The following is a 144179-nucleotide window of genomic DNA, read 5'->3' as shown; positions in this document are numbered from 1 at the left end:
TGCTCTGTTGGCTTTGCAGGAAATACCTACACGCCTAAACAAACAATAATAGTAGGAGAGGTAAGAGCTCTCCTGCCCTGTCATTCCAACAAGATCACCTGATAATGCCCTTACGGGCAAACCAATCAGTCAAACAAATCATTAACTTGGAGTTTCAAGTACCATGGAAGAGACTTTCTGCTTTCAACACAGCTCTCTTTCCTGATCAGAGCAAAAGGCCTCTCTACACATATAGCAACCTTCACACAATAACATTACTGCCAACTGCAATGGCATAAGGCAGGTGGCTGTTCTAGTTATTGCTTTAGGCTGCTGATAACTCATTTCCCAGGGGAGGGACTGCACCTGCATGAATTCTCACAGACTACTAACACCTCCTCTCAAAGTCAGAAGCATTAGCATGGAAGTGAACATCAACAGAAGTGAAAAAAAATCTCCCATTTTCTTCCTGTACATCCTCTAGAACTGTCTTATCCACTCCAGTCTCTCCAACACAAAACCTGAGTAAAGATGCTTCAGCATGATTGTCTAATGCATTTTAATATTGTGGTGAAAAAAGCAACCCCAAAACCCCAATATAATATTCAAATCACTTCATTCCTATTAGAATAGGTCTCATTTAGATGTCAATGGTAGGAAAGCTCAGGGGGCAGAGTAGCCCCCACATTTTGTTACCAGTATGGTGTAGTTCCATCCCAGCTCTGGAGGACAGTTGATTTACATGAGTTCATATAGCACACTAGCATCTGCTCACTGCTCTCTTCTCCTCATTTTCCATATGCTGTATTCCTCTAATTCCTATTCATCTTAGTGAAATTACAAGGCTGAGTATTGACATTTTGGTCTGTGTTTTCATAGCCCTTTGCACAACAATGTGCAGGTCCGTAAGTAGGTCTCAAGTACAATGTTCATACAAATTAGACCAGTTACATCAACTAACTGGGAAAGCACTGGTCCTGTTACAAGTTCTAATATACTTGCTGTCTCAATTCTAAGAACAAAATCACCAGAGACAACATGAATTTCAATAAAATCATATTCCCACACTCTGCACCTGAACTTCTCTCTCAAAAAAAGGCAGTCTGGCTTCAAAAAGTGAAACCAAACACAGTCAGTATTGGCCAACCAAGGACAAGAGATTTCAAAAACCCTCCCAAGGAAAAACTAACCCTAGCCTTCATGAGCCTGAGAGTCCTATCTACATCAGTGACAGCCATGGTTGCTCATCAGTATTCCCAGCACTCAACAAGTTTGGTGAAGAGCCTAAAGCTCCATCTGTGATAGGCAGTATTTACTTAACAAGGAGATAGCCCACAGACTCCAGTGGATTCTTATTTCTGCTCATGCTATAGCAGGCCCACAGACTTAATAAAGATGGAAGGAAGGAGATAGGATGTGGTTTTCCTTAGCTTACATAAGAGAGTCATTCTGCTAAGAGGGCATAGAATAACAATTTGGGTCAACATCTGCTGAAATTGGTGGAAAGGCTCCGTCCTTTTCTGCCCACTGTTTTTCTCCTTGTCTCCATTTTTAATTCAAGACCTGATGCAAACATATGCAGGTAAGTAAAATACATATTTTTGGCCACTTACATTAAATCAGATACAGAAGTTCAGTTTTGGCTTCTTCTGTTCAGTTCAATCTGTTATATTGTTCTGGTTGGGAAAATCAGTTTAGTAGTTTTATTGCTTGCAGTATGCAGATATTTCAGGCATCTAGCTCATTTTTAAAAAGAAAATTTTTCAGACAACACCCCCTCTGCACACACAATTTGTTCATAATATATTTCTAAGTTTGTTGCAAGAAACCATCTTCCAGTGGAATAAATTTAAAATTTCACTTTGAAAGGATCTTAGCTAAATTGAGACTGTTCACAAAAAGATAAATATAGGTTTTAAGATGAACACATTCCTACTAGAACATTCAATCACAGTGTTACTGTGTTACTGTAGTAACAGTCATACATACTTGCACCTCCTTCTCCTTATGGAAAAATAAGAGGGATGACTGTCAGGCAAGTGCTGAAGCAAAGATCTCGGCTCACATCCAGAAAGTGGTCATATCAGCTGAGGTGGCATCAAGAAGTGTGACTGATATTTCAATAACTCACTTTGGTTTTCATTAAGCAAGGAATGCTGATTAACATAATTCAGCTTCCAGGTTTAGCCAGCTAAGCTATTCCAGAATCATTTCCTCAGCCTAGAGCTGTCCCTACACACAGTGCTGGACACCATTTGCATCAGACAGAGTAAGGAGGAGTCCAAGGCTCCTGCTACAAGGAGTCCAGCAGCTACTGCACTCTCAGATCAGAAAAAATTACAGATTTCCTCAGAATTCCATTTGATTTCAGCTGCAAAGACTATATATATACTATGTCTGTCTGAAGCAAACTATCCAGGATTAAGTACACAGAGGAAGAGTGCAAAGTCCACAATTTTCCTGAAAGTCCATCTTATTATTTAGTTTTGTTCAGGCTCCTTACAGGCCCATTTGCCTTCGAAACATGCAGTGCTTGGCTGTGCAGAGTAGACCTGGGCTGTTGTAGCTGCCTGACATCCTGTGATACTGAAGAAAGGACTTTGCCTCTGCTGTACCCTGACAAATGCCATAACGTGTACAGTATGGGGGCAATGGGGCAAAGTGGCCATCATTTCCTCCCAGGTGTGCCAGAGCCACCCCAAGCACATTTCAGATAACAGACTTGGTCAACAAATGAGTCTTGGAGACAAGACCCAACTCCACTCTACACAGCCAGGAAGGCATGTGGTAGTGTAGAGCAACAACATCAAGACAGTAACACATTGAAGGAGCAAGTCTTTGTAGTCACCATGGCAGATGACAGGCTAAGGATGTTGGAAGGAAAGAGAACATTTTAGGCTCTGGCAGAAACTTCATCATACATGCAAGTGGCTATAGCAGTGCTAACAAATGAACCAGCATTGGTCCCATATGCCTTCACAAGCCTTGGAAGGAAAGAGACTTCCAGATAAGCATCTTGTTTCAAGCAAAAGTGACAATCCTCCCTTTGAAATTAATAATTTCTAACTGATTATCCCCATCAGTTTATATGATCAGATTCAGATTATGTAGGATGAGAAAGACCCACTAAGATCACAGACATACCCAAGATAGACTAGTAAAACTGGAAGATCCTTCCTTATCTGCAACTTCATGTTATGAGTAAAGGTGATTTTTTTTTTTTGTGGTATAATGTTATAACTTCACTTACCTACCCAGCAAAATTATACCCAGCACAAGCATTTTTGTCTGTTGCGATCACACCTATGACACCAGTACACGTAAAAGCAATGCCAAAGTGTCATTCTGCATCAACGCTTTGCCAGCTGAAATTTCAAAGACGGAAGAACAAAGTCCAGAATGTAAAAGATATAACTACATTCTTGTTGGATCTTCATTTTAATACCCATTACACCCTATCAGAAAATGATTGCTGCAAAAAATATTACAAAAAGAACAGGTGTATGAAATCTAACAGTGCAACAATAAGACTAACAGCTGGGGACAGCAAGCAGGCAAGTCTCCCACGAGAAGGAGTGGGGGAGATATTCCCAAAGGCACTACTGATCCCGTACATTTGATCTTATCCCCCACATCACTATCTACGCATTGTTTCTTGGCAAGATGACAGGAGGATGGAGAACAATTTAACTTCTTTATCAGTGGGATGGTTTGGCATGGTACAAGAGGTACGTATCCTCACAACTACAAAGTTGGAGGGCTTAGTAGAACCACCCTGTTTGCTTAACAAAGTGACGTAAGCCACACAACCACGCAAGCACAGCCTTTGTTCTTTCCTCCAGCTATCCCTGTTTTACCTCAATGCCCTCCCACTAATTTCAAGTCTAGCCCAGTAGTCTGTAAACCTTAAAGCAAGTACTGCAAAAAGTCCAGATGTGTTCTGAGTAGGCACCAAGGGTAGCTAATCATAATAAATTTGAATTCAGTTGTTGACAACTAGAATGTCCCTAGAAACACCATGGACATATATGGTTTACCATCAATAAATTCTGCTTTAGGAGGTCGAGCGTATTAAAGAAATTATCATGCCTTACAAAGTATAGATGAGCATCTATTTACACCAAACAATTAACAGATGGTGTTATACTACCATAAACTCAATTTTTAATAGAGATGGTTTATAGATAAAAATGGTGAAGCCTCCTGTTGAAGTGCTTAAGACATGCTACTCGTGTAACAGGATTATGGTATCTATTAGTGAATCCCATTGAGGATAAACTCCTGATTTCTGAAGTGTGACAGAAAAAACAATTACCTCATACAAAACAGACTAAGCAGATCATAACAGATATTTACGCATACATCACAGGACTCACAATTAAGGTAAGGAGAATCATACCAGTCCTTTTTATTATTACTATATATCTCAGTAGGTTATTTTCAGAAATTTAAAGATCTTTTGTCATTCCACTACCCATATAGACACAGAAATCACAATGAAGTCAGCCAGATTTAAAGGCAAACCACATTCCTCAGCTAAGACTGTTGTCACTTCAGATAATACAGCAGAACATCACTATATTTTTTTTTTCTAAGTAAGTGTAGAAAAGGCAAGACTGAGTGAAAGTTTATGAGGGACCAAATATGAGTTTTGACTATAAAACAATGAATATATTACTATTTTCTTTTATTAGCCCAGGTGTCTAGTCTGATACAGGCAGGGCCACAGAAGGCAAGTGGGTGAGCCCTAAGCTGAGTGGGCAGGGGTTAGAGGGATGCTATGGGTGGCAGACAATTCCCTCAGCCAGCAGCACCGACAGGGAGGCTAAGGAACATGCAGCTTCCACTGGGGACAGCTCAAGCTCCTAGTGGTGTCACAACAAGTTGTTAATTTAGAAGAGAACGAAGAAGCTGAAACTTCCTTAAGTACACACCCACACATCTTTAAACCCTAATAAATCCACATACAGGAAGTGAGACGGTGGTTTACCAGCAGAGAGGGAGCTCCTCTACGTAAGTAAGTTCCAGTTTATGCAGTCACCAGAGATACAGAATCTTCAACAATGAGTCATCAGTTCCCATGGGTCAGATGTGACCAGCAAGACAGACAGATGCTGTCTACCAGAGCACCTCCTCATGCTGGACTGAGAGCACCCAAACCACTCAAACCAGCTGGAAGTGGCACCTCACAGGCAGCTTTTTGACCTGTCCAGAAGCTTAGATGCAGCAGACTCCTGGTACATGGCTCCCTTCCAGCCCCAGGAGCAGCCCCTGCTGCCTCTTGCGTCATGGACTGCCCCTCCAGTTGGGGAAGGAAGAAAATGGCAAAGCTTTGGTGCCAGGGAAGATTAATTGAACCCTCCTCTCCTGGATTACTAGGTAACCTAAATAATAATCAAAGAATTCGGTAGAGTAACAATAGCCAACATTGTCATTACTGCATCTTTTAAAGAGTTATTTATATCAATCTCAGAAGAAGCTACAGCTCACCTCCATCTGAAAGCAAAATAAACATCATCTGAGCCAAACAAAAAATGTCTCACTTTAAACATTCAATTCAAAAACTTAAGGAAATTGGAAGTAAAAATGACATTTTGTTTGTTATCACCACAAGCTTTCATACATGTCTAAAATTCTCCAGCCAAGATTCTACAAATATTAATTCAGAAACTGAATATGAAACTTGAAGAACAATAATTTCACATCAGAATTTAAGGTATAATGTTATTTAATACTGAAGTCAGGTGTTGTGTATGTTGAACAACCCCACATTAATTGAAGACAAAAAGCTTTAAGAGAAGGTACCTAGCAATGGGTTAATTCTAAGGTATCATTTTTTCCTAACAGAGTTGGTGGGAGAATAAGAAGAGGGAAAGGAACAAGCATAGGTACAATCAAGATCAAGGTCTGCCTTTCTTATGCACATCAAGAAACAGTCACTCAGGTACCACAGCATGATCCTGAGAACAGACAGTTCCCTGTCCTGAACCACCATGATGCCTCCAGGCTTTATTTGCCAGCCTTCAGAAAGGATCAGGTTCACAATCCTTCTGTCCTTGAAGGTTAGGAGAAAAAAAAAGAGAGTCCCCAAAACAACAAATCCAAACCCAAAACAAAATCGCACAACTAAACCTCCACACCAAAATCCAAAAAATTCCTTAAGTCACAATCACAAAAAATATTTTCCAATTCTTGGATGGGTCATCACATCTTGTAATTGACCTCACAAACTTCCTGATACCTCATACTTTAAAACGCAGTAAGAGTTTTCAGTCTCTGATTTTACCCATTTTTTCCCTTTCCTGACAGTAATTTAGAAGCTTAAAATTGGCTTATGACATATCAGCCTACAAAATTCCTCCTGTTTTGCAGAAACAAACTCATTCTGATCAGTTAATCAGAGAGCAAATCACCACAAATAAGTACAGCAATGTACATTTACAGTTTTCAGAAACTTAGACTCTCTGCCTTGAGACTGAAAAAAAAGTCACCAGTACACTGCACAGTGATAGAAGAAAGCATCAAAACGATATTAATAGGAAACTTTTTTAGATTATGGCAGACACTGTTAAGAACTAAGGTTCATCTCTTACTTCTGCTTGAAACAACTCCCTCATTACTTCCACAATGACAGTCAGTGAGACCAATGATACTCCTCTAAGAAGACTTATAAGTCAGTAACATTTTTTTAGCTTTTACAAAGTAGCATTTCATTGAAATATGTTTTGTGCACATTGTTGGTACTTTGCAAACATCAAGGCCCTGATTTCATGGTCCAGAATTCTTCAGCAGCAGTAGTTTAGGTACTCCCACCATTCAGCCCTATCTTCTCCAGTTGTGCTGGCATGGAGTCCAGCCAGCTGCAGTCTGAATTGATAAACTGGAAGATAACCCAGGAATTTCACTGAAGCCAGATCAGTTCACTGTGAGGGCCACAATACAGCTGCACAGGTAACTGTGCCAGCACAGCTACAGCATGCAAATCAACATTTTTATTGAATGCTTCATGCCAAAGAGCCAAAGAATCTAGTTGTTTACAGTTCTGAAAAACTTTGAAACTCTTCTGCCTCATCCTAGGCATATTCAAAACTTTGAGATTCCATTTGTGAAATAAAATAACATCTAGCCTTAATACTGAGCTTAAGAAATAAATATACATAATCCAAAACCAAATAAACTTCCCAAGTTACTTTTAAAGATCATTAAAACCATTGATAAGAAAATGTTGATACTGGAAATAACACTCTTAAAAGACAGCAAACTTCAGTTATGGGAAGGCCTTTGTCCAGACAACATTCCCTGGGAGAAGCAGCACTCCATTGGATTATATCCCTTTTGCTTTATCACAATGAAGATATTTGGAGACTGTTAATATTGAAAGCCACAGACACGTTTGTAAGAAGAGACTGAAGTAGCTTGCCTCAAAAATACCATGCACACATGACAAACCACAGAAATGGCACTGTGTTCTGTTGAAGCACTAGGAAAAGGAGTCAAGTACACCCTGCCCAGACCGGACCTCTCCACACGTCTTGGATCTCTGCAGGTGCCTTGGATAGGCAGTGAGCAAGAACAGATCCATCTCCCAGTGTCTTACCGAGAATGCAGAGCTGGCAGATAAGATCTGTAAATGTTTCAATCAGAAGGTGTAGTAGGACCCACTATTCAGGGCAGGGCTTAACTCTGCATTTCCAAAGGAAGTGCTTTGCTCCCCATTGATTATCAGAAGGGCAAAGGGGAGGAAGGGGGAAGGGAAGGGCGGCTTGCCTCTGCCAGATATCTCTATCTGAACAAGTGAGAACAATTTATTGTCATTCGCAAATATCCCCCACACAACAGAGCTAGACCTGCATGGACCTGGTCTCCAGCCCTGCCTACTGAAGAGCTGGGCAGAAGCATCACACCAGACACCTCACCCCAGTTGCTGTAGCACCTCGAACACCTCAGACTCCCGAGTCCACAGGCTGGGCTCTCCCACCCCTCCCTACACGTGGCTGTTCCACGGGAGCAGAGGACTTTGGACAACAGGGCAGTGACTGCACTCCAGGTACACACAGGACTGCCAGGAGACTGGGCAAAGGCAGCACAGCCAGGTGGTGCTGCTGCTACCTGGGATACAGCCTGGGAAAGGGCAGCACCTCCAGCCCCTCATCCAGAGGCAGGGACTTCCTGAGGGTCCCTACTCTCCCCATTTTCCCTGGAGGAAAGCATACATCCATTTGTAACCAAAGCATCACCAGCGAAAGAGTCACCAGCGAAAGCATTCAAAAGGGAATCATAAGGAATAGTCACTGCCTTTTTTTTTTTTTTCCCGTATTAACTTCAGCAAAAAAAACAGATCATTTCACCAATCCAGCACAAACTGAAAGAGATCAGCACAGTGCCTAAAAAAGTCATAATCAACCCCAATCACCAGCAGTGATGCCAGAGTGGCTCTAATCCCTTTCCCCAGGAGAGACTGCGAGCAGCACGGCACATTTTGGAGCGCACAGGTCACATGAAGTGTCTGGCTGGTCAGTCAGAGGGTAGCATTGCCCTGCAGGGCAGAGACACCCACACTGACAGTCTCTAGCTTTGGAGACCCTGACCAAAGAAGTGCAGCAAAAGGCTCTTTAAACACAGTAACAACAAATTAGTCCACTACAGTCCTCATGAAAGTTTTTCTTGAGACATCCTACCCTGCTTTTCCATTCCTTATGGAAGAATTGCAAGGTCACTGCAATATTCCCAGTGTTCTCTTCGAGCTTTAAAAGACAAGAAAGAGGGAGAAAATTCAGCAGTCTGCTTGGATATAGGATTATTTGATCTGCATCAGGATTTAAATCGAGCTTGTCACAGTACAGTACATGGATAGAAATGCATTAGAGTCCAACACCATCACTGCAGGGCACAGGAGTCTGAGAACATTAAGGGGGAATACAAAACTAGATCCTCACTCACAGGTGACCTGCTGCTGGCACTGAAAGAGCTTTTAATTGCTCAGAATACACTGTTTGAGTCCCACCACAGAGCTGGTAAGGCAGACTCACAGAGCTCAAGCCATGGTAGGGTTTGTTAAAAGGAGGGTTTCTGGCTGCCAGCAACAAGGTCTGGCTTTGCAACAAATAACCGAGCCCCATCAGCTCAGCATGCTGGAAAAAAGCAGCTCTCCTGCGCTTGCCACCGAGCTCAGCACCAGCCCTGTTCAGATTGCGTCCATGGAGCTTTACCGCTGAACCAAACGGCTAGATAGAAACAGTACAACTGTAGCTCACTTTGAGCATCCAACAAACAAACCCCTACAAAACGCAACCAACAACAACAAAAAAAAACCTCCAAAAATGCCCCAGCAAACCCCACCTCCTTTGACTCCACAAAATATTGCTATTACCAAACAAAACTTAGAGTCACTTGTTAGCTGAAGGGTTTTTGGGGATTTTTTTTAAATGTTCTTTTTTTTGGATTCAATTTCCTTCTTTTTTTGGGGGGGGGCGGGGAGGGGAAAGGATTGTTGTTGTTGTTTCATTTTAACAATAGCTCCCAAACAGTGTCACATCTTTTTGCAGACTTTATTTTTTTGAACTGGTGTAAGTCTTTGCTTCTACATCTCTACTCTTCATTTTGTAATAATTAAAATATGCTTGAAAAAAACCCAAAGCAATGGCCCAACACTCTCCTTATTAGAAATGAGATGAATGCTTGCTGGGTTCCAGTCCTAAGAACTGGAAAACTCCTAACCACTCTACTGAAAACACCCAAGTGCAACCCTGTCGGTCCTCTAGTCCTCTGCAGGAGTATAACCCCTGCACCACTCTCCTTTTCAGAACTGAAAGCTCTTTGAATGCCAGTGCAACCACTACTAGTGCTGAATTTGCCATGTTATGCATTATTAAGTCACTGCCCCAGGCCTGAGAAGTAATAGGCAAAGGCTTTCTAAGCACATCTGCAGTGGAAGAGAAAAGGCAGCTAACAGAACAATGCAGTTTTCCAGCAGGAGTCTCAGTCCCAGTTTCGATGTCTTCCCAGCCCAGTTTAATCCACACAATACACAGAGCGAACAGGATGTTTAGGGAAGCAGATAATATCTGCTTCGGAGACTATGTACAGTTATTTTCTCACTAGAGATAACTGATAGGGTGTCATAGCACCTGGTCTCACATCAGAGATAAGCCCCCAGGAGGTACACCCTCACTGTGCTTTCACATGATGATGGGATGATTTAGGGAATGCAGAAATCCCCATAAGCCTGCACAACGGCTTTCTTTTAAGAGCAAGCAATTACTTCAACTAAACAAAGTCTCACGCTCTCTCCAAGCCTACAGGAATACACAATATGCTCCGTTTAGTCATTTGCTAAAACCCAAAACTCATAACAGCATACCCTAAAATCTCTATTCCCAAGGTATGTTCCTCCCTCTACCCCAGCTTCCAGCATTTCAGCTGGGTTTCCTAAAGAAATGAGTTACATGCAATTCCAGAGTATTATCTGTAGTGTACCTTGAACCTTTTAGGCAACAAGAAGTTTGACCATTATGGATACTTTAGAAAACATTGAACTATCACAACTTTCACAACACAAGGATGAGGAAGTCCCTTTTTCATATCCCCTCTGAAGTCAGGAGTTTCTCATCAGAAAGGTTTTCAGTTACTCATACCTTATCAGACAGAAGGAAACCTGGAGCCATCACAGTAGGTTATAATGTCCTCTGCTTCTGTACTCACAGTCTCTCTGCTCAGGTCAGCCCTAAAGACCAGCTAGCAAACTTCCTTTCAGCAGCTCCCTCTTACCCTGTAACAATTTCAGGTTGATTGCCAGTGGCCTTTGTGTGGTAACACCGGAGGAATTGCAACTCCCAACACATGCAGAAGCAGGTGCAGATGCTGCTGGACTCAGTGTCAATGAGTAGGTGGGGATCTATTTGCATTTTAAAACAACCCCAAAAAACAACAACAACAAAAACCTAAACAAAAAAACTAAACAAAGTTTAATACTTAAAAGCTCTTCTAGATGATTTCCTAGACAACAGTTTTGTTGCACAATTATAAAGCTTATCTCCCACCCACCGAATTTGATGGAAAGTCTACCTTTGCATGCACAAGTAGCTTTACTGAAACACTGTAAGAGGAAGTAATTTGGTTTACAATTTCTCTAACAAGAATGTCTGGACTGTAAAATGTAGTCTTCATGGTAAATAAAACGTTTCACTGCACTTTGTAAAACAGATATTATTTGATATACTGGTCTTTGTATTTTCCTTCTACAAAGGGTGTTGCTATTGACCAACACCCAGAAGCACTGGGGTGGGTTTGCTAAGGCAAAGCACTGCATGAGGCTCTCAGTTGCCATAGATTGACACAGATTTCAAATGGCAGACACCTGCATTTTCCAGCAGAGGAGCTGGCACAGATTTGGGGCTATCATTTCAGATATAAATATAGACAGTTGGTGTAAAAGGCAGGTGTCTAGATTTGAGTTAATCAGTTTATGCCTTCTGTAGAGCAGAGAAAGAAACGAGCCACAGCACAGGGTGATTTATCTGACCTCCCTTAGGTAGCACTCCTGAACTAATATTAATCACACCCTAGAAAAACATGTTTCTTACCATGAATTGTGAAAAGACCTAGAGATGCCTCTATTGAAAAAAAAAAAAGCCTAATTTTTATACTTTTAATATTAAGTAAATTGAATCATGACTGCTGTGCCTGTGTTATACTAAAAACACACAGCATTTCTTCTCCAAGAATATTATAGATGTGGTAAGCTGCCCCTAGGTAAATAAGAGAAATAAATCAGGTTGAGTGGAAGAATACTCTAAACATGACCTTAAGTGCTTGAAGTGAACGAGGATTTTCCAACACAGAGTAGATAATTATGGCCATCCCACTGAAAGTGGGATTTGAACAGAAGGAGAAAAAAAAGAGTGATGGGTTTTATTTTTTTTCAACTCTAGAGGTTTTGCACCCTTAATAAAATTGTCTGGACAAAGAAAGACTGAAGAATATGTCTAGCCCTCTGAGTAGATCAGTGCTCCTTGGTGGAGAAGAATGCTTTGTGCAGGCATGTACGTGCAGATGAAATGAATGCGAAGGAAGAATAAAGTATTGCAGATTCAAACAGTTGGATTCTTTACCCCCTGTGCAGAGGCTTAAGTGAATCCATAAGGGAAAAGCTGGAAGTGATTTAGGTCAGACTAAAGCTATCATTAATACAGGATCTCTGTACTAGTTCTGCCTTTAAGAAAAAATATACATCTATGCAACAAGGTATTATACCCAGGCAAGATACACCTTTAGTAACCCTCAGAATAATTTCAAGGTTATCTAGAAGGGGTGAACAAACATCAAAAGATTCAATACATCTATTGAGACTAGAGCCTGCTCCAATTTTTTTTTAATGGTTTAGAAAACAGCCTGGAAATTTTACAAGCATGGGGGATTTTTTTACCTCAAGATGGAGAAAAAACTGCACTTTCAAGAAAATGGACTGTGTTAAGGAGAGGATTTTAAATTATTAATGAGAAAAACAAATGAAAAGCATGTTCATCTTTCTGTTCTCTGTTCATGTTCAGTTTTACAACTGTTACTGCACAGAAATAGCTCTACTGACAGTGACGAGAGAGTTTCACTCGCTGTGAGTGAGCTCTGCAAGTTTGTATGATGTGTGTAGGCCTGATTTGCAAATGCTAAATATTGCGACTGAAGAAAAAAATTTCAAAGGTTTCCATTTGGAGCTGCAAGTTCAAACCATTTCATTTCATAAACAAAACTAACTTTGAGATGGAAGAAGCGCAAAACACAAACTTATTCTTTGTTTATTTACATTCCCCTCTAATGTATTTTTTTTATTTAATGTGGTAAAATGAATACTCTGTGCCAAGTTTTAGACACATACGAAATTTCAAGGCTTATTATGTTATTAAGCTTCAGAAATATGGATTTATATTTATAAAAGAAGTGCTGACACAACCTGAACTCTGAGCAGTGGTAATGCTACCAGCAAGAGCACGGTTCCCATGCAATGTGAACAGCCCAGATTACCTTAGCCTAATAAAATGAAATATTTAAAACAGAGGAAATCATTTCAAAGAATCATATTTTTGCTGTCATGTTTGCAGTCACATTTGGGTTAAAAGATGGGAAAACGTTAATCTATTTATATATTCTCAAGTTACACCCACAAAACAGGATCCCAGAAAAATTCTCACAAACAGGGTTTGCAAGAACACAGAAGTGTGTGTAGGTAGATGTGGGTGCCTGGATGGATTATGTATGTAATCAACATGTAAAGCTGTGTGATACTGAAAATAATGAATTGTTGTGAAGGGGTAAGGGTGGAAAGTGCATTTTACATGGATTATCTGCCCTAGTTCCTGTTCTTATTTTTGGAAAGCAATCAGCTCTTCGTGAGAACTCAGCACCACGCTGAGCCACCCTGGGGCTTTTCATGGCCCAGCCCTTCACTTTGCATTATCATCTGTTAGCAGCCACATCCTGTGCAGACTGATTCATTACAGCCAAGAAAGGCTGCGAGAACAGGAGACCCTCTGAACCCTGAGGTCTGAAATCATACTTCTCTCAGTGCACTATATAAAATAGAGCTACTTTTTCAAAATAATTTCTACGCATTTTTGTAATTATACCAGATAAAAGTTTCTTTTAAGACAATATGTTATTTTAACTCAAGATCTTTGCAAATCACTTACTTGAAAACACTCATATGATGGATTTGGAAGACCATATGTTCATCCAATTCAATTTAGACCTAAAACGAAATAATTTTGACCACTTTTGCTTATTAGCTATGGTCAAACTCCAACAAAAATCAGGTAATCATAAACTCATACATTACAAATATTTATTCATTGATGTATATGAAGTATATTATTATTTTCAACTATGCTAATATTTTTGTTTTCTGTGAAGCTGAAGTGCATGCAGTCAGATAATACAGTATGTTGAACTTGTATTTTTAAACTCTAAAATGCATTACTTCTGAAATAGTATGATTTCCTGATGCATAACTATTGAACACAAGTATGTTGCAAGTCAATCGAAAAATCTGAATTAGTGTCACAGTTTATTATTTTCTATTTCACTGTATTTCTAAATATCCTAATATCTCACAGCATTTTAAAGCATGAAATTAACTGTAAGAGCAACTACAAGACTCTTGTTTTACACATAGATGAAGAAACTTCAGAGATAAAATGAACAACAAACAGTGGCTGGGGCTGTATGTACTAAACTTAAAATTCCAGTTTCCTGCATTAACTCTGGGACTTTAAATTACATTCTTCAATGTATTTGTTTTAAAGTTGCAATGCACACCTGAGTCATTGTACAGAACTATTTCTGTCTCCTCTCATGATTACAGCAATAGCAGGACATAAGCAAAGTCTCTATATAAGCCAGCTCTATGACAGAGTGGCAAAAACACAATTGCTGAACCATGTAGAAACACAGTTTGCTGGTACCAGTGCTACCATAGCAAAGAGTGAGGGATGTGTATTGATGTGGCAATAGGAGAGCTGTCAGAAAGCATCAGTGTGGGTGCAGTCCATGAATCCATTTGTCTCCAGCGTAACATGACCGATTACAGCTAAATTACAGTGACTTCAAATGTACAAGTCAATTTTCTAAACTAATTAAAATCAGGGAGCCTAGTACTTCTACTGATAGCAAAATTCAGCTCCTACACAAAATACAGCATAATCAAGAACAATGGGATATACATATCTGATTTAAATAAAAATTCATTGGCTGGAGTTCAAGGGAATCAGTGCTACTAATAATATATAGATTGCCATTTTACTGCATCCCTTATAACAGGAACCAAATAGGCATAAACTGTGTTTGCAGAGATATTGATACATTTCCCAAAGAATCAAGGTTCTATTAGAAACTAAATTAACCCACAGAAACACCTCAAGACAAGTGAAAACATACATCATAGATATATATTCAGAAATACTGTAGAGACTTTTCACCTATAGTCTGTAAATTGTTGAAGGCATCTTAGAAGTTGCATCATGCAACTGGTGTCAAGAGAACAACAGCCCATGCTTCAACAGCATAAAATAATTCTAAGACCAGTGTAGTTCAGCTGATGTTAGGAACAATAGGACATTTTTAGAAAATTTCTCTTTAAGGTCATCTTTATCCTGTTAAGCCTGCTTTACAAAAAGACTGGTTTTACCTAGTTAAGTCACTAAAACACAGGTAAACTCTTTCCTAATCCTCTCCATTCACAAACTCATCCTTTTGACACCCAATTTATTGATGTTCTAATATCACAATGACCTGTTAAAGCTTTCAAGGAAAATTACACCAAAACAGGAAAGGGATGAAAACATTATGCTCCAAAGGAAATCATCCTAAATTATCATCCATAAACTGGCAACAGAAGAGAAGAGGTTACAGGGTTGGTGGCATGTCTGGACTATGTGTAGTGTCTGAGATATCAAGCTTCACACCTTTACTTTGTCTGACCTAAATTCTACCATTCTGGTATTTTTAGAAAGAATCTTGAAATGCAGCAGCTTGTGAGCCAGCCAGGAGCCCTCAGCGCATTTAACAAAGCTCAACAGCCCTGCTAACTTTCTCTTTTGTCAATTGAGATTAATGCAGTGATTAGGTGACTTTCTTAAATGAGGCATTGTTTCATTTCAGCAATAGGAAAGCTACAGTGTATAAAATAATAAAGATTTTGAACCAATTAAGCAGTCTAAAATCGTATCTATTTCCCTAGGGCTCAATATGTCTTGAAACCCAACAGTTTCAAATCCTCTCTCCCTCCACACACCCCACAGCCAACAACTGCACTTGACCTTCTCCTTTCTAAATATTCTGTCATCTTTAGCTCTTAATTCTAGTGGAGCAGCTGTGTAAATATAGCTGGAACTAAGAAACCATAATCTTCAAAGCTCAGGGATTATTCTCTCTTACTTTCCTGAGCCGTTTGCAAGCAGGTATTTAGCCTGGAAGTACTGTCAAGCCTCCCTGCCTGCTTTTTAGCCTTAGATTTTGGGTTTGTCTTTGAATAAAATCAGTGTGTGACTACTCGGTCCCACGGTGAGCAGCAGGCAGCATCACCCACTCACCCGGAGGCCCTGGGCTCACTCCCAGCCAGCACCAATAGAACACGACACTGGCAGGGAGGAAACTTAAGTCCTTCATTTGCTGTCTGGGTCTTTTGTCAGCTAGATATACAAAACTGCATTTTTGCTTCTTTATATGTGGTTTAAGAAGACTGACTAATGCTTTAAAGAAGGGCAAGGTACCAGCTATGTATTGGCCCTTTTTTTGCTCTCAGACAGGCAGGATGGCTGTGGGAGCCCACATGACAGCCCCCAGCATCACCCTGCTGTGAAGCCAGCTGTGTATTTCCCTTCAGTTTATTCACACAGCTCTGCAGGCTCATACTGCTCCTAAAAATAATCACAGCCTGTAGAGCAGCATGAGGGGCAGGCCTTCACATACCTATGTCAGTCAGGATTAAAAAAAAAAAAGGCTTTCCTCAACCCTCAGACTAAACAAACAGCTCCCTACACATCCCTCCCAGCAGCAACAAGGCTTGTTTTGGCTTGGGGACACAATCTATCAGAGCATGCTGTAAACTGTGACCCTCTCAAAAGATGAGTCACCCACCAGTAAAGTGAAAACACTGATCCTAAAAGCACTGATTCATGCCTAGATTTCTGTCTCAGAAGTTAGGCAGTATTATGTACACACATTTGCCAGCGTTCATGCACTCCAATCTGACAGCTGACTCACGACTGCATGTTAGGACTAGTGCCCTATATATAGTGGATGCAAGTCGACTATGTTTTCCTCACTGCCTTACCAACTCCTTTGTAGCACAATTTGTAATATCTAAATGCTCCCTCCATGTCAAGAATGACACTCACCTCTCAACAAGTTTCAGCCAGACACTAATTAACACTCTGCTATTAGTAAACAAATGATCCAAGATACAGATAACATCCCCCCAAGAAGACAAAACTGCCTTCACTCAGACCTGTTGAGGTCAAGAAGGGCTTAGCTAGCCCCCACCTGTCTGCTTCCAACTCCTTGCTGGTCTGTGACCACAAAGTCCTGGGTAATGAACTACTGCAGGACCAGAGCACTGTGTCAAAGGCTACAGAAGCACCCAAGTCAGGCTGGGAAGCATGGGCTGGCTGTGGGTATTGCTTTCCACACAAAGGATCAATGTGTTCATTGAAACATGAAAATTTGAAGATAAAAATATTTCACTATTTTTTTTTCCAGGTATAAATGCACATTCAGTACAATGCAACTTAAAAGTGATGTGAGAACCTGAAGGAGCCTCATCATCCTGCAGTATTTTTCCTAGTTGAAACAGTCCAATGTAAACACACAGCTATGCAGCTAGAAAACAGACACCAGTTCCTGAAGGCTGGTTAACTGTGATTGCATGTGGATAAATAGCTGAGGCAATGCTATGCAAACTTTTGTAAGCTAAAACAAATGATAAAGTGACAAGGCCTTGTAGTTCAATAGCACCAATTCAGAAGCAATTCCATACCTCCTTAAAGAAGGAAGTTAAGATAGCCACCTAAAATCTTGAAGAACACAGCGTTCATATGTAGCCCTTTAGCAAAAAGTATTTCGATTTAAGATTTGTAACTCCAGCATTGTAACAAAATGATACCTGCTTATTCAGCTACTCTAAAGACTTTCTTACACATACCACTATTTAGGCTAGAACTGACAATTCATCATATGGAAAAAAGTGATCCACAGCAGGCAGGACTGTGCGCAGGAACTCAAACAGTTCAGATACTGAATGCTCTCCTGCAACCTTTGTTTTGTTCATAGTTGGAAGACTTTGTCATAGTAATACAAAACACAGTTTCAGAGCTACAGCTACATTTGTATACAGTACTCTCAAGAATCGTCACTGTAAAATCCAGCAAAACAGTTCTAATACAGATAAAGGCAGAGTTTGAATTTAAAACTCATTCCCTAGAGTCTTCTACTTCCAAGTCAGTATTAACACAGTAAGAACCATGACATTTTAGAAACAGTACTCTCCACCTTCTCTCACTTTTTCCTCCAGAGTGCTAGAGTATAGATCTGTCAAGTGCTTGTAATTAAAATCATTCACTGCTGTTTTAATGCATAGAAGAGTTTAGGGAGACTGCCACCAGATAAAACATTAGCATGTTTAATATGCAGAACAAAACACAGGTTGTTTTTTTTTTTCAAGCAGTATGCCTTTTCATCTACTCCCAATAGAAGCCTAATGAGTACTGAAAATGAAGCAATTAGTATTTGGTATCAGTTTGTTTACCAGGTACAAAGAGCCAGCCAGGCATCTCACCTTCCTTAGCCTAGGAGTATAGTGCATGCAATAGGCAGGAAAATATTAGCCAGATGATACCAGTTATACACCAAATTCATAGGACTCAGCATCACTAATATAGCTTTTTCCTCAGAACTAAGAGTAACCTATGTTTTGATGTGCCATCAGTTACATAAACAAAAACCAAAATATCAGGGTTTTTGAGAGCGAGGATTGAGTATTCTTGTTAAACATAGTCATTTTCATTTGCGGGCTAAACAAAGTTTTTGTCTGTGCATGGGTCCTGAAACTAATTAGAAGCTTACCATATGAACACATTCAACTCGTTGCTGTAACATCCCAGAAGAAAATTCACCCTAACTGCAGATGAATCCCTCAGAGAGCTTCAGATACACAAGGCTAAAGACACTAAATCAAGTACCACGTGAGGTGATTTATGCCCAACATTGCCTATTAATGTTGCACATAACACAAATAGGCTCAGCTATATACAAGATGTTTCAAATTACACAAGAGCTATCACTTTAGAGAAGAGTCATGGTAGCAGGTATTTTTTTCTGTGAATATAAAGATAAACCGTTGATCCAAATTTTTCAGTGGGACAACTCCAGTTTTCTAACACCGTGACATTTATAAGCCTCCACCATATTTTAAGACTTTTGTTATTAAACAGAAATACTGATTTGAGTAACAGCAGAACTATGTGCACAGAGGTTGATAAGAATGTACCACTGCAGCACAAGAAGTCAGACACCTTCTCTCTGCAGGCTTGTTTTCAATTGTTTATTGAGGTTTAAGAAGTCATCCACATTTCTATAAATATAGACATTACTTGAGTAAGTGACTTACAATGTCACCAGTGCAGGTACATATATAACCAACATACAAAAGCTCCACTGGAAGCTACTTCAGTTTATTCAAAAAGGACCAAGATGTCATTTAAAAAAACAAACAGCTGTCACTTTCAGTTATCGAAGACACTAAAGTGCATTTTTGGTTACCTCCTGGTCGAACAAGCTGCTGGTTAAAAAGTTTGATTTTTTTTTTTTTTAACATAGCTAAATTACATCGATTGACATTCAGGTTTGTAGCTGTCATCCTCCTGATACATGGCAGCAGGTAAGAAAAATGTGTTACTTTGCTGGTTGAGAGGAGGAAATTGACTTTGCTATTTTTACTTTCTTTTAAAATCTGGTATTTCCAACAAAAATTTAATGATAATCTAACATTCTGATGAATTTCTACAGCACCACTAAAGTTAGTCTTAAAATTCCAGGCTCTGCTTTAGCCCTTTAATTGCTAACCAAGTATCTAAAGAGTCACTTGAAGCTCTGTACCAGTAAGAAAAAACTACCCTCCCTTTTCTGTCAAGCACTATCCTGCCCCAGTTAACACTGTTTGCACACTCTGTAAACAAGAACAGCTTAAAGCATAATTAAAGCAGAACACAGGCCCATCTTGAAAATCTTCTTCCCCCTTTCCCTCCCACCCACCCCGCCCCTGGTAGTGTCTAATGTTTTGAGTGTATAAAGCATTATTACATTCCTAACCACAAAATACTGTAAGAGTCACAACAAAAAAAGCATAACGTTGAAAGTGACATAGCAATACCACTTTAATAAAATGGGTTATTTTGGGGAGATACAAGATGTGCTCTGCTAAATTTAACTCCAATCTTTACTTCATTATAAATATGTTATATTGCCAGGAAAGTCACCAATAGGGCAAAAAGAATGCTGCACTGGTTAGAACCACAGCAGCCATAGTTGTTCTTTATAGCTCCTTTACTACAATTCATTGACTTTTGATACTAGGAGGACGTAATACTCACCATTCAGAAATAAATTACTAATTTTGAGTAATAGTTTAAACCTGATTAGCACTATATAAGGATGAATGGCTACTTCTAAAAAATAAAAACCTTACATACCAAAAAACATGCTATATGTTGGGAAACCACTTTTTCATGCTCCATCGTGTTGTTTACAGTTTTTAATTGTCAAAGTCTTTCTTTTTACCAGTTGAAGAATCCACAGCACTTAAAATTTCAAGTGTTTGAACTGAACATGATTCAGTTTCAGAAAGTGTCAAATTAAAAAAAAACCTACACGTGTAGCCAAGCTTTCATAGAAATCCTCAAACAAGGTAAAAACCAGCCTCAACGAAATTATGGGTTACTAGCTTCATACATGTTTTTAAAGCTGTATAATGTTCACCTAAGCACTCCACTTACGAGCATCAGAAATTTAAAAACACAGAACACCTTCAACGCAAATTGCTTGCAGAGGGCACCCTCAACATATGAGTACAACACTAAGCAGAAAACCCTCGTTTTTATTTGGCTATTTCGACATCCATGTCACATATACCCACCCATCCATTTCCTGATAGCATTACATCATCTATTAGGGCTTCTGAAATAATACAGAGCCAAAAAACTCAGAAGAGACAAGTTAAAAAAAAAATAAATTCCCCAACTGCACAGCCTTCCTGCACACAGCAAGGTTGTGCAACTGATTGTTTAACGTAACTAAGCTTAACGGCATCCAAACAGGCAGGCCTGAGTTGGAAGCTGTCTCACGTCAAATTTTGACCATGTAACTAGTCTAAAATAGACAGGTCAAAAAGAACTCATCTCTTCTTTTTCTGCTGCCTCAACATTTTCCTTCGCTTAATTATCATATCATGTAGTTTCTCCAGTCCCTCTTTAAGTCCGTCTCCAATGATTGCACAGGTAGGCTGCAAATGCCACGGTGTTGAAGAACTCAGCTCACTCATTGCTAACATTTTCTCGATTTCAGAAAGGGACAGAGAGTTCCTCAGGTCCTGCTTGTTAGCAATGATAAGGACAGGCACTCCTTGATTCTCAGATATCCTAGTGATCTTATGAAGTTCTGTTTTGGCCTCCTCCATCCTCTCAACGTCGACGGAGTCCACCACAAACACGATGCCATCGGTGCACCTCGTGTACGACTTCCACAGCGGCCTCAGCTTCTCCTGGCCGCCCACATCCCAGAAGTGGAAAGTGACCGTCTTCGAGTTGCCCAGCGTCACTTTGATCTTCTCCGTATTAAATCCTTTAGTGGGGACAGTGTTGACGAACTCATTGAACTGCAGTCTGTAGAGCACCGTTGTCTTTCCAGCGCAGTCCAGCCCCAGGATGACGATGTGAAAGCTCTGGAAGGAAGGCAGGCTGGAGAGGATCGGCGTCTGGTCCGAGAGTCCATTCCCCATTGCCAGAAGGGAAGGTGACAGCAGGCTGCCACGAGCAGAGGCGGCTCCCGCGGCTGCGCTCGGATCCTGCCAACGACACAAGCGGCGTTACCGCCCGCTCCGCCGGCACCGGGGCTGCGCGGCCGCAACGCGCCGGCCACGGCGCCGCCGCCCCGACTGCGGGGGCGGCCGCGGGCAGCGCGACGCGGAACGCCACACGTCCCCCGCCCCGCCCGGCGGCTGCGGCCGCTCCCGGCACTGCGGCTCGCCCGGCACCTGCGCCCGCCGCCCCTCGCCGCGCCCCGAGCCTACCGCTGGTCCCTCAGCGCGGGGAGGCGCGCGCCGCCCGCGACCCCATGCCCACGCGCCGCCGCTGCTTCCGCTGCCGCTACTGCTCTCCCGGGGCCGCTGCCGCTCCCGCTACTGCTACTGCCGCTGCTGCTGCTGCCGCCGCTGCCTCTGCTCCCGCCGCCTCTGGCCGCACCACCGCCCGCACGACTCTGCTCTGCATCTGCTGGCGGGGCGCCTCCCAGCGCGCGCCTAGCCCCGCGCGCCCCTCCCCGCGCTCTCCCATTGGCCTGGCCGCGCGCGGGGGGCGGGGAGCGAGGCGCGCTCCGCCTCGCCCATTGGCTGGTGGTGCCGGCCACTCATGGAGAATCGGAGTCGTACCGTCCGCAGCCGACCGCTTCGGGCCGAGTGCGGCCGGGGCAAGGGCTGCTCCCCGCCCACGCCCTGCCTTGAACGGCCCCCGCTCCTCCTCCGCCCGCCGCGGGCCGCTCGGGGGAAGCCAGCGCCCCGCTCCTTCTCGGGAGAACTCGCGCTCATTGGGCGCGGGCGCTGTCACTCTAGCGCGCCCCCTGCCGGCCCCTGCGGCCCCGGGCGGAGCCGCCCCGCGCACCTGCGCCGCTCCGGGGGCGCGCGGCCCGGCCGGGGCGGGGCGGGAGCGGCGCCGTGCGCGCGCCCCCCTGCGCCGCTGAGGGCCGCGGGCGCGCTCTCGGCACGGGTGGTCGCGGAGGTGCTGCTTAAATCAAAGTGCCCCAGGCCCGGCTCTGTGCTCTCATCGTGTGTGTTGTATCCGCCTTTGATCTGTCCCCGCGAAACCGGAGGCACGAACCGGGAGGGGCCGGGAATAACGTAGTGGATGGCACCGTTCTGACGTTCAGGGCCGCACAGGGGTGGCAGCAGTGGTCGGGTCTGAGTGAGCACACGGTGGTACCTGGCTAGGTTGCAAGAAAGGTTTCCCACAGCACAGAGATATGTTAAGCAATCCTGCATTTCCATATCTGAGGCTGATTTGAGCAGGGCAGTGTTTCCCAGAACTATTTACAAGTGTCTGATAACACATTTGCTCCATTTCCTGTTTCCAGAGCATACAGGTGTTAGAGGAGGCCTGGAGGACTATTTGTCTCAGCCCTTCTTGCTGTCGTACCACGGTTGTGTTCCTTCCCACTGCTCTTTTCACTTCCCACCCCGCCACTGCAGTTTGCACAGCTGTGGCAATGCAGGTGGTTACTGCTGCCCTGCAGGATGTGCCCCGGATCAGTGCAAAAATCTTCAGCTATAGCCCTCATAATAAAAATTTAATAAATCAATCTTTATGATAAAAGCATATATTTAACTGTTAGCTAAAGCTATTGCACTACTGTAGTCTACCAGTCCAAGTGTATGTTTTTCTGTACTCAGTATCACAGTCGTAGAATTACAGAATGGTTTGGGCTGGAAGGGGCTTTAAAGATCATCTAGTTGCAACCCCAGTGCCATGGGCAGGGACACATTTCATTAGACCAGGTGGCTCAGAGCTCCATCCAACCTGGCCTTGAACACTTCCAGGGATGGGCATCCACAGCTTCTCTGGGCAACCACCCAAATCTTTGGCCAGCTGGGCTTTAGTGGCATTTTCAATATTAGTCTTGCCTCTTTGTCCAGAGGACTTTAAGATTTCTTGATGCGGCTGCTGGAAAGGGTTAATTTACAAGGATATTCAGACAACCATATATATTTTTTTTTCCTGTTGAAAGCATTGTGCTCTGTATTTTAAATCACAGAGAATTTTATGTAAAAGAGAAATAATTTAACAGTAAAGGGACATGTTATATAAAAAAAAAAAAAAAATCACCGTGTGCTGTAGGCAATTTCATGTATATAATTTCATGTATATTATTAAATTGTTAAGATACCCATTCTAGTCTTACTAAAAATAGCAAAATTCTAATTTGCTTACATCTGAGATTAATATTTCGCTGCTTTTATGTATGTTAGCTATTTACATCCTGATCTTGCAGCTGATTCTCTTTGGAGGAAGTGGCCTGTTGGTATAGGAAGGTGATTTTACATCTATGGAAAGGAGGGGTAAGTTAGTACCCCTAAGGCCAGCTGGTAAGGCTTCTGATTTGGCAGTATTTTACAGTACTTTTGCATAACACGAAGAACTGCACAGCATACATCTATGGTATGTAAAAGCAGAAGAAGCATCTATAGTGACAGGAAAAGTGGGCCTTAATTATATCATTGATGGTTTTCAGTAATTCAAAATGGGAGGAAACCAGCTAGAAATACCATGTTAAGGAATATTACTGCAGATAATAGATTTATTCATAAAGCTTGACAACCTGAAATAAATCAAATTGACCTTTATCTCCACCTACAAAATTAACTATCCCCTATTTTAATGGAAAAATAAGCCTATTAGATATTACAGTCTCCTAAACCTTCATGTGTGATTGTTACCAAGATCTGTTCAAACTTTACCACGGCTTCCTAATAATGCATTTTACAATTAATTCCATGAGAATGGCTATTGATCCATTCAATATCCTAGATCCTACCCTCATGGAAGGTATTTTGATTTTAAACATAAAATGCATAAGGCTTGTTTTTATCTCTTGTTCTGCTGAAAAGCAGTTAATGCATAATATTTTATTGAAAAGAGAGGGATAAAGAACTGATTTTTTTTCTAAGGTGTAGCATATCCAACACAGTAGGTGGAGAAGGAATCTCATAAATTATGCATTTCTGGGGAAAAATGTTTTATGACATCAGGGAGGCAATTTTAAGATTACACAGAAATTAACATCTTCAACAACGTGAGCATACCTGTATTTGTAAATATATACATGGAAATAATCCATGCTCTCCAGAAAATGCTTGGACACTCCCTACATTTAATTTATTACATTTACCTGTTGTAACTTGCTATGAAGTCAATTACGATCTCTCTGGGGCTGAGACTATTTTTCACTGTAAGTCTTCTTTGCACCTTGATCTTAATTAATGCCTGTAGGCACTTCTGCAAAATAGCTATTAAATAACAATCCAAGTGGATCAACTCCTCCCATACACTTCATGCTACTTTAGAAGTCAAACGTGCAGACTGGGCAGGTGTTATGGAGTAATGGTATCTAAATTAGGGGGAGTGTAGAAGAGTTGACACATTCAACCTCTGATAATTGAAGGTAAGGGTAAAGCAAGGCTTTGATTATTCTGTAGAAGTCTTGAATGAAGGAGGTGAACAGAAAGAAGTGTACTTTTCAAGTGTGTAGCTAAATGTGGGGAGTGGGCTGTTCTTAAGTGACTGCTGAAAATAACTGCAAGATACATGTAAGAGGAAACAATGGGGAAAGGCTCGAGCCATGTGCAGAATTTTTAATGTAAAATAAGGAGGTGCCTAATTTCTGTATGTGGGTAATTTCACATACTAATAACTTTTCTCATTTCCTATCTAATCTCTACAGATCTGAGTTCTTTCTGTCTCAGCATTCCTTAGCTCATGAAAACAACTGCAACTTCAGCTTCTCTGGGCAAAAATCTTCTCCCCTTTCCTGGATACCAGTTTACCAGTGGTTTACCAGTGTAAATAGTAATGTATTATTTTCTACATAGGTTTCTTACATATATGCTATAAATATTTCCCACACAGAAGAGGCAGGGCCTGGGAAAAATCATTGTGTTTCAAGAAAAAAAAGCAGTACCTGCATAACATGCACCTTCTTCACTATGGTAAAGTAGTTTGGGTTTTTAATTTTTTCTTCATTCTTTATTATTATTTTTCTTTTAATTCCTTAATGGCCCAGGGATAATTTTGGTTCAGGGCAGGTTTGAGAGGGCCAGGCTTTCAATGCTGCAATTATTAACTGCCTCTGAGAAACTTAGATAGTCCTTATTAGGGATATGGACCATGAAATTGGTTGAAGTGTTGCCAAGAAAGAATTGGCATATAGTGGAAAGATAAGATTCTTTTAAATTTTAATATTATTACCCAGCAGAGACTTAGGTTACGTTTTAATACGTATCACCTCCTTCACTGCTGGAGCTGTCTCACAGTGCCCAGATAACAAAAATGCAAAGGATCATCAAGCATCTACTTGCAAGGCTGCGTGTATTCTTCACAAGAAATCGTCTTTCATATGGAAATAGCAAGTCATGGAAATTAAATCTAGCAGTTCATGAGAGGTTCACTATAGCAGGACATTAAATCAGAACTTTTATTAGTGTTGGTCATTTTAAAGTTAAATTCCACTCAAGTAGGTATGGCTGTTGTTATACAACCACATCTAGTGATGCAGCAGATGAGAAATTCCTTCCACAGCAAAGAGTAGGCTTGAATTTCTATGGCCTGATAAGCACAATATTCCTTTTGTTTTCATTAAATATCATCATTCTGAAGAACAGGCTAATGGCATTTATTATCCAGTTCAATAGCTAATCACCTTAGAGTTATTTTTTAATAGCACCATGTGTTGTGTGTAGCAAATTTGATTAAAATCAAATGAACAATGAAACATTAGACAAATGATCTTGAGGCCATATACTGCAGATGCAGAGGGATATCGCCAGAACTACAGAACAGTAAAAAACAGAAGCAAATATGAGCAAATGCTGAAGGAGGGATAGGAAGGAACCAGCTGCATCACAGAGCTGAATTAGTTGTCAGACACAAAGGAATGAAGCCATAAGAAGAATGGAATTAATGGAAGGACTGTGCACTGCCAGCAACAAGTAGCTGGCCTATAGTGATGGGATCCCAACGCCCCATCTTCATGAGAGAGATGTGTTAGCAACCTCACAACACCAATTATTGCTGCTCCATGGGGAAATCGAGCAGATTTCTCAATGTGTATGAAAGAGAAAATTCAGTTGCATTTCAGTACAATGACATGGCAGACCTAGGCTGGGGTAATATGTATTCATGTTTGTGTAATAGCAATAATGTTTATTTTTGCAGTAACCAACTGTAGCTCAGTTGATCTCAGATTAGAGCTACAAAAGTACTACTTTGAATTGTTATATGGTTCTGAAAGTATTGTTTTGAGTTGTTACATGGTACATAAATATTACAGCAGTTTCACTATGAATTTGAGAACCCCCTTGAATGTCAGCAGTAAGAATGAAATAGCTGACAAATTGCAACATGTGAGGTTTTGCTGTTAAGACTATCTCTTAAACTGATGTACAAAATGGTTTGCAAAAAGAAGCCTTTCATCATCTTTGCTATGTCTGCTGAATTTTTTTATGATCACTTACATGCTGCATGAATTACTTTGCTTTGATTATTAAAAGTAGTTGGTGGTAGAAAATCTAATGTATTCCCTCACAATAAATAAGCTTAGAGCAGTAGGAGATGGAGTTGCTGTATTACAATTTAAGTTACCACTCTGATTAGACCAGTTAATTAAACTTACTGTCATTTCATACATATCTTCACATGACGTCTGCCATCTATGTTTTGCTACTTTCATTTTCATAAATAAACATTATGGCATGTAGCAGGCTAACAAACAAGCCTCTTCTTTGATACTGACAGTCAGACTTTGTTTCATCTTCAATTCTATTCAGGTGTGTTAGCTGAAAGCAAGCTGTACTAACTCATAAATGTTCTTAGTCAGACTGAGCAAGTGTTGGCTCAGGGTGACTGAAATTGTAACCTCTGCCTTCCAAGATCTGTGAATTTTGGTTGTTTCATCCTCTGATGGGATGGCTGTAATGGTGGTGACTCCATGTTTGTAGAATATGGGGAGTAGTCTGACCACTTTGTGTACATGGGGTTGTACGAGTAACACACCTTCTGTGATAGGGTGGGACAGCAGAAGGGCTGTCCTGAGCAGCATCTTTGTGTTAAGGACTTGTAGCACAAAACTCTCAGCTACAGAGTGTTCATTTAATAGCAGAGTGTAATCAATAAGGGTTTAGCATAGAGCCCCTCTTCATATGATATAAAGTTTATAGTCACAAAATCCAAATCCGGACATAGGACTTAGTATGGGGCAGTTTTAAAGAACAGAAAAAAGCTTTTTAATTTTTTTCTAGTTTCTACCCCTACTTCACTAAGAAGCTGGTGCTAAAAAACCCCAGCAAATGGGTTTATTTAATAAATGGACAAAATACCTCCTACTTTATTCCTTCATTACATGAGGTAAGGCTTCCCCACCATGAGCATTTCCAGTGTTCAATGTATGATACTACAAACAAGCAACCCTTGGCTTGCACATTTTCTTCAAAGGTTGTATACTGATCAAAGACTTACATTCACCTCAGCAACAGGTTCCCCACCTCCTACCCCAGGTTTGTGACAACACTTCTGCTTTTATAGGGTTTTTTCCCTCTGGAACTACTGACTTGAGTCATCACACTCTTTTGCTGAGAATGCAGTTATAATCAATGCTACTGTTTGAAAATCTTGCCAGTTAAGAGAATGGCTTCCTATATATATATATATATATATATATATATATATATATATATATATTTATTTTTTTTTTTTTACCCCGAGAAAGGCCATGGGTACTTTTGAGGTGATTTTTTTTGTTGTTGTTTTGTTTTTGTGGGTTTTTTTGTATACTAGAGTAATTCTTAACAATTAAAAATTTTCTCAAGCTGAGATTTCAGAATCAGCTGCCATCTTCTGACGTTGCTTCCTTTGAAAAGGGTTGCAAGCAGATGAAAAGTACTACAATTGCAAATATAAGAGCAGCATGTTTTATTTTGCCCCTGTATATATTGATTTAATATATGAAGGTATTTTCCCATCGTCAGAATAATAATGGAAACGTTGGTAGTATAACTACTGCCGTTTGAGATATTGCTAGCACAGAGTAACAATAAAGGAAAGAAAAAACTGCTATTAAATCTTTCTCTTTTCCAAAAAACGTTATAAATATTATATAACTATTTAACATCTATAAAGGTGCTGACATTTGCTGGAATTGTAGTAGATAAGAAAAAACAAACAAACCTTGGGCATCAGAACAAAGAAGGCTTTTCTTTGATAAATTTGTATCTCAGTTGATTTACTGTAATGGAAAAAAAAAAGTTCCAAGTTCTGACTGAAGTTTCTGACTAAGTGTTTATGGGATTAAATATTAATTTAAGCCAGTTATTTCCTAACAATTCATCTGCTTGCAACAGTTACTTATTTAAAAGCTATGCTTTGTTCTTCAGGTGCTGCATATATCCAAAAGGAAGTGCCAGGACAGGAGGAAGCACACAGCACTCAGTTCACTGAGTTGGCGTTAGCATATGGTTAATGAAATGCTTAAATGACAAATACAGTGTACTGAAACCTGCCATGAGAGTGTTTCAGACAGTCATAAAAGACAAAGCACTGAAGCCCCACTAATTTGCAGGGACTGGCCTGTTCCTGTGGCTGGCTGGAGCAGGGAGCCTGTGCCTGTGTGGTGTGCACAGCTGGCTCCTGGATGTGTTCCCACCATTTTGGCAACAGCTGAGAGGTAATGCCCATCCAATATACAAGGTTCACTGTGAGAACGAGCAGGCTGTTGATCTGGAATAACTCTGAGTAAATCAAGTTAAGTGCACACCTAGAAGAGGAAATTCAGTTGCTCATCTTTCCTAAAAAGGCACAGTAGCAATAGAAACAGATTTCACAGAGATTGCACTGTATGGAAATAAAATTTTATGGGAGATATGCCTAAGCTCCCAGGAGGGCTGTGAAAAATCTAAACTCTCTGCTTTAGTGTATAATTATGTAGGTAGCACAGTGATAATGTCACAGCTCCTTGAGCCTGGTGCTCAGAGGCAACAGCTAAGAGAAGTCCCCACTGAGACAATGAAATATACCACAAACAATTTGTTTGATGTTCTCCAACCACTGTTTGGTAATTTATCAGTGCTCCTAATAATAGGAGCTTGTGAGTGCTGCTTATAACTCTTGGTCTCATACAGAACAAATACTATGGAATATAACTACTTTCTGGCTTTCTGAAAGCATCTCTTTCTTAGATGAGTGAAAACAGAGACCTGCTGGCTCCCTAGATAGAGGGGAGGGGTTTATTTTTATTTTTTAAAGAAAGAAACAATTTATTATTAATTTTAGATAACTGAGCTCAAACATAGTTGTAATATCTTTAATGAGGTAATTAATAGATTGACGATGTTCCTGAAGAAAAACAACAAATACATGGTTTAACAGATAAATTAACTTGGTCTTTTTAAATCACAGAAAACTGATAAAGCCTCCTGAGCATCTGTGCAGTCCACTGGTCTCATTCTCTGCAGTGCTTGCTTTGCTTCTACCAGAAGTCTTTCCCAGGCACTTCATTTTAGCTCTATAGTTGTGAGGCATTTGTGAATTTTCAAAAACTGTGTGTCATTGGCTGGGTCTTTAACCAGTCTTTTTAGTCAACAGACATCTGAAGTGCACAGTGAAATACTTTATACAGCCCAGCAAAATAAAACATAAATTTTAATTTAATTTAAATTTATATAATTCAGAATTATATATGACCCAATTCTTTGCTTGCAAAGAAGGTCATAGTTCTGAGTGGAGTTGATTTGGAGACTTCCCTGGCACTAGGAGTTTTGAGCTACGACTTACCTGTGCTTGCCCCTATTCCAACAGAACAGCACTCCCAAGTGTAGTACATGCAAACCCTGATATAGCAGGTCCTACAGCTTTGCCAGCTGTGTAGCAGCTGCATCCAGTCCCAGTGCATGTTTGGATTTTGACCAATATATAAAATTTTGTTTTGAAGCAATAGGGTGTTAAAAATCAGCTTTCCAGGAGAAAATGGAAAGAGCAAATAGTCCTTTGCTTTGATTTCTGGTATGAAAAGTAAACTTCAGTCAGCAGAATATGAATGAGAGCTAAGCATTCTAGATTGGATTTTTCTCAGGCCCAAACAGAGTTGTTTGGCTGCCAGTGATAAGAACTACAGTTTCAGTGCCTCCACAGGAGCTCCTTCCCCCAGGGCCATGGACAGTTTCACCAGCTAGCCTGAACTGTGGCATGAGGATTTCAGTCTCTTCCATTGAAAAATGCTGGGCACCGTATACTTAAGTAGTGGATATTTGTTGCAGTTTCTAAAACTTAAGCCAAATTAAAGAAAAGGAAAAAAAAGATAATTATTCTTCTCAGTTACAATACTTAAGAGGTTCAATGTGAAATCTGAGCCTATTACAGTCTGCTGTAGTAAAAGGAAAGCCAACCCTTATTATAAGGTTGTATTTATGTATAATAAAACCCTCCCAGGTTTGTATTTATGATGAGATGAAAAAGGGAAGAAGAAACAAACCAAAGAGAGGATGATGAAAGGATGTTTCAGAGAAGACAAACACTGTGTGGGTGGGGAGGAGTAATTTCATCTCCTTGCTCAGCTGTAGTCCAGATTTTAAAAATCTTATCAGCTCACCATGTATTCTTTTTAAGTTAACAGTAAATCTCAAAATTACTTCAGTGAATGCAAGATTAGGCCTACTGCTTACTAAATGTTAAAAGCTAAGTCCCTTGAAAATTGATTTGAAAGCTAATCACAGGCGTGCTAGGCAGAAAGCTTTCTTTCACATCCTAGGTTTCAATTCTTGGAGGGAAACAACAGTAAACTCACTTTGAAGACCTTATAAAACCTGTCCCTGCAAAATTGTTTTTGATTTCCTCTTCCAGGGAATATGATTCAAACAAACCACATCATACATTCCAATCCCATAGTACTGAAAAAGAGAAGCCTTTCAGAGAATTCGGCACAGCTTCTACCACTACAATTGTAAACTCACATAAAACCCTGCAAAATTACTAATTTTTAAATGCATAATTTTTTAAGCCTTTTGTTGCCATCGCAGTATTTTATCAGAATATATGTTTCCCCTTCTCTGGCTCTCACGGCCACACCACACTTAGCAGGCTTTAAACAAAGTAAGGAATGCAAATAAACAAACCTGTGGAGGAACAGATTGTTTAGCTGAGATTTTAATTGTGTTACTGAACTCCTGTGAATGGAGCCAATACTGCAAGAGCCAGTAGTTGAAGTAAGGGTAAGCTCTGCAGTTTTCATCTTTCTGAAGGCCTTCCTCTTCACCTCTACCAGGACTGATCATAGAAGATTAAGAGTCCAGGCAGGACTCTAGGGAGCTTGAGCAGCAGTGGGATACTATGAACATAATCAATTTTTTTTCTAATTGAATTATTTTATTCAAGGCCTCGCCACTGCTGGAAAAGAAAAATCAAACAAATACTACCTCCTTATGTAAGGAAAAAATAAGCATGGACATACTGTAAACAGAAAGAATCTATTTAAGGAAGTCTTCATGCTTTGAAGATTTTGTATTTCAGATGATATACGATAAATATATGATACATTCAGCACATGAGTAGATGCAACCCCAAAATCAATCTTCAGAGGAAGCATGGGAAAGCTTTAGGGAGGACAAATGGTTATATTCCTTCCTCCTGGTTGACTGATAGAATGCCTCTGAAGCCATAGGTCATTCTGTGAAAGCCTGTTACTAAATCTGAGAGATTCTGCCTGCTGAGGGTCACTTAAAGAGCCCTGCCCTTCTGCTTAGGGACACTGATATCTGCAGTCTTTCATCACAGCACAACTGTAGATACAGGGATTTTTAAGTTAGCACCACTGCACTCCCTGCAAATCATTAATCTTTGAGTCTTTGCTGAGGATTGATTGAAGGCACAGCAGTCTGGCACATAAAGCACATATGTGTTTCTGTGTTTTTCAGACCTGTGATAAATCAGAGTTGAGATAAAGCGATAACCATTAGCAGTCACCACAGAGGCCCTAACTCCAAGCTTTCATTTGGCCAGAGTGATGAAATTGTGTGAAACAAATAGCAGTAGCCAGCAGACATTTGTTGAAGAATGGAGACAACATTTAAATGCAAAACCAAAGCTTCAAAACGAACAAGAAATTTGGTAATCTTCATCTCTTCATCTGTAGTCAGTGAGCACTTTTTGTTCTTATCAGTTCATACCCTTGACTCCTCATGCTCAGTCTCTGGACTGAAGCCATGTCAGTGGATGTCTGTTACCCAGTATAATTCAGTAATAATGAAAGAAAGATCCAATACATTATCAACAGTCACAGTCCTTAAGTCAACCACAAAACAACACTTGCCAGAAATAAAACTGTACTGCAGAGAGCTGTACAGCAGAGAGGCCTCATATCTTTAACAACAGATACCATCCCTTTCATAAGCAAATATTTTCATTCTCAAGTTGAAGAAGCACCTGAAAACTTTGCTTTCTTTATAAACACAGCAGAGCCTTATCTTCACTTCATGCTTATAATCCCCAGAGCAGTTGCTCCAAGTCTGGAGAGGAATTTTTATGGACCTGATGCAGATACACCCATAGTGTCAAGGCTGAATAGGCGAGGATGAGAGACCTATTTTAGCTTATACTCTGTGATAACATAAAAGCCTTACTCCTCAGTTGAGCAGGCCTCTGCCCTTCCTCTGCTGCCCTAATGCCATGGCTGATGGATCTGCACCCTTTCTTCAGCAGGTCTCTGAACAAGATGAGGCATCACACTCATCTCGTCTAATCCTGCTCTGAGCAAGTCTGTGCAGCCTGGCACCAATAACCCGGGCAGCTGTCTGGATTATGAGCAGTACCTACAAGATGACAGTGTTGAGAAATGACTTGACTAGGTCAAGCACTGTACAAACACATGGTAAGAGACAGAGCAGCTTAAATAAAGAGGGAAAGAATTGAGGAAATCCTCATTTAATAGGTAGAGAACAGGACTGAAATTCAGTGACTCACTTCACACAGACAACAGGAAATACAGGTACTAGAATCCCTGTTTGCTGCTTTGAATATCAGATGAATTTTCAATACCTTTCCTCACACAGTCTTAAAAAAAGATCACTTTAAACTTGGGGATTTCCCACATGGGATTATTTGAATGCTGAAATGCATCTGCAAATGCTAGGATGGGACAGTCTGGCAGCAGAAGGCTGCCTGGACCTATCTAAAAAGAAAGTAGGGGATTTTTAGAGTGGGCGTTACCTGTTCTTGCTGGTAGGACATTCACTGCCACTTCTTACCCAGTTCAGTAGGAGAGTAGCTGTTAGTGTTGGGAATTACAGCAATTTTTGATTAGAGATATCTGTAGCCCACTCAGCTGGTTAAATGGGGACTCTGATGTGCTGCAACGCCCACTACAGGAAACCTGTTACCTTTCTGAGACCCCTCTGTGAAAATCTACACCTCGAGGGAAATTTGTAATCTTCCAAACAGTGGTCTGGTGTAATCACAATTGCTTCTGTAGCTGCTTTTTCTGTAGCAAGGGCATCAGACAACACAAAACATGGCAAACTGTTGGGCAAATGATACTAAAACCACCTGATTGCATCCAGCCTTCATGTTCATATAAGCAAATGCTGGTAAATCACCCTAAGTCACCTCTGTGGTATCTGCTGAGCAGCAAAGAGCTGTGCTCTTCTAGCACCGGTCAAGAGGCTTTTTTAAAAATAATCAAATAATTGTTACTGCAAAAGCAAGCATGTGTCTCTGGGCCCTTCAGTGGGATACTGTTCAGATTGTTCCAGTCTCCTCTGCTTGCCTCCATGCAGCTAATTTTTGAGGCAATGATCTGCAGTCTAAAAATCAATGCTTTCACTTGATGCTTTCATTTCATGTACATGGAGGCCCAAATTCCACTGCTGACTGTTTAAATGTGGTGGTAAAATGTACAGTGATGTGGTTCTCAGTACACTCATAACAACCTTTTGAGAGAACACTCACAGGGTGGAAGGGTGGATGTGTTTAGGAAGAAACCTGATACAGACTGTTTCACATTCTGCTTGCTCCCCTGGAATAACTCTGTCTGCTATTATTTAAAAAAAAAAAAAATCTGCTTATGTATTCTGTTCTATAGAGGCAATTATCCCCGCCCCTGCAATGCAAATATGCTTTAATGTGAATAGGACAAGCGGAGGGAGAAGGGCCAAAATAATAATCCATTCATTTTATGCCATGGTGGGTCTTCCAGCTCCCATTGGTCAGCCCTTCTCCTCCTTGCACCTCAGAAGCTTTAATTGATGTGTATGTAGTATTTTCATTTTTAGCACAAGGTAACGGGCAATAGGCAGAGAAGGTCAAAGTAACTTTAGGCCTATCAAGAGAGGATGTAATTAGACATTAAGGACCTGTAGTAGATTAAAGATCTGATTGTGTTTTCAGAAGTCCCTTTGATTTTAGCATCCAAACTCCTAACCGTAAGAAGGGAAAAATGTACTATTTCTTTATCTAAAGACAAAATTATTGTTTGTAAAAAAGAAAATGCAAGGACTTGTAGAGCCAGCACATCAAAGCATTATCTAGCTCTGGCTTTATTAGATAATAATTTTTTGGCTTATATACTTGCATTTGGCTCAATTAAGCCATAAAGACAGAATTTTAGTGAGATGCTGCTGAAGCAGTTATACCCTAAAGCAATGTTTGAAGGTATTTTTCTGAAGCTTTCCTATAATGAAGTCAACTCTGAAGAAGAATTTCAGTCCACAGAAAAGAATAGCCTTGTTTGGGCCATTTTTTTCTTTATAATTCTTTTACATTCAGTAAAAATAAAAACTACAAGAAGATTACAAAGTTCATAACAATAAGTGTTCCTGTAGCCTGTAAAGATGTCTAAAGATGTCTGAGAACATCTCCTGCTACAGTCTAGTGAGCAAAACATTTTTGGTATGATTCCTCAGTTCTGTGAGAGTACCATAATCCTACTGTCTATCATCTCCCATCACCAGCATTTTTTTGCTGCAGTTGAAGCCTATGTGAGTCTGCATTGGCAAGAAATCAAACCATTCAATTGAATTTAGCTGCATTTAACATAATCATTTGCAGCAGATCTAATTCTATATAGTGCTATGTGCTATGGTCAAAATGGGTATTTAGAGCAGTGATTCCAGAAGATGACTTCTGTGCTGTGCATAATCTGTAGTTATACTTCTAAATACTACATAGAACTATGATGTCCCGTTAGTTCTAAGGATTCCTAACACCTTTCTGTTGCAATGAAATAAAGACGAAAATGATGCTGTGTTTACATCCAATAGAACATGAATGCTTTCTGTTTGGTAGTAGCATAATGAAACTCCTAAATCAGGATCTAATTTTGCCATTACAAGTAGAGTGAACATACTATTACTCTTTGATAATACTGCAAGACATAGCTTATTCCTGACTGAAGTTGATTGTACACAGATTTGCAATTTTTTTTTCTATTATGAAAACAAGGCAGATTTGATATGTGTATTCATAAAGTTACATGCTTAAATATTTTCTTGAAAACAGCTTAACCTTTGACATTTCCAAACACTCATAGTCCATCCTGTCTGTCCTCCCTCCTTCTCTTCTTCTTCTTCTTGAGAGAAAGAAATACATCTTTGTGTGTACTGCGCATATACGTATGAAAAATAAACTTCCTCACTGGCCAGTAAACCCAAGAACAATGTTGCTAGCAGCTGTTGTGCTTAAAGCCCAGTGGAGAACACTGTTCCCTTATGAGCTCTCAATGCTCTTCTCAACATCAGCAATCAACATGCCAGAACAATGTATTACAAACTCAAAAGCCCAGGCCAGGAGACCACAAAAGCTCCTCTGTCTTGTGTGAGGGAACTGAAAAGAGGCTTTCACAGAGCTGGAGAATATGCTGGCAGACTGTGCCAGTTCAGAGCCCTCAGTGTCCCGGAAGATGTTTATGTACAAGAAGGACAAATCTTGTCTAATCCTTGGCTCAGAAGCTACTATAACTGTTATTTTTTAAAAATGAGAAGAATCATATGTATGTGTTGAAGACGACCATCAGATAATTACACACTGCTCAGTGGCTGAGGCATTGAAAAGGTCTTTGTGCTCCTTCCAGCAGAAGGACATGTTATCTGCTCTCACAAATAAAAAGCAAGATGTATCCTTTAAAAACAAACATAAACCTATTTCCTCCTATTTTATAAAGTAGTTATTTCTGTACTCAATTATTTTTGCAAGCAAAAAGTTATAAATCCAGAGAGTTTGATTAATAACAAAGGTGTTTTTTCTTAAAGAGGAAAATAACCTAATAAGCACCCACTTCTTTGATCTTCACTTAGGTTTGTAACTGTCAAGTTGTTGAGAAGAGTTAAGCTTCCATTGGTTAAAATAGCACCAAAGTCAAAACAAGTAACTTCTCACTGCACTGTCCTTTTAAAAGGAAGGTACCTACTTAGGTTTTCAGGAAGTCTTGCTAGATGCCAGTGGAAGCACTGCCCTACAATATGTCAGAGAGAGGAAGATCAGCTTGGCATATAGAATACTGGTTTTTGTAACTTTATTTTAAATGAAATTACATTCACATACAGCCCAACTATATTAGCAGACATTTAAACAAATGTTTAAAGTTAATGCCTATAATTAATCTCTTAGCTTCACAATTCTTTTGTCATTGGTATTATAAGCTCAGACTAAATTCTTTCTTTTGCATTACCCTGATTTAAAATCCCAAGCATGTTAAAAAAATACAAAAATGTCTAAAATTTAACTTTCCAGCCCAACTTACAAGAATAATAAAACTGCTGAAATGCTGTCATTAAAAAGCCACATTGGTATGATTTACAGCTGTACAAATTGTTGTTTAAAACAAGCATTACTGGATAAGTGATCAAAGCAGTGCTAAAGATTTGAAAGAAGTTTTCCCACTGCTCTTAAGTAGATTTTTTCTGGCTAAGTTACAAATGAAAGCCACTTTGAAAACGTACTTTTAAATTCACCGGAATAAAAAAAAGCTCAATTAAGTGTGCCTGAGAGAAAGGAGAAGGCCATATTCTATCATGCACACTCACATTCCAAATTCCCAAAAACGATACCGAAACCAGGGGTTTCCTTGGTTTTGATGTGCATGATATTTGTCTAACACCTGCACAGAAAATTAGGAAGACATTCTGCACCTGACAAGGTGAACAGTCTGCATGCTGAAGAAGAAGTACATACTGCTGAGTAAGGCAACTGAGGTGAAATATGGCTTGAGAGCAACCCAGTTAAGGCAGAGTATGTGTTTTCGAAGCTGTTACTTTTGCTTCCACTTCAAGTGCACTACAATGTGTTTAAGAGCTTTAGTTAAAATGACCTGGTGGAGCTGGAGCTGGTTCAGAGACAAACATAATAGAATTCATCACAATACGCTAGACAGTCACTTAAAAAAACCTTTGTTGATTTCATATTCTGACAGTATTCTAAAGCTCCACATGTATACGTATTAACAGGGTAAACAAACATGTTAAGCATAGCTTTCTCCAAATATCCATTCATTATTTGCTCCCTGTGAGCCACAGCTCCCACTGAGGATCAGACATTATCTGAAATTTTCAATGAGTGTAGCAATACGTAGGCCTAGTAATTAAATCACATGCAGTACTTTCCTTGTAATGGATAGTTTTATTCCTCTGTCAGGCCAAATTCTGCACAGTTATATCTTGACCTTAATCTGAAAGAGTTTCTGTGGCATTAATTTGGATTTTTAAGTGAAGAGAGAATTTGGTCCATTTTAGCACATTAAATTAAACTGACCCACAGCTTCTCTTTGAAGAATCAGTAGATTAAAGAAAATTTATTTCTTTCTTTTAAGATTAAAAATTGGTAGCACTTTCTGTATTTACTACTAGAAAAGCCCCACTCACCCCATTTGGACAGTTTACAATTACCATTTTTCTTTTCCAGAGCTAAGAACTTCTAGGTTATTCACAGAACTACATTAAAGCTCGGGAAAGTGTAACAACAGATGCATCGTATTGTTGCATAAGCTTATGCTTAAAAATACTAGAAAGTAGCTGGGCTCTGATAATTCTTTGGCTTGAAGCTGGAGTCTCCTTGGAGAGATCAGTTCTTCCATTTGTTTGAGTCCCAAGCCAGGAACCAGCCAGTGAATGTGGGGGGTTCATACCCTTGCTTCACAATTACAATTGGGGTTCCCTTATCTCTGCCAGAAGGATCTGTTTCAATATAGCGTTTGGCTAAAAACAGAGAGGAAATAAAACATGGAATATATTAGTTCATTCCTTTCGTATAAAAAATACATTAAAAGCCACAGTGAAAGAACACAAGGCTCCTATAATACGGTATTCAATTAATTATTTCAAAGGCAATGAGATGATCAGGTAAAGGCTGATTTTTCCCAGCTGGCAGTGAAGGAATTTTCCATGAAGTTAAAACAGAGGAATTACTTTTCTGAGCAGTTTATTGCCATACAGCTGGGTTTTGGCTCTTAAACAGGAGAAAGCATTTGCTGGTGCTGTGAGGATGCACAAGCTTTGTTCCCGTTTTGTCCATGTAAAAGCCAGTGAGTGTAGTTTCCCTTGATATCTCAACATGACTCAATACATATGGAAACACAGTCAAGTAACCCTAGCTGCTCCAGGGAAACACATGCAAGGGTTTTCAACACGAACTTTGTCAGAATAGCTCAGCTCTATTAAGTCACACTAGGGATGACACATGATTTTTCAAGGAAATACATGCCATGTAGGTTGTCTTGATTTGTTCTATAATTGGAATTTCCCCCTACAAATTTAACTTAGTGAAGGGTGGCAGTATAAGGAATTGCTGGCAATCCTTTTTCTGTACACGTTATTGAGGGTGCAGGTCAGTAGGGACCTCCTACCAAATTCCTTCTCTTTTCAGTGCAGTTACTTTTCATAGGGCTCTTCTACATATTATTTAAAAAGCTCTACGGCCCAATAATGCTATCTTGATTAATTTTATCCTTCATAAACTTAGAGAAGTTTTAAAGCGCATTTAAAGGTGAAAATAATCATCTCCTGTATTAAATCCTAATAAGCTCAGTAACACTTTGAGACAGTGTAAACATAATTAGATTTCTTCTACATCATATTTTCCCCTTTGTTAAGTAATATTGATGCTACTTCACTCAGAAATCTGCCAAATTGATTTGATTTACCAGATTTAACGGATTCCTGTCGCTCAGTTTCATTAGCGTCCTTCCCAATCCAGATGAAAACCTGCAAAGAGAGGAAAGACATAACTCCCCTGGTGTTATAAGGATGTTTTGTACAGCTGGTAAAATACAAAACAGTTGATTCCTCTAGGAGAAAGAATATATGCTATGAAAAGACTGCAGAGATACAGAGCTCTCACAAACCACAACTGATGTTTTTTTTCTCCCTTGTGAGAAAGTGAGTTACGCCCTCTGAAATCTCACTGCTCTCTATGACACTGGAAGGCCAGACTTTTATTCATTCTGATGAAAGGATCTCTAATTACCTTTTCCATAGGTATCTTTTACACTTTACAGGGAAATTGTTCTTTGGGTGCAGGTAGTAATACCTTCTCTGGTTTGAGCTCTGTGTGCACATCAACGTTTGTGCCCTATGATATGTGCTACCCTAGGTGACTGCTAGGTAGCCAACTGAAAAACCCAACAACCAGAGCCTGGATCTGCAATCCCCCCCACCACTCCCCCCGCTTTTTTTTTCTCCCCAGGATTTGCTTGGAAACCAGCTACCTGTCCCAAGACTTCTTATGTGATTTGGTATGTCCCAACTACTTTCCACCCAGCTCTTCCCCACCACCCCCCCTCACTCCTTTTCACATGAACCATGGACATCTTATTTCCAAAAACCTCAGCCTTTTGTTCCTTAAGGGTTAGGTTGAGGAATACAAATAGGGCGTGGGCCTTCTCCTCTTTCCCTCCAAGAGGAGAGGAAGGGTAGAGAGAATATACTGTGAGAAACAGATGTGTTCTCTAAATCTGCAGTGAGTTTGCATGTCATTCAAAAAGCTTTCCCCATTTTCAGTTTTCAGTGAACTGGGCAATGATGGGGATTATTTCTGTCACCTTCCATTCACTTTCTAGTATGATGAAATTTTTGTGTCTATCTAGTGTTGGTCCCTTTCTCTACTAGGACTTTTTGTAGGTGGCTCCTGCTACAAGGATTGAGTGGATTCTAAATACATTTAATGCACTATTGAGAACCTTTCCAGAACAGTGCTGGGGCTTATTCTCTTGCAGCCTCCATTGGTTTAAATAAGAAGTGCCTGCCATGGTCTCACATTATGCTCGGAAATTCAAGTGCATGTGTGAAAACCAGCACATCCCATGGCTCAAAAAGTATAGTTCCTTTTGGTATAATTTAAAGAAAGCAAAACTGCTTCAATTCTGCCAAGGTGATTGTTCCTCCTATCCTACAAATTTTGTAATTAAGAATGAATTATCCTTGTTATCACAAAAAGCAGTGGTCAGGTACACATCTCACCTGCTCCCAAGCATCCAGCAACATGACATCATCTTCAGCCAAATCGTCCTGAGTGAATTCTCCTGGGACCTCTTCAATCTAGAAAAGATAGTATGTTTTGAGGGCATTTTTTTGTTTTTAATGATTTATCATGACATATAATTTTGCAAAGACCTAAACTATTTTTATAATGTTGACTATAATAACTATTTTTATAATGCTAAGAACATAAATTTATAATGTTAAGAGCAGAGACAGATGAACAATTCTTTTGTTTCCTAAAGAATCAAACCCTAAACTGATTTGATGAATGCAGTAAGGGTGTTTCTCTGAAATTAAAAAAATCACATAATGGCATGTCCTATAAAATCATCTCTCAGTTTTTCAGAATTGGTAAAATATCCTCAGGAGGGGCAAAGATCTACATGATAATTATTGACTACTGTTAAGCTGGGACTGAGGTCTGCCAGAAGAAAGAGACAGGGAAATTTGAACCACCAAGCTGATATCAGCTGATACATTCATGCAGCTTACATTCATTAGTTAGGAAAAGAAACTGCTTTGGTTTGCAGTGGGTGAACTCAGAGATAAAATACACACCCAACCAAGCTTCCCAGTCACTTGACTATGGGACACTACTGTTGACTAAGCCACTAAGGATTAGTCCCCAGAGAAAAGGCAGACTGCTTCCTTCTTCCAGGGACATGCAGGAAAATAGAAAGGCATTTAATATTATTCTATATGAGAAGGAGAGATAATAATGTAGCTAATGGTTCCTATTTTTAAAGGATTATCAAGGGTTTGGCTATGTGTGGTCATGTAGGAGTGCTAAAGCAGATGGTGAAAAAGACATTCCTTTTCCCCACCCTGTGTTAAAGTAGTCAGAAGGTCAGAGTGGTCTCACCCACCTCTTCTGGGACCTCTAATGGTGGTGATTCAGTTACTAGAGAAGGGCTACAGGAAAGAGGGATTTCACAGAATTTGAAGGAAACTTAAAATAAAAACAAAGTCCATAGCTCCCAGCAGACTGCTGCAGAGAGGTTGGTTCCTATTACTGTATTTCCCAGGAGTATTTTAGAAGCTTGTTAGAAGAATACACTTTCCTACTCTCTTAAGATTTTAAAGTCCTTATTAAAGGATCCTATTTGTTTTATCCCTCTCCAAATGACTGTGCTGTGCCTTAAGGAGACTGCCAGCTATGTCCCCTACCTAAAAATGAGTGTATCCTTGCCAACTGGTGACACAACATTGCCCTCCCAGAATACGGTAAGTAATTAAGCCTGAATCACAGACTTAATACCCAGTGCATAGCTCTGGGTATTTCTGCCATGGAAGTAGGTTTTCCTACCTTCTTGAGCACAGGCCAATACCTTAAAGGCATAATTACATATCTTAAATCTCTATGGAAAATTTCAGACTGTTAGGGATTTTTGGCAAGCAGCATTTCTTTTCCTCGCCACCACTGTCAAACACGTAAGGTGCAAGGCAGTGACCTGCTCTTTCTCAACAAATTGATAGTAATCTGGTGATGCTCTGCAAGAATTAAATTGCTTTTGACTGGGCAAATGCCTTATCTTTTTGCATCTGCAAGCCTCCATTTCCAGCTTGGAGCAGGCTCTGGACGCAAACTTCTGCAAACTTATTCTGTTCATCCATCGCATTTGGATAGTTTGAAGCATCAAATGTCCACTCTCTAGTTTTTGCCAAGCCTGTCTAACTAAGCCAGATCTCCAAATGCATTTAATGACCACTGATTTCCAAGGCAAAATATACCAGAAACTATATAATTAAACAGAAAGTATCCATCATATACTCACAATAAATCTGCCTGTCTTATTAGAACAACCATACAAGCGAGGGGGATGATCTTCAGCATTTGTCAAGAGATGTGGTGAAGTCTGGTATTGTTTTTTACCTCCAAGTGCTTTCCAGAATTCCTCTAAAATACATAATATATAATTTATTCACCAGCTGATTAAACATTTGATGTTTTAGCGTGTTAGATAGTGTTTCAGAAATCCCCAAATAATATCTTTGCTGTCTCAAAGATGAATGCATTATCTTACAGTAATTCCTGCAGTTTGTCAAAATACCAGTATCAGTTGCATACCTAGAAAGAATCATAGAATTATAGAATGGCCTGGGTTGGAAAGTAATTTCACGATTATAAGCCGCACTGAGTATAAGCCGCACTTCCAGGTGCCAGAAATTTTCGTTCTTTGTCCATACATAAGCCGCACCTGATTATAAGCCGCACGTTACAATACAGAGTGTGATAAAAGGTATCTATTCTATCATCATCTGTTGAGGGTGGGGGCAGTGATCCTTATCTCAATGGCAGATATTCTGCTAATGGGCCATCCATTGAAACCAGGCAGGGCATTGTTCTTTATCTTTTCACAACTCATCCTTCCTCCAGTGAGTAATTTTCTGCTAATGGTCCATTGAGTCCCACTGTGGGACTGATAAAATTACTGCATCCCATTGGAAGTTGCTCCAGCCAGGGGGAAGAGCCCAGCACTTCTTACCAAAATAAAAACAGAGGTTTTGGGACACTAAGGGAGCCCCTTTCTCCACTGGACTCCAGAGGAAAACTGGATTTCTCCACATCACCACTGGACCTTTAGAGGGAAACTGCACCTTCTGCAGGAGCACTGCTCCAACTGAATCACATCTGTCACTGCAGGAGGACTGCAGCCATCATTTAATGGGACTGCTACCAACACCCTACCTGACAGGGTGTCAGGTTGTACTCTGACTTTGTCAGGGTTTGGAGTTTGTTTCTTTGTAGTACTGTATTTCTATTTTAATTTCCCTAGTAAAGAACTGTTATTCCTAATTCCCATATTTTTGCCTGAAAGCCCCTCGATTTCAAAATGATAATTATTTGGAGGGAGGGGGTTTACATTCTCCATTTCAAAGAGAAGCTCCTGCCTTTATCAGCAGACACCTGTGCTCCAAACTAAAACAGCAACTTTTCGTTCTTTGTCCATGTATAAGCCGCACTTGATTATAAGCCGCACTTCGGGTTCGGACCAAAATTTTAGTCAAAATGGTGTGGCTTATAATCGTGAAATTACTGTACCTTCAAGATCATCTAGTTCCAATGCCCTTTGGGACACCTTTCAGTACACCAGGCTGCACAGAGCTCCATCCAACCCTTCCTTAAACACTTCCAGGGATGAGGCATCCACCACTTCTCTGGGCAACCTGTTCCAGTCCCTCACCACCCTCACAGTAAAGAGTTTTGTCCTAATATCTAATCTAAACCTACTGTCTCCATATAGTGCTATGTCTTCTCAGCTGTCTATCAGCAGCCATGTGGCCTCATACAAACCTGGTTCCTGGCCTTCATTAATCTTAGTGGTCTGGCATTTGAGAACACTGGCAATGTATTGAGCTCCTTGTTCCTCTTCTTTACTTGCTCCTTTTCCTACCCACGTGTAGCCAGAGTTGTTTGGCAGTTTCAGAACAAAGACATCATTAGAGTTTAGTGACACTGCATCAACATCAACCTAGATTAAAAAAGAAATTGTTTTATTCTTCAAATCTTCAAATAATATAATTACTATTTTGCATGTTTATATAAAATGTGTAGACATGTTAATCTGCTATGCTTTTGGTCTTCATTTCTTCCCTAGTTTTATATAATGACACAAATTAGAGAAGGATTTAAGACAGGGAACTGACTTGCAGGGCAAGACTTAGGGCTGTTTGCAGTAGGAAAGACCATCTCATAGGTGTTGCTGACTTCTTGTCTATTCTTTGTCAACTGACTGTTCACTGTGTGCATTCTTACAGTTCCTCTGAAAGATGTAGACTGATTCCAGACAGCTATATCATATTCTCTCTGGTTTACTGGACAGGTTCAATAGAGTCAAATAGAGCAGTGGATTGGATTTGGAGTTCTGTGTTCCTACCAGATATGACTACCCAACAAGATTAGTCAGAGAAGCTGATGGCAGCTCTATCATTTCCCACTGGAAATGGCTGGTGTACTTAGCAGGTGGCCTCACCTCTGCAATCCTAGTAATGGCTGCAAGGTTCCTGCGGATTTGGAAGAGTCGTGTTGGCGGGGCAGGTTTCTGACCTTCCTTCTTGGATGTCCCATCCTTGTAGATTATAAGTGGTTTGTTTTTGAACAAGCTCAGTAAATGTGCAGGCTCTTTGCCTTGAGTGACTCGGATCTGTACATATGTAAAGAAATGCAATAAAAGAAACAAAAGGACAGAGGTGGTTATTTTTGGTCTTTGCCGAATAGCTTAGGGGATCTTAGCTAACAATGCTAAGTATGTTAGCAAAAATGAGAAATGGCAAGCTGAAAAGGTCTAAAAATATAGTTCCAGACTCACAAAGTTAGAGCATTTGATTTTTTTTGTCAATCACAGTGACACAAAGACAAGATTCAAACTTCTAACACCATATTTAGCTGATTAAAATGGCTGCTATCTACTGTAATAAAAAAATCACTCATTTTCAAAAGAACTGTCATTTTACAGTGTTTTATAAAATGACTTAATTCTCCTGAAAAACTGTCTTGGAAGTTTAGGTGCCCTGTATTTAAGTTGAAGAGAATGGCTGATCATTTTACTCATTATTTCTATATGTTTTATCTGCAAGAGGATGAAAAAGAGTAGCATAAATTTTTCACCCAGAGGATAACATGGATGACAAAAATGAGCTTCCATTACAGATGTAAAAGATGCTACCACCATCTAAAAAAACCACATTGCACTATGAAGAATGACTATTTTAGGTTAATGTATGATAAAAGTTATATGCATGCAACCATTTAATTTTCCTTTATAACAGTACCATTGGCCAACGTAGAGGTCTGCATGTCCCTGCCTTCCATTCCCAGAAAGAAAGGGGAAAAAAGGAATGAGATATGCTGTGTAGCCAGCAGTGTTGGAGAAGTGGGAAGCCCTCAGTGAGGCCTGGGGCAGCTGGGAGCCAGGGTGCCCAGAGGGGCAGCTGGGCAGAAGCAGGTGCCTTTACCTATTTCACAGGTAGACAGACTGCAACAGGATAACCTAGGACACACACACTTCTAAGGGACAGACTGCAGCAGATTTTACAAATGGGAAAAAAAAGCCTGAATCCAGAGAAAAACTCCAAAAAACAACAACCCAAATAAACTCAAAAAACCCCAAATCAACCAAACAGCACAGTGAAACATATTCATGCAAGCCCAACGTTTTTGCAGTCATTTGTACTGTCGTGCCATCTAGTGACCACACAAAATAGCACACTTAAAGCTTTCACATATTGCTGATGCATATGTTAGGTACAGGCAATATATTCTATCTACATAAAAATGCACAGATACATACATATGTAGATGTATATATACACTTAGATGTGTACACGTATATATTCCTAAACTCATTGCAGGCTGAAAGTAGTTTTAAGTATCACATCTACTGCAGTGAAATAGATCTCCTTCAGTTTTAATAAAAAGACTTTTTAAGCACCTTGCAATTGCAGCAGTAATACTGTTAACAATAGTAATAATATTGTTATTACTTTAAGATTAGTATTAGCCTTAGGTATGAGGCAGGACCACATTGTGCTGGACATGGTCCAAATACAGAGCATATGTTAGGAATATTTCAAGAAGTAATTATCTAAATGTGTTCTAATCCTCCCTTAATATAATTTCAATCAGAAATCATAACTGATTAGTGGCTAAAAGTATGGGCTGCCATCTGAATAAACTGTACCTTGGTGGGTGAGGGAAGCCTTTTGCTTTTGTAATTAAGAAATGGAAATCACAGAATTATCAGCTGCTGCCTAGAAAATCTCTGCTTGTCCCTTTTCATCTTACAGGTTGAGCTTTCCTGTGAAAAAAGACCTCTCAGGTTTTCACCTCTCCACCACTTCTCAGTAGTGATATAAGGAGAGGGCACCCTGTCAAGCAAAGGACTATCTTATCTACTTACACCCTTTAGTTGCCAGTGTCCTGTGCCTTGCTTTGCACACCCCATTTCTGTATGTGAGAATGTGCATCCTGCTTTCATGGAGCTGCAAGTGCTATGGGATGGGAAAACCCAAGTTACCTTCCTCAGTGAGGCAAGGAAAAGTCAGACCCTGTTGCAAATTCCAGCAGGCTTTCCTCTTCTGTCTTTCATGTGGCTTTCAGTTCTCCCATTTCTGTCCCTCTAAAAGTCAAGTGTCTTGTTTGGCCAAGTATAACAACTTCCTCCATAATCAAAAGGAGACGGGAGCTCCCACAGGGCTACTGACTTGTCACATTCCTGTTTGGAGTGAGTTGCCCTGGGACAGTCTCCACTGGCTACACACAGAGTCTGTGAATCTTGGCAGACTGAAACCTAATTTTAAAACAGTGAAAATCAAAGGAAAGAAACGGCAGTTTTACGTTCTGGCATATCTGTGTTCTTTTGGACAACTGGATACAGAAAGGACGATTCAAATGGGCAATCTCTGGCAGCTTTAACAGGATCCCATGGTGCTTGGCTTCATACAGACCGGAACAATTGGCCTTTCCAGTTTTTTAATGCTAGCTCCTCCTTTCAGTTCTCATCAAAATTTGCATACATCACATGCTCTGTTGGGTATTATCCAAAAGACACTAACCTGCACAGCCTCATCATTTAATGACCGATCCAGCTGAACAGTCAGAAATGCAGATGCAGTCAGCTCATCTTTTGTAGCATGGGCTCCTTGCCTGAGGAAGACAAGGAGAAAAACAATGGTTAAATTTAGCTTCAAAGTAACCCAGAGTTTGTGCTGTATCACAAACTCCCAGTGAACAATCTAACATTTACGTATGTTCTATTCAGAAGGACACAAAGTCAACATAAAATAATATCCACACACTACAGGTCTGTGCAAAGGCAACCAAACATACCATGTATAGATGATCTGCCCTTTACGGTAAGTGTAGAGGATAATGTAACAGTCACCCCCATAGAACTGTCCGTAAGTCTCAGGTCCCACAGGAACTCGGCCACTGCTTTCCACACGCCAGATCTGGGAAACAGGGAAATCACTGGAGATTGCTGAACTTCATCCTGAGACTCCTCACAAGGTATTTCACTACCTCATCCCTTGAGTGTCCTTCCTGTTCCCAAGTGTTATTGAATAGAAACAGGGAGGATTCTTCATGAAGTAAGTAAATACACCCTGTGCCCACTGAATTAATGACAACCATCAACAAGGGACTGCAGTACACTTCTCTTTGTCTTGATGCTTTGTTGCCACATGATCACTTCACAATGCCATGCTGCACTTTCTTAACACCTTAAGGTGACCGTATGACATGGCACAACATTATGATCCATCATAAAACTAACATATCATTTTGGACAGGCACACTGCAGTCAGAAAATGTGGTGTTAGGCAGATTTCTTCCTATTTCATTCACTGCAGACCAGCTCAGCTAACAACTGGCTGCTCAAGACTATGGACTATCCCAAGTGTGGGGTCACAAACTTAGAAAATATACCAATGAGACTGTAGGTATTCATCCCTTCTTTTTCTACCAGAAGCCCAACATGCAATTTGCATTCAACAGGCCATGTTAATGCAACGCCAGCCCTGTGTAGCCCAAAGATAGTACTGAAGTAGGATATGGAAAGGTCTAGTAAGACTGTACAATCATCTTTTTCTATCCAAATCCAGGCTACCTGAGAGACACATTAGGGACAAAGAAGGTTCCTCTAGAGACCAGACTGGATGCCTACATGAAGACAATAGAATGGATTTCTGATTCCAAGCACAAATCTCCCCATTCCAGACTTCAAGCTGGTATGAGCTTGAAGTTTTTCCTTTAGACTAAGAATCATATTTAAAGTAAATATTTATGAAGTATTGTGTAGAAGGAGTATTATTTCTGGTGGTTGATTTCTCATGATGACTGATACATCTTTCATAAGCACCAAAGGAACACAGTCCAGCTGATATTCACCTTTTACTTCAAACTATCTTTTATGGCACTAGAAGTAACACTTCCACTAATAGAGTGCTAATCTAAACAACAGTATAAAAATTAAAACACAGACTAGCAGTTTAGCCCATTACAGGTAGCAGAATGCATTAGTTAGATAAGATAAAATTTATTACAACATGAAAATTACCTCTACTTTCCCTGAACCATCATCTACCATGTTATGCTGGGCAGCCATTTGTGGAGACTCATGTAACTTGGTAGCATCAAATTCAACCTGCTCAATTTTAGCCACTCTCTCTGTGACATATACTTTGCCAAAGCCATCGCTTTGATCTTTATCCTTCCAGTCTTTGAAAAACTGTTTGAACATTGGCGTTTCTCCTCCTTCGGGAAGGACTTGAATCTGAAATGAAGGAAGGCACGTGAAACAGAAGGAAAACAAAACTGATACAGTTACTAAAACAGAAACTTTTCTAGATTATGTGTGAAATATTGCCCTTACATCTTATAAGCCCTTAAAAATATCATTTCTGCTGATTTAAAAACAATGTCTTTAACAGAGCTCAAGCTCTCCTGGTATCACCTCCATAAATAGATCGCACCTGTGTGTTGGCAGGATAATTCATCTGCTGAATGAATTGTTCAGCATTCTTCATGGCAGCTTTTCTCTCTTGAGGGTTGGCATCTTTGCCTGATTAAAACAGAAGGATAACAGTACACGGGAAAGGGCAATAAGCTCACAGAACCTTCAAAAACAAGTAGTCCTTGAGGCAGGTTCTCTTTGATATTGTTCTTCCCTCAGTCTTGAACAAACACAAATGCTGGACTTTGCATGAGCAAGAAGATTCACATGAAGTTGAATGGCCAAAACAGTATTACGGTAGCTTTGAAAACAGTTAATTTAAAGGGAAAAAAAAAAAGAGAGAGAGAGAGAGAGAGAGAAAAAGGGGGCAGTTTGTTTTACTTATTGCTTCTACAAAAATAAAAACTGGTTAATAATCCCTGCTTGGTTCAAGATATCTTGGGTCCTTTCTCTGACCCTTCCTTTGCTAGGCTGCAATATGGTCAACAAATTGAACTGTCTCCACTTCTTCAGGCAGTGCAAAAGAGTGAAAGAACCTCCTGTTTTGTCCAGCTGGGCTTTGCAATTTTTCCAGTTCCCTATCCAGTGCTCCTTGTTCAGCCTTGCATATCTCTGGAAGTCTCTGTGGGATTGACACTGGTCTGTGTCCCAGCAGGCTGCAGTGACTACATTCCAAAGACCTAATCAGGTGCTCTGAAAAGGCATTCATTTGTATCCCATTTTGAATGATACCACTGCTTGAAGTAATCCACACTTCTCAGCTTAGTGGCCTGAAGATTTCCAGCAGAGATGACAGCTGCAGTCTCCCGTGCAAGGGTGAGACTCACAGTCTAATGGGGGTGTTCCACACATTATTTTTATTGGCAGTAGCAAACTGAGGATACACAAAGGAGCACACAGGGCCACAGTCAAAGAACCTAAATCATATTTTATTTATTTTATGCCTGACCCTGTTGGCTTGGTTCTTCTGGAAGCTGTCATACAGAGTGAGAATTGGGAATCAGGGGGTCAGACAGACTATAAGCCATCTGAGCACAATGTTCCCCACATGTTTTCTTTTAAAGGATGTTTTTCTAACTGCAAATAAAGTTTTCAAGCAAAATGCTTACAATGCTTCCTGGGCTGACTTGAGAGACTTGACAAATGCATCAAGTAGTTATTTGGTACTGCATGTGGTAAAACTAAATAAAAATGCCAAAGAATAATTAATAAGCTGCTTCAGACCAAAAAAAAAAAGGATTTAATGGCAGCACTACAACAATCCAGCTACCAGGTGTCGAGACCTAATTCCACAGCAGTAGTATTCTTCTCCAGGGAAACATTCAGACAAAGCAATTGTCAGCTGATGATACCTCAGAGAAATATTTGCAAGAAAAAAAGAGACAGCAAAGTATTTGGAAGCTTATGCTTTTAGCTTATGCCCTGGACATGCATCTTTCAATTTCACACCTCTATGGAGATGCCTACCCAAATTGAATGTTCGGTGTCCAGATTTTGTCCCAGAAGATAGGGATTTGATGACAATATACAGAACTCATGGAATTATTTATGTTTGCTTTGTGCTTGCTATTTAGATAAGGATTTAATCACCTAAGCTTACAGATATCTCAAAAATAGGGTCCTTAGAAAAGACTCAGTCTTGGGGTCCTTACACAAGGGAGTAATCCTTGTCCACAGACCATACCAGGGAAGAGCTGTGTGCAGGGTACAGTGTCCAGCCAGCATTAAATCCTTGCTAGTGTCCCAAGGGTGTTATATCAGTTCCTTAGGTATCTCTGCATAGCTTCTGAATATGCAATGCAAGTGACCTCTTACCTTTCCACACAAAGATCTTCCTGGCAGCACCATTGTCCAAAATGAAGCACTCCTGAGACAAAAGCATAGCCATAGAAAAGGGGTTTTCCTCTGCTACCAAGGACACCTTCATGGATCCACTTGCATCTGACACCTAAGAAAACAGCAATTTCAAATTTAGATCAGCTCTGGATTTTATAGACAAAATTAATTTTTGTTCCTGAAATTAGTATAAAAATCAGCTGCCATTCCTATATAACTGGCTATATGAAATTTGTGCATTGCTGGGAAGTAAAGTAGGCTAATGTTTTTTATTTTTTTTGTTCATTTCACTTTACGTCCAATAGAGGGAGATGTAGTGCTAATTTTTAGAGAGTTTGTTGGATCCTTGTTTCGCAGCTTCCTAAAATAAATCCATTTCTCTTCCACTGGTATAGTCCCTGCTGCCAAGCAGCTACACTGAAGCCAAAGGTTCATGTACATGCTGAACAACAGCATTTGGAACCATAATAAAATAGTCCTACACTGACACTAACAGATGAAATGCCTACATTTATAACCTGCGGTTATTTTAATTAGAAACTCTAATGTAAGACCTATTGCAGAATCTGCTTTGTACCCTCTATCACCACTGTAAGTTCAAGTAGACCTTTAAAACCTTTTAAACATCACTCTTGCATAGCTGAAAAGATGTTATTACTAGTGAAAATAGATTATTACTATTGTAATTACTTTTCTATCTTTATTTCCTTTCAAAATTAAATTTTAAACACACCATTATATTTTGCATTTTATATTATGGAAGTACAAAGAAGAAATTACCACTGCATACAACAAATAAAAATCAACCATTATACCTACTTTGAGGGCTCACCATAGACCTGTCTCCTGCCTTTGACACTCACTGTTATGTTGCAACACATTTAAATTTAGCAAACAGAGCTCTGGTAGCATGACCTGTGTACTTACACTAATTTATTAGATATCCACAGAAATTTCAGAGAGTTTTTAGGATTAAAAAATTCACTTTCCCTTCTCTAGTTATGTTTTACTTTAATGGTCCTGATTATATATGCAGGCCTTCTTCTTTTGTTTTCCATTTTTGCTCCCTTAAACTCCTGCTATGAAGAGAAATATGCACCAGACTTTTGGCATGAAAATGTGATTAATGTGAACTAAACACAATGCATAGATATTAGTGACTACAAATGGCTTTGTAACAGTTATCACCACACACAGGTTTCTTGTAAACCCCACATACACCTATGGGTAGTGGAAAAATCATGTAAGAGGCAGGGACAGAGGTGGCTCTGTCCTGTAGTCTGTATGGTGGAGAAGCTGCACAGGGAGTGACTTTTCCCCTCTCACACTTCACAGCAACTCCAGAATATTGCAGATGGCACCTACAGGGTCACCCGTGGGGATCCATGACTCCACGCTAGCCAAATCCTCCTTGTTAAGTGATATCGGGGAAAGGAATAAAGTTATAGATATATAAAATACAATGTAACTGTCCATCTTTTAAACTCTGCTAAAAATAACTAAGTCATATATGACTACTAAAAGTCTCCCTGTTAAAATTAAGAAACAGGATGATTTAAGAGCAGTTAATTCTTCTTTGACCTGTCCAGTGTGGTTCATAAGCTATGCTTAACTTGTTTCCTGAGAAAACAGAAATGCAATCCATTTTTTACCCCTCAAATTACCTGGACTATCTTGAGAATCATTTGAGAAACTTCTCCATTGCCTGCAAATAAACTAAAATAAGAGCAGTTCTGTAAATGAAGCCAGAACTCCTTAGATGAGGAAAGAATGAATAAAAGCATAATTGCTGTTGAGCATACCTAATTATAAGTAAATAAACAAATAACTTACCATATATAGTTTAGCACTTCTCCTGTTTGTGATATCAGCCTGTTCATCCTCATCATCATCACACTCAGGAAGCTCTGGCTTGTTCCCTAAAACCTGTGTAAGAGAACAACAGATTCAATGCAGAGACAGAGTAGGTGCTGCAGCGTAAATATTGTTCCACTGATGTATTGTCACAGTAATCAAGTAATTGGGATCATCTTTACATATAAGACAATCTAAACCCAAACTCACAGCAGACACAAACATACAGACATCTTTTAAAAACTTTGTCAGATCTCCAGCAATTTTATACCTACATGATGTCTTTTCCACAGGACAATTTGCTGGTTGTCTAAATGCCACAAAATACACATAGGAAGGTGTATGTGATCCTACTCTATGTGTATCTGTCTTCCTTTTTTCTTCCCAGTAACTTCTGAACTGTTGTCAAGCACATCTTATAATTTTTGGAATGATATTACTCTTAAAATGTTTAACAATACTAAAATTAAAACTGACTAATGAAACATCAGTTGAAATTATAAAGTTAATTAAATTAACAATATAAAATATTGGATTATGAGTTCATTAATCTTAAAAGTTACAGATTCTTAATCCCATTTAAAGGGAAAATTTAGCTAGGGTCTTGAAAATAATTTATTGTGTGAGAAAAATATTTTCTTGCTCTACCACTAGAGTATCAATTTTAACATTGTGGTAGTTATAACAGCTACCACTACAAGAAATTTACAGAGGTTCATCAAGAATATGTTAGGTCAGGTAATAATTATTAAGTCCTAGTTACCCTTTCTTGACGATTTTTCCTTAATGATTCATAGATGTGGATGGATCCAAAGGTTACCCACAGAATATTATGTATTGTTGTGAAATTATGTCCCAGAGTGAAGGTAGTAATTGATATGTCTGAGAGACTAAATATTAACATAAAGTACAAGGGCAGTGCCAGCCTTCCTGTGAATTTGTGCATTATCTGTGTAACATGCTGTGCAATATAATGTGGAGTTACAGGCAATAACCTTGTAAATATTTGATAACAGGGAAGCCCAACAAATATACAGCTGCAAACAATTTGGAAAGAAAAACAATATAGAATAAATATTTAATAGAAATCTGCCATCTGTGGAGTTTTCTTACCTGGTAAAGCCAGTAAAATAATAAAATAAAATAAAATGAAAATATCCTTTTCAAATGTGATTGTTGCTGTGAAAGCGACTCATTGAAGAAAAGAAAGCAAGGCCCTGTTTAATAAACATGTTACCCATAGCTCTTCAGTTGCTACTAGTCAGCATTTCCCGAATTTACACTACAGAGCTGCAGATTTACCACCCTATAGGTCAAGCATGGCAACATATCCACAACAGAGTGCCACCGTGCTGGTGAATGGCTAGAACAGCGGGCACATGCAGTTTACTGGCACCAGGTTTCTAAAAATGTCTCCCTTCCTACCTCTCTTTGTAATGCCAGGGTCATGAAACTTCCAAATAACAGGCATACATCTTTACCTGAGCAGGCACTGAACAAGTCTGGTTTTACATTTGACTTTCGGTAACCAATAAGAGGGAAAGAATCCTGTTAATAAAACTCTCAGAAGTTTGTACTCACTAGTGCTCTGCTTAATTAGGCATTTACAGTAAAAGAAAAAAAAATCCCAAAAACCCAAAACAAAAAACCCCCACCAACCAACCTCCAAAACAAACAAACAAACAAAAGACCCAAAAACCCCACTAAAATTTTGACTTCTGACACTGCTAAAGTCAGTGCTTTCCCTCACTGTGCATATAGAATACCTGTGGCACCACAATTATTTTGCAGCATCTTTATAAGTCATGCATGTTGATATAAAATCCCTTTTTATCTTTTAACCATGTAAGTGTCATTCTGAATATTTCAAAGCAAATAGTGCCAGTAGGTGTTTGTGAAAGCACCTTGACAGAAGCCACCTCTCTATTTACAGCAAGGTCTACGTGCTGCAGTCTGGTGGCAATTAAAGTAAGCATCCCCCATTAATTTAAAAATTGGGCTTTAAATTTAGGCCCAGCACTGGTTAGTTTGCTGGCCTGACCTGTTTTACTATCTTAAAACCAAATGCAGAAATGTTTTTCTGAAGTAGGTAGAGAATTATTGTCAGACTCGCAAAGTTGGTCTTAGGAAATCTCAGTTCATGGATGCTAGCACAGGAAGAGGGGTTAGAACCTCCTTTGTGCAGATGCAGTTATAGATATGGGATGTTCTGGTTCCAGGGAAACGCCTCCACAACTCATTAAACAGTAGATGGCACAGTAGCTTCTCTGGCCAAAGAGAGCTTCTCTGCCCCTGTGCTTCAGCACAGGCAAACAGAAAACACAAATTATTCATTTCCGTAATTCTTTTTCTCAGAAGGGCCCAAAAACGAATGGAGAAGGGCCTTGAGAGTGTGCCCTTCTCCTGCATTCTAAGTCACAGTTTTTTGCAGTTCTTGGCATTGTGGTATCCTTGCTAAGGACACAATGTTCTTCTCCCACCAGGTTAAGAAAACCCTGACTTGTGAGGAGGGCTGTGCAGCCAACACAGCTGTCATTGAGCTCAATCACTAGTGGTACCTGCACGTGTTGGTATCAAAACCAGATGAATCAAGGTTAAATGACCTAAGGCCTGTGAAGGCACCAATTGTGAAGACATGTAGCATATATACATATAGATACCTACTTCAATATATGAAGTGATATTGTATGAAATATATATATATCTAGTCAGTACATATCTGTATTGCTAGGAACAGTTTATGCAGTTTCCAACATGCATTTGTTTGTCTATGTATAGACTGGAGGATGAAACAGATCATGGAAGGAAAAATTCTGCACTTAAACACAAAGCATGAAAAAATGCTGAACTAATCTTAAGTTCTTTCCCAGGGAAATGCCTTCCAGTGAAGTTGTCTTTACTCTTCCTAAGGCAGACTCCCATGCTATGGCTCCATGTGCATATGTTATGACAATTAGTAGTTTTATCAGTAAGATTACAACAGTATTTAAACAACAGCTAATTGCTGTGCTGAAATTGGGTTTTATCATTACATAAGCACCTGCTGGCTGAGCTGTAGCTCTCCAGGGCACCTCCCTTTTTACAGATAATTCTCATGTGAGGGATCAAAAAGAAAACAATTCATTCCAGCTGAGACTGCAGTCACAGGCTCCCAAAGCTTTGCAGCAAGGTTCCCCAATAAAATTATTTACACCAACAGACCATTTGAAGGACACTGGGTCTTCTGATACTTTCGACATACACTCTTGCTTTCACACAAATCCTATGGTAGCTATATACACAGGACTGTGCTCATATAATCCTCTCTGTACAGTCAGGCTGCTCTTCTGGCTCTTGACACCATATGGCCCCATGTGCTGGCAGCCCTAGGCTGGCTCTCCTGCATGCTCTGAGCTGTGAGACCCTAACTTACAAACATGCCAAGAACCCAAAAATCCAGCCTGCATATCTGGAAACAGCAATGCTCTCTTGGGTACACAAGGCAACCCAGCCATGCTTTTCCCCAGATGGCCAACCACACTGGGAAACTTCAACCTTTCATCTCATAAATACACAGTGCACACATAGGCCTTGAAACTGCTTTTTAAATTATCATCATTATTATTATGTTTATCATATCATCATTATTCACTGCTACAGTAACAGCAACATAGAAAGTAATTAGGGGCCCTGAAAGAACATCTATGCCCTAGCTTTTTAATTCTTTGCCTCAGTATTGTTTTAGCAGAAGTATTATTTAATTCCATACCTTTAGATCTTGTCTGAAGGCATATAACTAGAAGTCAGTCTGCATTAATCTTAAAATTTTGGGGTTTTTAAGATCTGTTGACTTTTGTGTTGACATTCTTAGGTTAGTACAAGAATACCATCATGCAAACCAACAGAACATCAGTTCCTCTACAATTGCCCAAGTTCACTCTTCTGGTAAATGCAACGTAGCTTATCCTGCCTGCAAAACCTGTTTCATATTTGCATTTGCACAAGCTCTTCTCTGCAAATCTCTGCACTCCTTCAGATAAGTGCAGAATACTCCACCCTTAAAAAAGAAAATTGGCAAATATCTTCTTCGTAACTGGAGAAGCCAGCTCTGCATCATAAAATAGTTGATGTTGATTTAATGGGAGCGAGAAGTTTAAGGAGTTCAGTGAGGCTGAAAATCCACCTAAGAAAACAATACCTGAACAACATGTCAAGTGAAGGTTAATTAAGAGAGAAAACCAGTTTTACACAATTTAACTTGCATACACTAGCACTGTGTTTGATTTTCCTGGTCATATACACACTTTGGGTTAGGTTTCTGGGTCTGAAACTGAACTGTTTGTTGTGGCTGTGATCCCAAATATGAGATCTCAAAACCACTCAAACTCCCATTTTTATATGCTAAGAGCAATAGAAAGAAGAGCAAGGAATTTACATAGCTTAAAGCTGTCTAAATGACCTGACATTTTATTACTTAATACTTTTGGAAAACAGTCAGGGTAGTAGCTCACCATTTACTTTCCTATATGCTTTGACAAAAGCAAGTATATCCTGCTCGACAAATTCAAGGTACACATGTAGGTTGTGACAGAACATAAAGCCACTGTGCAGGACTACAGGTGTGAACAGCAGACACAGTATGAACTCATTGATAGATAAAGGCTTTGATTTTTATTAATCTTCAAAGCAGAGAACAATATTACAAGGAACATCTCTCTGAAATAAGTACTCTCAAATATGTACTTACTTGAGCAGGAAAAAAATCCATCAGAGAAAGGAAGGGATGAAAGAGATGCAGGCTAGTAACCACCTGGCTGACCCTGAGTACCAGCACAAATAATCATCAGGCAAAGGTGGCTTTAGGGCTTTGCTGCTGAAGTAACTAGCCACATTTTAACTTCTGATTGTTTGGGATTACTGGTTCCTCTGACAGAGCACAACCACTGCTGAGGATATTCTGGGCCGGACAAAAATGACTTTTGATATTTGTCCGATTATGAATAACCAAATATACTTATTATATTGATTATTGTAACTTGGAACTCTTCCCATCAATTTGAACAAACTTTCATTAACTTACAAAAAATTACACTCCCAAAGGGAAAAACTTATCCTTTCACTGAACTGCTCACAGGGATTCTGCCTGAAATGGCCTCTCACTAGCAATTCTAGCAACAGCAGATCTCACTACATGCTCCCCTTGAGCAGAATGACCTCCCACACCCCTGAACACAGACTGAAAATGGGATGGACACAGCCATAATGCACTGAGAAGTGGGCAAAAGGATGGCTTATGTTAACAAATAGTTCTGCTATGCTGTTAATTTCTGGGTGTTTACCATGTAATTTATCAAAATGACTTTCTGGCATCAAGGTCTAAATCTGATCTGTATGAATTCAGATTGCTATAAAACAGCAAAACACATCAGCTGTTCATGGCACTTTTGATGCATAAATTATGGCCTACATTTTCAGCAAGTTTCTTGTTGTCTCAGGAATTTCAAATGCAAATCACAATTTTTTCAAAGCTCTGCACTTAACTGCCTAAAAATAGGGCATTAGGCTTTGGTAGCTTTTAATGAAGTATTTGCAACTTCGCATATCTGTCTGGGGTAATTTGAATATAAAGTCTTTATTCACACAATAATGATATTCTAACATTAACTGTCTGTTCTGTGAAACTGGCCATGGATAACATGTTCAGAGAAAAGTGTCTAGATCACTCTTGAGAGTACAAATTTGATTTTTCTGACAGTTTGGCTCCAAGGTAAAACAGACTTTCTGTCCTGCTGGGACTGTGCTGCTGGCAGTATTTAAGCTGGTTATTTACTTGGAGACAGGGTGTGCATGAAATAAGGAAATCCCCAGCCTACATTATCTCTAAATATCTGGCTTTTAGGATGCCTCCAAGGTGAACAGTGATCCTGTGCTAAAGAAACCAGGAGGGTGAATGGCAGTAACTATAAAATGCAGCAGTCTTTTCCTAACCATTACTGCTGCTGAATGAACATGGGAGAATTGAGCTGTTCAGCACCTGCCTACCTGCAGCATAATTAAAAATGAACTAATCAATCACCTTCACATCTTTTTTGCATTTATACTCATTCTTTCTACCTAAATTTTTAATCTCACTCTTTTGTTAGCATTGTCATTGTCCTCTGATACCAGAAGTAGTATTAAATATGGGACCCAAAGCCTGCAGAGACTTGCACATGTACTTGAGATGCCCACTTTTTCTGCTTTATTGGGACATAAATTGAGGCACACACTGAAGCCTTTGTAGCTTTGCAGATCTCTGTTTGAAGACCTTGTGGATAAAATATCTTATGTGCTGCGTGACAGTGCATGCTTATGTGTTGGATAATAATGAAATAAATCAGTAACTAGTGCCAACAGGGAGCCTCAGACATAAAGAATATTTATCTGATAAAATCCACAACACTCTCAGCTTTTCATTCCTTAAGTGCCTCCAGTTTTGCAGCTGGTCCTAAGGCAGTGTCTGGAGCATACCAACACAGGAGTGAAAAGAGCAGTGTGGCAAACACTTCATGAAGCTTGAGATGGAGGTAGCAGCCCACAATTGGCAGCCAGAGACCCTACTAGAAAATCAGTGTTCCCAGGGGATGCACAGCAGCTGGAAGAGCAGCAGGCAGATGTGATACACAGCAGCACCAGGGTGAGCAGAGGAGCTGCAGCAAGGTGTCTCAGCACTTAGACCATGAGAAGGTGGGTGGAAAAAGGCACTCAAGGCATTGGAATGTTTTTGCAGTGCAACATTGACTGTATCCACAAGCTCAGCATTTCCAGTCAGCAAACAGACCAGATATGCCAAGGGATCCTCTCTGCTATGACACCAAACTATTCAGTCCAAGACAGAGCACAGATTGGACTCTAATCCTAATTGCTTAGGAAAGCAATTCAGAGAGTATTTTGACAGATATTCTCTAATGACTCTTGTTGATGCTTGAAATACATTAAATATTTATTAGCACATAGAGAGCAAGAATGTTCCTTTCACCTGGTGGTCTAGGAGATATATCCTGCTTACCTCTTTGAAAATAATTTCCAGCTGCAAGTTTTGGTGCCCTTTACTAACTGATTTATGTCTTTAAGTTCCTACACATCCTAAAATTTTGTGTAAAGGAGCCAAAACATTCTGCTATGATTTACAGTTCTTCATAGTTAAAAGCTGCAGCACTCATTACTGCAGTATTCAAATCAATCATAATTTACCTACCTTTTATTTTTAAAGGTAAAGCCAGATAGTATCAAAGCCATAGGCAGTTGTGTAAGCAGAAGACCTGGCCCTAACAGCCTGCTCTGCAGTACCTCCAATACTTGTGTTTACAGATTTCTTCAGCATCATACACTGTGGTGGTGAAAATACCGAACTGATCGTGCAACACATGGGATACTTTCTTCCATACAGCTGTGCTTCTGGCCCAAACATGACAGTAAAACTTATTCCAGTTTTACATGGCCTGAACAGGGAACAGCAATCTGTGCACATGCAGAGTTGTTTTAAAAAAAACCCCAACCAAACAACGTGCAAAGTTTTTCCTCCCTGAGCCCTTGCTGCACTACAGAACTTTCACTGTGGAAAATTCAAAGGCAACCTTGCACACAGATGCCAGTTGCTCTGCAAGGGGTTGGGAGGAGACAAACCTGCAGAAAAAGAAGGAAAAAAAAATCTCTTCAAGTTGCTTTTCTGTTAAGGAGATGCAGGATGCTCACAGCTTTTTATACAGCAAAGAAAAATCTATCCTTTCAGGTCTTCTCCATGGAATTCCCCTGTTGCAAGAAAGTACCTTGAAATAAGAGTTAACAACCACATGTGGAGATAAGCGCAAACATCTCTTGTCTTTGGCCTTCTCTTAATTATGCTCATTTAATAACTGAAAATTATAGTACTTTTTCACCAATAGATTTCTTGATAGTATAACATAGAAAGGAAAAAAGCCATTACAAACTCTATTCATATTCTAACATGTAATTATAAGATTATAATTGTCTTATGTGGTAGGCCTGTGAGCGCTACAGCTGCTAAAAAAGGAACCATAACAAAGATGAGTGGTTTTCTCACTCACAAGAATGCAAATGAGACATGTTATAATCTGATCACAAGCACTTCCAGAAAATCATTAGGATCTTAGAAATTCACCAGAATACCTAGTTTAGAAGTAACTTTCCTAGCATAAGAAATTAGGTTTTCAACCACCTGCTAGTAGAGCTGTTCATAAAGAATTTAGCTCATGCCATGATACACCTGAACATTTCCTTTTCTGAAATTAAATTTCTAATGGAGGCATTGAAATTTGTATTTAGAAACTTAATTAGAAGCCTGGCTTTCAGATGTGTTTGCCACCTGCAGCTCCTATTCAGTCCCATCATTTCAGTACCTGGCTTCAGGCAGCCAAGACTGAAAACTGCACCTTGAAAAATATTATGGGCAACTCCCACTGTTTAGGAAGATTCCTCCCTACCAGCCTTTGCAATTCTCTGGCCAAACCCCTCTTGATCTTCTACATGGGTCTGGGGAAAATGCTGGGCCAAATGTTCAGCTGGTGCAAAGTAGCTAAGCTGTACTGGAATCCAGGCCATGCAAGTTTTGTCTGGGTATGAGTTGTGTAATTTAGTCATTTAAATGTAAATTTGCAACAAGGAAAGGGACTGTCCTTAATGAAGGAGATAGGCTCCACCATTGTAAAGAAAACAGGACTTCTGGTTTTGACACTTTGAAACTGGCACCCTGAAGGGCAAGGGGTTTGCACTTTGCACCCACATTCACAGCCCATCATAAAGCTTAATTAAATACTGGAATGTTTGGTAAGCTGCCACTCCTCAGACTGAACATGTGTTGCCGTGAAAGGTGCACAGTCACGTGTAGGATTTTTACCCTGTAGGTTAATTCCCCTGGACTATTTTGAGTTGTATCCAACAAAGTCTTACTGCTCAAAATGACAGGACCCAAATTCTTGCTGGCACCTGCACATACTCAAAATCACTCCAGTGAAGAAACATATTCGTCTTCCCGAGGAGTAAATTTGACCCACAGTTTCAAAGCAACCTGAGAAAGCTGTCTGTTCATTTGAGTAGCCAATGTGACTACTAATAGAAACTACAGCTAGTAGTTCTGCTGTTTCCTGTGCATTAGCTTCCTTAAGTCTTTGCATTCCCATGAAAATGTAGTTGATTTTTCTGTGTGCCTGTGTTACTGAGTCTTTGCACTGGGGTCTGGTACAACTTCCATTGTCCTCACCCCTCTCTCAGTGCATTCATTTTCCTTTGTACATGACTGTTCAATACTGCCTCCACCCTGGGACTGAAATTCATTTCTAGTATTTATTTCACAAAATTCCGTGAAATAATGCCTATTTTTTCCCCAGCTGACCCAATTTATATAATAAAAGACATTACTTTGGTTTACATATTTCCAAAGGCATAGACAAGACTTCATTACTTTTCATATTGGGCTTTTTTATTTGTTGTGAACAGGTCAGGCTGGACCCTGACAGTTACATGCAGTTCAGAGTTTATAGACATGTAGCTTTGGAGTAAAACTGTGTACAAGCTACATGATTAAACAATTGTTTAATCCCTAACAAATGCCTGGAGTTAGCAGTCCACAAAAAGAACAGAATATTATTCTAAGAAGTTACCCCTCTTCCTCCTCTTGCATCACCCTCACTCCCACTGTTCCTCCACTCCTCTGTATACAAAACAAACAAACCTCCCCCTAGCACAACTTGAGTTCATAATACAATCAAAAGCAAGGGAACAAGAAGAAATGAAAAGAGCAGCAAGAGCAGTTTTTGCTTTTGCAGAGTTGTGATGACAGATCCTGCTCTTGCTGGCTCTGGGAAAGGAGCAGGTACCAAACCAGTACCTTTGCCAGCGGGGCACGTGCTGCTCTTCCAGCCTTGTGTAATGATCCATGTGACAGGGCCAGGAGCTGCAGGAACCTGCACAGATCCTTCACAGCAGCATGTCCTTGCACTCTCACACCCACTGACGTGTCACAGCAAGCCTCACTTTTCCCCAGCTACCTCACTGTGCTCCATGCTGGCCTTGGTTTGTAAAAAACAATTTTTAAGAGCTTGAATTTGATAAGAAAGAAAGGAGTGATCCTGCTCTTCTATCCATATGATCAGACATCTATCCAATTAATTTTAAGGATTACTGGAGTTTCATGTTTTCAACATGCTTTCATTATTTGGGTCTCTAGAGTCTAGAGCCTCCATAACTTGCATTTGCAATGGAATCTCTTTATTGTCTGTGCTCTTGGGATTTTATCCACAGTGCTGCCAGTCCATTCCAGCTACAAAGGCAGAAAGGTGTGACTGGCTGTAATATGACCAGACCATTCACCCACAGTATTTACTCACACCACAGGCAAAAACAATCGTCACTGAATACAATGACATTCAGGAATTCTCATGATTAAGCATTGCTTAGGGGCTTTAAAGAAAAAGCAGGGAGGAGAAAGGTTGCTTTATCAGCAAGGAGGAAGTTCCCTGTTGCTCGGTATTTAGCTAGCTGAATCTTGTGAATACACAAGTATTTTATGAGAGATTTGAACCCACCTGTCATAAGGGCTCTAGAATGCTCACAGAAACAGGCACGTGACAACTACAAATGCTGAGTAAATGAAAGTGGTGAAGCTTTATGTTGAAAGGCTGAGGAGTGATTCCAAAGATGCATACTAACAAGATGATTCATTTTCTTGTGATTTTGGACCTCAGCTGTCACATTTCTCAGGTTTCATTTTTTTAAATCGTGAAAATAAAAAAAAAATCTTTACAAAACCACAACAAAAAGTCTAAGCAGTAAAACCCACAGCAATCATATGGCACCAAGAGTTGCAGTTTTGAGGGAGTAATTTGTAGGGGAATAACAAAGCAGTTCTAGGAATCAGGCTCAGAGAAAACAGAAGCATTTTGAAAAGTATTAGCTGAACATGATTAAGTAGATGACATGATTAAGTAGAGGGGCTTAACACTTAGTTTAGGTAAAACTCAGTCTATCCTACTTTTTCACTGGCTCTCATACCCTACAGACTGACACAGCTGCCCAACATACTTGAAATGTCTAACAGGGAGACGAGTCTATGTAAACAGAAAGTACTGTCAACATAAACATTTTAGGGTGTCTAATATTTCAAATTACATAAATAGAGAAAAACAAATATACTTAGACTTCCTTCTTCCCTCTACTTCAGGCCAGATCAAGGGATTGCTGCACAATGAATGGAGGATTGGATGCTTTGCATCTTTCCCTTGAGTGACTCAGAACTGAATGCTTCTATGCTTCCTCCATTACTGCAAGCACTTCTGTTTGCTGGCTGACTAGAAATCTTCACAAATACAGTAATTTCTGATTCCTTGTTGCCTTGTTTGCCATTACTCCACAATATTAAATAACAAGTTTATGGGATATTCTTTTTAAAATACAGCTTGTCCAATTTTGTCCTCTCTTCAAAATTAGAGCAGAGATTCCAACTAGAGTAGAAAATTGCCTGTCCTGAGCATGGCTGCTCTCAGTCCTCAGTGATCTCTTAGGCAACTAAAAGCAGTGCTGTGAGATCTCTGCTTATCACTGCAAGCAGTGAGAAGGATGAGTATCAGTATCAGCATAGTGGGCCCAAGGCAGCAGGTAGGGCTAGCAACAGACACTAGAGGATTTTGGTCTCAGGTCATTTTTAAAATAATATATTTAGTCTTCCATCCTAAAAAAAAATAAGTGTAGGTAGCTCTAATTCTAACATGGTCACTCTGCAGCTACCAAACAGTCAAGAATTGCTAAGATCTGTTTTTGGATTGGTCCCATGAAGGTCAAAATATTCCTGTAACACAGGTCAAACATTCAAGTGTAAGATTCAGCAGAATAGGTAACTATTCAGTTGTTTACATGTGAAAATCAGAGCAGAGTTGGCATCTGGTGATTTTTTTAATGTTCTGTTGAGACTGGTGACCAGTCACAGCAACAATTTGTTCAAGGTGGTCTGTTTTAATATTCTAAGGTAGCAAGCCTATACAGCACTGCTTCTTTAAACCTGAAAGTCATTTCCTCATCTAAAGCACAAACATGGAGGTGAAGCCAGATACATAAACATCTTCTATGTGCTTGCACAAAAAGCTTCTGCCTTGTCTTCACAGTCAAGAGTTCTATTGATCCCTGAAGCATCTTATGAGAAGTTCTGTGCTGCAAGTCTGAGCTTTCCAGACACACTGTGTATCCAGCATGCACAGGACGGTCACTGCATGTTCCCAAGTGGCCTGTGGTGGCAGATGAAAAAGGGCTTGTGGCTGTCAAAACTACTGACAAACCCACCTTCTAGTAATTCTCCTTTCCCAGGGCCAGTGAGCTGTATCTTGCTGGTCTGCCACAGCAATTCATCCAGTCCTACAGCAGCTCCAGACAGTTCCCTCCCATAGGCAAATTCAAGCAGTGCAGCCTGTTCCCACTGCTAAAAATGGTAGCTGGGAGCAGGTAGGTGCTCTTATCTGGCAAGTTCACCCCACTGGCCAGGAAACACCACCTCATCACAGCACTGCTGCCTCTGCCAATCCTACAGCAGGACACAGGTGTGGCAGGGTTAGTTCAGCCAGCCTGTGTCTTGCCTCCGTGGGGGAGTGCAGGCACAGAAGTTTTGCTTTTGTGGTAGGGAGTCACAACTCTGTGCTTATGGAGCAGGAATAAGATCAGTATTGGCTCTTTCTGCGGTACTCACGGTGGGTATGTCAGCCCCTGCCTGAAGCTTCCAGTGGCACTGCATGAGGAAGTTTGGCCACTGATATGGAAGCAGATTCTAGCTCACAGGAAGGGGAATCATTCCTGACATTTGTCAGAGGAGATTAATTTTAGAAAATCTCTTTCTTATTTCAGTGGCATACTGGATGACAAAATGAATATTTAAAGTATGTAATTCTTTTCCCTAGAAGATAAATCAACCTTTTTCTAAGAAAGCTGGAGATGCCAAAAATCCACCCTTCCTGATGTGGGGGGGAAGAAACAAACAATGTTAGCTCAACAGCAGTTAGCCTGGGAGAGTGTAACAGCAAGTTAAGAGACAATTTTGTGGAAGCAAGGAGAAATCCAAACAAAGAGTACCGGGAATGGGATACAATTTGAACAGGAATAAGGATTAATACATTTTGTATGTTTGTGAGGTTAACTATTCTCCTGACTTATTAGTAGACTGGGAGAGCCACAGCTGAGCTGCAGATCCTGTTACGGAAGCAGCACTTGCCAGGCTAGCACGAAGCAGACTAGAAGATAGACCCTGACTGCAGACACACTCTCTCAAACTGGGCTCATCACAGTGGTAGCAATAAAAGCAATTAATGTAATGGCATTGAACTACCCATTTCTGTTCCCTCTATATTCAGAATCCAAAAGAAAAGCAGATACTTCCTCATACACTGCTGTGCGAGTGAAAAAAACAATTAATTCCCTGATGCAATAACAATGCACTACAGGATCAAAATGCAACCTTGGTGTTTTCCTGCTCTTAATCACATGTTAAGGTTGCTACAAAACAACAGTTGCACGCAAATGAAAGTCTGGCAAAGTGATTCAGGGGCAAGGGCAGCATATCCCATATCCCTTCCCCTCAGAGCCTATGGAGGGGGATGGCAGGGAGGCAGCCTGCGGCTGGCTCGTGTCCTCGCTGGGGTAGCACTTAAGTCCAACTTATCTGCACCTGCACCTTAGCCAGATAAGAGGAGCAAAGGGAGCTACTCTGCTCAGTGCTCCCAGGTCACATGAGTGTATAAGAAACTCCATTCAGAGCCTCCAGGATGGCCAGGGGCAGGGTCCCAGTGCCACCCAGCCACAGCTGCAGCAGGATGCAAACCAAAGCTGTGGTTCAAATCAGGAACAGCAGGCTGCTCTCTAATTGTCAATCTGTGCTCTTTTTGAAAGAGTTATACATGTAAAATATGTACCACATCAGAGCCAGTGTGCAAAGTCCATACAAGGAAATAAAAATCCAGATAGAGGATTGTTTGCTTGGGTTTTTCCCTCTTCAAAAATCTCTGGTACACTGGGTGCCACCTCCCCTGCTTCTAAGCTCAGCCACATCTGTACTCACAGGCATAGGAAAAAAGATATTTGCCAGGATATGGACAGCCACCCAAAGGGGTGCCACAGCCAGCATGGTCATGGGCTGGTGGCTCAGCACCTGCTTTGCTGCTCAGGCAGTACTTAGTTATGCTGCATATGACCATACTGAATGAAAAAAACACAAAAAATAATTGCACTCCTGCATGCACCATTAGCTTTACTTCCTGAACTTAATCTGGAGTACAAGACAATTTCCTAGCTGTGCATATTCCATTTTATTGAAGGACTGCTTTGTAACCCTGCTTCCCTCTTCCTTCTTTCTAGAGAATGAATGGAAGAAACTTAATTTAGGACACAAATGCCAAGTGCCAATGCTTTTAGTAGTATGTGGCCTGCAACAACACAAGTGATTGCACATCTTTTGAGATCTGAAAATCTATAAATTGGGCATTTTTTCCCCCTCTACTTTGATCAGCTCAGTAATTATATCTGAAATGTGGGTATTTTAAATAAATGGCTAAACTTCCTCAATATATGAGGTAGGGGCTCACTGGAGTTACTAGAGGCTAGGTGCATATGATCTTGAAATAGAAGCAGAAGTACGCAAAACAGCGTGCAATATGCATTTGCTACATTATTCTACTGTCTACACACAGTAACTCTGTGTTGTTCCTTGTTTGGCGCTGTCCATCCTTGTTTGGATGCTCCTTCCTCACACAGAGCTGATAGTCTGCTTTGATCTGAGCCATGCTGTTAATTCAGTCACTGTACAGATAACTCAATAAAGCAAACATTTATTCTTGTAAAAGTATTCTCAGATGATTAATTATCTCAGACTGTAATGCCCAATTAACACTGCCTGGATTAGGAAGGAAGGAAAAGGTATAAACCGGCCTACTACACCCTTTATCTGTCTTCCTAGCATCAGCCTAATCTGATTTAGTTCCTGAGGTGCAAAAACTTTTTATTCACAGCTATGTCAGCAACAAGTTTGCACATTACAATACCTCTATGAGGCGCTCTGGCTCACTCCCTTCTTCCACAGTAATTAATTTGGACCTTCCATTTCGTTCATTGTCCCGAATGCCAACAGCAACCTGTGTAGCCTTCAGCCGCTCATATTTATTGCATGATGAGCCACACCACTGGTAGATTTCCTGAAATAATGAAAACACACATTAGCAATAGGATTCAACACAGTAAAATCATGAAATTAATTTTATTAATAATTATCATACCAGATCTAAACCACCAAAACATCAGTGTATCTGCATCTTTCAGAAGTACTTTCTAGAAGAGAGAGTCACTCAATCACATAGATATTTGCAGTATCTATGACATAGTCTCAAGCTGCACCAGGAGAGATTTAGGTTGGATATTAGGAGAAATTTCTTCACAGAAAGGGTGAATAAACATTGGAATGGGCTGCCCAGGGAGGTGGTGGAGTCACTCCCCTGGAAGTGTTTAAGAAGATGTGGCACTTGTTTAAGTGGATGTGGCACTTGGTGTGGTCTGGTTGACAAGGTGGTGCTCAGTCAAAGGTTGGACTCGGTGATCTCAGAGGTCTTTTCCAACCCATTTCATTCTGTGATGCTGTAATATGCAAGATATTTACATAATATAATTTAGCTTCCACATATTATGAGATCACTTGAGCTCAGAATAGTCAGAGTTTTGGTTTGACTGAGTTTTATCACAATTACATATAGAACTTCAGCTAATTAAAGAACCAGAAACTCCTAGATTTGCTACTGCAAATTTTATATATGTCAGCTCCTCTTCAGCAGTGCTGGCACTCACCTGTGTCAAAAAGCAAATTCATTTCAAAATCTTAAGGAAGATCCTGATTGTATGTGTTACTAAAGCACAGTTAGCCCTTTCAATCCACTTTTTATTTGCTGACCTTTTGCAAAATGCAGCATGTTCCCAGGGCGCCTTTCAGGAAAGGGAGACACCAGAACCAGCCTAAGACAGGTCACCTGATTCAGCCACACAGACCAAGGAGCCCCAGTTTTGGCAACTCTCATTTATCCAGAACTTGAATCATTTCAGAATAATGAATTTAGATTTCAGTCTTCATAAAAATTACTAAAAAAGGTACAAAATAACTAACAAAGAGTTATTAGTAATAACAGAAGCTGCAGGGATGCTAGAGGCTGGGCTGGAAGGAGCCAGTCCAAGGAAATTACTCATTTTGGCTGGTTGCTTCCCCCACCTTCTCCTGGAACAAGGCAATTTGATTCTTCACATGATTCTGTCAACTCAAATAGTACAGCAATAAAGGTGCACAGCCATTTTCAGCTTTAAAAAGGTTCAACTGGTTTGTGTTCATCTGCAATGCAAATTTTAATCAGAGCCTTCACTGAATAAATTACTTGGACTTAGTTTTATATTGTATATACAACTTTATAAAACTTAGATTTGAGATGGAAAACTGTTTCATAAAAAGTCAAGTTATTTCGGCTGTCCACTGTTGGTATTTAACAGTAGCTGAAAGGGTGGTTTCAGACAAGAGAGGGATGAAGCACAGCTTCTCAGTACTAGCAGATGCATATTTTTAGAAGACAGCTAACATTCATAGCATCTGCATGCAAAACAGTTGTAGTAACTTCCAACAGTTACTTTTCACCAGTTTGGACAGAAAAAAAAACTCCACCGTGAGATCTCAGTGATCTCACTGTTCCCTTCTAACCTCTCTCCCCCTTTCAAAAGCACATCTTCAAAGACAAAGTTTTAACCTTTGGCCAGGATTACACCGCAGACTCACAGAACTGCATCCCTTTCAACTTGCAGATGTTATGAAATGAAAGCTGTGAGGTTTTCAGCTTGCCTTTAACAACTTGACTGTAGGCTTAAATAAAAAAAACCTGCTTCTAAGTTCTGGTTTAAATACTGTCTGTTTACCAAGTATCCAGAATCTGGAGACATAGCTGGTGTGTCAGGTCTGAACCTTATCTTGAATCTGACAGACAAAATGTTTGTTCATACTTAGGGAAACAATTTTCTAAAGAACTGAATGTGTAGAAAATGAAATGTTCCAATCTGAGCAATTTTTTTTAATACATTTGTTCAGCCCTTTTTTACCAAATTCATGGGAACTTTCCACAACAGACTCCTTAGCATCATTCTCATCTCGGTCTACATTGTACTAATTAAGCTTATTTGCAATTATGTGAGAAAACAGGAATCACTAGAGATACTGCAGCAATAAATGGTAATTCCTTATTTCTCATACTAGAAGCAACAAGGAAGAGTAAGAAATCATATCCTAGAGAACTAGGGAAAGAGGTAAGGCAGCTATTGCCTTATCCCAGTGTTGATGTGGCAGATTGTGATGGAAATTGCTCATTCAGAAAAGTCAGAAGTGGAACAGTTTTACCCCTTGGCCTTCTCCTGGCTTTTTGGTAACTGGTGATGGAACCTCAAACATCTAAAAAAATGAATATTTTTGCTGTACTGACCACAAAGGATATTGTGAGACTTCAAATTACGAAGACTTTTACTTCTTGGACAATAAATTCATATTTTCTTTTCTTAGCATCTCCTAAAGGCCTAACTGTACCCAAGTTACTCCATAGTCACAGTTTATTCTCCCTGTCTGCCTTCAGTCAGCAAGTGATTAAACTGAGCTCTCTTGTAGTTCACAGGCTCTAGGCTTCAAATGAGCCTGAGGAAGAAGAAGAACCTTAAAAAAATCTACAGTCATGGATTTCAGATTTTTAAATTCGCAGGTTTCATTATTTTCCTTATGGGGTCTGTGTTCCAGGTTTTCTTCTACAACATAAACTACCACTTGAATCAACAAGCAGTGTCTGAAAACATCCTTGATCTGGACATTCACAAGCTCCATCTTACATGGTTATTTGAAAAATACTGATTTTAAAAGCTAGAGAAATAAGAATCGGCTTCTTTTTAACACTAGAGAATAAGACATTATTCTTTATTAAGAGCCTGAAAGTTAAACTTCATGTACTGTATAATCAAATTGAAGGACATGAGCAGCCACAAGTCATGAACATGTCCCAAAGTATATAATATTGTAATGCATTTACTATGATCACTAAAATATCTTAAACATCCAGTGCTAGAAGCTTTCAGGAGCTTGGATTTAAGCAGTTTTCTGAACTAAAATCATCTCATTTTCAATGTACCTCATTTTGAGGCCACACAGTAGAGAAGCTGAATATCTACAATTTTGCCTTCCTGATATAACTTACCCATTTCAATCTCTAGGCAGATTCAGGTTTTTCAACAATTTAAAACCAGAGAAAGAGTTTTAGATGTTAAAGCCACTTATTGAGAAGGCTAATATTTAGATCTGGATTTACTTGAAATAGTCAATTGGTTATATAACCATATCCAACTAATCATTGAGGTTTTGGGTCATATTTTATTACTCATGTATTTATTTTTTTTCAGACATATAAAATGTTCAGGCATGGGCAAAATATGGTATTTAGCTTTAGCTCACTCACTATTTTCACAGTTTCCTAGCTGTACTACACCTTCACTATTTTTAGGTTTGTTTTGGTAACTTTATTTGGAATTGGCAGGTTGACAAAAAATGTTTCCATTAAAATGAAAACAGACTTCAAGTGTTCACTACCCTCAAAATAAAAGAGCTTCATTCATCAGTAATTCCTGTGCCAAGCCCAGTCTATTTTCAGACTTTTGCACTAACAGTATTTATTTTTTTAAACCTCTTAAACAGAATCCTGAGAGACATACCCTATCTTACTGTCTGTTGATATCAATACAGTTATCAGAACACGGTGGACAATTAACAGCAGAGGGTGAGGAAACATTATAATGAATAACATTATAAGGAAATCTTATAATGAAAAATGTTATCATGAATAACAATGACTACCCTAGAGCTCCCAAGTGAGGTTGGGAAAGCAAGCTGGGTCCATGCCATACACACTGTGGTCAGAATGAGCTCTCCCCTCAACTGCACGTTTTGGGGACACAGTTTGGTCTTCCAGCCATAGAGTGTCAGAATTCACTGCTCTTACTCCTCATAGCTTCTGGCCTGCAGGGTGACCTTGTGCAAGTCACATGAGATTTCTACAGCACATTATAAATGAACCAGCATTTAGCTTTTATAGAGAAGTTGTGCATCAGGATGATTATGCATGGCTCATGTGTAACCCTGAGCAAGAGCACCTTGGCACTTTTCCCTATGGAGGGGGACTGTGAAAGTACACCTCCTGCTTCCTGCTTCAGCCCCAAATGGCATGCAGAGCAAGAGAAGGAAAAACAAATAAAAGAATCACTTATTTGAGAAGTGACATAAAAACCAATTTTTTCCATTCCAACACATAGCCACCTCTGTATGCAAGTGGCAGCCTCCTTAGTCTGGAGACAAATGAAAATATACTCTCTTTTCTGGATCTTTTGTGGTCATTTCTGTGGATCTTAGCCAGGACAATGACAGGAAAAGGGAAGAAGCTTAAATCCATAAAGTTGTTTTTCTCTAGTTAAACATGCCCTAAACATGCAAGCGTTTCAAACCTATATGTCTGTTGAAATATCTACTAATTTCCAGTCCTCTACTGTAATTGCTGATCTGCATTCTCTTACATGAAGAGATATTAAAAAGCTAAACAAATTAAATCTGTTTCAAAACTCTAATTCGAAACAAGTCTTTTGATGAAAGTTCAATTTAGGTAGCTAGTGAAATGTTTAAGTCTCATTAACCTTAAAATATTGAAATAAACTTTAAACTTTCATTAAGGAAAGAATTTAAGCCAAGCATCAACAGCTGATATGCCTCTATGCTTTGTTTGGAGGCCCTGGTACACCTTAAACCTGTCCACCTTTGCCCACATATACCCCAGAACACACTCTCAGTGTGTAATAGCACCTCAATTTAAAAAAAGATAAATACCGCTCTTAGCTGTGACAGATAAAATCTGTAGTGTGGACGTTTTCATGACATTGTCATGATCCAACTTAAGCTAACTCAATGTCAGCCAGGATGCTGTCTTCTCTAAACGACAACATTTGGTGCAGCAGAGGTACAGTTGTAATGCAGAGGGACAAAATACAAGAAAACTCCTCAGCTAAATCTGCTCACCCCTGTGAAACACCATACTGCATTCCTGTACCCCCACAGCTCAGACTAAATGACTGAAAGCAAGAAAAGAATATTTGTAAAGTTATAATTGCCTTAATTCCCCTCTTCCCTTTGCTTTAGCTGCTGCTGTTCAGATGTAAATAGCACATCCCAGAAGCCACTGTGGTGGTTTCACAGCAGGTAGCAGAAAGGCTGATGGTGGGTCAGGAGGAGAGGAGCTGTGATCTAGGGGTCCCCAAAACAGCCAGCCCTCCTAGTACTCACCTCTGGAGGGAAGCAGAAGAAGAGCCCAGCAATGCTAGAAGCAGATGGAGCATACATGAATATTGGCAAAGCTTTACTCACATCTTATCAGGCTACCATTAAAATAATGGGCAGGCACTCAGCTGAGACTCTTCACAGCCATTAGTGAACAGCTGCCCTGATAAGGCAAGTTCCTTATAGCTCGCTATGCCTAATCCTGTAATCAAACTTAATGTGTTTAAAGAAGAAACGCCAATACAAAATAGAAATAAATTTGGAAAAAAAGTCCGTATATGAACTGCAAACAACAGAAATACTTCCAACGCCTTTAATTCTAAGTATTTGTAAAACAGTGGCATATTACATTGGTATTTGTAATTCAAACACCAAGTTTTTGGAAATAAAACAGAGAGCCCTAAAGCAAGAGTGTGGAGTGCTTTTTTTATTTTATTTTTTTAAGTACAGAAAAATGCTAAATCAAGAAAACAAAGTCCACATGGTAGGGAAGATTACTGAATGAACAAAAACAACTGGAATGCAGTGCTTTTGTCAGTTCACTGGCATCCAGGGCTTTTTAAGGAACTAACAATATACATATTAAGAAGAATGTTTGGATTTAACCAGATTAATATAGACCTCTGAAGGCATTTTTGTCCTTAAATTATTCAATTTTTTTCCTTTTTTGAATGTTGAATTCTTGATACAGGCAAGGAAAAAAACCCTCTTATTTCACATATCCATCAAATCTACCTTTTTTACATTTGTTGAAACTGCAATACAGTGAACCATTGAAAGTTGTAGAGTTTTGATAATCCAAAACAAATTCCAAATTCATTCAGCCAGAATACCTCTGAGGCCACCATGAGCCTGGCCCTAGTAAAATTATAATAGTGTCTTTGTAACCAGTCTTTGGAGTGTCTCATGTGACTCAAATGGAACAAATTTTCAGACTAAAAATAAATCAGATATAGCAGAGTCATGCACTCAGTACATTCATTTTTCTTCTTACAGCTGTTTTGCTAGTATGCACTAGGAATAGCTCTTGATATTCCACAGTGGATAAAGGGGCCAATACCAGGGTAATTCTAAACAACAGCAGCTCAAGCAGCAAAACATCTGGATTTCCTACAACATCAGGAAGAAAAACAACTCAGCTGAATCCTTGTGGATACATGTGTGTCCATTCCACCAGAAGCTTAAACAACGATCTCTGGCTCAGATACTTTTCTGTGTACAGAAACTTTCCACTCCATAGAGTAAAAATCCATACTCCAAATATTTTAACTGAAGTGGGGGGCAAAATGAGTTAATTTTTTTCTTCCATCTGATGACTGAGATAGCAACCTCCAGAAAACTGCCATTTACACTGCTGGAGTAACTGGTTCACAGAATTACAGAAAAATTAAGACTCTTGCTTACCAAGATACACATTGTATAGACAGAATAACATTTTAATGCTGTTAATAAGTTAATAGAGAACTTAAGCACTTTAGTTCCTCAAGCTTAGCTATTTGTTTGCCAGCTCCCTGCTGCAGCATGAGCAATAGTTTGACTCTCAGCTGGGGGAAACTGAGGAAGAGGTTAGTTGTCAGAGAAACATGTGAATGGAAGAAGGACATGAGTCAGTTGTTGGTCAGGGAAAGAAAGCAACTATAAATGTAGTGATGAACTGCAAAATGCAAGAACTGCTCTTCCAGCCTGTTCATACCTTAACTGTGACTTTATTAAGGCAATTACTATGCCTGTTGTGAACTGCTTTATTCAATGGAAGAGAAGCAAAGCCATGTAAAAGAAATAATGAGAGAAGACTACAGAAGCCACCAAGACAACTGTGCTTAAGGTTGCAATGTGATGCTGAATCATAGCCTGTGGTCATAATCATAAAGCAAATATCTGTTCTCTTACTCTTTAAAAAGCAGAAGTTACTTTTATTTTTGTAAATAATTTCATCTACACCAAGTTAACAGCTGTTATGAAAAGCAGCTGTCATAAAAAGCCAGCTTTTTTGCCTGATGTATTTCTTTTAGTCTTTGTTGCAAGGAAGCACTTCTTCTTCTGACATGCTTATTATGTCAGGTGTTCTAGTAGGAACACACAGATACTTGATGACAACTGTGTTCAGTCCTACACTTTTGAGTTCTAACTTCACAACTTTCATTTGGATTCATGAAGCCCTTGAGAAATACAGACATTGAATGCTAGACAGCACAAGTTCTTACTAAGAATATTGCAGGCTCTTACATTTCAAACCAGCAACCTCTTGGCTGTCTGTAGATCAGTTTATAAGCACCACAGAAAGAATGGACAACTGAGTACAGTTTACCTTCAATGTTCATTTAGCTTGAGCTATAGTTCCCTCAGGAGGGGAAGAGGAGGGGCAGACACTGATCTCTTCTTCTCTTTAGTCCAGTGACAGGACTCACAGGAATGGCCTGAAGTTGTATCAGAGGAGTTTAGGCTGGATATCAGAAAAAGTTTCTTCACCCCAATGATGGTTGGGCACTGCAATGGACAGGGACACGGCCACAACACTAAGCCTGACAGAGCTCAAGAGGAATTTGGACAGTGCTCTCAGTGTGACTCTGGGGCTGTCCTGTGTGGGGCTAAGAGTTTGACTTCACAATCCTTTTGGGCCCTTTCCACCTTAGCATATTGTGTGACTGTGTGGCAGAAAATACCAGCTCCTGGGAGGCCTTGAGAAGAGCTATGCCTGGCCAAGATGCACTGAGCAGCACCTGACGAAAAGTCAGGTCTGCTGCACTGACTGACACAAAGCCAGATCTGCTCCACTCCAGGCCTTCTCAGCACTGCCCTGCACTTGTCTTGCCTGCCCAAAGGCTCCTTACAGAGAGATTCCCCGGCTCAAAGAGGTGTCCTGGAAATCCCATATAGAAAAAACAGCCCAATGTAAATCAGGGTCTGGCATCACTCACTCCACAGGAAGATCAGTACAGTCACAGCTCTTAGCTCATGTTGTTACAGAAGACTGCTTGACTAAAAGGTCTTCACACATTTCCCACAGCTAACTCCCCTCACAGCACAGACAGTGCTTTCTCTGCCTTCTGCAGCTATCTTCTCTTCCAGCCTAGAGAGCTCAAAAGAAGCAAGATGAGACCTGGGCAGGGTATTTGAAGTGCTGTAAATGTAGTTTAGTAACAAATTAGCCAAGATGCTGTGTGAGTTGTGCACATGGTACACAGCCCCATAGGATCCCAACCACTTTTAAGAGAGGGGTCAGGAGACAGGCAGTTACAACACTGTTTTTTTTGATCTTATTTCCAGTCAAGATTTCACTCCAATAACTTAGAAGGCTGGATCAAGATAAAATAACTTTCATTCGAGGTAAGGCTGAACAGAGCTCAGAGCAACCTCAGCTTGTTGAGGATGTCCCTGCTCATTGCAGGAGGAGTTGATCTAAATGACCTTTAAAAGGTCCCTTCCAACTAAAACTGTCTATGATCTAGGTATGAGATAAGCATCAGAACTTGAACTGCAAGTATATGAACCTAGCTTGAAATGCCTTCACACTTGCTGCTTAAAGCATTATCCCTGTAAAGGAAATCCTAGTGATAAGGAATGATTTTATTCCTATTCATGATTATCCTTCATAATCTTCCCTTATCTGTTCAAAGTATAAGTTTAAAGTACTGTAGTTATTGAGCTTGACAGGAAAACTGAAACATTTTTATTAGATAAGTGGCTTGATAAAATATAGCAGGAAATGGACAGCACAAGCAATTTTTCAGTGCCATAGACACCATCCTTCTGGTTAGGCAAGAGACTGGGGAACGTATATCCTGGAAATGCATCTTATTGGACACACTATCATAATATTAAAAGTACTGACCATAAACTCATTATTTTATGCAATTACTGCTCATTATTCTTGGACAATGAGTCTGCAGTGGTCTGCAATAAATACCAAGACTTAAAAGCAACCCTATTTAAGATTGATTTTATTTCAATTGTTAAGTAAAGGAATCTACTTTAGCCAAAATACTTTTCTTATTACAAATGAACCTTAAATTCAGTTAAGAACTCCTGTAAATACTCAGAGCATGGGCCTCTAGTCATGAAAAATTTCAATTTGAAGTACAGTTATTTCAGCTTGAAATACAGTTCTTTTAAAATTTGAGCAAGTTTTCTCCTGTGAAATTGTCTTTTCTATCATACCCATTTATTTAGAGGTACTTCACTAGACCTGTACATCTTCATCCTGAACTATGTCACATTTTCATCTCTCATAAGCATGGTCTGGTTTAAGCAATAACCTATGACTGTGAATATCTAGATGCTAAAACACTTTTCTCCTTGTCAGTACCTCCAGAAAAACCCACCACTCTTGCACAACTGACATGACAAGACCAAGAACTGGTTTAGTCATGTGATTTGACTGACATTTCCCATAGAATGGTTAAAAAAAAAAATCTAAAAAAAAAGGAGAAAAGGGGAGTCTAGATATCGTTCACATCTAATCTTTCTTCCTGCAAAGGCTCAACATTGCATTGCTGCTTGACCTCTGTCTTGACAAACAGTGACATTACACTAAAAAAAGTAAAAGGCTACCTCATACTGAATGCACATTGGGAAAGACTCTAAAGCCATATTACATTTAAATTGCTTAGTGACAGCACTCTCTTCTCACCGAAAGGAATGGGCTCCAAGCTATACATGTAACACTGCAATGCACCCATAGTGCATTTCAGTGTCATTGCCATGCCTGCAGTGTGGCCCGGGTTAATACTCAGGTACCTGCAGCACAATAAGGGTCAGAACAATTTGAATTCATGGAGTACACCCAGTTCCACAGCCTGTCCATGGGAGGTGAGCGCCAGAAAACTCAAGCCCAATTACAGCCTTACTACAAAAGGCAGAATTCTCTAGCAATGTTTAGTTCCAATCTTTCCATCTTCCATGGTTTAACTCTGGAAGGAAACAGATAATTTGGGTCTGCTATGCAAAGCAACATTGTTCCAGATAAATAAACCACACTGACATAAGAGATTCAAATAGGATAATATTAAAAAAACTAACTGGTGTTCCAACTGAAGGCTTAATGCATAATGAAAATCAAAGACATATTGGTGTCAAGTAGCTATATTGATTATCTTCAAAAGTCACACAGGGGGTTCTTTCAGAGAAAAAAGCCAAATGCACACCATGAATTCAGAAGAGCCCATTTTTCAATAGGTCAGGGGAACTCTGATATCTTGATGCACTGACCACCTCTTTGTGAAACACTGCCGATAAAATCAACTGTAGATAAACTATTCCCTCTCACATGCTTCCCTTTTTCTACATATCAGGCATGGGAATAATTTCAAAATGGTAACTATCACCTAATTAGTGAAGGTTACATCTCAGCTGCTACTCTTAGTATCAGAAAGTCTTACAATGTATTCTGAGGTGACAACACTACACTTTAAGCCATTTGAAGAAAACAGAATTAGCTTCTCTTATATGTCAATATTGTTCTGTCCTGTCTCTACTTGTTCTCAGCAGAAAGCCTTGAAGCACAGGATTGCTTCTCAAGTGATCTCTTGAAATATTCAAGTAGCTTTATAACCACTTTTGCAGCTATTTCTTTAGGGTCAACTGTCACTATCAAAGTTTGATGACTGCGAAGAAATGCTCTTAAAAGAATGGTTGAATCTGTGTTGTGCTCTGAACACTACATTGATCCCATTCATCTGGTAGAGAGTGCCAAACTCAGACTGGACTTACAGTAAACTGTTTAAACTGTTCAAACTAGCAGTGAAAAACCCCAACACGTTGAACAGGAAAGAGAACTGTTTCTTGAGGGATAATCTGTGCACACTTCGGAAAACATTTAGGGCAGTTTGAAACCTTTCAAGTGGTGTGACACTAAGACTAATTTTCTAAAGCAGATTCTTCCTGCTGGTTCACATGAGTGACAAACTCAATTTTGCATTTTAGGGGACGACACAAACCTTGGAAGGGATGCAGCTCTTATTTTTCAGTGTTTAGCTCTAGAAAACACTTACATTTCCGAGGTCAATGATGAAACAATCTCCTTTGTTGAAGCTGGTCCAAGCCAGGGGGACTTCTGTGGCTCTTACAACTCTCCGGCCCTTGATATGCAGCAGCCTCTGAGCACTCAGATCATTAGTAACTACATGATTAAATCCAGAGGCAACACCACCTGCCTGAATAAAACAAAACAAAGCAGCCAGATTTATTTCAGCTTCATTTCTGCAAAATTACTTTTTTTTTTTGCTACAGAAGAGGAGCTAGCACTGGGGAAAAAAATGGTTTATACAAGAAATAAACCAAAGTAATGTACTGTTTAAGAGTGCTGAACTCTCAGGTGTGAACTTTAGCCAAAAGAGCAGAAGTCACCCTCCTTCAAAGGGTTTTCACATAAAAACAGCAAGAGTGAAAGCACAGAATTTACAGCACTCTCCAGCCTCCTTCAGAGGATAATACTGAACAACAGCTCCTTTTGAAGTTTTCCAAACTTGAATCTCAGAGATTCAGGTGGTTTTAGTCCCTAGTTACATGCAGTTGGATGCATAATTGCACAGAAGCTCTAATTTTATGAAAGGAATATTTCAGAGTCAACCTGGAGAGGAGTCAACCTGTCAAGGAGGCGAAGTAAGAGCAAACTGTTGATTTACAATCTGTGAGTGTAAATATAAGCATAACCCTGTAAACTGGCTTGGATGTCTGCCTCTGTGAGGCAGCATTCTCCACTCCTCCAGGAGACCCAGACCTTGTTTTGGAAGAGAGCAGCTCTTGAAATTACAAAAAAACCCAAAAAAACCCAAACAAACAAACAAACAAAAAAGTAAAAGTCTGGGTGTGTCACTGCCAACGTCACTTACGCAAAGTTAAAAGATATTCTCAGGACATACGTAACTTTATTGTTTTTTGTTAAAAAACCCCACAAATACTGCAAAAAGTTACTTTTCAGCTATTCAGCTTCTGAAAGGACACAAGGACACCGACACTATACGTTTGAAAAATTTTTGCTTTTGGAAATAACTTTGGGAGATTGTTATCCACTTCAGAAAAAAATGCAGTATGACTGCAAAAGCGTAATTTTTAGATTCAAGTGAAGTTCTGGTCTTTTCCACTCTATTCATGTTTCTAACCACTTGAGCACACTGGGTTCTGCATTTGAACAAAAATATTTGGTCTGCAAGACAAACTATTTCTGTGAGATTTAACACCTCCCAGACACAGAGAGTCCCTACTGTGAGCTCTCTTGTACACACAAGTATGACATTTCAGGACAGCTTTATTTTGAGGAAAAAAATAAAACCAGGGAAAGGTTTTCATATGTCAGAAGAGGCAGTGACAAACAAGCTGCTGGTTTCTGTACAAGCACTGGGACTCCTACAGTTTAAGATGTGGAGCTCAGATCTAAACCTACAAAGCATTAATAAACTATTTTTAAAAACCTCATTTACAAAAAAACCCCATTTGATTTTATTGTAGGGAAAAATGTTACACACAATTTCAGAATGTATTTTGACAGACTCTTTACCTTGTATTTAATTCCTCCTTTGAAGTAACCCACAAACTCAGTAGACTCATACCCTTGAATTTCTCTACTCTGCACAGGCTTTCCTCCTAGATAGTCATCCATTTGAACAGCAAAGATAGCTGCAGCTGTGCTTTCATCCTGGGTGCACTCTTTCCCTGAAATAAGAGGAAATATGTCAATAGAGCATTAATATAATTTTGAATTCTGTTGAAGAAATTATTTCTTCAACAATTGGGCACCGCCTTCAGCAGGTTGTATAACCCATGTTTATGAGGAATATATATACACTGAAATACAATCATGTTCACCACCAAATAACATGGTCTTCCAAACCATGTCTCGACTGCTTGTCGAACTGCATTCATAAGGAAAAAAAGAGTGAAAAATAGTGAAGTTCATCTTCTCTTAAAATCTTCAAACAAAAGAGTAATTTGAGTTTAGTATAGCAAGCATCAGCTGTAATGATTTTTGGACTCTTACCTGAAGTTCAAAGAAAGAAAAGCCACATGAAAGGACTCTCTGGATGGTAAAACATACATTTATTCTAAGAACAACTCAACAAGCCGTAAAACCAAAATAATTCAAAAGCAGTACTCTTGGCACTATAATGCTAGCAAGATACTTTGCCTGGTACAGCTAGGAGGAAGAAAAGCATCTTTGGGCTCACATATTTACTTCATGAGGTCACAATTTGTTTTGTACCTATGCCCAAGACTCTGGCAAAATGGCCTTTTGACCTACTGTAATGCCTGTACATGCTGAAAACTGGTTGTATAGTATATCAAAGATTTTAATGTGTGCCCACACATTTTTGGTGAACATTTTCAGCAGTTTTAATTGTTTCAAGAAAAGCACAAATACAATCAAGTCTATAAAACTAGGTGTCTCAGTAACTACAGAAGAAAAAGGAAAGATGAGGTTTTCCATTTGGTTCCCAATGACCCCATGATAGAACTTGCCATGTGCCAGTATGCTTTCTTGGAATTAGGTACCACCTTAAAGTTGGTGGAAAAGTTTTGGAGGTTTTAGGAGTGTTTCGTTTCTTTTTCTAAAGATGGTAATCATATCCATTAAGACAAGATTCTTCTAAATTACTACTTGCAATTACATAGCAGGGTTCAGGGTTAAATAAAAATGGTTTTTGAACAGAGTCAGAGATAAGAACTACTATCAGACTTGGTCTCATAGCTGTTAGGCAATAAAATACTCGGTGAAACTCCATTAAAAAAAAAATCAAGTGAGCATCAGTCCAAGCATAAATTACTCAAGCTTGTGTGAAAATCAAATTTACCTTACAGTCTGAGGCACAAACAGATATAAATAAGCCAGAGCATAAAGGAAAAAGAACAAGTTTTTGCCAAACAGATTCCACTTCACAGATCTTATGACTTCATCTCTGGGGACAAGGGTTAAAAAATAGTTTAAGAACACCATGCATGATTTTAATAAAGATACTAAGTGGGGTATAGCCAATCTCACTCGCACAAGTAGTTTCATACTGGCACAGTGCATGCTGTTTCCATTAATGATAGTTTCAAGTCCAGACAGCTCCCTTAGGATTAGTACAGATACTAAGGCATCCCTCAAGTGCCAGTAGAGACAACTGAGTCAGGATGTCTGGGCAAGGTTAAAAGTGGATACAGCTGCAGCAAAACAGATCCACACTGATTGCTTGGCCATGCCAACAATGTTGATACACCCAGGCTGGCTTGCTCAGAAATTATCCAACCTCAACAGCATCAGTGTATGTGAGATACTTGGTAAAACAGCAGCTTTCCCACAGGAAGCTTCAGCATGGCAGAACAACTGTGGGGTCACTTTACCCACAGGATGCCAGTCACAGCTGAAGACTGTCACACTGAGGTCACAGACCATCCTCCCCTGGTCCAGATTTTCTTTTAATCCTTTGGGTGTGCCTAAGCAAGAAATTAGGAGGACCTTTGCCACTACGTAACAGGAAAATTTGACGTTGGGAGTCTTTTTGGTGGTCAGAATCCGTTCACACTCACAGCCACCGAAAGTGGCTGTCACAGTAACATACCACAGATGACAAGCAGGAGTAGGACTGCGTCACCAAACAGCAAGGCCCTTGTAAAGTCTGCAGTGTTTCCCCCATCACAAGAACTCCTTCTTAACATCCCAAAATCTGAGTGATAGTGGCTGCTGCAGCTGTCCAGAGGCACTTACGGGAAATCTTCAGAAAGACCCCATTGTGATCTTCCTGGCCCAAAGGTTATACAGTATTTGCTTACAAGGGAAAAGTTAGGACTACGTACCAGCTGTGTGAATCAGTTAAAAATACCGAAACGATTCTGTGGTTCTTGCCCTGAGTGTGAGTGGCCCTCCCAATACTCCTTGTCTGAAGTCCTGGTCTCCTGTTCTTATTAAGTGTGCAGCAGTATTTGAGATTTTTCCACCCCACTGCTGAATTACCTTACAAGTAGGAAGGAATTTGCTAGCAGCGAGCCTCCCTGCTGTCACCTTGCCAGCTGCAAAACAACAACAGTGGGTGCACAGATCACCCGAAGCCATTTAGACTACTTAGATAGCATATCAGCACAACATGTGCATCAATGTGTACAACTAAAGCTCTTCAGCCACCAGCAATGAGGTTTTAATTGCTGCAAGTGTCAGTCACTGTTCTACCTCCCCTTCCCAAGAGCTGCGAACAGTCCTTGTATCACTCGTGTGGTGCATCTACTAGACCTTCAAGACATGAGTAGTTCCAGCTTTGTTAACAAAGGTCTATACAGCCAAACCCTGCTATTAATTAGCAGCAGTACTGACAGGAAGATCTCCGCCAGAAATTCATCCACACTGCCATCTATGATTATACTCTTACCAGAGACAGACACTATTATCATGCTTGCCAACTGAAAAACTCCATAAACACGCAGAATTCAATACTCAAACATTTATGCAGAAACAATCCCAGCTTTAGTTGCAATTATTTTTCAATAATGCAAAAGTACGAGACCTGCAGCAACTCAAGCACATTAATGTTAACACATGTATCTTTATGTGCATTCATTGAGATGATTGCCTACAAACAGAAACTTGTTGATGAAACAAGAAAAAAGTAGTAAGTTTCAAGCAGCTAAACAGTATACTGTGGCAGGATGACTCTGTGGCCAGATGGGGAACTCACATGAAACTTCCAGGAGATGAGGAAATAATGTAAAACACAAGCTTTCATATAAAGTGGGCTAGTCAAGGTGGAAGGCAAAAGACCGGTTCCAGTCCCAGTAGGCTGTCAGACTGATATTATGGAGGTTTTAAAGAAAACCTGATGTCTTTGAACGTGATCTCTGTATCATCAGAAAGCAAACTTAATCTAGCTGGAAAAGGCACACCCAGACACTAACAAGGGCAACACCATCAAAGGGAGAGGGCCAAGAGGACATTTTCATCCACATGGAGACAAAGGCAAGAAAACTTTTCATGTGAGTGAAGGCAGGAGCTCACTCCAGAAATTCTGGTGCAGCCAAGATTTGACTTTAATACTTCAGTACTTTTCCAAGTAAACACCACAAAATGAGCAAGCTTCCACCTTTCTGCCATACCCACTGTCCCACCACTTAGCCCCTCAGCATCGGAAGGGATGACGCTTGGCACCACCCTGATCCTTGGTGGCAGCCCCACTCCCACGTCCCCTCGAGTGCCCCTCTGGAATCCTGGCACCGGCAGCCTTACTGAGAAAGGCGCTGAAAACCCCGGCCCCGATGCCCTGGAGCCCGGCAAGCCGCTCAGCAGCGGCAGGGTGTGCACTGCGGGCTCCCCTCGCTCCTACCGAGCCAGTAGTGCAGGCGGTAGGCGAAGCCGTCCCCGCGGCGCTCCGTGCGCAGCACCAGGTACGCGTCCCCAACGAAGAAGTCGCCGTGGAGGCTCGGGGGCACCGGCACCAGCTCCAGCCGCTCGACGCGCCACACCTGCAGCCCACTGCGCTGCCCGGCCTCGGCGAACGCCGGCGAGGGCCGCTCGGGAGCCATGGCTGGGAGCAGATGGGTAGGGCAGTGCCCGCAGTGCCCGTTTATAGCGCGGGGAGCGGGGGGCCGGCCCTGGGCGGTGCGGATCGAGCGGAGCGATGTGCCCGTCCCGGCCCCGCGCCCGTCCCGGCCCCGCCCGCGGCCGCATGAGCTCTCCTGCAGTTATTCATTTCCAACACGACTGTAAAACAAACTCGCTCGCAATCCTTTTGCTTCTGTGCCCAGCGCCGTAGCGGGGTTGTTATAAAAAAAAAATCAGCCACTCTCGCTGCAAACCGGACGTTTTTCTATTCTAAAACAATAGGAGAAAACCTCAGAAAAGACAAGAAAGGAAAGTACAAGTGGGCTAATCCAGTATCTGCTCATGTTGGAGCATTGTGCTGTTTGCTTCTACAATTATCACATCTACTTTGTATGAACTGCTCACACCGAAATACAAAGAGTTTCTATTCTACAGCTCGCACTTGCGGCGGAGCGCTTGCTCATCCCCGGCTGGAATGGCAAAGCACAGCTCTCATTCACCCAGTAATCTCATTTCTTTTGTTCAACACTGACAGGAATCTTTTGGGGGGGGGAATGAGGAGCGGAAATCTTTCATTTGGGATTCCAGATGAAGCCCAGAATTTTTATAAATTTCCCTTTCTCAGAAAATTTTAAAGAGGTCTGCCAGTGTTTGTCCAAAACTGTGCAGCAGCCCAAAAGGTTTTTAACCCACTTCCTGCTTGTCCGTCTCCTTTACAAATGTTTGGTACATCAATATGACAATTGCAGTTTTCATTGCAATATGAAAATTACAGCTAATCACTGTTTTCCATCTAATATTGATAGGCAGATCAGTTTGGGTACAATACCAGCAGATGCAGTGCAAGCTGTCAGTATATCAAAAGATATATTTCAGAAAGGCTTTTGTTTAGCTTCATCGTTTTATCCACTTGGATGAGTTTTGAAGCTCCTAATTTCCCCACTGGTTTGCTTTGCCAAGTTAATACAAGAGTGCAAATATCCAGTCACAGGCAAATCAGGGTTCCCTCAGCAAGTGGGAGAGGCACTGCTCAAAGCAACAAAGCAGCTGGGGAGCATCTTTGCTGGTTTAAAAAAAAAAAAAAAAAGCACACCACAACTAAGAATTTTGTGTAGCTATTTGTGTAACTATCTTCCTGTCTTCTCTTTATACTGTCTCAAGGCAAAAGATGACCTTACACTGTGTGTATCCACTATCATCTCCCATTTTGGTGGGCACCCTGTCATCAGTTTGCCAGACAGAGGTAACAAAAAAATTCCCGCAGCTCATATTTCAATATGGTATCAGAAATATTTTGAAATATTCAAAAGTGATTTCTCAAATTTGTCCTTGCATTTATGCCAATTGCTCTTCTGTTCACTTTTACTCACTTAATTACACTAAGCAGTTTTTCCAATTGCCTGCCTTTTTGCGTTGTTGTGCATTAGTTTGCTTCAGTCAGTAAGGGTAGAACTTACCACATACTATAATTGTATGGGTTTACTATTTCTTCTGATGTTGTCCAGGTGAACTCGCTTTGCAATTGTGCTGTTTTGCCCATACAGGAGCTCAAACCAGCCCAGTGTTATTCAGGTTCACTCACCAACATGTTCTACTTGTCTGACCAAGATAAAATTGTTCATGCACAGATTGCACAGAATAGGTTGGTTAAATTCATATCTCCTTATTACAGCTTTAAATTTTAAATCTACAGATTAAATACTGCTCTAAGTGGAATGCCTCTTGCTGGCATGAGATGCATGCTGTTTGATTAGCATTGACCATTCCCAGTATCACACACCAATGGACAAAGTTTAAAGACACAGAACAATTTAATTGTTTTGTCTCAGTGTCTGTGGCACTACTCAGACACAAAGGATGTTAGTACTGACAGCAGAGTTTTCTCATGCCTCAGTTTGTCTTACTAGGATTATGTAATCACTTACTGGCTGTTGGCAAAGAAAAACTTGGATTGAAGTTTATATCCTAAGTGCCAGGATACTTGTTTGTACTCTTCAATTTAATTTAATTTTTGACTGTTTGCAAATCCTGCTTTTGCAATCTCGCTTCTAATGAATGTTGTACTGTCTACTGTCTTGATCCGTCCTTTTTTGTAGCAACAGTAAGAACTAACATTGTTTACATGACAGATTTTCATAAGTTTTTAAATAATCAAGAACTTTCTAACATGGTTAATCAAAAATGAAATTTCGGAGAAATTTTGAGTGTCTTAAAAGTTGCACATTCAGAAAGAATATTTATAATTATTTCTTAAGTGCTTTTGCATGTCCTTTTATATAGTAATTGGAGAGGACTAAAAATAACATTGCTTTTGTGACTCAGAAGTCCTTAGTCAAATAATAATTACTACACTCATTAGAAACTGCACTGTAATGGAATTTTAGACTACATTAAGATTTCAAAGATTTTTTTTCTAGTTTACTAAAGATTTTATCTTGCTTATAAGCTGTGGCCTCTCAGAAGGATGGCCGAGGCCCAGCACTGTTTCAGCTTTGTGGTAGCAAGGAGAAATTTTGCATCACACCTTTTCCTCAGCCAGATGTAGCAGTTGGCTGCTGTCACAACCCAGGAACACAGTTATGGGGTAAAGATGCAGCTTTCTGCCTGCTCAACTGCACTATTTGAGATATGGCCACCTTTAAATGCATGTCGTTTTCCCAAGTCCTAATAGATCACACCAGAGTGTTAGAAAATGTTTGTACTCCTCATCTAGTCCTTGAAAAAGCAGGTTCAAATGTATTGAATTTAAAGCTATAGTGTGACTCAGAGAATTCTAGGATTTATTAAAAACTTTGCCATTTAATTTTGCTCACTTATTTCCTAAGTATTTTGTTATATTGAATAAGGGATATTTTCCCCTCAAAGTACTGTTGTCATACTGCGTACATGCAGAGTGTGTGTGCATACACCAGAATACCAAAATACAATGTCCTGAGTTCTGATTTTTCCCAGTCAGAGGAAAGGTTCACAAAAACACAAGGTGATGTTTCCAGGTGACAGACACAAGGAATCTAAAAGGGGTCCCAGAAGTTAAGCCCTAGCATCTTTCCCAGCAGGCGTAACTTTCAGTTTATACAAAGTCTAAGGTTTAAGGTCTTCTACAAAGCCGGACTTACAGTTCTAGGAGCTAACAGTGGAAGGGATGAAAAGGAATGAAAGGGGAGAGAATAGTTTGAAATGTCTCATGTGTTTCCTTCGACAAAGCTTGTTCCTTCTTCATCACAACTGGCAAATGCCCTCCTGACCTCTATAACCCTACCTAAGAAAGGGGATTACACATGTTTAGTTTTGCCTCTAGTTTCACATGACAAAGTTTGCTGTACATGGAGTATGTGTGTCAAAAGCACACTCTTGTACAGTCACAGAAGTCAACCTCTGTTCTCATCTGTTCTGTCGCTGAATTACAAATCAATAGTTATTTCAGACTTAACCTAAATACAGTGTCAGTTTGAAGATCTGAGCTAAATTATTATTCCAATAGTCATCTAAAAAATAACGATTTCTGATAATGTAAGAGCTGAAGCAGAATTTGACTGTACACCTTTAAAAGCCAAGTTATCAAAACAAGCTGTGGAATTATGTTACCGCTTGCTAATTCTCTCCATTCTCTCATCATCCTTCCATCCTGTGTGGTAACTCAGCTTCAACTGGAGAGAACACGCTGAAGAAAGACTGAAACTTAACTTTCCTCTGAATTGGCAAGGTTTGAGTTATGAGGCTGCCAGATGAGAGGTATGAAAAACGTGGCATAAACGTATGAAGTCCTCCTTTACCTTCAGGATAGGAATTTGGTTTTAATTCTTCAACTCCAGAGCAAATAAAGGGCCTTAGTGTGTAGCTTTGAGGCAGGTGTCTAAGGCATAGAGATGTAGGATCACTGCTGCACTGTGTTCACCACTTGGCAACTGGCTGGTTCCTACTGCTTAGTGAGCACTGTCACTCCCTGTGATGTCCTTGTGCTGCCTGGACAGGCCATGAGGGATTCTTCTTCCACCACTCTCACCTGTGCAGGCAAAGACACCATGTGTCCAGCAGCTGAGAAGCTCTGACTCCCCAGATTCATCCTTCAGCAATGGGACTAAGTAGGGCATATAAGGAAAGCGATCTGAGTGTTGGCTTCAGTAAGAGAATCTAGGTAAACATTTTTGAATCTGGGATAAGGAGAAATAAAGTGTTAATTATGAACTATGCTGTAGCTCCCTGAATTTTTCTTTTGTTCTTCCCTTGAAATATTCAATGAGCAGCATAAATGTTTAATCAAGAAATTCTGGTTTTATATTCATCTCTAGCCACAGTATTATAGCATTATATTTTATATTTCAAGAAGTCACAGAGAGGGAATTGAAGCACTCCCTCAAAAATCACCTATCTTCGAAAAGACAGAAGGTCTCCTTTATGTTCCAGTGACATGACATTTCATATGATAATCATGAGATTAGATAAAATTTAGAAAAATATTTACTCAGGCTCATCATTTTACCTATCTTGACTATCTAAATATTGAAATGTTGCCATGATTCCCATCAATGATTAATCCTCCTGTCCGCATTACGTGCCCATTTGGTCTACCAAAGGAATAAATCATGCTTTTCTCTATATGGCCCAGTAAGTTTCACCAAGACCATCTCACTGATCTTTAAGTTTGCTTTTTTCTATTTAGGTGTAGCAGTCTCAAGTTCCATGGGGAAAATATCCAGCCCTTTCCAAAAAGTTCAAATTTTAGTGGATTAGTGTATTTTTATTTAAACTAGAAAAATGGAAAGGCCATTCTTTATTGAGAAATATTCAGAAGTACTGACCAGAAGGTATTAGTCAGAAAGTTTAATTAAAACAAGACTATTTTATATCAGGTGATACCTTTGATTATTGCTACCAAGCCTCTTTCACCCGCCTTTATCAATTTACACAGTATTTCTGGGACTCAGGTGCACACTGCTTTGTGAAAAAAAATATTGCAATGGATGGATGGGAATTAAACTCTGGTTTCTGTATTTATATATTTAATTATTTAGAAAAGTTCAAATACATAAGCTAAAGAGGGCTATAATAATGTAGTTACAGAATTTGCCTGCATATATTGATATTGTGTAACTGTCAAAGAGTATGATTATCCATTTTGAATTTGAAAACACTGTAAATTTGGTCTGACTATAATTTCCTAATTATATTCTGTGTGCTAAGAAGTGATAATGTAAGCTTCTTAATTCAATATTGCAGCTACACGTTTTGGTGATGGCTTAAATTATTTTTGAATACTTGGAAAAGAGCGACAAGGAAGTAGCCACACTTCCATTTACCATCAACGCAGTAATTAAAGTTAAAAGCATCTAAGTAAAGCTGAAGAAAAGAGAAGAGGAAGAGAGTTTTACTCAGAAACCAGAATTCAAGAACAATTTGAAGAAAGCACAGTCATCTTCTGGATTCATTTATTAAATATGCAAGATCCACTAAGGTCAAGCTCTCCAACAAGAGATCCTTAAATCTGTTGGAGGAGTGCCTGAAATATTGGATATGGCAGTATGGAGAGTGAAGAGAACCCAGGGAAAACAATCTTCTCCATCTGTATAAACCAGTGGCTCTTCTAGATGTCTACTCACAAAAACAGAAAGGGTAACAATCAAATGTGTAGAAAAGTGTTAATTAGCAAAACTGCTGGTACTTACCTAAACTGAGGGAAGATTTCAGTTTAAGTTATTTAATTGCATTCTTAAATAGTAGATGTTTCCCTCATTATTTCCTTGATACTACAGTAATTTCACGAATACAAGCCGCACCAATTTGACTAAGATTTTGCTCCTAAACCGGAAATGCGGCTAATAATCAGGAGCGGCTAATATGTGATTAATTTTCTGACATTTACAACCTCAGAAGTGCCAGCCAGAGTGCCGAGCGAAGCTGCTGCAAAGTCGGCATTTTGCGATTGTTACAAATTGCTACTCTGTTGCACCCCGGGTGGAGCCTGGCTGCCTGCAGGCAGCACGGGGGGCGGGGAGAGAGGCGGGAGAGCTCCCTCCTTCCCTCCTCTGCCACGGCCCGGGGGAGAGACGGGCGGGCTCCGCGCTGCCACTGCCGCAGCTCGGGGAGGAGGGGGGGGACCCGGGCCGCCACTGCCGTGGCTCTGGGAGGCGGCGGGGCACCTGCGCCACCATTACCGCAGCCTGGGGAGGAGCGGGGGACCCAGGCCGCCACTGCTGCGGCTCGGGGAGGCGGCGGGGGGCTCCGTCCCTGCTCGCCGCCACAGGAGCAGGGGGGGCTCCGTCCCTGCCTGCCACCACAGGGCAGCGCCGGGCCGTGGTGACCGAGCCCAGTGGCAGCGGTGGCTGGCCCCCAGTGGCCCCGCCGAGTGGCAGCGCCGGGCTGGGCTACCTGGCCCCGTCGGCAGCCCCTAGCGGGCCGAGCCTGCACAGCCTTAGCTGAGCCAGTAAACCCCGCCCTGCCGCTGTTCTGTTACTATTTGGCAACTTTGTTGCACGTGGGTCCTTGCTGTGAACAACAGAGCAGCTTATATTCACGTGCGGCTTATTTATGGACAAAAAACGAAATATTTGCCAACACCCAGAGATGCGGCTTATACTCAGTGCGGCTTGTATTCGTGAATTTACTGTAACTTGTCTGAGAAGGTTACTGAATAGAAAGGAACAATCATTGTGCGATGTGAAACTAAGATCCTTAGGAAAGGATATTTTGTATAAATTTTTAATTGCAGGTGTGTTTTGAAATAAAGTTATTTTGAGATAGCTTTTTTGTCTTGCATGAAGACTATGTCAATGCCTTTTTGCATTTAAAGGTGCTAGGTGTGAAAAGCAGAGTACTCACAGCATGTGCATCTTCTACCCCCATTTAGCAAGTAGTGCCTGTGAATTCTCACAGAAGGAATAAGCTGATTCATTGTAGCTGATTTCAGTGATAGATATCCATGGAATAGGCCAGATTCTCTATTCCAAGCAAGACAGTTGTCAGATTATTTAACCATGAATAAAAATAGGATTTCAGCTTCTTCAAGCTTTTTCAAGTTTTCAGGATAACATAGTTCATTGCAATGGTATAGATGTCTTCTAAATACAGCGTAGCTCCTCATTTTCATCAAATCTCACACATAAACTTATCCTGGATTTGGAAACCACGTATTGAAACTAATTTTTTAAAAAAACATTCATTGACATTCACATAACATTGGAAACAACTTAAAAGTTTGCATCACTTTTTAATTCACTGACCATGAACACTTACCTATGTCACTAAAATATCTGAAGCAGAAAACAAGGGGAGGAAGAGAGGAAGACTTTCTCTTTTCTGACTTTATGAAAAAAAAGATTTATTGGATTTAGTACACCAGCTTGAAAAAATAAATGTTTTCCAGACTGTTCAAAATATCCAGTTCTTACCAAGCTCATATAGGAAAGTGCTTATGCCTCACATTTATTTTTTAAGCACAAGTGTATTGTCATACTTGCATTAACGAAAGTGGTTTTCAACTCTCCAAGAATAACACATTTGAGAATTATGAACTTTGTTACTGTGTGTCAGCATTTATGTATTAGCCAAGGTGCCAACACAACACTAAGATTACTAACAAAAGTCCTGTCACAGCATTTTAGAGTTAATAGTTTCAGCACTGCTTCAGTTTCAACAGGGCAGCAAAGCTTCCTTGATCGGCCTTCTCCACTTAAATGAGTAGTTTCTAAGATCACTGACATTTATTGGGGGTCAGCCCATTGAATTTAATAGACGTGAAAGCAAAGTTCTCTGAAGAGCAAAGGCATTCATACATCCGTTTCTACATCAGGGCACCAGATTTATAAATTTAACTTCCTGCTCTCTGAGGTATTGAAAGTATACTAATTTGCCAAAAAGCTGCTGATATTTTCAATCCTGCTGAAGGTAGCTTCTAAAATAATTATCTCTTGGTAGCCCACGTTCAAGATGGGACTTGATATTGCCCGAGAGAGATCAGACAGAAAGATCTATTTTAAATCTAGTTCCCTTTTCAAGAGTCTGAGACATACTTACTGGAAAAGGACCCAACCTCTTTGTTGTCTGATTAGTACTATACCAAGAAAGCATGAAGGTGCCTTGACATTAAATATTGACCCGCCAACACATTTATTTTGAAGTTGCTTCATAAGTCTAAGTGACAAGGAAAGACATGGAGGAATATACTGTTAGGCTTTTTTGCCACTCCTCTGGAACAAGAGAGAAAGTCTGAAGAATGCACATTTCCATCAACTGAAGTCTGATTAGTAAGTCATACGTGTTCCTCAGCCTTAGATGCCAATGCAAAAGTTAATCTTACAGGAATCAATACACCTTCTTAGTTCCTTGTTTTAAAGAACCTATTATCCTAGAGAAGGCATGTCCCCAGGGACACAGTGCATTATGTTTGCAGACCCTTTCCTCCTGATTCCTTTTCCTATTTATTGTCAACAAAGGGCAGATACCAAATAAAATAAAACATAGGGAAAAATGCATAACTGATTTGAAACAGTAAAATGTGCATTTTATTTACATACTCTCAATCCTAACTAGCATTAGGCATAACTCTCAGAATAAATTAATTTTCTCACTAAGGAAAGACTTAAAACCTAATGTCTCTGATATTTGTCATATCCCCTTATTTCCTTCATGTTAATAATACGTGAGAGACCAGAATGTTAATGGTAATGACTCAAAACAATGGGCCATTTGCAAAAGCCACAGAGTGCTCTCCTGACTTGGGGCACAGCCATTCCCACGTTGAGGGGGTGCACATCCACCACAGAGGCTACAAGCTGGGGTTTGAGCCAGTTAAAGGAAGAGGCCAATAACCTAGCAGATCCTGCAAGATGAGATAGTGCTTTTTATCATTCCAATGCTCTCTCTTAGATAATTGGCTCAGACGTGAAAACTCCTCTCTGGGGAAGTACAAGGACATTCACACATGGGCCATAATTCACTCAACTATGCTGATGAGCTGTAATGTCTTAGAAGGGTCATAAACCATCAAAGACCCCCAAAGTGCCCCATGATCCCATGATCATACCAGGTAAAACTCCTCTCCCCCAGAGGAGGTACCTGGGCATTCCCACAAAACTTGAAAGTATGTTAACCCATTCAAATTTTTGTTTTGTGGGCTTTGCCCATCCCCAATTGACCAGGACTGCCATCACTCATCAAAATTGCAACAAGTCTTGCTGCTGGACCCACAGATGGTAACTACATACCTTCCTACTCTTATCTTTTCTTTCTTTTCCCTTATACATTTTCTTAATTGTTATTTCTATGCTTTTTTAGTATTATAGATAATAACCAAAATGTCTACAGTGCTTTCCATTGAAACAAAATTGTTCTAAAATAAACCCTACAGATACAGATATATTTATAAACATTGGTCGTTCAGTGTTTTTTCACTCTAATACACCCCAAGGGATTTATTATCAAGTACCTGTCTTACCCTCCCATTCTGGGGCAGGCTGTAACAAATACTGTATATACATGAGCTCCCAAACAGATCTACAGCATTCACTACTTCCAGAATAAAACTGTTGAACAGATACCAAGCAGCCTTTAGCTTTTCTTCCAGATCAGTAGTTCAGGTATTTTCTCTGGATCTTCAGCTTATCTTGCTAACTTAAATCTCATCCCACCTCCTCTCTGCAATGTTCTGAGGTCTCTGACATTTTCCTGTAACATTTCCAAGCCTTCTTGACTAGACCTGCTAGAAACCAAACATAAATGTTATCTGTATCCCAACCATTCTCCCTTCCTATATGACTTCTGAGAGTACATTTCTCAAATACCTATTTCTAAATATAAAATCCTAAACAGTCCACAAAAGAATGGGCGATGCCGAGTCTTACAAGGCCTACCACATTGTGAAACTGTGATATCCTGTGTGATGCTAGGAAAAAAGAAATCAAAACAACCAAAATAAACAAACAAGCCCCCCCAGATCCCATCACAATAAAGTAAATAAATAAATTTATAAATTTCGGGCTCTTTTTTGTTCAATGACATCTCAACAAAGAACTATGTGCACGGACAGTGTGCTTGAAATTGCAGATATGAAAGGCACTTAAGGCCTTGTCCTTCCTGGATTTGAGAGAAGCATTTTCCTTGTATTTTTCTTGCTCAAACCAAGGTAGCCAGCATGACATACTTGCACAGCTCCTGCATGGCAGGGTTCACGTTTTGCACAGGCCATGCCAGCCAGTTTAAAGACATAATCAGAAGGACGGGTGCATATAGTAACATTTGTTCCAGTACAGGCCATTATATCCCCTTTCCTTCCTTGCCTTTACCACAAGGTCAGAAAATTTCCTCTGTTGGGAACAAAAAATCCATTTGCTATCCTTTGATTTTCTCTGGTTTTAGTTATTTTCACTGGTAACATTTTGTTATTTGCTTTCAAAAGTACACAACAATCAACAAGCACAACTCTACTCACAGGAAAAACACAGGAACACAGTTTTTTATGGCTCCCTGTTTTGACATTCCACTGGCCGTCAGGCGATTACTGTTTTCCTAGCCATCTCTTGAGATGAACATTCAAGAAATAACCATCACTGCTTGACTACCATTTTCTTCAAATAATCAAGTAAGAAGCAAAATAATCTGTTTCTCTTTACAAAGTAAAAAAATGATAGGCAAAGAGTCAGTTGAAGCACACATTAATACAGATAACTTTATTTTCCAAAGCACAAATTTAGTACAACCTGCAGGACAGACACTTCCGTGATTTACTTTTTCCATCTTAGAAAAGGCCTCTGTGGAGGAAAACTTCAATAACTTCAATGTTATAAAGCTTGATGTTTTAAACAGCTATAGAATAGAGTTTCTGTGTTTCACACACTGTCTGCTGGTTTGTAACTTGAGAAAATCCCATGGTACTCAAACTAAACTGTCTCTTTACAAACAAAAACTTGAGGAAATCCCACAGTACTAAAACTAAACTGACTCTTTATGAAAAGAACCATGTACAGACAGCCTGCAGCCACAGCTGCCTTTCCAGCTGTGCACATCCCACTGCCTCTGCCAAAACCCCCTCCTCACAACTCCACAGCTCCCACTTCTTTTCCCAGTCTCATCCCTGATTGTTGTCTTTCACATGGTGTGTACAGTATTCAGCTAGAAAAGTCTCAGCACTTCCTGAGTTGTTATAGTGGTTGGTGTCAAAGGAAAAGATGATATTATTCACACTAAGTGAAAGGAGGAATCCCACAATATTTTTCATTTGGTTTCACTTCTTTATTTAGCATTGCACAGGTCTCTATGTGTCTTTTGGGATGCAATTAGTGCCTTATTACAGACAGTCCCTTATTTAAAACAAATAAATATTTTTCTTCATTATATGAACTAAATAGTGCAGTGCAAGCTAACTGCAGTTATGTTATTAAGGTAATAAAATTACCCCACTGCTATCAGCACAACATGATAAGGTATAATGCAGTGCTCAAAGCAATATTCAATGGAGCAGGGAAGTATCTAGCAGAAAATTATTCTTCCTGTTTTTTCCAGTGTATTAATTTTAATTGAGGTCAATACAAGATTTTTTTTTTTTAATTGCAAACCAACCTGCTATCTTTACCATCTTTTGTAAATCAGATCTCAGAAAGATTTTAATAAATAATTCTTTAAATATTAGATTTTTAGTACATTGTTATATTGATTATTTAGTGTCTTTTTATTATTTTGTTCCACAGGAAAGGTATAAAATTTGGTATTTCAAAGGCTCAGTGTGACAAAGATATTAACACTTTCAACAGTATTAACATTTGATGACCACCTGAATACTCTGGGGGTGTGTGCTAACATTTTCAAATGCATGTGTTTGTCATGGGGGAAGGATATAGAAAAGTGTCTTTTAGTTGAACTTGGGCATAAATTCATGGCAAAAAATACGATCAGTTATAGAAATACTGACAGATCTTAGATTAGAATTAGGAGTCAGGATCACAGAATTAACTAGGCTGGAAAAGAACTTTGAGATCATCAAGTCCAACCTATGACCTAACACCACATTGTAAACTAGACCATGGCCCTAAGTGCATATCTAGTCTTTTCTTACAGTTCTGTGTGTAATTCAAACACTGATTTTAACCTGCATGGTAATAATTCATTATATTCTAGAAATCACAATGGACACAGATAAATCTAATCCAAAGTATAATGGTTTTAGAGATAACATTGAATTTGAAGTATATAGGGGATGGCAGAGGATGTCCTGAGCAGAGACCTTGAAATCTGTTTTATTATAAAGTTTGTTTTATAATAAAGATATATGGGGTAAGTTCTATACATATGCAAAATACTAATATTAATAACTTAGAGAATCTACTGATTTGTCTTTATAAGGTCAGTATGTGTGGGTGACAGATCTGAACATATGTTGTGTTACACTTGGTCCTTCTGGTCATTTATGAAATTACAGTATTTACAGTTTCCCTTCAAACCTGCTTCTTCCTTTTAGTATTTCAGAAAGTATCCACGTTCTCTCTGCATCTATATAAGCTATAGAGGTTTTCATAAAGCAGTTTCAAAAGGAACAAACTCATAGTGCTGCCTAAAACAAAAGAATTCACCTTCATTAAGCCTATTTCAAAGTACACTGAAGTTGACAGAAAAATACTGACTGGCTGGAGCAGATTTTAGATCAGTGACATTTTTGGTAATGGCTACTTTGCAGTACTTGTATACAGGGCTAAGAGGTGTTCACATTGAAGTTGACCGTGTGCCTAAAGGCTGACGTAGCTGTCAGCAGCATTTGCAGTGCATTTTCCTGCTCACAATGACCAAATGAATGAAGAAATTTTGCCTGTATGTCGAACTGTTGCGGCATGAGAACATCACTTTAGCCACTTCTTGATACAAAAAACCACACTCCACTTCCTCTGAAGTTGAAGAGCTTTGCAGCATGTGTCAGAGAAGATGGAGATAAGCCTGTATAGCAAACATCTCTGCAGGGCAGTCTCAGGCCTTTTGGACTCTGAATTTAAGTGTGTAACAGGGGAACAAGTTGATGATAATCTGCAGCCAATGTGAAGAGTTGCCAGAGTACTCTGCTCAGGTGTTGCACTTCTTCCACACGTACCTATGAAATTGCAATGGGCAATGATGCAGAGGCACAGCAGAATGACAGTGACACTGCGCTCCTGCTGGGCCCTGCTGGTTGCTGCTGCAGTGCAAGCAGAACTGCTCTCTGCAGAGCCTCTCAATCTCCATGTTGTAAAGCAGCATCACCAGCATTTTCAGATCAAGCCACTGCACTGTATTGGTAAGCCTGGGTGGGTAATGGGGGCTTTTGTCTGCACAGCTGGATAACAGCACTGCAGCTGCCTTTCACAACAGCTACAGCTGAGTGTCACACTCCTGTAGGAATTTGGAAGCAAGATGATCTGTCCTGCCAGTAACAGTAATGCTCTTAAAGCTGCTTTCTAGCAAGGATGTGCTGTTGGAAGAAAAGAAAACTTTATACTTCTTCACAGTGTTCTTAACAGGAAAAGCTGGGTTTCTTCTTATATATATCACATATGGTAAAGGTATTTATCATAAGCAAAGTAGGTAAACAAAACAAGTCAGCACTTTCAAAAAACTCTCCATTTATATTCTTAGGGTACTTCTTATTGTATATTTGGGAGTAAAGAAGATTATCTATGCATAGATTTACTGTAGGTACCTCTTGTTTCCTTAATAACCTTTGTACCCCAGGGTGTCCAGCAATTGCACTTTCCTCACTGCAGAGCAGCTCTGTGTTTTTTTCCCGACTCTTTCTAAGTGAAAGAGTAAAGTTGCCTAATGCAGGAAATGAGTGTCTGTAACATGTCCACATGTCTCACTCTCCACTGCAGACTAGCACAAGGGGCTACCTCCATCTTGTTGGTCATAATGAAGACACCCACATTTTTAAAGATGAGGTGTCATTCACAGAGGTTAAAGACAAGTTCATTCCTCTTTTCCTCAGCAGCACTAAAAATGCTTTCATATGTGTTATAAGCGATCAAATTTACTTGTTAGAGTTTGTCTGAAATTGACTCCTCCCTCAGGCTTTAGGGGCAATTAATTGACCTGCTCTGTGCTTCCTTTTCTCCATCTGTCAAAAGACTAAGTCAATATCATTCTTTTGAAGGACTTCCATGTGTATCTTTAGATTATACTGTCATTCCTATCACTATGGGGAAGTCCAGCTAAAACTTTATCATAATCCGTGATTAGTATAGATACAGTGTTATTATCTCATGTCTACTAAGCTCTAACAAGGAAGACCTCCAAATCCTAACAACGTCTGAATTTTAATTTGTCCTGAGCCTTTTAGTTGCCATGCACAGAGAAATCACCTTTTATTGGACTAGGTTTGCATGGCATTCAGGAAATGAGTAATTTACAAGCAGACTGAGGACTTTATCCTTTCCAAACTGAAATTTGAGGAACTGCAAATTTCAAACAATGTCTGGAGATTCATTGCAATTGACAGGAAGCTCTCTTGGAACAAAAAGTATGCACAATTTTATTGTCAACATCTTGCACAATTTTTATTTTCAAGTGCTGCATCTGGGAAATCCTGAAGAAATGCCAACCACCACCACAGTGCACACAGAGCCAGAGAATCCTCACATAAAGGATTTTCAATAGTGTCTCTAGCTTTCCACAGTGGTATATAATTCATTGTCTTTGGAAAAGGCAAAATATTCCAATATGCAATTTTCTGTACTAAATCACTTCCTGGGGTGCATTTGCCATGCAGCTTACACACAGTTTAAGTCTAGAGATTTGTGTCCAAGTATGGCTCTGGATACACCTCCAAACCAAAGCCCTCAGCAATGCAGACTATGACTAAGAAGTGCTTCCCCCTGTTGCACTCAACACCCGCAGACACTTCTTAGAAAAGGAATTGAAACTACCTGACTGTGAGGAGCTTTCACCCGTCCATTCCTAGTAATCACAGTCAAAAGCAAAGCAGATGTGTCTATTGAAGGAAGAGGGAATGTATGAGGGTTTGTTTTGGCACAATCTGCTGATCCCCAGGTCCTTGGTACAGAGGACAGGCAGTTTCCAAAGTAAGCTCATGATGGCACTCAGCATCTGTAGTTACCAGGAGCTTGATGGGCTGTGCCCTTTCTTTTACTTCCAGATACCTGAAGGGCTGGTTAGAGAAAAGAGTTAGTGATTTGGGAGTGTTGGTAAGTAATTTTTAGCAGTAGTGAAGGGAATTAGAGGGGAATTTGTTAAGTAGGAAGATATAATAGTATTGATTTCCATGCTATTTCAGAAATTGGGGCCTAAGGGACAGAGGTAAAATACTCACTAACATATTAGACAAAGTGCATTTAGTGTGTTTTTGCTCCATGCTGATATTTACATACTTACAGTTACATATGTTATTTTCCCCTCAATGCTCTATTTGTTAATCTTCAGTAATGTAAATGGGAACTGTTTTATAAGCAAAGGCATTCTGGTTTGGAGATCCCTACATTTAAGAGTTTGATGTGCACATATAAACCATGAAAACATCCACACAGCATCTGCTCATTCTGAAATAGTCTGTGTCTTTGAACAGTCTAATACAGATATGTAGATTCCTAAAAATGAATTGCCACATGCAATACTGTGTAATTTTCTGCTAAAAGCTGAAATAAGAAAATGTTCTACAACAGACTGTCGTTCCAACTCCACCAAAGCTCTCAGCAAGAGAGAGAGAAAGAATCACACTCTTGAAAAGCTAAAGGGAATGAATGGTCCATGTCCCCAGATCTCCAGTACAGTGACATTTCCCTTAGGATATGCCAGATACCCTCTCGACACTGGGTGATTAAAAATATTATGAAATTAATATAACTATTATTATTGTTGTTGTTATTATTATTATTATTGTTGTTGTTGTTGTTATTTCAAAATATTTTGATGTAGAGAAAAGCAAGTCTTTTAATTTGACTTAACCAGTAATGAAGCAGATTTAGGTGGCCAGGGGCGCTTTGGCAGCAGCTGTGGTTCCCACTTGCTTTCATGAGGGTTGTATGTAAGAAATCTCCTGTCAGAGTCCTTTTCCTTTCCTTTCAGTGGGTCAAGTTCAGGATCTGAAAATATAAAGCAAACAGTATTTATAAGCTATAGGATAAGCTGTCTGGATTCTAGGATTTGAAAAGCTGTGCTTATTGTTAATCAGCTAGGATCCAGAAAAAGGAGCACTCAGACATATATATAGTAAACATTATAAGCAAAAATATTCTGTCCATGGCCTTGTTGTGAACAAAGCCTTGTCTTTGCCAATAAAGAAAGTAGTGTTTGATGCTACGTGGTATGTATATGTGTGTACTTCCATTTATGTGTAGTTAATTATTTTCAAAGAAGCTGTCCTTATAGGATGTGAAGCTATAGAAACACTTAAGGGCAGGCACCCCATTAAGGACCATTCACCACAGTAGGATTGCAGATATGGATCTTTGTATCTAAAATGCGTACACAGACATTGGACTTGAATCAGTTGCCTGGGAATAAGCCCACATTACAAGGCTGAAATTGCAGTCTTACCAGAAGAATCAACATTAACAAGCAGTTTTCAGACACTAATCCTGCTTTTATCAGGTGTCCCTAAATCCAAGTGTCTTTGCATGAGTGAACTAGTGTACTTCCTGTGATCTGAGTCTGTTATTTAGAGCTTGGAAGTGGAATTTCTCTGATATGGAAACTTAGGGGAAAACTAGTCTTTGATCTTCAAGTTTCACCTAAGACCACTTAAGACAGGTTTGAGGGTTCTGTGCTCTTATTCCTGCTCCTGACTGTTGAAGCAATATTCCTAAATTCTCTAACACAGTAAATGTGCACACGTCCACACACTGCCACAGAGACAGTGTGAAAAGGACATAGGATAAAATCAAATGCAACGGAAAGAAAAAAAAAAAAGAAAATTTGGAAAAGGAGTCCCTACAAATCGGGTGGGATAAAATGAAGTGGAGTGAAAAGGATTGAAATTTGCCAAAATTATATGCAATGGAATCTTGAAATCAGGAAACCTAGTGAAGAGACAATAGAGATTGAAGAAATGAAATGCCATTTAAAAATTTGAAACAAAGTGAAAACAATAAAATGGAAAGGGATGACATGAAGTGCAGGGAAATCTTATCAAATTCAAACTCACTGAATTCGCAAGGTTTAATTTCCTGCCATGAAATGAAAGGAAATTAAATCTTGAAATCAGAAAACAAGGTGTAATAAACACTCTAGAACAGAGTTATGGTAAAATCAAATGCAGTTAAAAAAAGGGAATTTAGAAATGGAGTGGATACAATGAAATGGATTTTGATAACATAAAGTGCAGGAAATTGGACCAAGCCTTGCCAAATTGATCCTCATTGAAATCACAAGATTGAAATTCTTCATTTCCTCAAAGGAAATGAAATCTTGAAATCAGAGAACATAGTGTAGCAAACATTCTGGAAAGGAGATATGATAAAATCAAATAGAATTAAAAAAAAAGCAGATTTGGAAATGGAGTGAATAAGAGGAAATGTACTGGGATGACATCAGGTCTCCAGTCCTAAGGACTGAAACTTGCCAAAATGATACTCACTAAAATCTCAAAATCAGGAAACCAAGTGAAATGAAGGGGCAGGAGAAGAAATTGAATGACATTTAAAAAAACCAAAAAACGGATATGAGTGAAATCAAGGAAATGCAATGGGATGTCACAATCATTGGATGTCATGAGGTGGGATGAAGTTTATAGATAAAGAAAGACACGTGTTCCTACTGAAGGGCAATAGAACAGGGCACGGGGAAGGAAAAGGAGAGAAGACAAGTACAGCATTACCTGCACCTCGGGGTACCCCACAGGTGTCTGTTTGGCAGATGGATCGTGCGTGCTGTGAGCAGCCATCAGCCTGCGTGGCTCTGGTGACCAGCTGGGTGTGATTCCCCAGCAGGGGCGAGCAGCCTGGCTCTGGTGTTTGCCAAAATGCGCCGGCTGCTGAGGCCTGGTTCTGGAAACACCACGGGGGCAGCAGGCCGGGTGCAGGCCTCGACCGCCCCGTCGGGAAAAGAGTGGAGCATGGGGCTGTGTGACCATGAGCTACCTGGGGGAAAGTGGTGAAGCAGGACAGGAACAGCGTGGACAGGACAGACAACCAGGGCAGAAGCTGCACTACAGGGAGAAAAAGGTGAGGAAGGGGTAGACCTGATGCTCTTTTCATTTGAGAAGACTAGAAAATGGCAGTCCTGGGAGTGTGGTGCTGGTAACTGCTTTTGCGTACTAAGACTCCTCAAAAACGCCCAATTTACCTGGCGTTTTTTTCCTGGGAAGCCAGTGATCTATCCCACCTGAAAGGAGGAGGCCCTTGAAGTCAAATCGTGGAAGTTTCTGTCCTCTCATTGTCTGTCAAATGAAGTCGCTCGAGGACTGGACTTCCTACCATGTCAGTACAACATGTAGAGAAAGTTCTCTATGTATTACATGTTGAGGCATAAATAAAAATCACCCTCCATACATGGGTGGTGCCAAGGAGCAAGGTGTGGAGGGAGCAATGTTGGGGCAGTGCCATGTTCCCCTTGGCATGCCTTGTGTGGTGTCATTGTCCCTGGAGCTCTGGGCTTTGTGCTTTCCTGAACTCTAACCCTAAGTGTGACCCCAACCCTAGGTAGAGCAGTAAAAGCCACCTATGGCTGAGGCCGAGGTGCCAAACACACGGATGTTGCCAAGGAAAAAGGTGTGGAGGGAGCAAAGTTGGGGTACTGCCATGCTCCCCTTGGCGTGCCTTTTGTAGTATTTGTGGTTTTCTGAACCCTAACTCTAAGCGAAGTTCTGGCACAACTGTGACTTTAGAGGTCCTTTTTGGATTCGGTTCCCCTTTTGCCGTTCCTTGTGGCTTCTAAGGAAGGTTGGATGACTTACAGATCTGGTATCTAAAATCAGGAGGTTGTTTCAGCCATAAAGCTGTGTTGGCTTTGGATTGCTGCACTGTAGTTTGTTGTGAAAAAGGCCAGTCAAGGCTTGCAGAAAATTTTCTTTGAGCTTCAAATACAAATTTTCTCTCTTCTTGGTGCAGGATGAACATAATGGCCTGATGATTAATTTTCTTCTCAAATATTGCAATCCCCGGTGAAAAGTAAAAGAAAAACCCAACACACCCACAAATATACAACAGTACACTTATTACTGATCACTGATCACTGCTTTCACTCTGACTATACTTGTCTGCACAACCCAGCACATTCACTGAAGATAAATATGTGGTTGTGCTTTAAGAAGTAACTTTTGTACCTTGTAACATTTTGTACCTATGCTTAGATGAAGAAGTACTGCTTTTCGGTTCTGTCTTTCACTTCAGCAAAGTAACCTGATGAAGAAAACTCCTGAGCCTAGAGAAAGCCCATCTGAAGTCAAAAGCATGTATGTTAGGAATTTACACATTCATAAGAGCCTGTAGGAACAGCAGCTCTGAATTTTATTTTACCTGGAATACCGATCACTATGTAACAACACAAATAAACTCTTTTTTCATATTTTAATTCTTGCCTCATTAAGCAGTGCATCCCTGGCAGATTAAACCTGTGCACGTACAGGGCAGCACAGCAGGGGCTATAGTGAGAAACAACTGGGGGCACACTAGTCTCACTTTGTACAAGTAGAAGGGATAAAAAGAACCTCAAAATAGTGCAGTGTTGAAGCTCTCCTCTCCATTCTTCCTGATGAATTAAAATCTTCAGAGAAGATGAAAATCTTTCTCTGCATTCCTGGGCACACCCAGGGCACACTGTTAATTACAGCTACCCCATTGCTATCCTAACATGTGCCCAGGTGTTATGTCCTGCCATGGCCTATCTCATCAGGCAGTGCCATAAGCTTCATGTTTTTGCCCAGAGGTAGAGGAAGGCCCTTTCCTACACCCAAGGATGCCTCTGGGCAGGATGAAAACCATTGGAGCAGCATTAACACCCTAAATAGGCAGCAAAGTGTTTAGTTCTGTGCAGGAACCGACACAGATATTACCTTATCCATGTTTTCTGTTTTATCTCCATGATCTGAAAGCTACTCCCACACTGTTACCTTTCTTTCACAAGAGCTCCTTTTATGCCCTGAAAATGTGAAAGAAAGACATGGATCATAAGGGTATTCCAGTAGGCCCAAACACAATACAAAAAATTTTTTCCTACTCTAATACTCAACACTCAGGAAACCTGAAGGAAACCTCTAACATCACAACTTTCTCTTCTTTGTACTTATTTATTCTGAGAACAAAATGTGTATTTTTCTAAAAGAAGGTCATGGTCCATTGACGGATATGGGCATATGGAAGTATGTCCTTACCAACAAAGCTGTGTTTCTGAACAAGGATTTGGGTGGGCAGCTTTCTGGAGAGAAATCAAATACCTACAATTACTTCTGGAAGATCACATTTCTGTGCTCTTTTTTTTGGTTCCCCGGCCACACTCAGCTGTGCTGTGCTGCACTGCCAAGACAGGTTCCTTCCAGCCCAGGACCACATGGCTGGAACATTTCCAGCTGCAGCAGATCCCTGTTGCAGGACAGCCTTTGGGAAGGGGCCAAAACTCAGTCTCTACTTCACAGATTATACTCAGGCTATCCAAACACTGAAGCACAACCTGGCCTTGCTCCTGCTTAGGAGGAGGTGAGTAGGCTTGAATGGGCATTTTGGTTCTCTGTTCTAAGGTGGCCCAGGCTTCCCATCAAGTGTGTGTGGGCAGTCTACAGGCAAACCACCTGTCCCACCATAGCCAGCTGCTGTGTCACCTCTTGATTTAATAAATTTCGGAAAAAAAATTGTCAGTTGATACTTTATACATGTAAAGAAGCCTTTTCTTGTTTTGCAAATAAACTGAGATACCGGCAGACTGACTAGACCAGCTTTAGGTCCAGGTAAAACAGGCACATGCCAAGGTCAGTGGGATGAATAGCACAAGTGCTTCTGTTCTACTCTGTGCCAAAACTGTGCTATCTGAGACTTTACATTGCTGCTGTTACCATCATGAAAAGATGATGTATGCAACTCCACAGGCATGAGGAGCAGAAGTGTTCAGCTCTGCAGAGATGTTTGTTCTTCTCTGTCCCCTTTCCCTTCCCTTGTACTCCTCCCTCTCAGTGGCAATGTTAGTCCCACAGTCCGAAGGCAGCAAAATTCAAAATTTGTCTATGTTGTCAAAAAAACTCAAAACTGCCTAACACTTTCCAGAGATTGTGTTAAAAGGATAACTTTTCTCCATTTCAAACACAGTTTACAGACCACTAACAGGTTAGTTGCATGAATACACATTTCCTCCTTACCTCTCAATCCTTTACATATTTTCTCCAGCCCTAGTCTCCTTCCTAAAATCAAGGGTTTGCACTCAGTTTCTAAAGCTAGGCAGTTCTGTGAGTCTCCATTAATTTCACCAAAGCGAAAAATCTGTGTACTTTCACACTCCCACCTCTGCCAGCTTTGTTACCATTGATTTTTGGTGCCTATATTTGTATCTTAGAAACTGAAACTCACGGATCCAAAGTACCTATAGATCCATATGCACTGTGGTGAATAAAGACCCCAGAGAGATGCAGAGAACAGAAAAAATAGAGATATGACTCACCTCTCTGCAAAGACAGGGACTTCCAGACAAACTTCATCTGCTGTACCACAGAAGGCTTCCCTTTCCTCTCTTCTCTGGGAAATTAAGTGAAGCAATGGACTTGCAGCACAGACTTACTCAGGGAATTGTTTATTCTTCCATTGTACAAAGGAGCTGGAATATACAGTCTACCCATCTGTGTTGCTAAGAAACAGGGCACTGTTGCCTTGGGACTTGATTCAGAATTCAAAAACGAGAAGAATGTCTCAGTAGACTGCATAAATGCAGCTTGAAACCTAGCAACAAGGCCACAAGTTCAATATGCTTCTCTTATAGGCTAGAAAACAAGGGTATTAGAAGGAAAATATATGACTGAGGAAAAGAAAACAGTAATTTGAAAATAAAACAGTGGTGTTCTATCACCAATTATCCTAATGGATGGAACTATGTTTTACTAAACATACTTTTATGACCTGTAAGATCTGATGCTGCCCTGTACTTTGAGCAGGTTCATATATACTAAAACAACTGAATAGAATGGAGCAACAGTATTTACCCCAGTATTTCCTAAATATTCATCTTTTTCAGTATAAGGGACAACATAAGAGTCAAGATAGCAGAATTAATTTCCATTTGTATTTCAGTTTTCAAGCATTCTGTCAACAGAACAGTTTAATAGCTGCTACACACACCTTGAAATAGTCACTTGAAATGGCCTAGATTGTGTATTTGGGTGCAATTACTTAGCCACATACACATAGACTGTTTTCTCTATTTGCTTATGTGAAGTATAAATTATAAATAAAAAATACACTATACACCCTTTCACGTGAACAAGTGATCATTATGTGCTGTTGGAAATTACACTGGTTCAACCAGATATTTACACTAATTTCACGACCATAAGGCGCACCGGATTATAAGGCGCACTTCTGGGTGTTGGCAAATTTCCAAACTTTTACCGATGTATGAGGTGCACTGGACTTTTGCAGCGAGGATCCGCCGCTGGCTTCCCCCGCGCAGTTGCTGGCCGAGGCCCCACCTCCACCCAGCAGCTGCGGCCCCACCTCCACCCAGCAGCCGCGGCCCTGGCAGCTCCCCCCTTGGCTCATGGTTCACACTTCCGGGTTGGCAAATTTCTGAACTTTGTCTATATATAAGGTGCACCGGACTATAAGGCACACTTCTGGGTTCGGGCCAAATTTTTAGTCAAAAGGGTGAGCCTTATAGTCATGAAATTACTGTAATGGTAAAATCTGTTCTCTCTGATGGGAGAATGTCACTACATCACTGAAACTTTGGCCAGCACTCCAGCAGGTTTGAGCTGAGTTATGGTCCTCAGTTGATTGAACAGAGCTCGCTTGGGTTTTTATTTCCTTTTTGATGTTCCATCAAAAGAGAGATATTCTTCAGATGATATGACCATGTACATAATGGATTTAACTGGACACAAAGAAGGAAGTAAAATTCGGAAGTACAAATCACCCAGAGCTACCCAACAGTTATCACATTTGTTCCCTTGTTTTTCTTCTTATACTACTTCGAAAACAAAGAAAATAACAAAAGCTTTCATCCTTAAATATTTCTAAGTTTACAGCACTTCCATACAGGTCCTTAAACATTTATATTTTTAAATTTTTCAGAGTCAGGACCACAAACTATCTGGGAAAATACATTTTTGTTTATTTGGTTTTAAAGTATATTCAAAATCCTTTGAGAGGGTACACCTTTTTCTCCGTCTTCAAGGAAATTTACATTTTTTTCAGGCTTCTAGCTGAAAATAAATTTGGAGTTTGTAGTTGAGCTTTGTGATAGGACTTTGTATCAGTTCAAGTAAAAAGATTTCTCAGGGATCCTGAAGTAAATTATAAGATATAATTGAATGGTTCTTTGAAGTTCATGCTGCTCAGATACCTACACTATTATTGAAGAGAAAATAATATCATACAAACTTCCTTAAGAATTTGAAGATTTGTATTCCTTAAATCACTTGACAAAATAATTTCTCATTGCCAGCAGATGGCAGCATGTTACTTACTTTGCAAAATAAGGGAGCTTTAAAACCCGAAAGCCAAAGAGTAAATCTTCGTGCTCTACCATAGAATAGCAAGAGGGATTGGTATTTTCCGACACAAAACCGCCTCATCTTTTCAGCTAAATATAAGCTTTTGTAGACTTAAATACGACTAAAGAGATCTTAAGAATTCAAGCTGGAAAAAACAGTAAAGCTAGTCAGGATCCTGGTCTAAGCTGCAGAATTGTCTTAGGGACAAGCAAGCAGAAATGGAATATCATACTCAGATTTAACCTTGAAGACTGGAGCTATAGCCAACAGCGTCTATACTTTTTAACTTGAGAGAAGGTTTTTTTGGAGGGGGTGGTGGGGGGAAGAGATAAAAAATCCAGAAAGAAAGAGCAAAAAAGGAAATAAAATCTTCCCATTCATTATTTCTAAATGTTGGAAGAAAAAGGGATGAAATATATTTTTTTCAGTCATGTTATCAGTCAAACCAAGACTATGAGAAAAACACATCCCTTGACAGGATCATCAGCATGACCTTTGGAGCATGTTGTGCTCTTTGATGTTTTAGTTTTTTGAAACTTTAATCATTCTATTCATTCCAAAGAATCAACAACAACAACAAAAAGAGTAAGAAAGAAATAAAGAAAAAAAGGAAGTTTACTTTTGATTTTGAAAATAGATAATTCTTATCACCACTTTCCAGCCTGTGTTAGAAGTGAAATACTTTCTTTCCCTTAGACTTTCAGCTTCTTGGGGTAGTGACCTACTTTTTTCCTGTATTTCTGTGTCAGCTAAGACAAAAAATTTCAGGGCACTTGTTTGGGATATATCCTGGAAATGCTAAAAAAATGAGATAGATGATACTAGGTGCTGCTGATTTAAGTTCTTGCACTCATGCAGAATCTGAATATGTCCACTGAAGTCAGTGTAAAGGCAATGTGAATCAGAATTAAGTACTGAAAACCACTGTTGGAACAACAGGGAGAAACTGCATTACAGCAGTTTGCATTCCATATAAAATGCAGTATGTGATATCAGGATAATACTTCATTGTTCCTTAACTAGGATGTTTCAGGGTAAATGAGGGCTTAGTGTACCCTTGCTATAACTCATTTAAGTAAGGAACAAGTCTACAGATTTCATAAATCCACTTCTTACTTCACAAATCTTATTAGAGACTGAGTAGAATAAATCCTGGTTTAAACTAAAACAACTGTTTCATTTCCCTCACTCTGAGTAGTTGTTCATCAAACCAGGGAATGCAACTCTGAAATATCCCAGCTGACTCCAGGATCAATGCCTACAGGTCCAGGCCAAGGTGGCACATGCATTGTTGCTCATTAGGCTTCATATTCAGTCATGCAAACACAGCTCTTTTGCATTTTGGTGATGGAGTTGAGAAATGCAAGCCAGCTCAGACTGATTTTAGGTTCTTCTGCACTGTCCAAGGAGTTGTGAGGATAATTCATTATCATCATTCCTTTCACACAGATGAAGCAAAAATAGAAGGCTCAAAGTCTTGGTAGGGGCAATTCCTATTCCTTGAAAATGTAATAAACATGAAAAACAGCTAGGATACCTAGAATAACAAACCAAACAATAACAAAACCCGAAACCTTAAAACTAGCACCAACACGAGTCCAATTTAAGTCCTTATAAATTTCTCCTTTTATCTGGGTATGCCTTCAAATGTCTTCATTATAGTTTACCGTATGATATTGTATGACTCAAAAGTAAAAGTCTCATCAGGTTTCACTGTGAGAATTACCACAGAATTATTTTTAATAGAAAATTTGGAAAGTGACTCATTAAAATCATAAGAAAAATTGTTTTTCTAGTCTATTCTGATAGCAATCTTTCATTCTGCTGTTTCCAAGTGACACAGAACTGGGAAAATGAACACACAGTAAGTCAGCAGTAGAAATAGCAAAAATTAGCAAAAATTTTCTTATTATTTGTAATGTCCTTCTTCAGCTAAATTAAACTGGACAGCAATTTTCTCCCCCTTATACTTGTCCTCTCCAATAAGAGCAACGTGTGTGTATATGCTTATAAAATCAGATTGCATATATTTGGTATTTCTACACTTTAAAAGAGTTATCATCTGTATATATTTAGTGTTCTTATGCCTTGAAACAATTATCACCCCATAATCTCAGTCTAAGCCAAGTTATGGCCTTAACCTTTATCACCAAGTTCTAAATCCCTCACAAATAGGATTTAATTCAAAATTGCTGACAAAACCTAAACAGGGAATCTACATTGCTATGGATTTGAGTCATTGCATTAGTTGCTAATGAAATGTTCTCTTTTCTGAGTTGGAGTTCAGTGGAATTGGATTCTCTGAATTTTCAATTAATAAAAAGCTAGACACTATAACAGGCACAGTGATTCAAAATACATGGATTATATTTATTTGGTTAAATAATTTGACAGATGGATATCCACAACTACTCTATCCACAACTACAGCAGGGCTGCCTGTTCAAGTGCCTCACATTCACACACAACAGAGAGTTTAATCAGTTTAAGCACAACATACGAACAATGTATAAATATAATAAATGTTCTGAAAAGCTACTAGTCTGCGAGGGTTTTATAGTAGTCAAAATAACAGTGTCATTCCCACCTGCCAAAATAAGTAGGGGAGGGGTGGGAAATATCTGTAAATACCTGGGTAAACAAGAGTTTAACTTCTTTTTCCAGACCTTTAAATTTAAACTTCACCAAAAAGTGCCTGTCTGTATCAGATATTTATGACTCAGACCAACTTCTACAGATTAAGAGTAATGTGTAACAAAACAATCTTGCAGAAATATAACCAAGAAGGATATTTATTTTTAAAGCAAGAAACAGGACACCAGAAGAAATCCTATTCTTGACTTAGTTGCTCCTACAGCCCACTGGATTGTTGCAAATTGAATCCTGGGAATCCAACTGTCCCTATTCAATATGCTGTCTCAGTCATATGAATCACTTCTATAGCCAGGCTCCTAACCTGAAGGTCAGCAGTATGCAGTATAGCTCCTAAAATATATCCTGTTGGATACATCCTGCTGATTCTTCACACACCACTATCTTTAACAGACTGTAAACTGGGCAGAGGACAGAGAAAGTTGCAAGAAAAGCAAGAGGGAGTGGCCAGGTCCCAGAGAGCATCATAGGCATAGATATAATATGGGAGAAGGAACTGAAACCAGTCTTGATTAGCTCTATCTTCAGACTTGCAGACAGTGAACAAGAGAATACTTGTTCTGTCCACTGTGAATAAATAGGGACCTAACAAATGTTCTATGCACTTGTCTTTGAAAATCAGTTTCAGTCATTACTTTGTTGTCATTTTCTAAATACAAATAATTTTCTGCAGGATGTTTTTACTAGTAGGAAACTAATTTTCTTTTATTAGAATTCAATAATTTCTTAATGAAGTTAATTCTTTAATTATATAAGTTCTTTCCTCTTACAAGTTATTTTTCCAGTAATCCCCACATTTCTCTAATAGATGAAAATAATTATATTGGCTCTGCTGAATAACTTTAAATCATGAAAGTCCTTTAGCTAAGCATAGTTTTATGAAACAGCCAAATTAACACGGTCTTTGTATTGAAGATCTGCAATCTCAAATGCTTTATAGTATAAACACAAAATTCTACCATTAGAGGTTATAGAGATCATCCAAGACTCTTTCAGGTAAATTGACTAATCATTTTCCAACACACTAAATTGTAAACTGCACAATAAGGAGTTAAGAGTTCTGAATTCATAAGTCTTTGTTCAGTGTTTCAGAGGCCAAATCAAGTATAATTTGCGTTACTACAAAGGTGTTAACAAATACACACTGCTTCCAAAGGCTGAATATAAACTTAAATAGATTGTGTATATGCACAGCTGTAAATCAGATTAATTTATAAATGGAAATCATTGATTCAACCACTATATTATGTTAATATGTCACATTGTCTGAACTGCTATATATTCACATCAAGGTGGATGGAGTTTGTTTTCATTATTCAATATGCTGAGCCTCCAAAAATAAATGGAAAACAATAATGAGTCAGATTGATGTGAGCAGATCAGTGCATAAAAAACAGGTTTTTATTTTTTTAGAATTAAAATAAATGTCAAAAGAAAATGCTTATGTAACAACACCCAGATGTTACTTTTTTTCTCTTAAAATATCTGTCTGCCAAGCTTTTCTTGTTGTGAAGCGTGTTGATGAAAGCACTCACGAACTAAACCTTTGTGTTAGGGTTTCCTTGTGACAGAGTCATGAAAATACATAGCCTTTACCACCCTTTGCTGACATGCCAACTTTAACATGTTCCTCTATTAATTCTTTACAGTTTTATTTCTGTTTCTGTCTCTGTTGTAGTTCCTTGGCTTTTTTCTATTTTACTTTACTCTTTCCCACCGCAGGGCTGGTAGGATGGTATAGCACCTGTCGGTGGTTCTGCAGAGGTTGGACACCTTTTCTCTTGACTCAGCTGAATGTTGAGATATTAGATGTACACCATATTTTTTTTAGAGCTGCTCCAGAGTTCATGTCTTCATGGCTCATTGTACAGGGGCTGTTGCAGATGCAGGAAGGCAAAGCAAGAAGCAGTTTTCAGAACACATTTGTACTTTGTCCCATCAAATGCAGGTTTTTTCAGAGAAAATACCAGATTCTACAAATCTTCCAAGTGAACATTTTCTCTGTCTAAAACTGTTCAATTTCAATATTTCCTTGAATCATTTGAAAGATATTGATGTCATGGGGAACTGGTACACACTACTTCATACACAAAACTGTGCATTTACTACAGCTTCACCTTGTGTCCTCCTGACTTTCCTCTATCAAATGTCTCACATTAGCTGCATGGTTCTCACTGGAAGTAGGTATCACTTGTTAGAATGATCTGCGATTTCATTATAACAGCAATACACTGAAAAATTTTTGTTACTATCTACTATTTTATCTCATTGCCTCTTTCAGCAATTAGCCACTAATTTGAGAATGTCAACCCCTTTGCTTGGTGAAATGCAACCGTCTACTTAAGAGATTCTCTGAATAAATACAAGTTTAATTACACAGAAAAGAGTCTTCCTGAACTGAGGTGCTTGTTCTAAAACATGAACCTGTGTGACTCATGATTAAAACCTGCCAGTACCCACTACTTGCTGTGCCAGATCTGATAACAGCGTTCTGTACCTGGTATCTGTGTACGTGCTCTGGTTCCAAATGCAACTCCTGAAATGCAAGTGCAACAACTAGGGTTTGACTCTCAGCTGTTTTGGTAAAAAGGTAGTGAAAAGGTAGTGAAACATTCAAAAGGAAGAGCTGTCCACTGAACATCTTTATTTCTATGACTTTATGAACGCTATGTATATGAAAAAAAACAAGGCAGCATCTTTAGCACTCTGAATACTGCATATTTGTAGCCAAAAAGTAAAGTTAAAATTTTCACCTTCAAACCAGATGATAATACATTCTCATGCTAATAGAGATCAAATAAAAAACAAGTTTCTATTGTAACAAGAATACAGTTTAATGTACAGATGAATAAGCTATTAACAGAGCTTTGAATAAAAACAGCTAGACACTTCCATCTTGGAGTGGAAACACAAATCGTCATAAAGTAAAAGAGAAAATGGAAGTTGGCAAAAGTGAAAGTGCTCTTTTATATGCTTCTGTGCTGAGGTCTCTTTACCTGGATGAACTACTCTTCATCTGCATACTATGCCTGCAGAGACACCTGGCTGAAAATAGCTGTGAGTTTAGCCATGCAGATAAGTGTTGTTGCTGGAATGAATATTAATACCTGAAAACCCCATTTTTATTGCTAGTTCACTTTCCCAAGAATAATAGTGTTTGGTTTCTGGGAGGAAAAATGCATTGCATAATTGAGGGGAATTGACACAGATGTAGAGACACCAGAGAGGTAGAAATTAGCAGTATTTATGGAAGACAATACATGGGTAGGTTATATATCACAGGTCTGAAGGATGCAGAAAGGCCCAAAGTTCTTTTGCTATATTAATTTGGAGGGCATAGATATAATATAAGCACTCATAAGAAATATTATGCCTAAATAGTCTGCCATTATGAGGTCATGGTGAAAAATTCCAATACCTCAGGAAAGCCGGGATAAAGTTACAGGAAAACCTTTTTTGTCTCCTAATCCCACTATGATAATGACAATCATAACTCATAATGACAATCAATTAATTTGCTGACAGACTGATATTGACTTAATTTAAGGATATTGAGATAGATAGATTATATTTCCACCTATTTTTCCACCAGAATATTCCTTTTAGTTTTTGATCAATGTAGTATTCCTGAGGATGTACAGTAATTTCACGATTATAAGCCACACCATTTTGACTAAAATTTTGGGCTGAACCCGAAGTGCAGCTTATAATCAGGTGTGGCTTATACATGAACAAAGAACAAAAAGTTGCCGACACCCGGAAGTGCGGTTTATAATTAGGTGCGGTTTATAATAGTGAAATTACTGTACTTCAGACTGAGAGAGATCTTAATCTGAATGATTTCTCTCTCAAGTTGCCACCAAGGCTTACTGCTGACTTTACAGGGAACAACAGAGATGTTTTTCCTAATCTATAAATACTGAAAAACAAGCTAGAGATGGACTGAGTTTCTAAATCAGCTGTTACCATCTCAAAAGAGACACAAGAAAAGCCTTGTAGTGACTTCTCATTTCAGTCTGTTTGTTGATAGTAAAATATCTGCTTTCTGCCCAATTTCCAGCTGTGGTGTCTAGGTCTCAGAACATAATTATCACCTCTAACAAAACTGAAAAAAGTCAACAGATTCAACCAAGTTATACTCCCCTTTGGGGTAGGGGTATTCTCTCACTTCCCCACCTCATGTATGTTGCAGGATGCCAAAGTCTGGAGACATATTTTATTGATATGATGAGATATGTTGAAGAGAACTGTAACACTGTGGTTAAGCCTCTGGAAAGATCAGAACCTTTACCCTGATTAATTCATACCTGGCTCTGCACCAGGTTCAGCTCACAACACAAGTGCAGTTGCAGATGCGATGCTGACTTACACGTACAGAGCAGAGGCAGCATCCACCAAAGAACTTGTGCATCCTCATCCTGTGGAAGGGAGGAAAGAAGGGCAGAGCTGAAGTCATAGTTCCTAATTATTAGAGAACTGCTGCAAAGGAAGGCAGCAGAAGAGCTCCTTGTTACTTCTCCTAGCGAGGCACAATCACCAGGAAATCATTCTCCCTGGAAAAACCAGGAATAAGAGAATCAAAAACTAAAGGGTTGACTCCATCACTCAGGAAAGGTCATCGTCCTAGAAGATGGAATTTTGGATGTTCTTACTGAGACCACATCTCCATGAGTCATTGTAGTGATCTGTTTCCTGTGCCCATTACTCAGCCTCATTAGAGGCCACAACTTCCCTTTGTGCCCTTCCTGTTGTGTCTGCCCCAACCAGTCATGCAAGTGCAGTAAAAGGAACATGAGTTAGGTCTGAAGACTGAAAGGTCTTTACAGATCTGTGCTCAAGCAAAATCGGTTTATTCCCAGTACACATCTTCAGAATTTGTCTTACATCGAAGTCAAATATGCTTCCCATGTGATAGACAGTCATGTCACTCAATGACAGACAGGGATCAAACAAGATAGTCTTCCAGATCTCACAAACAGCTGTCTCAACACAACTGAATAGACAAGAGCTTCTAAAGCCAACCTGTCATGAAAATGTGGTTTACCATGTCAGAATTATTAGACTTATTCAAAAAAAAAAGAGCACAACTTTTTTTTCCTATCATACAGCTCTTGCAGCTCCCTTTCTATTCACTAATTAATTATTCCAGAATTTCGCATAATGTATTTCAGTTGAATACTCTTAAGAACCAGTTGCATGCATAGAACTGGTAGGATTATGGTTTTCAGTTCTGTGGCAAAACACAGGTCCTGAAAGATATGTCTGGAAATCACAATAGAAGCTTTATGTTCCTCTAAAATGTACCACATGCTTTACATTATGTGAATTGCATCATTTTGAAACAGATCAACTGTCCGTTCCTTTCAAGTTTAGCAAGTTTTTTTGTATCATGATCACTGGAATAGCCAAATATTCCCTATGTCAAAGACCTTAAAATCAATTAATTTTGTTAAAAGATTTATGGCAGGTCACTGGTTCAAGACTAAATTCAGTTCACAGCTGAATAATTCCTGTTCTTGCCTATCTGTGTATACAACTGAAATCCACGTAAGTAAGCTTTGTGAACATCAGAAAAAGCTTTTTACTGTTCCATGGCAAAGGGCACTTCAAAAATTAGTCCTCAGTAACCAACAGCAATGCCTAGTCTGATGTCAGACACCTGTTCAAAGAGAACTAAATTTGTGACAATAATGATGTATCTGAGATTTGTGTTTTCAACTTCCCAAGGCCACTTTTTGACTTGTTAGCAAAGTTACAGACATATAGTATGCCAAGAGAAATACAGTTCAGTGCATAAAACAGCAATATTTAGTTTTGTATTAAAAAATCTGTGATATACTGAAAGATAGTCTTTGATATATCCCTAATGCTAGTCTAATTATGCAGGTAATGTAAGTGGAAGCATACATTTAAGTGAGGTCTAAAGCTTTAAGGAAAATTAGGATTCTTTGCAGAAAACTCTTCTTTCTAGCAAAAGTAATATGTTGCATTTAAAAAAAAAAAACAGAGATGAGTTTAAACTGACACTTTCCTTGGTATATCCTCCTGGTTTTGTCAGTCTTAATATTGGGTGCAGCAAATGTCTTTCAAATCTCCCTCTCTAATTTTGCTCAGATGGCTTTCTTTGCTGAATTTCTAGAGTGTTTTTTTTTTTTTCAACTATTTAAAAGTCTGCTAGGCCAAATATTTGTTAAAATTATATGACTTGGAAAAAAATTTTTTTTTTTAACTGGAAACTTGGTTTTTTTGTGCAAATGCTCTCCAGTCCTTGTTTTCTGAGAATTTTTTCCTATTTGTTTTATTCACCCGACTCCTGTTTAATAAAACCCTACCATGTTCCTTACCTGAGTCACTTCATTTCTAAGCAGTAGAGTCCTGCTATGGTACAAAATCTAATACAAAGTCCATGGCAAGGGCCAGGTGCTTTCAAGTAAGTGCTCCCATAAGGATCAGCTGGAAACACAGGCTTGCACCTAATCCCTAGAACCATAGGTTTTTCAGGCAAAGTCTTGTTTTCAGTGTTTCTCAGTGTCTCTAAGCCCGATGCATGTCTCCTCTGCAGAAGTCTCTACGTGTGTTTTTTTCTTTTAGACTTGTCAGGCACAGTGCCACAGCCAGCACTGTAACAGCATTCAGCAGCACTCCAGGTTACCTCCCTGTCACTCTGCTGATTTCCAGCAGTTAAGTCTATGCCTTCTACCTGTATTCCATTAAGAAAGGGAAATGGTTTTGATGGCAGCAGAGATATTTCTGCTCTCCCACTGGCATCATACTAAATGAAACATGAAATCAACACTGAAGTGATGAGGAATAGAGATTGTCAGAGTTTCAGGGTGCTGTTTTTTATTAAATGCTACCAAAAATATTTTAAAAATCTAATTTCCATTACAAATGTTTACATTTTGCATTGGATGAGCCTGATTCAGTGGAACAAACACTGTTTGTCTAACAGGATGTAGACTCTTGCAAAGTGTTCTGGTAAAACAAACCCATTATCTGAGAACCATGGGGTCCATCTACTTTGTTAATCCCTCATTCTTTCATCTTCACCCAAAGACAATGACTCTCTCTCAGCAAACACTACTCATTCAATGAGCCTTTTCTTTGGCAAAAAGGTTATACAAAAGGAAAAGAACACCTTAATCCAAACCAAACATTCTTACTCTATCAAGTTCCTTCCTGTCATTGGTGTCAATGTCTGTTTCCACTAAAGATTAGATATAATTTATATAGGGTAAATGCAGAATTGCAGAAACATTTTCAATAAAGCCATCTCAGAAAGAAACTTATTCTGCATCCCAGTTCAGTACAACTCTTGCTACTAAATTGGTGGAGTTACGGAACCAAGATGTGGTATATACCTGAGGCACTATCCAAACTTTTCAACTTGTACACAGTATATACAATTTGTGGATCAGCTTTTCTTACATATGAGAAAAATGACATATATGGCAGATGCTCTAGAGAATTTACTTATCAGTACCAAAACAAGAACGGTTTAAAGATTAGGTGCTATGAGTCCAGGGGGAAACCAGTGTATCTCTTCTGCCTTCTGTCTCGGTTTCAGGATACCTACCAAGACTTTAGTCCCAGTGGGAGGAAATGAGCTCCACAGGTGGCTCATTGGTTGCAAAGATGGTGCATAAATGCCATTAAAGCTTCTCTGTAATTACAGTTTGCGATGACATATGATTATGATGCATTTCACAAACTGTGTACTAGCAAATGCAGGGAAGTACTTTCTGTTGGAAAAGAAGGGCAGTCAATTACATTACAGAAATCCAACCATAATAGAAATTATTCTAGTTTAGGTGTTCCTGACTCAGACATATAATTACTATGTAACAGGTCAGAATCAGTTGCTATTCTGGAGTCAGAAAATTGGACAGATCAGCACTGCTCTGATGCACTACTTTGCTGGGGTTTCTTTGCCATGTCTCTAGCCACCATCCTTACTGCAGTATGCGCTGGCCCCTTGCCCCTACTGGTTTTCAAAACAAAATACAACAGCCCCTCCCTTCTCTGCAGCAGCAGCCTGGCTGCCCCTTTACCCTTCATCTACAGAGGTCACTTGGCTCTGAAGCCTGCCTGTCCTGCAGCATGCAGGGACAGAGATGTGGCTGCCTCTCAGCTGTGGTGAGCAGCAGCACATTCCCTTGCCAGCCATTCCTGCCTGTGTTGTCTGCTGAGAGTGGTAAGGGAGAGAAAATGCTCAGTAGGACACGAGGCCCATCTGCCGTGTACCCTGAAGACACATTCTAAAGGAATGTGTAAAAACTACAAACTGTACATACAAACAAGAATTCCTCCTAGGCATCTCTCCATAGTTCCAAAATTCCCATGATTTCTGAGTTTTGTTCGTATTTTTTTACCCTGTCTTTTTTCAAGACAAAACCTGTAAAAGTGTAAGGACTTCAGAAATAGACTAAAGTGCCCAGAAAACATTGAAAGCAATTTCTCGATGGAAACTGCAAAGTTGAGGAGTCTTCTTCATAATTTCTTGTTTATACTGCAAATTAAATATGGCATCTTAGGTTTTATTCTCCATATACAAACAGAAGTGTTACCATAGTTTGAACACTAGAATAGGATATTTGAATTAACATCTACTCGTAAAAGTGTAAAGTCTGGCATTCAGTTTCTGTTTTTAAATAGTGCCAATATAATATGTATTTCTTAATTTTCACATACCCTCCCATACCTTTTTTGAATTAATCTCATGTTTTCTGGTTCTTTGTAAAGAGAAAGAAAATTTGGAAGGCATTGCACGTATCCAGCAGTACAGAGCCATGCTCCAACATATTTTGGATGAATGTACTTTAAAATTAGTAGAAATTGGTTCTTCATGTCTGACCAATCACACACAAGCATCATTTACAATTTGTAAAGAAGTATGTGTAAAAGCATGCAAGAAAATGAACAATAAAAAAATTACCTGGGAAAAATTACAAGTAAGTCCTTGAGCATCTCAAAAAATAAAATTTCTCTCTTTATTACAAGACTATGACATGAAGCATAGGCCTTTCACATTACTGTCCTTAAGAATGATAGACTTATAGAAGCATAGAATGGTTTGAGTTGGAAGGGATCTTGAAGATTCCAACCCCCCCGGCATGGGCACTTTCCATTGGACCAGGTTGCTGAAGGTTTGCAATCCACGTGAGATATACTCCAAAAGGCTTGCATGCTCCATATACATATGATAAATACCACTTCCCCAGCAGCTACATACTGTGCACACCTGCTATAACCAACAAAAGACATGAAACCTCTAAGTTCACCAGGCAGGGACCAGCCTCTCTTATGGCACAGAGCCATTCTTCATTCCCAACCCAAATGACATTTTATGTTTTTCAGTTTTTTAGTACCATACAGACAGTCACCATCCTGCAAAATCCAGTGCACCCCAGAACTTTTCTGGCTTTTTACCTCTGAGAAGTTCACTTCAGCTAATTAAGGACTTCATCAGTCTTTTAATAGGGATCTATGAAGAAAATTTTGCAAAAGGCATAAAACTTAAGAATTTTTAAAAGCACTCTGCTCTGACACTCACTCTGGTCCATACTGCAAGCTGTGGTAAAGCTTGCTTGAATGTTAATATGCCTAAATTTCTTTTGTCACAATTTGAGACATGTAAAAGAAAATCGCAGAAAGGGTCTGAAGTGATCCACTGTTTCAGAAAACTGAAGAGTCATACAGAGTGGCCAAGATAAGGGCTACTGGAATTGATGTTCTCCCTAAATATGAGCCTGTCACTGCCTGCAACTGAGAATAACTACAAATAGTAAGCTCCCATTACTTTTCACAATGCCTTGCACTGTTTTTACTTCTGTGAAAAACTGCGTAGTCAACAAGAGATTGTGATAGAAATCTCATGCTTAAAGAGATAATAGATGAGGTATTTAACATGCATAGCACTTGGGATCCAGTTAGATGAGAAATGCAGGCTGCAAATGCTCAAGGGGATCTATTAGCAACAATGTCCTGCAGTGAGAGTACCCAGCAAGGTAACAAAATCATTTGTAATAAGGGTATTCCTCAGAAAAAAAATAAATCATTAATGTGTTCCTGCTGTGCTAGGAGTATTCATGACTTATGGAGAGACAACAGTGGCAACTGGGCTGGAGGAGTAAAACAAGGAGTCCTTTTTACAAGATTGATGGTGTTATTTTATACCAACCAGGTATAGGGGGGAGTAAAACCAATATGTATAATGACATCTCACTAGAGAGGTTATTTATGCTGTGCCAGAAGATTTCAGATGCTGAGTTTAAGCAGCCACCCACTAAGGAATCATGGAGAAAGAGCAATAAGACTTGAGACTTAGCTCAGTTTCCAGGCTAAAAAGATGTTTATGGATTTTATATAAACAGTGAGTTTTGATGGATGTTCGATCTTTGAGTTTCTCTTAATCAATATCTGATCATACTGTAAAGATTAGAGTTCATCAGAGGTTTGGCACATGACCCAGAAATCTCAAAATTTGGAAGGGTTCTGCCTCCGTTATTACTCCACTATACATTACCAAGGGTAAGAATTTAGTTCTAGACTCAAAAACTATCACAATTTCAGAATTTTTTTCATAATTTGCAGACCATATTTCAGCAATCTTTCTGATATGGGAATCAAGTCCCTTGAAAATGAATAAGAGAATTCTTATCAACATTAATGAGCATTTAATCAGAACCTAAAAGGAAAGAAACTAACTGCATACATCAGCTCTTTCTCAACTTATATTCTTTTGACAGTAAGAGTCTGTGTAATCTGTGACTGACTTTCTTCTAACATACTCAATTTTTCATTGGCTTACTGAGGGATGATGCCCTTTGATAACAGAGAGTTAATGGATTTCCTGGCACTTACAGACTTTTGAAAATTTTGACTATCTCCTTTGCAGAGAATTACTTAAACTTGTTAATGTTTACTGAATGTTTCTGAATCCTCTGAAGGAAAGTTTTAGATAAGGCGCTGTTTTCTTGTCTCTGATAGCTTAACTTGGGATTTGCTTTGATGCTGAACAGAGCATTCAGGGGAAAGCTAAAAATCTTCTGGACTTTGGAAGATTCAACCTTACTTTTCTAGTTAAGAGAAATAAAACACAATTGGTACTCACTATTTTTACTTCCCTGATGATATATGCAGTTATAAAGAGTTTCAGTTGTAAATTCTGGGAAAACAAACAGAAATTTGACAGCATCTCTCACTGGTGTCCTTTGAAAATGGTCCTGGAAGGGAAGAAAAAATATTTTTTTAATTTAATTTATTCCAGAAGCTCAGAATTTACATAAACAGGAAATATATCCCATGATGGTCTATCAAAAGCAACTACCAAAAACCAGGAAATTGGATGTATTACTTTATGCTTTGCATTATGGGCTTTAGGAATTTAGAAAGAGTGACTCTCTTTATGAAAAACATGAAAATTTCACTTTTCCAATTCCTCTTGAGATTTGGGTTTCCTTTTTGCCAATGCAATAGTGTTGCACTTTTCCTATTCCATTAATTAATCTTTAAATCAGTCAGCCATATCAAAATAAATTGATACCTTTTTTAAAAAATTATAAACAGAATGAAAAGACAGACACTTTCAACATATTCATTAACTAGTTCAATAAGTCCATTTTTTTCCTCTCTCAGGTTTTGCTTCCTGGCATACAGTAGGTTACCTACTGCCTTCACACCTCAACTACTGCATATAGAAAATGGAAATTGCTAAGTAAATAGATTGATTAAAATATTTTTTTGTTTTTGCTGCACCACAGCAGTATAATATAATTTTTAAACCTTTTTGTTGCAAAAATATCCAAAATATCCAATGTAGATATCTGGTTTGCATTGATTTCTCCTAAAAACACCCATATTATTCATATTTCCTAAGAGTTACTTGAGTGTAAGTTTTTCAGCCCTTGAAACAACAGCTCTGGTATACTGATTTTGGTGGTGATGTGATAATTTTGAAAAGTTACTTTGGACCTTCTGTTCTATTTTCCTTCCTAGGAACATTCTAATTATTAGTGGTGCAACAGTCCAGTGTCTACTTTTGAGCTCCTCCACACAGTAGAGTTGTGGACACCCTGGAGCAAGTCTATGAAGGGCCATGGAGATGATTAAGGGCCTGGAGCATCCAGTGAGAAAAGGCTGAGAGCTGGGACTGTTTAGCCTGGAGAAGGAGCTCAGGCAGATCTTCCCAGTGTGTAGAAGATGGATTTCTTCTCCATGCAGTTTCAATGTTTCTTGCATCCGGGCTCCAGGGCTGCTTGTAGCATTTTAAAAGTTCAGTGCAGTTCTGAAGTTTCTAAAACAGCATCCCATCAACATTTTCTTCTATATTTTGACTCTCTGTTTAGTCATTCTTCCACTCTGAAAAGTCCAAGACTCTGTGTCAGGACAGTCACATTGAAAAATGTAATATTCTCATTTAGTCACAAACAAAGCAGACTCTTTCTCCATGAGACAGTGTGCTAAGAATGCCTCTGAGCTATGCCTCTAATGTTCTGCAAATCCCACAATAAGAGAGAGAATGGAGATAAATACAATTGGACCTTATAGACTGGGGGGGTAAAAAAGCAAGCAAGCAGTCAAGTAAGCTGTATGATTCTTACTGTCTTACAGGAATCTGTGATCAGATGAGAACCTGTAGGCTAAGTGACTTCTTTTGTGTAATTCTTTTAGCAAACCATTTTTAATAGCTGTATTTGCAATCATATTTTAACTGACTTTTTCTGTAATATGAATGCATGTTTAATTAAAACATTAAAATGGAGAATCTGTTCAGAAGCAATTGCAGAACTAAGTCCTTAATGATAAAGTTGGGACACAGACATAAAAAATAATTACAATTATATACAGAGATGGGACTGAATTCTGCACTGCCTTGCACTGTGCAAGGCATAAACCAGACAGCAAAATAACAGATGTTTCAGAACCTATCCAAGTTATCTACCATTCATTTTTCATCTGCTTTTGGCTTAATTTCGTAATACTTCTGATAGGGGAGCTGTCTGATAATATGCTGAAGAACTAACTAATGATCTGTACTGGAACAGTTATAAAGGAAATTACAGTCCTACATGGAAGATTCTGCAACAAATATTGTTTATAAAAGTTTTAAAATGGTCTGATGGGTACTACTGGAGAAACAAGAACACAGGAAGAAAAATGCAGAATGCTATGAACAAGAGAAGAGGATTGAAAACATCTGTGGAAACAAATACCACCTCTACAAATAATATTTTTAATGTCATTTTCCGATTTTTTTAACGCACAGAACTATCTGCTTGAGGCAGTGCAGAAGGATGACAATGAATATATTCTCAGCATGCCAGCTGTTGCTCTGCAGATAGATAGGCTATTTTATGGCAAGCAAAATTTGGGTTTTATAAGAAACCTCTGCACATGGTTTTGGAATAGGTGACTCAATGGGATTCCATTGCTAGGAGCAGCAAGATCAAATATACTATCTCAGCTTACAATTACCAACTCATTGCACAAGCAGGAATTAAATTTACAGTCAAGAATATCAGGATGCAGAGGCAATAATGCCACCCTATGAAGCCACCCCACTGTTTTTTCTTAAGCAAACATAAATGGGTAGATATTCATTAAGCTGTTTGGAAAGTGGTAACCTGCCAGTTCCACTGACCACACTTGATTTGGGTGGGTGGGCACCTTGGTGAGAAATCTGATTAGTAGGAGATAGTGCAAAAGCCTCAGTGAAATGTTTCATGAAAATAGACAGCCCTGCTGTGCAATATTGTTGTATCTCAACCATGCCCTGCTGGGATAACAGATAAAGCAGGAGTAGTTATAGCTATAAAAATTTCACCATATGACTGCAATGCAGCAAAAGGATTAAACTTCTTTTAGTGACAGCACTCAACTTTAATTGTATCAACATCACCAGAAGGGGAAATTCTTCTGAACAGAGAAAAGAGCTGTAATTTTCACAGTTTTCAGTGCTGCTACCAAATACACAGCCCAACTCTGGCATAATCAAGTTCTTGGCCGTTTTCACTTTTTATGTCTGAGAAAATATTTGTTGCACATCCAAATGGTTATCTGATTGGTATAAGTATGACAAAATTCTGTCTGTGAAGGTGTTTAAACTTCTGAATACACACGCTAGCATGCTGATGTAAAACTATATCTTGTGTACTTTCATCTGCATTGTGCTTTTTTCCTAAAATAGGGTATATTATGGTAAAAAAGAACAATTTTAACTTATTCTATCAAGTACTTTGGCTCAATCTCTTTGAACAAAGCCACTTGTTCTCCTGCACTGTCAAACCTTTGGGCTTTTGACACACATTAAAAATTTTATTTTAAAGTAAACAATATAGAAATGCCTTTATTAATAGCTATTTTAAAATAGCTATTTAACAGCTTAAAGTGTTATTTAATGGCTATTTAAAAGCTCTGAGTGTCCCTTCTGCTACTGCTATATGCCACCAACAAAGACAAAGGAATAACCAAGAAAGACAGTGTCTTAAGCTCCTGTGACAAATTTTACCTGTTGACACTCAGCATTGTGGGAATATGAGCAACTCGTTGGGGTCTGCCTGAGTTTTCTTCCTCCTTTAACTGGAAATGTATTGTGACATTTAGTCTCAAATTAGATCCAGACTAGACAGGAACAATTTTATAGTCATTACTTTGTTGGGTTCACTTTGAATGAACCTAAGCTTGACCAAACACTACTTTACTATTGAAATTCAAAGTGCTGCATCAAGGCAAAAACTACAGCAGCCAGAAAATACTCTTAGACATGTCCATACTTTAGTAGAGACAAAAGGAAATTCATCATTCATTGAAGTGCTGGGACTTTAGTTGTCTCAGGTTGCTCGAGAAAAACTGCTGAGAAAATCCTTGTTGCCTATGTTCAGCCACCTTCTTGTTCTTACTGTTTTTGGAAATGTTTACCAGGATGGTTAGCTTCACCACCTTCCCAAGGTTCAAGATGAGGCTGATCAGCCTGCAGCTTCTGGATCCTCCTTTCTGCACTTCTTGGACACAGTCGAGACATTTAATTTCTTCCCAACCTCAGGAATCTCCCCTGAGGGCCATTACGTTTCAAAGATAATTGAGACATTGGCCATCTGGCTGCTTTCCACACAAATTTTATGTCCAATTATTTTAGATGTTTCCTAACCTAATCTTCCTTTTACCAAACAGAGTTCATTTGGAATGACTGAACTGGCTTTATTTGTTAGATTTCAAAAATTCAGCATCTTCATTTATTTATGGATCTTATAGTAGCTTGAGTAAAGCATTATTAGTTATCGCAGAGCAATCTTACTAATGTTCTACAAAAATACTCAGTTTTCTACAAAAATATTCAAAATTTAAAATACTGCAGTTGCATTGCTACTGGAACAAAAGCATTAAACCTGCTGATCCAAAGTCCTTTTCTTTCAACTATGATTTCACATTACATGTATTCTCTATACAGTAACTATTAAGACTACTTTTCCAATCTGTAAAAATTTATCTAAGTAAAAACAAAATGTATTTTACAAGATATTTCCAGTCTAATAGGGCACAGTTAAAATTTTGAAAAATATTGCTTTGTGTAAATGCAATAATCAAGTTTCATGTATGAGACCTTGCATCTCATTCTATGGAAAAAATCATATCTTTCAATGAACACAAAGAATTTCTTTGGTTTTCTGTGAGTTTAATGTAAAGCATATGCTCATTTGAGTTTTAACAATCTGTATAAATTTCATTTTTCTTTAATCTTGAAGAACATCTCTAAATATCTAGGCAGATCCTCATGAAAGAAAATGAGGTACTAGAATATACCTGCAAAGTGCTGGTACTTAAATAAGCTGATTATAAATCTGTAGGCAGGTTTTACAGGTCCTCACTAATATATGTGCATAGAATATATCGCTTTACCTTCTCATGAATTTTTTGTAACTGTAGTCTATGGGATCTAGAGGGGTCAAGGGATTAATAGATAGCATCAAAACTATGCAGAAAAACATTTCTCAGCTGCTTGGGAGCAGCACGTTTTGCCAGCAGCTCAGCATGAAGACGTGCTCACTGTCCTTGGCTGTGTGCTCACCTTGCGCTCCTCAGCACAACATTTGGCACTGCGGCTGTGAGTGGAGATGTCCCACACCACAGCTCTGCAGGACTGGGAGGGCTGCACGCCTGTGTGCGTGCTCCTTGTTATTGCAGTGCTGGCTGAAGGCAGTTTGCAGTAAAATAAGAGTTCCATAAAAACTTACTGAATAAACATTCAAGAAAACTTTGATGAGATAGCTGTAAGCCACTGAGACTCATTTTGTAGAAAATAAAAACATCTGTTTATTTCTTTCAAAGCTCTACTTTCACAAGTTTCTCAAGCATATGCTCCAGAAAAACAAAACAATAGAAACCAAAAAACCTGGATATCTGCCATGTCCTGTAGTAGCACATTAATTAAATAAAAGCTGCATTTTTGTTATTGTTAAGATAGCATTATTTTTCCTTTTAAAATGTTTTTCTGTTGTGTGTACTTTTCTGTAAAAATGTAAAAAATATAGGAGATAAAAAAACCTTGCAGTCAGAAAGGTTAGTTCTCTTTAGAAGTATTTGCAAACAAAATACCATGAAGACAATTGTGTCATGTTTTCTCGAGTACATAGAGTGCTTTAGGCCAGAATTCTACAAAAATGTAAGAAAAACCATTTTGATTACAAACATTCCAATTCATGTAAATCATGTGTACAGTGCTGTAGCAACATCCATGAAAAATTTCTTTCTGCCTTCTACACACTATCTCCTAGAGAATCCTCAGGCTTTTTAAGAGGTGCCACAAACCTGGAAGAATATCACATTTCACACACAACACCTCTTAGTACTTAGATTATTTCATTATAAACAATTATGGAGTAAAGTATTACTATTATTTAAGAAATGGGATATTTGAAAGAATCTTGCAGACTAAAAATTATATTAAATAAAAATCTTGCATGAAATATGTAAAACTTCTTTTTAATCTTGTGACTCAGATTAAAGATGAGTTTTTCAGACTTCTTTTATTAAATGTAGAGGAATCACTCTAATTTTGTGTGACTTTCTAAACTAGATCTAAGTGACAACAATGACTGAACATGGAGGTAATCCCAAATAGTGATTTCCTTTTCCTAGAAATCAAAACCATATTTACTCTAATTGGAAGTGACTTTAATGAAATTCTGCATACTTGCTAGATGTGAAAACAATTCCTTTGGTATTATAGGTTTGGGTATTTTATTGTTGGTGGGTTTGTTTATTTGTTCGTTCGTTTGTTTGTTTGTTTGTTTGTTTTGCTTAGATGTCAGTATTTAACTACTTGAGAATCTTATTCCTTACTAAATAAAATCCCATCCCCTTACAACTTTTTACATATCTCTAAAGTTCCTTCTAAATAGGACTAAGTAGAAATGCAGGAAGCATGAAGAATGCTGTGAGGATTTGGAGCACAAGTAGCTTTTTGTGAAGGATGCAATTTAAAAAACAACTTTAATGATGATCTTTAGACAGTAATGATGGCTTTGAAACTGGCTTGTTTTCTTAACCAATTCAAATGCAGAATGTTGCTCCAGGGTACATGTTTTCCTGACCATCTCTTTTTTTGGCCATGAGAGTACCATCAGATTAAAGGGCAGTTTATTTCCAGGACTGATGAAAAACAGTGTGCTGATGGAGGATTGTAACACAGGGCTCAAAAAATAGGCAAACCTGCTTGTTGAATGAAGCAATGTGTGACTTCACAGCTTATCTTGCCATTCAGTTCTTATAATTCAAAAGGAAGTGCATCTCCTAGTCACTGCTTGTTGTAATGACAATGCCAACAGCAACTGAATTTACCGGGGAGAAAATTTTGTTCAGCGTCTAGTGCCATTGTAAACAGATTATATTTGTTGTAGTGATCTTTGCCTCTTCATTTCATGGGGACCTTTAAAAAGAAAACTTTTCTTCTGTTTGTTTGTGCCATTCAAGGACATGATAGGTTTAATTTGAATTTTGCAGCAAATATAATCTTAGAAATATCAATGAACAAGTCTTTAATCTGTTCTGGAGTCTAAGAATATCTTTTACCTACATATGTATGAGACAAAAGCACACAAACACAGAGATGTAAGAAAAGGCAAAGTTGTACAAAATACTCTTCATCTATCTTATACATGCGAAAAATACATTGGTTTAGGAGTGAAACTGGAAATAGCTGAAGGGCTAGAAACAACTATAGTTTTCTGTAGTTTCTACTCAGCCAAACCTCTCTGGTTTTGAGTTCTGTGGCAAAATAAAATATTTTTATGGAAACCTGATTTGTACTTTTGTTTGTAGATAGCTGTATACTTCTCTGTCTATGAAATCTTTTGGTTTTATTTGGATATATATATTTCAATTCCACTTGGTTATCTTAAACATGCATCTGTTGTCATATTAATTAGTAATAAATGCATATTCTCATGCATACTTCTGTTTGAAAATGAGCTCCATTAATTATTGCTGCATGTGATTCATGAGGAGAGGCATAATATGTAGTGCCTCCTTTGTTGGAACTGTTACTGCCTTTCATATCCAGAAATGGGCGGAAGGGGAAAAGTCAAACCACAGGACATCACTGCATCTGCCTTCTTATCTGGTATGGGTGGGATGGCGATAGGCTCAGAATTTTATTGGCCATTAAGCCAGACAAAATATTCTGAGGGAATGACATAGAAGTCCAGTGCCATAAAATACCAGTGAGATAGAGATAACTTTGTTGTATTCATTCTAAAGCTTCTCGAAATATCAACATGGACAGGTCTGTAATCATGCTGCAATTAGGTCCCCAACTGTGACTGTTCTCAACTTCTTCCATTTCCTACCAGGAGGTCTGTTAATGCATGGAACATGAAAAATCTAGTCCAAATTAGAGCAGCTTGGCAAAACTTCCAACAAAACAGTATTTCCTGATGAAAAATACCTTAATTCCTGTGAAATTTCAGTGAGGCGAAAATCTGGGTTTTTGTCAGGTAGGTTGATTAGGAGATCAGGTCTCCTAAATCTGTCCTTGCCAACAGCTTCATCGTGATTTATTCTGGGGCTAAGAATCCCAAACAATTGAACAGTGAAGCTAGAAGTACAGAACTCTTTTAGCTAAGTGTAGAGGGTTGACTCCAGATGGCAGATAAGCCCCCTAGTAGAATGGGGGAGAGAATCAGAAAAAAGAAATTAGAAAACTTGAGAATAAAAGTAGATTAATAGGAAAAGGAGGAAGAGAGGGGGGAAAAAAAGCATCTGATGGAGAAGCAATTATTCACTACCAACTGACTGATGCTCAGACTCTGAGCAAAGGCAACTTTGGAAAACCTCCCACCAAGTTTAATTGCTGAGTATGATACTATATGGACTCTCTGGCCAGCTGGGGCGAGCTGTCCCAGCTGTCCTCCCTCACAACCTTTTGCCCATCCCCAGCCTACTGGCCTGTGGTGGTGCAGCTGGAGAGAGAACCTTGGCACTGTGCAAGTGCTGTTCAGCAGCAGCCAAAACACTGTTCTGGTCACAAATCTAAAACACAACTCCATATGGGTTGCTATAAAGAAAATTAACTCTACTCAATGATATCCTGTACATTAGGGTTTTCAATAAGTGTTTGGCCTTGAATTCCACAAAACCAATGCCATTTCAATTATAACTGTTTTCTAAGGGAGACAGAGTGTTTTTGCTAACATGCTAAATTTCCAGGAAATTGCTAGGATGTTACATAAAAACACTTTTGCTAATCTGCCCAGTTTTCACAAGGAAGTGGTGATTGCTTGAAAACAGTGATGGCTTCATATTTACAGATTACAGTAATTTCACGAATACAGGCCGCAGCAATTTGACAAAAATTTTGGTGGAAACCCGGAAGTGTGGCTAATACTCGGGGGCAGCTAATATGTGAATAATTTTCTGACATTTACAACCCCAGACGTGCCAGCCAGGGCACCGAGCCAAGCACCTGCCAGTAAAAGCCGGCATTTCGTGATTGTTACAAAGTGTTTCTCTGTTGCCCTGGTTCCCTGCAGGCAGCACGGGGGGCGGGGAGAGAGGCAGGAGAGCTCTCTTCTTCCCTCCTCTGCTGCAGCCCGGGGGAGAGACAGGGGGACCCCGCGCCGCCATTGCCGCGGTTCGGGGAGGAGGGGGGGAGCCCGCGCCGCCATTGCCGCGGCTCGGGGAGGAGGGGGGTGGGTTCTGCCCCCGCCGTCCGCCGCCGTGGCAGGAGCAGGGGGTGCTCCGTGACCGGCCGGTGCCGCGGCGCGAGTGGGGCCGGGGCGAGCAAACCCAGAGGCAGCGGCCAGCCCCGAGCGGCAGCGCCGGGCTGGGCCACCTGGCCCCGTCAGCAACCCCTAGCGGGTTGAGCCTGCACAGCCTTAGTTGAGCCAGTAAACCCCCCACCATGCCGCGGTTCTGTTACTAATTGCACGCGGGTCCTCGCTGCGAACGACAGAGCGGCTTATATTCGGGTGCGGCTTATTTATGGACAAAGAACGAAATATTTGCCAACACCCAGTGATGCGGATTATACTCAGTGCGGCTTGTATTCGTGAATTTACTGTACTTTTTTTTTAGTCATAACTTCTCCTTCTCATGCATATTTGCCAAGGAAGAGAGAATTTAGGAATACATTCCTATATTTACAGCTTTTATGCTGTATGCTATTTGGTATTTTCCACCTGCCTGTATTTCCAAATCCCTTTTTTGCATACTGTTGAGGTTTGACACTGCCCAAACAACAGGCACCTACGAAAACTGCTCACTCACCCTCCCCTGCTACACCTGGGCAGAGTAGAGAATAATTTAAATCAAGGGTTCATGAGTTGAGGCAATGACCATGAGAAAAACCCTCCAAGAGCAAAATAGGCTCAATTTAATAAATTAGTTTATTAGTAACAAATTCAGAGGAGGAGGATAACAAGAAGTAAAATAAGCCTTTAAAAACACCTTTTCTTCCCCCAACCCCTCACTCCTTCCCACCGACAGCGCAGGGAGACAGGGGATGGAGGTTTTGTTCAGTTCATCACCCAAGGTTTTCTTCTGCTCCCCTGGGAGAGGAGTCCTTCCCCCGTGAGGCTGTGGGGTCCCTCTCACATGAGCTAGTACTCTGTGAACTTCTCTAGCATGGGTCCACTCTCACAAGCAGCAGCCAAACCGCACCTGCTGCAGCGTGAGTCCATCCCATGGGATCAGTCCTCCCCAAACTGCTGCAGGGTGAGTCCATCCCATGGGATTAGTCCTCCCCAAACTGCTGGATTTTGGTCACTCCTCCATGGGATGCAGTCCTCCAAGGACAGGCTGTTCCAGCCTGGGAGCAAGGCCTCTCTCTCCGTGGGTCTCCCACAGGGTCACAGCCTCCACAGGCATCCACATACTCTGGTGTGGCCACCTCCTCCATGGGCAGTGGGTGGATCTCTGCATCCCCCATGGCCCTCCATGGGCTGCAGGGGCACAGCTGCACCACGGGCTGCAGAGGAATCTCAGCTCCAGTGGCTGGAGCACCTCCTGCCCTCCTTCTGCACTGACCTCGGTGTGTCCATGTCGTTTCCTTTGCATGTTCTCACCTCCTCTTCTTCTCTGGCTAGTAAAAACTGTACCCATTTTTTTTTTTTTCCTTAAATATGTTACCACAGAGGCATTGCCAACATCTCTAACTGGCCCAGCCTTGGCCAGCAGCATGTCCATCTTCAGACACACTGGGGATTGGCTCGGCCAGACATGGTGGAAGCTTCTGGCATCTTCTCACAGAAACCATCTCCATGACCCCCCAGTACCAAAAACCAGGCCATGCAAAACAAACACACATATTCAACATGAACCTGAATAACTTAGTAGTGTAGAGCAGGATGGAACACAGCATGTGTAATTTCTGCAAAAATCAGCACGAGGCTTTTGTATCATGGTTTAATAGGACTTAAGTGATGCACTGTCTTTGTACCGGCTTTCATACAGTGGGGTCTGTGGGTCAGACTCTTAAAATTATAATCCCTAGTTAAATATAAATACCTAACTCTTCACTGGAAGAGCTTCTGGGGACTTTAGCATCTTATTTACTTTTGTATGTGTTAAACATCTGGTATCAGCTTTCAGATTTGGGATGTTAAGATTATTGCTGTTTTATCTAAAAGCTGGATTAATCCCACTTGAAATCAAGTGGTGAAGACAGTGGTGGCTATCTCATCTGTAGTTAATTCTCCTGTAGGGTCGGTCAGTCCTTAAGGGCTCTTTTACTTTCCTGAATTAAGGGCTATTCCACTATGTACCTTCTATGTACTAGCAACATTTTCTATAAGAAAAAAATTGATGTTTTGTCTTATTAAAGACTATTTTGTTAGGGAAATGAAGTTCACAAATGTGTCACAAAAGTGTCACAAATACAACCTTCAGGTAAAAAAGTTCTGTGTCAGCTACAGATGCATTGCCAGTTAAGCAGTCAATGTCATGGGAAGTATTGGTGGGTGGTAAAGTTAGTTTGCTGCCTCACACACCAGCTCAGCTTTTAATTCTCTTTATAATTATATATGGGAACACATTATACAAGCAATCAGGCTCAGGGGAAGCCCTCTTATTTATTATCTGAATAAAGTACATTGACATTAAATAACTATCATGAAGAAGTAAGTCATTGTCTCCCACAGGAGAGCTGTTCTTTTATCTTGTCTCAGAGATTGATCATTTGAGAGCCCACAGACAGGTCTCATCTTCTTTACCATGTTTTTCCATTTACATATGCTAATGGCTACTCTGTAGATGGTACTACTTTCCTAAAGCCATACTTACAGAAAATTAAATTTCTCAGAATTGATTGATGACACATTTAAAATGTAACTTTATTAAAAAGTATAATTACTAATATGTGAGCTAACCTTGACAGAAAAAGTATAGCGTAAGGAGGAGACTTAAACAAGTGCTATCAGAAAAAGAAGCAATATAATAAATTTATTTTGGTCTCTCAGATCCCATACCTGATGAACAAAACCAGATATTCTGCTACTGTAAAGATTATCAGAGTTATTCTCCTCAAGGAAATAAAATTTGTCCTTGATTCTTGTGAGTGGAAACATAACTGCCTACTTCAAGTTTTATAAGAGTATTTTAAGCTTTCTAGTGTAGTAGTCATAGATGCCAATGCAGTTTATGTTGTTGAATGAGGAGGAAAGAAACATATTATGCAGAAATGCCTCCTTCACTACTGTGTAATTTAATGTCATGTTTATTTTCTGTGGAAAGTGCTGTGCATTAGGTTTTAAATTTTTCTTATACACATCACAGAGGAGGAAAAGAATAAAGTAGTATCTGTCTGTACAGCTGAACCTTTTACTGAAACTTGTATGGCACATACATGAATTTCCAGAATCCAAAGAACCTGCTGGCATGGAGAAGATAGAGTGGCACTACGCCTCTTCCATCTGTGATGATTTGCTGTCTACAGTTCCTATGGTCAAAGCTCTTAAGTAGTCCAGCTCTGCAGTTGTGCAGGGTTCAAAAACAGATTCAGCAGTGTTTCCCTCTTGACTTTGCCAAATGCCAACTCACTGAAAAACCACAATCATATTTAATTTATGTTCAAAAGCTGAGGTTGCGTTTAGAAGCAAGATAGCACATTACAAGACATCGGGAAGAGGATGTCCTTTGGAACAACTGGATAGCATTGTTTAAGAAGTCTGCAGTGGCTAGAAGCAAGAGAGGACAGGTTTTAACTTATGTCTAGGGCTTCTACCAATCTAACATTACATCTATATGTAAATGGCATAAATATATTTGAATTAATAAATCCTGAAACTGACTCTCTCAGACAATGTACTGGTTGGTCTTAATGTTCCTAGGGAACATGTCACTAGGTTTTAATCTTTGAATTGCAGAATGGCCTGGGTTGGAAGTGACCTTACAGATCATCTAGTTCTAACCCCCATGCCATGTACAAGGAGATGAAGACTGCACTGGACAATACTTTCCAGAGCTATCAATGTAATCTCTTTTTTGTGATTCTTAAAGGCTACACAAAGGAAAAAAAATAAACAGCAGTTTTCTTATAGTAGATTTAAAAGAGCAGAGACTTGATAGCATCAGGTCATGAATTAAAAAAACACCCCATATATATATTAATATTTATTGTCTGTAATGTGACTTGCATTGAACACAAGACTATGGTATCATGCAGTAAAAAATTGTGCATAGTTGCTATAGGCAGATGTACAGTTAAACCATAGGAGAAAACAATAAGCCTATTATATCCACCAATATCATTAGGTAGGTTTTATATCTGAAAGGCACATGTGTATGCATCTACACAGACACACATAAGTATATTCTTTATATGAATTTATACACATGCAAGTTATGATGGACTGCTTCAGACCAGCACTGAATGGAGGCACAGAGATGTAGAGATGGAATTTAAGATGAGAAGAAAAAAGGAAAAGGAGTATTTGGGGGTTTAACTGTTTTCTAATTTGTAAAGTAAGTCCTAGTTGATGATCTGGAATATTGAAAATTGCCTGGAGTTTTTCTAGACAGAACAGAATACAAGGAAGTAGTGGATAATTTATAGAGCTGGACAGAAAACAAAATGTTTTAAAATTTCCATTTGGAAAATGGGGGTAAATGTTCTAAGGTATATTTTGCAATTCCTTTCTCTGCTTGCTTTTTCCCCCTAGTAAGCTTATTCTCGTCATTACCACATCTACATATGCAAGTTCATGAGTACACACATACACACTAAGGAGATTAGATCACTCAAACAAGATGATAAATCCCAGATGCAAGCTGTGGATGCTCTCCATTTATACATAAAAGACAAACCCTTGGGGAATCTAGCCACTCTTCAACTGCAAAACATTTAATGGCACAGAGAGGATGTGGATCTTGATCCTGCAAACACTTAAACATGTGCTGCAGTGTAAGTTGTTAAATAGTCTGAAGAAGTCAAGTGTGTAAAGCTAAGTGCATAATTTAGTTGCAAATTGAAGGTTTTAAAACATAGCAGAATGTATTGCTTTTAAAACTTTTAATTTTTTTTTCTTACCAATACCACACAAAGCAGGAAGAGATAATCACAGCTTGAAAATCTTATAGTAGAATTCTTGTAAAACCAAAGATTACAGTCAGAAGGGGCAACTGTCATAACCTTTATGCTCACAGATGCCGAAAAGATGCTGGTGGTCTAGGGATTATCTTCAAATACACAATGCTAAGACTCGGGTTGAACAGCAGGATGTCTGTTCTTAGCATTGCAGCAAGTCTTGAAACAAGGAGGTAAGAACATCACAAAGAGTCACAGATCTGTAGAAGGGGAATTCCTAGTTTTGCAAATCAACAGATGTAAAAGCTCTAGATTAAGTCTGTGTCATCAAAGAGGAAAGATGCAAGTATGGTCTGACTGATTAGATTGCCTTTGCAGAGAAGGCTTAAAGATTGAATGTTTTAACTTCATTAAACATGCTGTTAATGGGTTGTGAACTTTAAAATGACCCTTCATCCTCAAAATACAGATGAGCTGGCTTCTACATATGCAGCAGCATTCTGGAAAGAGAAGCCAAGGAGATTATTAAGGACTGGTGGGAAAGAAGTGCTACAGAGCACATTTGCTTAAAAACATGTTCTTAGTTCTGAGACTGTCACTCTATGCAAGGCAAATAGCAATCTTTTAGCCTCCACTATGTTACATTTCTTCTCTTTGACTGACAGTCCTTTTTCCTATGAACAAGTAGAGAAAAATTAAGACATCTAAAACCCTGTTCCTTTGTAATATATGTAGCATCGACCAGTCTAAATACAGCTGAATGAAAGGAAATATTTAATCTTATTAATTGCTTTTACTTTTCAAATTGTCACTTCTGAGTGATAGTCACATTAGGCTAGTAACTAAACAAACCACATTTGCTTTACAACAGTTAAAAAACAGCATTGACCAGGGTAATTATTCTTTTCATTGAAATGCAGAGGACATCAGCATGGAATAGTCCTGGTGGGACACATTAGATGTGTTTGAGGTATATTTTATCTATCAATCTGTGTGTGAAGCCTTGAACTGCAATATTTTACATTTTCACAAGGGACTTGTAAGCAGCAATTTCCATGACATTTCAGTACAGGTTACAAAACAAATTTTAACAGGTGTTTGAGGGCTGTTGAAGATATGGGAACTTTTATCATCCAATGCTTTTCATTACCTTGTTTTTTGTTTTTATATTTGTGGACTGTATTTTAAATTCATGATAATGCATTCTGTGAAAGTATTGCAAGCAATGGAGAACGAAAAACACACAAGTAGGAATGAAAGAAAACCCACTTGATGCAAATTCTTTTCCTAATTACTGGAACTGCATCAAAATGAGATAAATCCAGCAGCCAAATTTTATCAGCACAAAGTCATGTAGCTCTGTGGGGCCCACCAGTGTAACAGGGGCTATTAACAACAACTAACATTTTCCATTTTTTTCAACCTTTCTACCTCAACCTGCAATCAGACATTCATACAGTTTAACAGTATAACTTGGCTTTGATTTTTGCAGTTTTTTTTCTGGTATCTTTTATGTTGATTTCATGTGACAGTTTCAGAAATGACATGCTGCAAGTATTCTCCAAGCCCCTGGGTGGTCTCTGAGCCATAAAGAAAAGGAGTTGAAAACTGAACAGAATTACAGAGCAATAGGCCTAACAGAAGATTATTATTAATATGACATATTTATTTAATTTTATATTTTCATAGCTTAGGTCTACAAAAATGAAGACTTAGAATACCAATAGCAGTGGGATAGCTACAGTAACAGCAATTGTGTTGCTCCTTAAAGCACTGTAGCTCCAAGCTCTTCCAGGTGATGAATTTTACTTAACTTTAAATTGAGAAATGGCAGGAAATAGGTCTGGATTTTAATAGCACTAGCCTTTCCACTGCTGACAGAAGAGACATAAGGGTTTATGGCTTTGCTGTAGTCACCTATCAAAACCTTCAGGTATTTGTCAAAATCACATTTCCTCATCAGAAAGAGCACAAGCTGCTGACATCTTATAAATATTTTCAAGTTTGAAGGAGTGTTGTATGATACTACGTATATGATGACTTAAGATTAGTAATTATGCAACACCTATGAACTCAGGTTAAGAATATTATTGTTTTTGCAGCAAAGGAGATAAAACGCTTCAACAGGTTGGAGCAAATCTTTGCATAAAGAACACAAAGAAGGAGTTCACTCTTAACTCAGTTGCTTATGTGTTTTCTCAGACAAAAACAACACTCTGTTAAATGCAATGTCAGCCATGGTTTCCCTTTGTCAGGACCACAGATGTAACCAGAGCAGCTCTGAAGCCAGAGAGGTATGGAACAGAAAGGATGCACTTTTAACTAGAGAAAATCCCCAAGAAATTGTTATGAGCATAAGGTTTGGGGAGGGACTAAGGCAAAAACAAATGTCTACACATAGTTTTTGTAGGAGACACAATTTGGTGGAAGAAGATTTACTACAGCCTTGTGCTAGCTGGAGAAATGAAATAGCTTGCCTATGTAGTCATTGGAACCAAACTTGTATCATAAATAAAAAAAAAAAAAGAAGTCATAAGGATTTATTTGTTGCCCCACTGACCATCTGGCTTTCATTCTTAGATCTACTTATGATCTATTGCTGAAATGACAAAACTGGAATGATTAATACAGAAGCTAATTGTTCTATCCTTACTCAAAACTCTGTCTCCATAAGCCATTTAATTATCAGGTTCTTTTCAGTCCCATCTGGGTGCGAGAGTAACATTGTATTTAATACAGTTCATATCAAAATTCCTAACTGTAGAGGAAGAAAGGTAGTGAAACAGAATCTTCATGTTACAGTAACATTGACAGAGTTTCCAGAAAGATACATGATTTTAAAAATGACATAGCATTTACCATAATTATACTGCCCTTAAAGGAGTATTAATCTTTTAAACTAATATAATTTTTTTCTGTATCTCTCAGTATAGCTTTCCTTTCACAACATTTCTGTTCCTTCCTACTGTTAGATTAAGAACCTGAGATATAGATTCACGAGCCAATTCCTCATTTAAATCTGTCAATGGTTAGGTAGCTGTTTATCTTGTAATTTTATACAACTCTTTTTTTTGCATTTCTACTCTTTACTAAAGATTAGGAGCACAACAAAAATCAAACCACATATTGCTCAATACCAGTGCCTGAGAGGGACTAATACCATCCTGCTTAGAGAAAAAAAAACACACATGTGAAATAATTCCTTGTCCTCTTCTCACTTTTGTCTCATCTGATGCTTTGGTCTTCCTGAGCCTGACACTGTAGCTGTGTTTAACACTTCTTCATGTCTAACATTTCATCCAATTAACAGCCCTCAATTCAGTGCAATTAATTTAGCACCAACCTTTTAAATCTGGTATACTAGTGAATTAATATTTTAGTGGATTTTCAGACTTTTTGATTTTTTAGAAATCAAATTAGTAACACTACTTCACATGAATTAGTAAAACAGTTTTTGAACATTTTGTTCACTTCTTCTCTAAAACGAGGTCGGTGCTTTGTTCCTGCATCAATAGACTTCTGTCAGATCAAGTAATGCTCTATTATTTAAAGCATAATAAAAACCAATGGCATTAACCTAAAAATTGAGATGGTCAAACCATCAGAGAGGGAAGTTAACAGGGCACCAGGCAGAGATTGTCCTTCCAGTTTATTCAAACTACAGATGATAAAAACCATTTTCATAATCTCCTGTGCCAAGAAAATTCAATCTGTAGTGAAATATCTTACTCCTATCCAAGAAAAAGACTTCATTTTGTCTGGGAAACAGACAGGGAACATATTTTCCATTAGAGTGAGGCAGGGGGATCCGTTTTCCTCAAAATACTTGTTTAAAGCCTCAACAAAGCCCAGTGGGAGGGGGAAAATATCACATCTGCTTCTTTCTGTGAGGACACTTCTGTTTTTTCTTACTGTATAAAGATATACATGAAAAAAGGCATGCTGGGTGAAATCCTCAGCAAATGCCAGTGGAACTTCATGCAATAAAGCTAATTGATAAGCTGCACTTCTGCTCCTTTAGTATGCATCTGTTCTTACTATCCCATCCTGTATTAAGTCAATAAATATTATTTTTCTCTACAATGCAGCAAAAGGCTGACAGAAAGTCAAAGCCTAGCTCACTGTAGTAGCTAAAGCTGAGGAACCCTTCTGCATGTGCTTGCTTCCTTTTGTGATCCTCAACTGTGAGCTCCCTCCTTCAGAGACTACAGAGACCTTTTCATAAAACAAAGGCATAGAATGTGCTTTTCCTGGTTTGGTGAATACATCTTTTTCTTACCAGGCCAGCCACGGGTCATTTGTTTTTATAATCAGGGTTATCCAATAGTCATGGATTGTGTATAATAGTGATAGTAGGATGTGGTCCTTATCAGGGGTACCATGTCTGTATTTGGACACAGCCAGATGTGGCTACTCAGTGACTTTATAGACTCACTACCCAGGAAGCTGTTTTCACATAAAGTAAAAGCTAGGAGGAGAAATGACAGGCCCAGAAAGAAGGAACACAGCTTCTAGCACTAGGATATGGAATTTTAAACCCCCCTTCTTCTTGTGGGATTTTACTAAAACACATTTTCTACATGATCAAAGCTTTTGGTAATAAGAAAGGTAATCTGGGAATTTGGGAAAAATATTCTATTATTAATTTCTCATCTGCATAGGTTACATATTTTAAGAATATTTTTTCTCATCTGCATCTTAGAAGACTACATAACTTAGTTGAGACTTTTACCCAGTAATGTTAATTTTTATTTCACAAATATTAGAAATAGTGGTGCAAATACAAATAGATGAAACCAGTAAGACTGAGTATGAAGTACACCATTACCTATAAGATCAATATTCTGCACCTTACTCAAAGAGTATTTATTCTATATAGAGTAAATAATTAATTCCATGGTGTCCTATTTTTTAAAAATTGCTACTAACTGAGCTGTACACACACAAAGACAAACCGCATGGGAGACAGAAAGAGATGAAATAGCAGTTGAGAATTATAACATACTCAGCTTATCAATGTATTTACATGTCAGTGTTGCATTTCAGTATGTGTAAAACAAAGATTATTCCATTAATATTCCACTAGCCAAGGGACTTCCCAGACTTCAAAATATTCTGGCACATTCTGAGTAAATACAGCTGACAGATTATGAATTAAGAGTATAAAAACACTTGAGAAAAATAAAAGAGTAAGTGGTTGATCCAGAGATGATTGAAGTTAATAGAAAACCTAAAACTGATTTTATTCTATTATTAATAACTCCTGGAGACAGATATCCCATGATTTACATTAACTCTTCTACTGCTTATCAAAATCAAATTACATTAGATTTTTAAATTGAAGTCCTTTACTGCATAAGTCAAATATAGTATATACAAGAGGTCAAACATAAAAGAGGATTAGGGACTAAAACATACTAAAGATATCATTACTTCTGAAAGTTAAACAGACTGCCAATGCTGAGTACACTTACACGGCAGATTAAAAAATACCCTCAACAAATTTTAAAAGCATTTTGGAAAACAAACGTCACTCAAAAGCCTCTCAGTTTTCTGAAAAAGTCGCCAGCAGAATAAACACGAGTGAAGTAAACCTCTTGTGATGCTGCAATATTAGCCACAGAATGACCAAAATTAATAAATGTGTATGACCATTATCTTTTCTCTGTTTCTATTTATTTGGTGTCAAAGATGGGAAGGGGGATAGAATCAAATACCTCATTCTGAAATGGAACTGGCAATGTGTCTTAGTGTGTCTTCCTATGTTGTAGTGATGTTTCAGGACATTATTTTCAGAGCTGTTAAACCATGTTTTTAAATCAAATGAACCTTAGCTAAGTTAAAAGTCACGCAACCTGCAATTTGAAGGGAAGAACGGAATTTGACTTTAAGGACAGAATTGACTAGACAAAGAATGTTAACAACTTATTGCTTTGGAAAGGACGAGTTCACCTACCATTCACATATATGAACTGGCACAAGCAAAAAGAAATTATTTTTACACAAAGAAAGAACTAAAACCAGTAAGGAGTAAAGGCAAGAGAACTCATCCCTCTCTGATACGTTTGGGCTGCAGGCTATCTCCCAGCCATCTGCTCCTTCCAGGAGGGGTGTTATCTGCTGAAGGCAACTCTTTCCAAACATTCAGCACTTGGCAATACTGCAGTAACCCTTTGAAGCTTTGCAGGGAAATTTCTCCCAGCTTCCAAGTTCTGCTCACAGCTTTATTTGGAGCTGTCATCCATGCTCTATCTTTGCACAGATAACAAATACAGCAACACAGATTTAAAGGGCTTATTCAGATTTACCTTGCCTTACACTACAGACATAGTGGCACAGCATGAAAGATTAATTTAAGAAAGAATCCATTGTACTACCATTTGTACTCTTAGCTACACAGTTAGAAAGACAAGGTTTATAATTAATGAGATATAGTGGACAATTTTAGCTTAAGCTTAATCAGATTATTTTCTAAGTGTTTACCTGAGTTTGCAAAACCTCTCTAAGAACTTCTGAGTGTCAGAGTGAGCAAATCCCTGTGTGTCAGACCTGAGGATTCATTGTTCAGTACAACATCCACCTAACTAGCTGTCTTCAGCTCTCAACCTCTGCTTCCCCCTTCTTGTGCCCTACCAATCACACTAACTACTTATTATTTCAAGGAGCCTACCACAAGTACTGTCTTGTAGGTGATCCCCTTCTTTACCTTCAAGTTGAGGGTTTAGGTACAAAAAAACCAAAACATTTGTGGCTTTGTCTAGAAACAACTACTTTTAAAACTCAAGGTGATTTTTCATCTCCAGTTTACACCTGAGCAGCTATGCACATCTATTTCTAGGCATTTTGGCAAACACTGCTGACTGATCTTCTTAGCTTAGTTACCAAAAATAATCTTTAATCAACCTGCCAGCTACTTGGCTGCTGCTCATTCTGGACGGTTCCCCCAAATGCAATGTGAGATAATGACATTTTGTTATTATGTATAATAATAATAATGTACAGACATGTACTTTGTATACATTAACTTAATGATCTGAGGTGTACTGCTACAAACATCCCACTGGCATATTAGCAATAGAAGTGTCAGATGACAAAGTTGCTGTGTTAGCCATGTTTATGAGAAAATTTCTTTTTTTCCCTTGGACGTTTTTTTCTAGTATTCCTGTTACCCACACACACATGCTGGAGCTGCACAGTCATGAACTTATGCAGATAACCCTTAAACCAGAACAATCTAGTTGTAGATCCAAGAACATAGTGTCAGCAGAGCCACCTTCTTTGTTATCTGAATTTTTAAGCTCTATTTCCAGCATTGCCCAAGTTGTGTTCCTTGTCATCCAACACGTCTTTTTTCTTCAATTTATCACTATGCTCTTCCCTGCCTTATGAGACAGCCGTAAGTCAGCAAAAGCACTACTGCTCAGGTTTTGTTCAAATAATTATTTTAATTTATTCATAGGCTGGACTTCAGAATCCACCTTAAAATAAATAGATATTTAAAAGGTTTACCGAACAGGTTGAGATTACTAAACTCTAAGTTACCTTTGGAATAATTTCCAAATCCAAAATATCTCTTTCTTCATTGTTAATCATAAAATCCACTCTGGGAAATGCTGCTTTATGCTTCTGTGTCAAAATGCTTCCTAGAATTGATATCATCTCTCCTTGTGCTATGTTTTCAGTGAAATATTAAGTAATGACTTGGACTACATAACCATGATAGTATCTTGAATTCTTCATGCAACAGTCTTGGTTTTCCTCCCAAACATCCTGCTATTTAATAATATACACATACAAAATTGCAGTTTGACTTCACATTCCACTGTAAACGAAAGAGGTGTTTTCAGTAGTGCAATGCAATTTTACCTAGCCTAGGATTTACTTAA

At 39.4% G+C, this 144179-nt stretch overlaps 2 protein-coding genes across 9 annotated transcripts; both read right to left on the bottom strand.

Annotated features, from left to right (window-relative positions):
• Positions 1–19052: 19052 nt before the first annotated feature.
• Positions 19053–22006, bottom strand: ARL4A (ADP ribosylation factor like GTPase 4A). Its single transcript, XM_033079381.2, has 2 exons — positions 21809–22006; positions 19053–21583 (listed from the first exon to the last, which is right to left on the bottom strand). The coding sequence occupies exon 2, from the start codon at positions 21515–21517 to the stop codon at positions 20915–20917; it is 603 nt and encodes a 200-aa protein (XP_032935272.1). The 5' UTR covers positions 21518–21583; positions 21809–22006; the 3' UTR covers positions 19053–20914.
• A 15027-nt stretch (positions 22007–37033) lies between these two features.
• Positions 37034–106816, bottom strand: SCIN (scinderin). Of its 8 annotated transcripts, none has more exons than XM_033054722.2 (19): positions 106581–106816; positions 104277–105074; positions 102814–103075; positions 100944–101080; positions 81027–81181; positions 79522–79683; positions 68202–68351; positions 53131–53223; positions 51277–51409; positions 49481–49569; positions 49066–49281; positions 47838–47959; positions 47564–47654; positions 44983–45153; positions 44304–44481; positions 42784–42905; positions 40988–41065; positions 39673–39733; positions 37034–38728 (listed from the first exon to the last, which is right to left on the bottom strand). In XM_033054722.2, the coding sequence occupies exons 5-19, from the start codon at positions 81126–81128 to the stop codon at positions 38595–38597; spliced, it is 1902 nt and encodes a 633-aa protein (XP_032910613.1). In that variant the 5' UTR covers positions 81129–81181; positions 100944–101080; positions 102814–103075; positions 104277–105074; positions 106581–106816; the 3' UTR covers positions 37034–38594. The 8 variants fall into 8 exon arrangements, with proteins under 8 accessions (XP_032910613.1, XP_032910604.1, XP_032910622.1 ...); XM_033054713.2 differs by having other exon boundaries at positions 102814–104372; positions 104989–105074; XM_033054731.2 differs by having other exon boundaries at positions 104989–105074.
• Positions 106817–144179: the final 37363 nt, after the last annotated feature.

The sequence above is a fragment of the Catharus ustulatus genome, chromosome 1 (assembly GCF_009819885.2).
Source record: "Catharus ustulatus isolate bCatUst1 chromosome 1, bCatUst1.pri.v2, whole genome shotgun sequence".
In the NCBI taxonomy this organism is placed as follows: Eukaryota; Metazoa; Chordata; class Aves; order Passeriformes; family Turdidae; genus Catharus; species Catharus ustulatus.
This window is presented reverse-complemented; position numbering and strand designations above follow the sequence as displayed.

What these genes read in the sequence shown, in the direction of transcription:
- ARL4A (XM_033079381.2), bottom strand. Translation starts at nt 21,517, where the DNA reads ATGGGGAATGGACTCTCGGACCAGACGCCGATCCTCTCCAGCCTGCCT.
- SCIN (XM_033054704.1), bottom strand. Translation starts at nt 85,015, where the DNA reads ATGGCTCCCGAGCGGCCCTCGCCGGCGTTCGCCGAGGCCGGGCAGCGC. An exon ending in CCATTACTAGGATTGCAGAG is followed by an intron (nt 44,482 to 44,982) that starts GTGAGGCCACCT and finishes TTTTTAATCTAG; the next exon opens with GTTGATGTTGATGCAGTGTC. An exon ending in TAATGAAGGCCAGGAACCAG is followed by an intron (nt 42,906 to 44,303) that starts GTTTGTATGAGG and finishes TATGTATTTTAG; the next exon opens with AGGAATTCTGGAAAGCACTT.